Below are 130115 nucleotides of genomic sequence, written 5' to 3'. Positions count from 1 at the left end.
CACGGCGCTTTCCCAGGCCCACTAGGTTATGCCGTGTCTGTCGAACATTATTCGAAAATGGAAGTTTCTTATTAGCGATCAGGGTCCTGACCCCCTAGGAACCTAGCTGAGGAAATCTCTCTCCCCACTTAGTTTTCAACTATTTTTCATTTCTTAGTACTGAGAAGTCAGGGCAAGGATTTTAATGCGTTTGTGGAAGACTCTCTGTAAGAGTTGAAGTCATTTGTACCTTGGCCTTATGCCACAAAATGCATTCAAGGTGTGTAGCCCTGATGAAATAAAGCGCCTGTCATGTCTTATTGCCTGAATATATGGCCAAAGGGTCCTTATCTTTGGGGAACTTGCAAGGGTATTTTTTAGGGATTGCCAAAGGTGTGGGATTAAAAGCTCTGTAAGTCTCAGGCCTCTTTATCCAGGAAAGACGGGGAAGGCCTACCCAGAGGAAACACCTTTTCTCTCGGCCCCTCTGCTAACAAGCCCTCAGCTCCATTCCAGTGGGACTGGTCCTTCATAAGGGCCAGAGGGAAGCTTAATCCCCAGCTTTGTCCAGTAATTAGCCTCTCTCCAGAGGCAGCACACACAGATGCCGATCCGGATGAACTTTGGGATGTGGAATGAAAACAAGGCTGAAAACACTGACTCATTGCTTCAGTAGCCTTTTAGCAGCCTTTAAGACAGTAAAAAGTTCCCCTTTCTCCTGATGCTCGCTAGGTCTGCAGGGGTGGGATGGGGCTTCAGCCACCAGTGAGGAAGCAGGAGAGGCAGCAGAGGCGGCCGGGGACGTGGGGCTGAGCGGATGAGAGGCCCTGTGGCAACAATGAGGGCTCTGTAATGGAACCCTGCTCTTGTCCTGCCACTTTCCCAGGCGACGTTCAATAAGTGCCATGGAAATGAACTGTTTACCACAACCCAGATCTCTGGAAGCGCTATCGCAGGAGCCCACTAACACGATTAGGCTGCAATTAATGATGATGCCCTCATCAGGACTAATTAAGCCAACAGTGATTGTAGATTAGGGGCCTGTTTTAAAGTGTCTATTGTGACATCATTTAGAAGTCATTTCAAACTCTTCTAAAACCGTTGCTCTGAAAACAAATGCAGTGTCATGTTCTGAGAGTTGTTGGTTTCATTTTCCCCTGTCAAAAATCTGACAAAAGTCAGTTGAAACTGTCAAGGAAAAAACATCATGCAACATGGGGTTTTTCTTCGAATCTGAAGTCCATGGAAGGAATGACAAATCTGTTCTATAGATTATCTGGCACAAAAGTGAATTAGCAATTCCAGGAGTTACGCTATCACAAGGACTAGATGAGGTTGCCCTTGACATAGCTCATAAATTTAAGGCTCTGACAAAGAATTAAAATGAGACCCATTTGGATCTGATCTGAATGATGTTAAACTTAAAGTAGAAATGGATCAATGGAATGGATAGTCCTGTGTATATTTTTGCTATGTACAACCCACATTAAGGAAGAAAGAATTTTTTCTCTTCCCATCTCTGGAACACCACTTAGTAAAGTCTCCTCTAGCCTTCAACTTTTTCTCTCAACTGTCAATAGCAACTTCCCCCTAAACTGTGTGATATCTCATTAGTTGGTTGATTCATAATTAATTGTGTTGTTGATTTATTTGTTTTACTCCATCCAGTGGCTAGTCTCATGATGTGTGCTGCCAGGAAGGTCTGACCTGATCCCTCTTGCCCCACAGTGGAGACCCCTGGCTATTCCCTAGGAGTCTTGTCTCTTTTTTCTACAACAGTTCCTTTCAAAGTGCAGGTCCTGGCTCATTCGTGAGTCACAAACAACATTTAGTTTATAAAACCTACAATATGAAAAGGCATCATGGGGGCCAGCATGGTGACAAAGCAGGTTAAGCCAACACCTGCAATGCTGGCATCCCATATAGAGTGCTGATTGGAGTCCCAGCTGTTCCACTCGTGATCCAGATCCCTGCTAATGCACCTGGAAAAGCAGCAGAAAATGGCCCAAGTGTTCGGCCACTGCTGCCCACATGGGAGACCTGGGTGGAGTTCCGTGCTCCTATCTTGGGCCTGGTCCAGCCCTGTCTCTGTTGTGGCCATCTGGGGAGGGAACCAGTGGATAGAAGATTGATCTCTCCCTGTATTTCTCTTTCTCCCCCTGCAACTCTGCCTTTCAAACAAATAAATAAATGTATTAAAATTAACTTTAGAAAGTATCACAGAAAGCAGGGATAAGTCATTTCATAAAACCTTTTTTAATATCTATGTATAAATGGTGCCTATATTGGATTGTCATATAAAATGTATTTCTTATTGTGAATCATGTTTTTGAAAATGTGAAGGTTACTGCATTATATCAATATATTTAGTATATATTAATACATTGATGTTTTGTTTGGACATTAACCACCCTGAATAAAGGCCACATTTCCCATTCTCCCTTGCATGAGGTGCTATGGTTTGGACATGGGTTGAGTATGTCTCCAAGCATTCATGTGATGGAGTGTTGGTCCCTACTTTGGTAATGTTGAGAGATGATGTAGATTGCTAAGGGGTGGGGCCTAAGGGAAGACCCTTAGATCAGTGAGGGCGTTGTCCTCTCTCCCGAGATTCCTGAGTTAGTCCTTACAAGAGGACTGTCACACAAAGAGCAAGTTTGGCCTCATCAGTGCTCTGGCTTCCTGTCTGGTGATGAGCTCCCTTCTTAGTGCCATCTACCACTGAGCTCGCACCAGAGGCCACATCGGCAGGCCTGCCTGACCTGGGACTCCCACCCTCTCAAACTGTGAGCTAAACGAGCCTCTTTTCTTGACAAAGTAGCTTGCCTCAGGTATTTTGTTACAGCAACAAAAAACTGACCACTCCATGGGCCCAGGATCTGATGAATAGAATCTGGCAGAAACGATGTGAAGAACCTCTGAGGAGGTGTCCTTGCTTTGCGTGTTTCTGTAGTCTCCATCCTGCTTCTTGGTGCCATGGACACCCCCAGGTGTGTGGGAACATACAGGATGGATAGCAAAGACACAGAATAGAAGGGGTCCTGGGTCCCAGCATGACTTCCTGGAGTCCAGCCTTCCTTGGACTTCCGATCCCATACCATTATATACAAGATAACTTCATTCCCATTCAAATCACTATTCTATTAAGTGTCTAATGTTGTCAAACTGGTACATCCACAATTCCCAAAGGAAAAGCCATAAAGGGAAATCAGTTCAATTAAAAATTATTTGCTGAGTATACCTATCATAGACTAACCCTCTGCTAGGCTGCTTCAAGAAATATAGAAGAATGTTGGTTTTGAAGGAAGTACAATCTCACTGGGGAGAGGAACTGCATATCTGAAACAACCAACTACTATTGTAAAAAGAATAGAGGGAATTGTCAATAGTAGTGGAGATACACATAAGGCTCTGGGGATAGCATTTGGTACAGTGGTTAATTTGCCACGTGAGATGCCTGTGTCACATCCTGGAGTCCCTGGGTTCAAGCCCTGGCTCTGCTTCTGATGCAGTCTCTTGCTGATGTGCAACCTTGGAATTAGCAGGTAATGTCTCAAGTTCTTGGGTCTCTGACATCCACATGCAAGACTTTGATTGAGTTCCTGGCTCCCAGCTTTGGATCGGTCCAGCTCTGACCATTGTAGCCATTTTGGAAGTGAATCAGTGGGTGGAAGACTGTTTCTCTCTCTCTCTCTCTCTCCCTCTCTCCCTCTCCCTCTCCCTCCCTTTCAAACACATTAATAAATACTATCAAATAATAAGGCTGTGTGTATTCAGGAAAAATAGCTAGAAAGGTAGAAGATTAAGTGGATCCACAGAAACGAGAGAAGGGGTAAAAAAGGTGATGGGTGGAAGATCACGTCAACTACTCTAAAGCATCAAAATGAGAGCAAAGAACTCCAAAATAGAAGGGAATTGACCCTTTACTCCAGGTGTCTCCTTTCCAGCTCTAAATGGCACTCAACAAAGATGATCAGCAGGAGCCGATGCTCTGGCAAAGCTGCCAATCTATAGACTTGCTTCTCATCTAGATACAGAATCATCCCCATTTGCCAAAAATAGCTGTTGTCATCATGACAGATCAAAGAGACAAAGATGCTGTCCTTGGGGATGTCATCCTCTGGATTGGATGAGAATGGCTTCCTTACGGGATTGTCTCGTCCTACCCAGACACACCTCCACTTCAGGTCTTTGCCCTAGTCTACAAGATTGCAGTGAAATGTCATATATCTTTCTAGGTGATTTAAGCTGCCAGTGATGTGGATATTCTGGAATTCTACTTCTGCGTATCAGATAAAAGCCATTTAACACTCAGGCCTTCCTACTTGGAAGATGCATGACTTGGAGATGCCTGGCTGGCAAGGCAGGGCTATGTTAAAAGGAAAAGTGTTATTTCAGCAGACTCACCACAGAGGTATGTGTTAATTAAGTTAATTGTGCCATCAGTGATGCAGACGATGACAGTAACTGCTCCCCATAATGGGGCTGGGTTATTGCCATCATTTATTAAACGTGCTGTTTTTCTTAAATGCAGTCACTTTCCCCTATTTTTTAAACACACACCACACATGCACACATACACACGCACACACACATACGCACATGTACACACGATTTATGCTCTACTAATCACTTGCACATGATTTTTTCTTCATGTCTACCCTGTGGTGGGGAGAACGTATTTTCTTCATTGAGCAGATGAGGAAAAACTGTCTACTGTCAAACTTGTCTACTCACTTGCCCAGGGCCACCCAGCTTCTTTGTCAAGGGGCTGGATTCCAAGCCCAGTGTCCTTTCTCAAGTGCCATGCTGTGTAGCCAAGATTCAGGGAGTCCTGAAGGGCAGAAACCAAATTTTTATATTCTGTATCCACGGATACATTGAATGAACAAGTATTAAATAATAACGCAACCTTGAAAAGCATTGAATTGTCTACTGCTCCATTTATGAAATAAGGTAATAGCTTCATACATATAGATTAATCACAACTTGGATAAATAGAAATCTGGATAATTTGGAGAGTTCTCCCAGACCACTTTCCTACTTGCCTCTCTAAAACAGGATATTTTGCTTAAACTGAGTTATTCTCGCTGGAATTACTGTGAAGATGAAGAAATGATGAAGAAGCCAAGTAAGAACAGTATCTCACTGGCCTTAACTCATCCCCCTGTTGAATGCTTCAGTTCCATAGTGAATGTCCATTCAGGGGCTTACCAAACGATTGTCCTACCAAAAGGATTCCCGCATTTGAGGACCAAGGGTTCATCTTCAAAGCTTTGAAATACTTAATGTACCCTGTCAAAACATAAATATCCTTGGGAGAGGTAATTCAGAAGCATTTCTGGCCAACTGCACTCTGGTGAGGCTGAGTTTTAGCTCCCTGTTTGGAAGGTCAAAGGGCCACAACGTCATCGTACACTGTGATCTGGAGTGGATTTGCACTGAACTCCCAAACTCATTTCTGGAAACTGGCGGTCAGACCTGCGTGCTGTGCCGGGGGAGGGCCTCTGTCATGTCTAACAGCACCCACCTGCTTGAGGATAATGTCAGGGTCCCCACTCAGCCTGAGGAGGAAACAGGGTCAGAGAAACAGATTTTGTTTTTACCTGAACTTGCTATTTCCAGTTATGATAGAACACTTCCAAAAACTAGTTGGAGCAATTGAACCCCCAAAACTGGACCCACTGACTGGCACAGTGAGCCAACTACTGACACCAGGGAAAAGTAGGTGTTTACTGCAAAGCGCAGAGCAAGGAGCTGGGCAGGTATCACTTAATTCCCATGCTTGCTGGAGAGTTAGGGGTAAAGCCACTTGTAGACTGAAGTTGGGGCCCAGAGGTATGTGTTCAACTGGTGTCCAAGTTCCTGGGTTGTCTGTAGTGCTCGTGGTCCTCCTTTGACGGTCTGTGATTTCATATTCTTTAGTACATTTTGGTGATAGCAAAGTGAGATTGAGTCAGCTGGAAGCCATGTGCAAGTGGCAGTTACTTTTTTGCTTGGGGTTTGGGGTTCCTGGAAGAGAAACCCCTCAAGACAAGACGGAACATCAAGATGTCACCAATAGGGGAGATAAGTGACCTTGTGAGTCTAGTGTTCAGGGACCCCGTAAGGCCAACCACACACTTCCTCATTCAATGAGCTACTTTTAGTAAGAGGTGGTCTGCCATCATAAAAGCAGATAAGGAGGCTTTATACTAAGGGAGGGAGGATGGGAGACCACGGGAGCCAAGGGCCTGATGGTCCAAGGCACTGGTGAGGGGCTCAGTTTCCCTGTCAGTGAAAACACTCAACAGCAAACTGGAATCTCTGGTGCACACCAGGCACAACGTGCCTAGATAACCATCTCCCAGTAGAAACCATGGGTACTGAATCTCCAAGGAGCTTCCTTGGCAGGTGATATCTCACATGTTGTCACAACTGCGGGGGACCCCTCGGAGAGAGAGCTCTGGGAAGCGAGTGCCTGCCTGTGTCCTCGAGACCTTGCTCTATGTGTCTTTCCTCTGCTGCTCTCACTTTGCCTCTGTTCACTGTAACACATCACAGCCATGAAGACAACTCCACGCTGAATCCTGAGTCTTCCCAAGGACTCGTCTCACTAGGGTAGGTCTTGGGAACCCCTGACTCAGAAATACTCTAGATGTAACATATATACAGTGGTGTAAGGTTGCACCGGTCCAGCCATGGCTGGCTTTATCAATATGAGACCTGTGCAGTCACATAGGATCCCGTGCTGACAAGGGACCTGAGTCCGATTTCAAGTGTTGTTGAAACTCTTAATCATGTATGCATAAAGGACCTACATTTTCACTTTGCTATGGGTCCTACAAATTGAAACTGATCCCGAGTCAAGACGATGCTTAGAGATTAAAGACTGGAACATCTGTTCGCTGCCAATGCTTGCTCTCTCACCCCTGAGAATTTCTCACTCAGCTTTCCACAGGGCCTCAAAGTCTACCGGGTATTGACTGGCCTTCGAGGAGGCTGCCCCAGGAATGCTGAATGGCTGTTGGTGAGTCACAGCTGAGGGCGAACTTGGTTACACTGTGCCTCACTGCATAATCTCCTCTTCCACCCTTCGCTGGGTTTGCGATGCTGGGTCAGCATCTCCCAGAATCAGTTGTTCAGAAAACTGGACCCAGTAAGAGGTGCTCGCTCCCTTCTGGAGATTTCTGGTGTGCACTAGCACGGGCAGGGCGCTGAGAAGTCTTGCTGATAGAAGTTGTTTTATGGTGTGTTGGGGTCCTGGGGCTGCCACAAGTGTAGTGCCCTAGTCTGAGTGATTTACATAAAAAGGTATTGTCTCATCTCTGCAGGCAGGGGTGTGTCTTCTGAGGCTGGCGAGGGAGACTCTCCCTGCCTTCTCGTGCTTTCCTGGCCATTCTTGTCTTCCTTTGCTTAGTAGATTGATCACTTTGATTTCCATCTTCTTGCTCAAATGGTATTCTCCATGTGTGTGTGTGCGTGCGTGTGTGTGTATGTGTGTAGGCCTCCACATTTCTCCTTTTTATAAGGACACCTGTAATACTGGATTAGAATATTAAAGTATCTCATTTTAACTTGATCGTCTCTGTAAAAACCCTATTTCCAAATAAGTACTCATTCGGAGGTACTGAGGTTTAGGATTTCAACAAATGAAATTGGATGTGTTGGGGATGGTAAACAATTCTTTTTCTCTTTTTTCTTAAGGCAGAGCTGCACAGAGTGGGGAGAGAGAGATCGAGAAAGAGAGAGATCTTCCATCCTCTGGTTCACTCCCCTGAAGGCCAGAGCTGCCAGGGCTGAGCCAGGCTGAAGACAGGAGCGTCATTCAGGTCCCCCACAGGGGTACAGGTGCACAGGAAGTTGGGCCATCTTCTGATGCTTTCCTAGGTGTGTTAGCACGGAGCTGGATTGGGAGTGGAGCAGCCAGACAAGAGCTGGCACCATATGGGATGCCAGCATCACAGGCAGCAGCTTAACCTTCTGCATCACAACACCAGCAACCTGGTGCGCCATTCAACCCATAACAAATGATCATGTTTTCCCAAACACTCGGCTCTTTGGGACCTAGCCCACAGAGCTGGTGTTTCCTGCACAGATGGAGAGATGCTGAGTCTATGTGATGACGAGGGGAAAGCATGTGGCCAGATGGCCACAGCACAGTGGGGTGGGGAGGGGCATCACAGGCCACCAAGGCAGGTTGGGGCCAGAAACTGCTCTGTGTTCTGCACTCTGGCAAAGCAGAGTGCTCAGAGGTTCACTGCTCAGGGCTTTCTACCTGATGTGGGCAATGAATGTGCCCATTTTTGATGCAGGTCTGGCCTCCTCCAAGATAGAAATACTAAGCAGAGACTGCTACTGTGTGAAAATAGGAACAGAGTCTATATGGCAGTGAGGGAATAAATTATGTGCACATGTGAGTGTGGGCTGCCTCACACAGAAATACCCAACACGAGTGGGCCACAGGAGTGCCCATAAACTAAGGAGAAAAGAAAAACCTATAACTGAGAAGGTGTGTCGGCGCTCCATGGTGATAGTGTACACACAAATGCAAGGTGTCCAAGAATGTTCTGTGATAGAGGAAAACGAGAGCAGGACCTCCAGGTGAGATCCATGGTGGAGAAAGAACTCTCCCCGCCTTCCACCTCTTTTTACAAGGAAAGGGGTGACATCCCAACTGGGTATACAAATGGGGTGGGGTCTTAGCTTGCATCCTGGTCCCAAGTGCAACAGGTGCGTTGTGGGAAGGTGGGCATATCAAACCCACAGTTAAAGAGATAGCACTGCATTGGAAGGGTACAAGAATTCCAGCTCAGCTACACTAGTTTCCTGTGTATTTACTCCACGTCATAACCAGGAGAGTAATGTTATGAAGCCGGGCAACAGTTTGGAGATTTGGAAGGTGAGAGGCTGGGGACAGGGAGACTGAAGAGGCTGTTTTGAAGGCTAGAGGCACAAAGAGAAAGGCACCCAACCCAAAGTGACAGTGGCCAAGGAGCCAAAGGGCTCATCTCAAAGGAAGCAAAATGTCAGTTACACACACATTCCTCCATGTGCACGTGACACACACATACACACACACACACATATACATGTACCTAACCATGAATTAAAGAATTGTTGAGGAGAGACCTTAGACTTGCCTCGCAGGTAGCACTCAGGTGGAAAGCTCTCCAAAGGCTAGGCTGGGAAAGTGTCAGTTTTGATCACTATCAATGGCCAAGCCTCTGCTATGAATTTTATTTTATTTTATTTTATTTTATTTTATTTTTTTGACAGGCAGAGTGGACAGTGAGAGAGAGATAGACAGAGAGAAAGGTCTTCCTTTTGCCGTTGGTTCACCCTCCAATGGCCGCCGCGGTAGGCGCGCTGCGGCCGGCGCACCGCGCTGATCCGATGGCAGGAGCCAGGTGCTTCTCCTGGTCTCCCATGGGGTGCAGGGCCCAAGGACTTGGGCCATCCTCCACTGCACTCCCTGGCCACAGCAGAGAGCTGGCCTGGAAGAGGGGCAACCGGGACAGGATCGGTGCCCCGACCGGGACTAGAACCCGGTGTGCCAGCACCGCAAGGCGGAGGATTAGCCTACTGAGCCGCGGCGCCGGCGACTTTTATTTTTTTTAAAGATTTATTTTATTTATTTGAAAGTCAGGGTTAGAGAAAGTCAGGGAAGAGGGAGAGACACAGAGAGAGAGAGAGAGAGAGAGAGAGATCTTCCATCTGCTGGTTCACTCCCAAATGACCACAATGGCCAGGGTGGGACTGGACTGAAGTCAGGAGTCAGGTGCTTCTCCCAGGTCTCACATAGGGGTGGCAGGAGGACAAGGACTTGGGCCATCCTCCCCTGCTTTCCCAGGCACATTAGCAGGGAACTTAATCAGAAGTGGAGCAGCCAGAACTCACACTGGCACCCATACAGGATGCTGGCATCCTAGGCAGAGGCTTTACCTGCTTTGCCCTAGTGCTGGCCCCATTCAATTTCTTAGAGGCAGTGGGCAACCAAGGCCTTGCCTGATCAGCACCCCTTACTCTCATAAGCTCCAACCATACTGGCCTCTGTCCTGTTCTACCACAGAGCTCTGCCCTTGCCACTCTCTTCCCCATGGCTCTGCATGGGGCTCCTGTTTTTTGTTTTTTTTTTGGCCGGAGGTCTCAGCTTCCAGGACACTTCCTCTGGAAGACTTCTTTGCTATTCCCCGGCATTCTTTCATCAGACTTGTATGCCCTTGTCCAATGTTCCTGCTACTCTGCTGAACTCTGAGCTGCATGAGGACACAAACCATGTCTGCTTGATTCTTGCCGTATCCCCAGCATGTGTGCAAGCCTGACACAAGTGCCACGCTCAGTGTGAGCTGAATGAATGTGATTCATTATAGAAAAACAACTTGAAACAATGGAATGAAGGAAATGATAAAAAGAGATGAGCAACTAGACAATGAGATATGTTTAGAATTGAGTTTAGCAGTTGAGACACTGCTTGGGATGCCCGCATCCCATATCAGAGTGCCTGGGTTTGAGTCCCGGTTGCACTCCTAATTCCAGCTTCCTGAGAATGCAAACCTGATGACTCGGATGGCTGTCGCTGCCACCCACATGTGAGACCAGACTGTAGTCTCCCAGCTTCAATCCAGACCAGCCTCACCCCAGCTGTTGCAGGCATTTGGGGGAATGAATTAGCAGGTAGGAGATTTTTCTTTCTGTATCTGTATGTCTTACATACATACATACATATATTAATACTATTTAAGAATGGAGTTTAGAATTCACTCTTGCTGAACTGACTTTTAAAATTAAAGCCAAAGTCTAAAGGTTTATATTATTTAATCTTAGCAAACTTTTTAGTTTCACTTTTTAGATAAAAAAGGAACAAGGCCTAACTGAGGTTTATTTTAAAATCCTCATAGACATTCTATCAGTTTAATAAAAGAAAAAAAATTTAGATGAGTGCATTTGAGTAGAAATGGTCAGAAACATGTGGATTGCATTTCCCTTAAACTCCCTTGGGTTTGCAAATTGGAAAGAAGGGTCTGGAATAAAATGTATTTTCTATTTTCCAGAAGTGAGTATTTTGGGGAAATAGTGATGTTTGAGATATGCAGGAAACTGAAAATATGTGTGAGTACTTGTTTAAGTACTGTTATTTCCAGTACTACACTAAAGTGGCTGATAAGAAAGAGGAAGTGGGCATTTAGCATCTGAAAAGAACCAATTCAAAAAAATTTTTTTTCTGTGTAGCTTTCACACAAGAGAAATCTGCTCTGCCTCCCCCTTGACCACAATCAATATTTTTAGGGGATGAAGGCAGGAGGAGGCAAGAGTTTATTCAGTCTTTTGTATGCGACTGAGCTGCGAAAACAGGATGAAGATTTTGCTAAATCTGTCCATTAAGTGCCTCTAAGTGCTTTTAAAACATGTCCTAGAGCCGAATGGAGGGCACAAGAAGGAGAAACTGGGAATTAAGGCTAAATTAGTACATTTCAGTGTCTTGATAGTTAGAAATGTCAGAAAAAATAGCAGGAGGAGTGACAAGCAAATAAAACTTCGGATGCCCCACTTAAATCTGTGTCTGTTGAGCAGCCCTAAAAGCTGAAAAGTTGTTTTGGGTTTGTTCTGGTCAAATTATACAATTTTTGTAGACCGAGAATTTACTTTTCTTGTTACCTATCAGTATCAATATGTAGCTTTTCTTTAGATATGCTAGATAAGAATTGGGCTAAAATACCCCAAAGTAAATGCATGATATGAAGAACAGGCATGTTCACAATTTACAACATAAGTAGAAATTTGCATATTTAAAAGAACACTTTCAACATAAACTCAAGAAGCTTAATTACATACAGAAAAACTACATAGAAAGACGAAAAAAGTGAAGTAAAAGAATTATTATAAGGAGTATCAATATTTTTGTATATGAATTAAAATGTTTAGATTATAGTCATCTATTAATAGAGATAACAATGAAAAGAGTCATCCATTCTTAAAGTCACAAATTATAGCAAATCCATTTGTGTCTGAAATGTGGACTGCTAGAGCCCCCTAGCTGTTGGAAATAATTCTGTCCTCCTGGGTGTAGATAAATAGAACCTAACTGCAAAGGCAGTAAATAGTTCCCCAGGAAACCTACTGGACAGCAACTAAATAGGAGTATGCAACATGGTCTCCACCACTTCCTGCCGTTTGGGTTGGCGGCACTGTGAATACCAACAGATAGCTCTCTTGACTCTCCCTCCATACCTTGGAACTTCTTAACAGGTCAATTATAAGGACACTGCCCTCACTCTTCCCCCTGTTGTTTTGGTTGGATTCAACCAGATGGTCTCCCAAACTCAGGACAGAAAGTCTGGTCAAGTAGATGAGTCAAAGAGGGGGGTCTCTCCCAGATCTGGGGCACCCTGGGGTGACTCAGAGGATACAAACTCCTAGCCCATGGAAAATGTGCTTTATCTGGTTTGGACAGAACTTTTAAAACCTTTAGGTAGCCAGGAAACTTAGGTAAATTAGAGCATTTCAGATGAATATCCATATTTCTAGCTTCTCTTGGAAACTCAAACGATCCGGTAAGTCTGGGTCTGAGTGCCCTTACAGCACCAATAGACAAGAGCTCAGTCGGAGTAACCTCATTTATCTGGTGAGCACAAACCTAGCCGCCACAACTCACACCTGTATTAGACAACAGGAAACCAGCATGTTGAATGCAGTTCCATTACCTGCATGGAACCTGTGGGCGTCTGAGTTTGTGACTCCAGGCGTAATCTGCCTTCTCCTCCTATAAATAAAACTTTTAGTGACTGAACATTTTCTGTGCACGAAGCAAGGTGCAAAGTCCTCTATATGCAGTATCTCAAATCTTCAAATCAAATTCAAGACAATTACTGCACTGATTTTACAAACAAGGAATATGAGAATCCTACTCGAATCAAGTAATTCAATAACTATATATGAGTGCCACCCTGAGCCAGGGTGCAGGGCTGAAAAGATGGTCATTGTCCTCATGGGGTTTACAGTCAAATATAATGCATGATTCCAAAGCGGAAGTGCAGTTTGCCATAGAAGTATAAGGCAGGAGGCATTTAACATGGTTTGCATCTGTGTCTCACATTCTTGTCACAGCCACTTGGAAAGCTCGCAGGGTCCCTGCTGCACCCTAACCACTCTGTTCCCTCCCCTTCTCTTGGTCTTCTGGTTTAATAGGCCTGGGTGGAGAGCAGGAATTTTCCCCTTTTAAAATTGTGCTAAAGTATAGATGAAAAAATTTGCCGCTTAGCATTTTTAAAGTGTACAATTCAATAGCATTAAGAATATTCACATTGTTGTGTAACCATTGGCATCATCCATCTCCAGAAACATTTTCATCTTTCCAAATCTGAAACACCATGTAACTCCCCACCCCACTTCCCTAGCAATGTGTCTTCAAGGCTCAACTGTGTGGTAGTGTGGTATGTATCAGAATTGCCGTCCTTTTAAAGGCTGATTACTGGTCTATTGTATAGTTGTGCTGCATTTTGTTTCTCCACTGACCCGTAGTGGACACTTGGGTTGTTCCCACCTTCTGGCTATTGGGAATAGTGCTGCTATGAACATGGGTGTATCAATATCGTTCAAGAAGGATCTATCATTTTACAAACAACCCAGGTGGATCTGATTCTGGAATGCTGTAAGCCAGACTTTGAAAAATGATGGTTGAGGGGCCGGCGCCATGGCTCACTTGGTTAATCCTCTGCCTGCGGCGCTCGCATCCCATATGGGCTCCGGGTTCTAGTCCTGGTTGCTCCTCTTCCAGTCCAGCTCTCTGCTGTGGCCCAGGAGGGCAGTGGAGAATGGCCCAAGTGCTTGGGCTCCTGTACCCGCATGGGAGACCAGGAAGAAGCACCCGGCTCCTGGCTTCAGATCGGCGCAGTGCCGGCTGTAGCAGCAATTTGGGGAATGAACCAACGGAAGGAAGACCTTTCTATCTCTCTGTAACTCTGCCTGTCAAATAAAAAAAAAAAAAAAAAAATGACGGTCAAGGGGTCAGAGAAAGGTTCTCCAAGAAACTGACAATTGAAACTGAGTCTCAGAGCACGAGTAGGAGTTGACCAGCTGAAGGAAGGTGACAGTGGTGACCCTAGACTCCCGGAAGTGTGGACTCTGACCTGCTGTGGCCTGGATGTGGCTCGCCACTAAGGATTCATGTGTTGGAAGTTGGTCTTCCAATGTGGTGCTATTGAGAGGAAGTGGGACCTTTAACAGATGGGGTCCAGTTGGAAGATGATTAAGTTCTTGAAGGAATTAATGTAGTTCTTGGAGGACCCTGTTTGGTTCTCGGGCATTTTATTATAACATTTTGTTATAACAACGGAAACCCTCGGGGCCACAGTGAGATGTTGGACTTGTCATAAGAACTTTCCCCAGCACAGAGGTTGTAAATGGATGTTGTGATGTTGTGACTTAATTGAGTAGCTAAAACAAGAGTTATTCATCCACCATTCCTTTAACAAGGATGTGCCCAGTGCCTTCTATGTACCAGTTACTTTACTAGGTATAAAAAACCATATATTCATTCACTTATAATGAACCAGGCATTGTGCTAGGTGCTGAGAAATTACACTATATGATTTCCAATTGTTTCACAAAATCCACATATATCACTCATCAATATTCATAATTTCCCTCTATGATTATCTCTGGGAATGCTGAAGAACTGTTTAATACATACCTATCTGTAGGCAACTGAGCTGATAAAATCAGAATTTTTTTCTTAGCTGTAAGTGATGACTTTTGAGTTTTTCTAGGCTTTGTTTATTTCCTTAATTAATCCATTCTTATGTTGTCTATGAAATACTGGCACTGGTCTCTTGGTTTCCACATTTAAGAATGAGTCCCATGTTTACCAGAATTTACCAATGCTATAAAGGTTACCTTGACACATTGATGAGAAAGTTGTGGTTCTTTCAGAGAGAAAATAGAGGAAATGTTTCATGACTAAATTACCTTTTAAAGGTCTGATATTATGGGAAAAAATGCCTGGAGATTCATGATTTTAAAATGCTCAAGTGAGAGATAAACATGTTTGATTAAAGTAGTCTCAAAGAATTTTAGGAGAATGCTTTCCTGAATACTTCTATCATTCAAATTATGTGATATTTATCATAGTCTAACTATATGATTGATTATTATTTCACTTTGCCTGATGGCCAATTTCGTGAAGATAGAGACTGTTTCTTTTTCTTTTAAAGATTTATTTACTTATTTACTTGAAAGGCAGAGCAACAGAGAAATAGGAAGAGGTAGAGATAGACATCTTCCCTCTGCTGGTTCACTCTTCAAATGCTGGCAACCATCAGAGCTGAGCTAGGCAGAAGCCAGTAGCCAAGAGCACCACTGGGTCTCAACATGGGTGGCAGTGGCCCAAATACTTGGGCCATCATCTGCTTTCCAGGTGTATTAGCAGAAAGCTGGTTTGGAAGTGGAGTAGCCAAGACTTGAACTGACTTAACCTATGTGCCACAACATCGGCCCCAGTAAGAACTATCTCTTAACCATCTTTGAATGGCTCTGAGAAGCCACACTGAATAACTCAAGCACCAAATAACTCACGGCATATGAATATTATATGCCGGACACTTCTATAATAAAATCAAGATCCAACAAAAAAATTCAGTGATTGGACAAATAAGTGAATGTAATTCACGGAAGAGCCATTGGGAGAGAAGTAAAATTGGGTTACAATGTGTTTAAATTGAGCACTTTTCTATGTTAGAGAAGATGGACAGCAAAATAATGATTTTCACATGAAAACAAAATGTTGCAAATAAAACCACTTCCAAGAATGAGAAGTAATTCAAGAAGCTGGTGGCTCAACCCTCAGAAGGAGCCCTCCTTAGAAGTGAGGGCGCTCCTTCTCCAAGGGCAAACGAGAGCAGATCAGGGCGAGGGAAGCTGATTATAGGTTGCCCTGTACTGCCTGGAACCAAGGTCTGGCGTGAGCTGCAGAAGCCATGACAGCGAGCACACACAGTGTGGTCTGCTGATCTCCCCTCGCTGGTTCTGAGAGTTTAATTGTATCCCAGTGACTGCTTCAGTGGTTTTCATGGAGATTCAAGACCATTTTTCTAACTGCTTATTTCTATAGATTCTTCGTAACTGACTTTCTGGTTCTTTCTTCCTAATGTCCTATAGTTCCAGATTTTTGACCCACATTTGGCCAGAGAACTCACTTTTGGAGTAACTTCGGCTGAGACTAAATTCTTGGTAAACTAGGGGAGGCTGAATTAGCAAAAGGAGGAGACAATCCAAGAAGTCCAACGAGAAGACTTGGAAAGACAGAACGAAGAGTTTGCTAATTCCTTCAGTTCTCTCCAAATGCAAAAATGAAAAGGTCATGTTGGCTGACATACTGTAACTTAAACCATATTGTTTCCAGAGAGTACAATGCCTAGAAGTATGTAACATCTGTCTTCATGTGGGGATGACTTGGGGAACGTAGACAGAAGAGTTCTGCGGTATATGTCAGCAAGTCAAAATCAAGTGCAAAGGCTTGTTCTGGGCTGCATCTTATGGAACCAGGAATAAAGCCAGAAAAGCAACAGTGTCCCTCCACTGTCTGACTCCATCTCATACATCATTCCTGGTGCATCACTGGCTCTGCTGGAAAATGGAAAGCTTTTTCTGCAGATCTGGGAATTATCCACCCAGGGAAATGACTATGTGCAGTCATGTACTTTGAGTAATTTCCAGTTTCTAAAAGGATACAACCTGTGGTACAATCTCAGTCACCAACCGTGTATCCTGGAAAAAACCCACATGCCTGCAGACGTCCGGTCCTTTGTTCACGTCTCAATACCTGATGCATCCGTGAAACTGCCTAGGTTTGTGTGGAATGGAGGGGATGCAATGCAATGATGCTCTGTAGGTCACTGTGCATCACAGAGTCAGGAAGAATCTTCCAATTTGTAAAGCAAGTGATTGCTCATGCGAAGTGATTACCCAATATAATAATTGCTAATTTCTCAGCCCTGTGCATTAAATCAGTGCCGCCAACAGCATACTGTTTTTTATTGAGTTGGGCCATATGAAATGACCAACACATGATCAGTTTTGATCTCCTAAATGACAGTTTCATATTGGTCAATCTAATATTGTAATAATCATATTAGCAGTAGCAGATTGAATCATAGGAGATTTTTATTTTATAGTTCAAACCAGCTATCACTGTCTATTGAGTTTGTAATATATCCGCACACTTTGCTAAGTAGTTTATGTCTATTACGTCATTTAATCTTATGAGGTAATTTCCAATACGAGCCCTCAAAGTATGCAAATACTCAGGAAATAGTAAGACATTAAGGTGTGCATCACTTGTATCTCAGAAAGTCAACTTATCATTGGGCCTAGTGGCATGTGTGTACAGGGATGGAAGGATGGAAGGTTAAGGTCATACTCTCAAAGGGGAATAACTTCAGTAAGGCAGGGTCTTTTTTTTTTTTTCTTTTTTGAAGAGGTAGAGTGGACAGTGAGAGAGAGAGATAGAGAGAAAGGTCTTCCTCTTCCGTTGGTTCACCCTCCAATGGCCGCGTGCTTCTGGTCTCCCATGCAGGCGCAGGGCCCCAGCACTTGGGCCATCCTCCACTGCACTCCTAGGCCACAGCAGAGAGCTGGCCTGGAAGAGGAGCAACCGGGACAGAATCTGGCGCCCCGACCAGAACTAGAACCCAGGGTGCAGAGGATTAGCCTAGTGAGCTGCGGTGCCTGCCAGGGCAAGGTCTTGAGGCCGACATCCAGTTCCATGTGCCCTTCTGTGAGACACACCCTAGATTTCATACATGGTTCCTGATTGGTTCAGAGAGAAAAGCTATGCTCTAGGAAAGGTAGCAATTATGTAAGTGGGAGACAAGTCAGTCTCTCTCTCTTTCTCTCTCTCTCTCTCTCTCTCTCACACACACACACACACACACACACACACTTGGAACTAGAGAGGTGCTGTACAGATGGTGCACTGAAAGCTAGGGGATTAGATATCCCTTTATATACAGAAAAGTATGGATCCATGCCTGGTCTTCTAGTGTTAATTACTACAAGTTTCCCATATCACCCTCAACAGCAGGCTAGAACTAGGGGAACGAGATAGGCAAGGCACTTGCCTTGGATGTAAAATTCAATGGGCACCCAAAAAACCTCAGTCACCAAAATGAATCATACTTTAAGGCAAGGTTTAAGAAATCAAAATGAGGCCGGCACCGTGGCTCACTAGGCTAATCCTCTGCCTTGCGGCGCCGGCACACCGGGTTCTAGTCCCGGTCAGGGCGCCGGATTCTGTCCCGGTTGCCCCTCTTCCGGGCCAGCTCTCTGCTGTGGCCAGGGAGTGCAGTGGAGGATGGCCCAAGTGCTTGGGCCCTGCACCCCGTGGGAGACCAGGAGAAGCACCTGGCTCCTGCCATCCGATCAGCGCTGCGGTGGCCATTGGAGGGTGAACCAACGGCAAAAGGAAGACCTTTCTCTCTGTCTCTCTCTCTCACTATCCACTCTGCCTGTCAAAAATTTAAAAAAAAAAAATCAAAATGAATTTTAAAAAATACATGATTAAGAAAATAACCAACATTTTAAATAAAAGAAAAATCAATATACCTGACTTTTTCTTTTTGCCCCAGGCTCCCATATGGCTGTACCTGGTGCTGATGCAAAGTGTCCCAGGTCAAACTATCAATTGTATAGCCATCCTAATGGAAAGCCCTTCATAAAGTCACAGCAACCGCATACGTAGGGGTTCCCAGACGCCAAGTACTGAGTGCTTTGCACAGGTGAGGTAAAGATTGTCATTAACCCCATTTACAGCTGAGAACACTGAGGCTTGGCAAGTGTAAGCAGTTCGTTGAAAGTCATGCAACCAGGGAGTAGAAGGGCCAAGATTTGAGTCCAGACAGTCTGACTCCTAGACCTCACCCATTACACTATGCCACGTCTCTGAGAAAGAGTTCAACAAATGTCACCCCCATCAATGTTATAAATAATAAAGAGAGGACAAGTCCAGGAAAGGAAGTGGGGGGAGAGGGAACGGCTTTACCTACTTTGCAATTTGGACTAAGTGCAGCCCCGAATACAGCTGTTAGCCGGCTGTAATTTAACCTTTGTTGAGCCTCTGCTTCCTGTCAAATTAAAAGATTGGATCTGCTGATTTCTAAGGTCTCTTTTCAGCTCCAGAATAATAGTACTTATTCCATGAATCCTCATTACTGTATGGCATTTCTCTGGCACTGTCTGATCGTCCAAGGTACTTCTTTTTTTTCTCAGCATTCTCAGCTTCCTCTGTGCTCATCCCCCATCCTTCCTCCATATGGTTTTTCCTCTGTGATCTCATCCATTCATGCGTCTTCAACTCTCACCTCTCCGTGGCTGACTCCCAAGCCTTTATCTTAGCTCTGTCCTCTCTACCAAGGTCTAGACCTGCATTTCCAGCTGTCTGCTGCTCTCTTCTAAGTCTCACACCGGAAACTTTATGTCAACATGTCCAGAATTAAAGTCATCATCTCCCACCAGCCTTCATTACCCTGGCTCAACCCCAACCCCTTGTCTCTTGCACCCCACTCACGCAGTGGCTGGGATCTGACACATCCCTGACAGTGCGCCCCCTTCTTTCCATTACAGCTACTCCTTCCTTCCCGGCACCTCACTGCCTTCCTTCTGGACTTCTCTCTCCAGTCTACTCCCATACCCATCCTGGAATGAGCTTCTGCACTATACCTAGGATCCTGGCTCTCCTACTCAGGAGCACTTAGTGGCTCCCCAGTGTCTACAAAGAACATCTAAATTCTGTTCAGCTCCAACCTGCTTTTCCCATTCTATTTTCTTCTTCCCTGTTCCACAGATCTCACATTCCACACATGCTGGTCTGCTCCAAGGCTTCCCGAGTATGTACATGTTTTCCTGCTTTGGGCTATGTTAGTCTCCTTGCTCACTGCTCTCCCCTCCGTCCCTCCTCACCCATCCTTCAAGATCCAACTCAAATGCTCCCCTCCGTCATGAAGTCATCTCAGATTCCCTGAGATCATCTTCCCTTCTTGTAATTATTTATAGCTCTTTATGTCTACATCTCTGCCAGCACATATGTCCTTCCATATTGTCTTGTGGTTACGTATATTTCTCTTATCCCACCATGTTGGATCTCATATGTCCAGCCCTCCAGGGTCTATCTCAGTGACTATTAGTCTACCCAGTGACTAGCAGTAGGTGCTTATAAAAATGTGATCATTTAAAAAACTACCATACCTGGGGCCAGCACGGTGGCATAGCAGGTAAAGCTGCCGACTGTAGTGCTGGCATCCCATATATGTGCTGGTTCTAGTCCTGGCTGCTCCACTTCCAATCCAGCTCTCTGCTGTGGTCTGGGAAAGCAGTAGAAGGTGGCCCGAGTCCTTGGGCCCCTGCACCCACATGGGAGACTCGGAGGAGGTTCCTGGCTCCTGGCTTCGGATTGGCGCAGCTCTGGCTGGTGCTGTCAGCTGGGGAGTGAACCAGTGGATGGACGACCTCTCTCTCTGCCTCTCCTACTCTGTGTAACTCTTTCAAGTAAATATTAAAAAAAAAAGCTACCATACCTACAAAATAAAGCACATAACCATACTTTTAAAACTTTTCATTTATTTTATTTGAAAGCAGAGAGATCTCTCATTTGTAGGGTCACTCCCCAAATGCCCACCATGGCCCCCAGTTGGAGCCAAAGCCAGGAGACAGAAACACAATCCAGGTCTCCCACCTAGGGGACAGGAATCCAATCACTGGGACCATAGCCTCCCTTCTCCAGGGTGCACATTAGCAGGAAGCTGGAATCAGAAGCGAAGCCAGGCACTCTGATATCTCGAAAGTGACTTAACCACTGCACCACATGTCCTCCCTTGATGACCGCTGTCCACCAGGGTGGTCCCCCTCTCTGAGGAGCACTCCTCTGTTGCTGGCTGCATCCTTCCACACTTGCCTGCCCAGTCTAACTCCTACTTCCTTTTAAACACCCTGGGAGCATCTCACCCCTTGTGAGGCATCTGAAGCCTGCCTTCCTCCCATGGAAGAAGTTGTCAAGACTCTTGGGCGACAACTTTTTGACTTTCCTTCTCCTGTGGGTGTGCTGATCTCAGGTTCCTTGTAAGGGCTCAGTACTCAGACTACTCAGTTGTTGCAAACTCCAAAGTTGAAGGGAAGTTTTTTTGTTTTTTGTTTTAAATTCTTCCCTGTGTGTTTGCATGGAGGGTAGTGTTATCTGTGGAAGACAGAAGTTGCTCTTAAGATTACTGACAAAACACTGGTGATACTTAGAAATGGCTAAAGGTAACTTTCCACATTATGTTGATATTGGGCTAGGCTCAAACACCAGAAAGGAGTTAGCTGCAAAGATGTGTACAGAGGAACTGTTCAGGAAGGGTCATTCATTCATTCTCAGACTAGCAGCTCAGAAGCAGCCTGTTCTTAACAAATGCATTTCCTGATGCTGTTTGTCCTTGGACTAACAACTGGTTATGGAATTTTAATTTAATATTACAGCATGTGTTGCCTTTCTGAATTAAAAAAAAAAACATGACTTGACTCCATACCTTTTCAAGTTCTGCAGATGAATAGTCTCACCAAAATAAGGTCATCAGCGGTGGTATTTATAATAAATTTACAATTTCTGAAAAAAAAATGGAATCAATATGTACAATTAATATTGCAAATAAACGTCAAAATGATATAGTTTTTACCATATACACGAACCCTGTTTCACACATAAATGTGCTTTGTGGCAATGGTTCAAAATCCCTTTTCTTCAACAGTAAGCAGATTGAATGAAATAAAAAATGATGTGCCAGGACTTAAAGGTACAAATGGTACAAATTTCAAATTATTGATTGCTGACTGCGCTTACAGACATCAAACAATACTTTTTCAAGCAGCTATAATAGTCCACTTCAATGAAGACGTGATATATTACAGGAAAATTGAAAATGTGAGGACTATTTGACCGGTCAGTGGTCCTTTTAAATTATTAAGGTTTTGAGGGTTTTTTAGGTTGTAGGGGGAGAAAAAAAAAACAATGCAAACTAAATGGAATCTCATTAACTTCAAACCTTTCTTACCAAGCCCTTTACTGCAGTTTGAAGGTATCCAGATGATCTGTCAGAATATAAACTCACTTTATGTTAGAAGAAGTGCACATTTGGGCCGAATCCATAGGCAGTGACATCTCTTAATGGAAATCCTAGCAGGCCAAAGCAATCACTCTTGAGCGACCCAGAATGTATTTATGTAGGCAAGAAATCTTCTCGAGGACTAACTTCTGATTTATAGTGGAGATGTGCTTTAATAGTGTGCGACGTTGAGATCTCTCAACCTTTGAAATTATTGTTGGGTAACATCTCTCCCTTCATAATGGTCAAGTGCAGCAGCAACATGGAGTCAGTGATCCCGCATCATTGCACTTGAAGTGCTCTTTTCGGTTGGAAATGGAGAGCAGATTTGTGTATTAAAAAAAAAAGTCTATTACTTGGAACTCTTTCAGTTGCAGGTGACAGATCCCAAATTCAAAACCAGCTTATGCCAAGAAGATTCTTTATTGTCACAGGTTATTGGAAAGTTCAAGTAAGGCTGGATGGGGAATCAGATGATGTCATCAGGAATGTGTGTGCTTCTCTCCAGTTCTCAGTTGTGCTTCCTTTGCAATGGATTCCTTTCCAAACCGGCTGTAGCCATGTGGAAGAATCCTGACAGTCAGAGCTGCTTGGAGCCAGTGCAGACCGGGAAGAAAATTTTTGTCAAGCATTCCCTGCAAGAGTTAATTTGGAAAAAAAAAAAAAAAAAAGACAAACTTCACAATTGACTTTGTATTGATCTGTACACTGGGTCTAGAGCAGTCTTTTGGACTTCTTGCTTAGTGGTGTGCACTGGATCCCTGCCCACCTGCCACCTCCCAAAAAGCTTGCCCCCAACTGTCCCCTCATTGGCCCAGCTCCTAGGCTTCCCTGATTCAGCACTTACGACTTCAACAAGCCATCAGTCTCTGTCTCTGTCGGTCTCCGTCTCTCTCTCCTTTCCTCTTCCAATCTAAATAAATTTTGAAGTAGGACACTCATTAGATAACCCCCAACTCTGGTCAATCCCAGTGCCTAGTGAGACTGGAATATTCCCATGGGCCTAGGGCACGCCTACCCCCAGGGGAAGAAGAGCGTATTTTGACGGGCAACCCCACCCATTAAATGCACAACTGCAGGGAGAGGCAGAGGGAAGCTGTCCCCATAAAAACGTGTTCAACCAGACACAAACAAGAGGCAGATTCCCCCTCTATTGCTAAAATTATACTGAAGATTCAGGGTTTGTTGTTTTATGTCATTTTTCCTGTGCCCAGCTATCTGGCAGGGGAGAGCTGAGATAAGTCAAGTCTGGAAACCCTTTCTAAGAGCTCAGTGAAGGCTTGTTTCTTCCCCAGGATGTGTCACTTGCTCCATTCTCACCCAAAACCTGTGTGCATACACTTAGGTGTCAACACATGGATATGGTGCTGGGCTTTCGAAAAGGGAAGCTGGTGGATATGGCAGGAGAAGAGGGGAGGCATGGACATAGCGGGCATTCTCTTCCCTTGGAATTTGCCAAAGGATGAATATCCCATTTCTGGTGCAAATCTGCTAACAAAACAAAACAAAAAAAGCATACTGAGCACCTCTTAGTTCCGGGCATTATGGAGAAAAATCAGGGAATTTTCAGAAAATTCATAGCCTTTGGGGGAATCTCCAAAAGCAAACAGCTAACTATAGCACAATGGAGTTATTGCTTCAAGGATGGTACAGCAAAGTGTTAAAGGAGCAAAGAGGAAGGGATGATTAATGTTGCTGGCGATGGAGGGAAGGAGCAGTAAGCAGGAAGTGGGGACAGAGAGAAGTCCGGATAGGCTTCCCAGGGGAGGTGACATCTGACCTGAAGAATGAGAGGGAGTGTGATAACTTGGGAGAGAGCAGAATTTCAGGCAGAGGAAACAGTAACAGAAGGGAGGAGGAGAAATCAACCCCACACCTCTTTAATAGTTGCTGGCCAAGTTTCCAAGGCCAGTGCAAGGGGGAGGGTTGAAGCAATTATTGAGAAAACGGTCTCAATCTTTCCTTTTCTCCAGGCTGAGGAAATCTGGCTGTGGCTACATTTTTGTAAGAGAAAAAATCTGATTCCAGAGACCACACATCGTTAAGTGATGGAAAAATTATTTTTAGACAGAACAGAGAAAAACCACAACACCTGAATTCAACTGGGGAAAACTAGATTTTGCAAGAAAAGAAAATGAAAACCTTTCTTCTCCTTCTCTGTCTCTGTCTCAATATTCTCTTCCCCTTTCCTCTTTTTTTTTTTTCTTTTTTGGAGGGGGCTGTGCAGGAACGGGAAGAGAATTTCGCATTAGATAGCAAATCCTTGGAGCAAGAACCATATGTGCGTATACATCTGATGCCTTGTGAGAGCTTAATGCTTGTAGTAGGAGGATGGTAATTATTCAAGTAAATTTCAAGAATTTACTAACAAAATAAAATGAGTTCCAAGAATTGATTCTCATGCCCTCTCCTCCATTATCCTATCTCCCCAAATGTCTGGGTAGCTTGTTAGCATTCAGTGTTTCCTTTGAAGATTAAGTAGCATTAAATTTTTGCCTTGCAAGGAAAGGGATTATGAATTTATATGAAAACAAGACTTTGGTATAAATGCATGGAGAAATCTAAAGGGAGAGAAATGTTGGCCCAAAGTCCACAAAATACCCTGCACATAAACAGAAAATGAATGGACTCCATTTGAGTGCCTGCACCATCATTTACGAACTGACTTTGGACAAGTTTCTTCATCTTTTAAACCTCAGTTTTAAGATGGGGATAATGACAATACCTAGAGTATAAAGTTATTTGAAGCACTAAAAAGTGCAAAAGAGGTAACATGGTGCTTGGCAAACAGCATTATCTTGAAATAAACAGAACAATGTAATTACAAAAAAATTTCCCCAGCACTGGTACCAACCACAGAGCAGTCATTATACCAAGATTGTAATCTGGTACCATCAATCTCTTCTGCTTGTCCTTCCATCAACACGTTGACATTAACATGGTTTGGGAACTGTTGTGATGGCATTGATCCATGCTGTATAGCAGCATACACCAAGGGACCACTTCCGGTGTTTTCTACCCTTCTGCTATTTGCAAACAGGAAAAAGGCTTTTCAACTCCCATCTCCGAAAACCTTGGCCATTTGTACCACAAGAGTTTCACTTTAAAGAGAAAAGGAGGAAATCCTAAAATGATGTTAACACTGGACCAAGAGGCCATGACATAAGCCTTGTCCTTTATCGGTGGCAGAATTGTTGCTATCTGAAAATACACTTGAAATACCACATATCTCTTTCTGGCATCAAGTCAGAATTTGCTAGCCTTTAACATTTGCCTTGAGTTCAATATTCCCTTTATAAGATAGAAGAAAATATACATTTCCTGAAATGCAGAGTAGGTAACAGTGGAGTTGTCTGTAGTTCAAAAATAAATGTGAACATTCCCTTTATGTTACACAGAAGTAGTAGGTACATTACTCAATGCTGCATGTCTTTAAAATATATCTGCCTATTGGGCTCTCAACTTGGAATTGATGTCTTACAAAGGAGCTAAAATATGGATTTATGTGAAAACAGAAGTCATGACAGAATTTTTGGCCAGATACACAATAAATAAACCTTTTTACATCTTATTTTTATAGTTAACTGTTTCAAACTATTACTAATTTATCTCATATGCAAGGGATAAACTATGACTGATTACAGTTATAAAACTGAAAACAAACACTTGGAAGGGAGCAGTCAGGGCTTACACATTGTGGGCAGAATTTCCCATGGCCTAGTTCACATCTCGGCTATTTAAATTCATAGTGAGTTGTGTAGATACGCCAACCAACAGTTGCAAGATATGGGTCCTTGTGGTCATCTCTCATTCTAAATGATGATTAAGCACAAAAGAGAAGTACAGTTCGGAAAAGCAACATGAAGTTGGAATACAAGAGTGAACCATGACTTGTGCTCAAAAAGAAATTTGAGGAAAAAAATTTAACCAGCAAATCATAATAAAAATAAATACATTACATTTTGCAAAAGCAAATAAACATGACTGTGCATAACGGATAAAAACCATGATTCCTCTTCATAATTAAATTCTGGTTTCTTAGCTCAATTTTCATTTGACAATACAGTGGTTTTGACCACGTGCACACCAAGTTCTAACCTTATAAAATGTGAAGTTGAGTGATTTTTTTTTTTTTAATTGAACAAAGAAGTGTGTACTTGCAGGCTTCTCAGTTCAGAAAAAGTCAATCAAAAGTGAGGGCTTTTGAGTCCAGAACCAGCTCTGTCACTTCTGTATTTAAGCAAATCAAAGCCTCAGTTTCCTGATATGCAAAATAGTGACATGCGCTCAGGCCCTGTCCCCTGGTGACCAACAGTTTACATGGGGTAGCCTAGACCAGGATCACAAATTTTGTAGCTCTTGGCTAGAGGGAAACTGAATGGCCTGTGACCAAAGCCTCAGTAGCTGCCTAAACAGAAATCAATACCTGGGTTTGAACCACAAATTGTATTTTGCCAGCTATCATTGACCCCAACATGGTTAAGAATGCTTAGTGAAAAAAAGGGCTTCACAGTCAAATAAATTTGGGAACAGTGCATTCAACTAAATGAATCAAGTTTCTTGATTGCAGGATGTCACGGACTCTTAACCAACTAATCTGCATTATGAATCTCCAGGGAACTAGAGAATTCAGTTTTCCAACTGATTTTCGGATGGAACAATCGTTTTGGTTTTTTAAAGAAAGCATGTGAAAATCTTGAGGAAAATAAGGAGCGCCATAAAGCACAGCCTGGCAACTACTCCTTCCTGTAATTTGTTATCAACTTTGGATAGTTAGGCTGCTGTAATGTCAGTACCAGAATGGTAAAGAAACACAGGTACTAATAAAATGCCTTTCTGGGGAGGTCTCTTGGAATTCTACATCCTTCACTGAAGGTCTTGGTGTTGCCTTTGCGTGAGTTAACTATGGCTTGTCAGTGATTTAATTTAATTTAAAGATTTATTTATCTGAAATACAGAGTTACAGAGAGGCAGTGGCAGGGAGAGAGAGAGAGAGAGAGAGAGAGAGAGAGGTCTTCCATCTACTGGTTCACTCCCCCAGACGGCCGCAATGGCTGGAGCTGAGCTGATCTGAAGCCAGGAGCCAGGAGCTTCCTCCAGGTCTCCCAGGTGGGTGCAGGGACCCAAAGACTTGGGCCATCTTCTACTGCTTTCCCAGGCCATAGCAGAGAGCTGGATCGGAAGTGGAGCAGCCAGGACTTGAATCAGCACTGATATGGAATGCCGGCACTGCAGGTGGTGGCTTTACCCACTATGTCACAGCGCCAACCCCTTACCAGTGATTTAAAAAAAACATTTCCCAAGCTCTAGCTATTGCTGTAGAACACAGAACAACACACAAAAACTCTATGTAAGTGTGATCTTTAGGGAATCTGCACAACTTAGAGATGATGGGAATTTCTTTTTTCATGGATTAAAGCAAAATTGTTAACTGCAGAGCAGAAGTTGGGTCAGACAGATATATTGCTCCAAAGAATGTGCTGATTACAATTTGTATTTTATGGTAGCTGAAGAGTTTGAGCTGCTTCTAATGAGATCAAGCACCATTACATGTATTACTGGCAGCATCAGATGCTGCAGATCTATTTTGAAACATCTTCATGCAACATTTGCTCAAAGCATTGTCTATCTGTTAAAAGAATTCACCTGCAAATCAAATTTTCTCTATAAATACTACTGAGAGTCTCAGGAATATTCGTATGCATCTCTTTGTCTGAATTTGGGAGCTAGGCATTTTCTTTGAGTTTCATTTCTTCCAAAAACTAGTTGTTGACAAATACAACTGTCACAATGATTATGGGACTGAATTACCCTGTTGATTTCCTAATTTGTTGCATGAATTGTATTGCCTCAAAATAAGTGCAGTCTCTTTAAAATATTTTGTCATCTTATACTGTTTGAAAGATAAATGGTCTTAAACAGAATAGTTGCTGAAATGCTGAAATTCTTCACTAGCATTAAAGTTGTAAGATCAAGTTCTTTTTTTTTTTTTTTTTTGGACAGGCAGAGTTAGAGAGAGAGAGACAGACAGACAGAGAGAAAGGTCTTCCTTTTTCTGTTGGTTCACCCCCCAAGTGACCAGCGCACTGCGCTGATCCAAGGCCAGGAGCCAGGTGCCTCCTCCTGGTCTCCCATGTGCTTGCAGGGCCCAAGGACCTGAGCCATCCTCCACTGCACTCCCGGGCCACAGCAAAGAGCTGGACTGGAAGAGGAGCAAAGAGGACAGAATCCGGCACCCCAACCGGGACTAGAACCCGGTGTGCCGGCACCGCAGGGGAGGATTAGCCTAGTGAGCCATGGTGCCGGCCAAGATAAAGTTCTATATGCAAGAGAATGCAAACGGTGGAGAGTTTTCTTTTTGAAGAAAGCTGTTCTAATTCAAATGGTAGAATTCTGGAGTCTAAAAGTGGAGAAGAGAATATAAAGGAGATGGATTTCCTTTATATTAAAAAGAGAATTGGGAAGTGTATTTAAAAGGATACAAGGAGTGTATAAATCTCTCCAAGAAACTGATTCCATTCTTTTGTGAATATATCCGGAAGTGGGATTGTGACCATTTAGTAGTTCTTATTTGAGGAACCTCCATGCTCTTTCCCATAATGGCTATACCAATTTACAGTATGTTCTTTGCAGCATTATTCACAATAGTCAAGATATGGAAACAATCTAGTGTCTATCTACAGATGAATTAGTAAAGAAAACCTGCTCTCTATATAGACAATGGAATATTATTCAGCCCTTAAAAAGAAGAAATGTCACCATTTGTGTCAATGTGAATGAACTTGTAGGACAAGATGCTAAGCGAAATAAGCCAGACACAGGAAAATGATATTGCATGCTTTCACTTTTGACTTCAAAAGTTCATAGAAAATTGAAATGAAAAGGTAAGTTTGTCATAGTGAAAAAAATTTTGAAAGCTATGCATAGCTTTTTCATAATATGTATTTACCATTAATTTTTTGAGGACTCCCTCTTGTGAAATCTAAAAAAGTCAAACTCATAAAAAAGAGAGTAGAATGGTGGTTTCCAGGAGTTGGGGTTGGGAAAATCTGAGATGTAGATGAAAATGTATGAAGTTTCAGTTCCATAGGATGTAACTGTCACATAGGAGGAATAAGTTTGGGAGAGCTGATGTACATTAAGGTGACTATAAGTAGAACACTGTATTGTACACGTGATATGCTAGCAAGGTAGACCTTAAGTGTTCTTGCCACACATACACACATAAACATACACAGAGAAGCAACTATATGAAATAATGAATATGTGATTTGCTTGAATGTGACCATTGCACAATAGGTTTATATGTATAAAATTATTATGCTTTTTACCTTAAATAAATTGTATTTTCCTTTTTTTAATTTATTTATTTGACTTTTTATTTATTTGACAGACAGAGTTACAGAGAGAGGTAGAGACAGAGAGAGAGGTCTTCCATCCACTGGTTCACTCCCCAAATGGCCGCAATGGCCAGAGCTGAGCTGATCCAAAGCCAGGAGCCAGGAGCTTCCTCCAGGTCTCCCACATGGGTGCAGGGGCCCAAGGACTTGGGCCATCTTCCACTGCTTTCCCAAGCCACAGCAGAGAGCTGGATCAGAAGAGGACAGCCGGGACTAGAACCAACGCCCATATGGGATGCCGGTGCTTCAGGCCAGCGCCGGCCCCAATACATTGTATTTTTCAAATAGACTTTAATAAATCTGGAGGGAAAAGAGCACAGGTTCAGCTTCAGATTTATCATAAACCTATGGGTAAAAGCCAGCTATTGGGGTGTCAATATCCATATTTCTAAAATGAAGGAAACAGACTGTGGTCACATGGAGGAGACAACATGCGCATTAGCAATTTGGTAGGAAAGGGCAAATAAAAAAAGAAAAATGTGGAGAATGGAAATAACAGAATTCTTTCCACATGTTAAACATGAAAAAAAAAAGATCAAACCATTTAGATTCAATCTTTCTGCATCCTTTGGTCACCATTTTGCATGTAGATCAGTAATAGCTACTACTTTATGGGGGATAACATCTGAAAATCTGATGCAATTTTCTGCCTAAAATTTTGTATATTGCTCTCTGCCTGGGATAATGTTTTCACTTTGGGTTTGCTTTTTTATTTATTTATTTATTTATTTTTGCCACTTCTCTTCTGAAAGATTTTCACTTCCTATGCCTATAAGCTATGACATTAAGGCTCAATGCCAGTAAAGTTTCAGGCGAAGAGTGAGAAAATTATTTAAAAGGACTAGTTTTTGATAATGGCAGTGTTTCGACAGTTTGTGACAGGCAATTTGGAATAATGCAACCTCCTGGCTTACAGCCAACCTCTGAAATGGGCTGTAATTTAGAACGATGGCAGCTTCCATGACCTCAGTATTGGAGAGTCACTGGAATTAAAAAAAGAAAAAAAAAATTCTCCCAACAGTTTAGGTCTATATTTGAAAATCTGGTTTAAATGTCCTGAGATGTAGTCATTTTATTAGTGGAAGATGCTCTTGTCCTAAGAGCAACTCCAAATACTTACCTTAAAGATGGGAAGATTTTCTGCCCTTTTGTGTATGGCAAAAGGGCAGAAAACTCTTCTCATATTCCATTTCCACCCCGATTATGGACATTCTAATGAGCTGGTTGTGGGTATGCCTGCCTCCTCTCTCCACTGGATGAAGTTAGATCCACTACGGTGCTGTTATCCCACAGAGGATGGACACCCTGGGCTCTTGTAGTCTCCAACTTTCTCTTTTTACAGAAATAAAACTCAGGTTCTGAGTTTGGTTCTTCAGTGCCTTTAAAAAATAGATTTTGTTACTCCCTTAATTCTGAGAGTTAAATGCTTTTAAAAGAGTTATGCAACTTAAATATGAGCTGCGTATGCGGCGTAGGATTCTTAACTGAACTGCAGTTCGCCAAACATACCAATATATTCCAAAATTGCCAGTTGCAGGCCATAAAATATTTACATTGCAGAGTTAATAATGTATGTATAGTAAGAAATGATGAAATATTTACAGTTTTTCTAAAGATACTGTGTGGGTTTTTTCCTGTGCCATAGCCATTTTTCTTAAAGTAGGCAAAATAGGCAACTTCAAGGGCTGTGAGAGCAACTGGAAGCATCTACGAAGGAAAAGGATGTTGTGAGGCAGGAAGTGGAAAAGACCCTTTAAGGAGAAGAAGCACCAGCTGATCCCAGAATTCACAATGCATATTTCATAGGGTTAAAGGCCTAGGGAGGCATTAGCAAACCATTTTGGTGTCCTAACCATTAAATGGACAAGTTGCTGGGCCAAAGCTATTCCGTGCAAGTGTTGTGAACCTCGGCGGATGCTATGACCTTCCAAGTTTCCAAACACATCTCCCCACACACCCTCACTGACCCTGGATCTCATCCAGGGAATCCAACCACCGTGTTACCAAGTCATCACTGCACACATTTGAAAAAGCCTGGAAAAGCTTCTGGCAGAGCTTGTCAGTGGAGCCACTTGAGAGAGTGTTAGAGACAGGGCATCCCAGGCCCCCTCGCTAAGACATGCTTGATAGGATAAGCCTCATGCAGAGCCTGAAAATCCTCACTTTTGATAAGCTTTCCGGGCTTGGGCATGAGGCAGGCTAACTGATGCCCCTCCCCCCAAATACTCCTATCCTGATCCCTGGAACTTGTGAATGGTGCAACACCTTATATGGCAAGAGGGAGGTGGTAGAGGTGATGATAAGATCAGGATGTTTGGGATGGGGGATTATCTGGGATTACCTGTGTGGGCTACCATGAATGAGATCAAAGTGCGTTTAGAAGATAGAGGCAGGGGTATGTCTGACACAGAGGAGGAGGCCAAGAGACGACAGGGGGAAGACACAACACTGCCACCCTTACAGATGGAAGAATGAGCTGTGACCCAGCGGGCGAGGAAGGCTCTTGAGGTGGGGGAAGGTGAGGAAAGAGGAACCAGACCTGCTCACATCTTGACTTTACTCCAGTGAAACTGATTTTGGGCTTCTGACCCTCGAGACTCTAGGGGAATAAACGTGTACCACTCGATGTGTGGTAGTTTGTGACAGCAGCAAAAGGAAACTAACACGGGAACCCTGCCCCAAACCACTTCCATTTCAATAGCAACTCTTCAAGTCAGAGCTTTAAGGCATAGGATTTAACCTGTGTCCAACTGACGAGGGACGTGCAAGCAGCCTTGCCTCTGGAAAACAGCACTGCCTCCTCCTCCCACCTGTGCTGAGCGCCTCCCTCACAGTCCCATTCCCTGGAGGATCCCCTTGCCGCCAGAGAGGCGAGGCGGCAGCTAGGGCCACGGCCAGTGACAATGGCATCCCTCAAGTTTGGACATGGAGCACGAGAATCCATCCTGCCCCTTCCGGGTGCTCAGCATCCTGCTCGCCACAGTGGGAAATTCGGGGTCTCGCAGATCACTTCTCACCCTCCTGCTGAACACAGACATTGCACAGTGACTACAACACCTAGGGTGCCTTTCCAGGAAGGGCAAAGCTGGGGCTTCCCTGGCTGGAAGGAGTATTGTCTCATCTGGGGACAGCACAAATGCATCACCACCATTTAAGGGAAGAAGATGATGTCAAAGCATGGGCTTACCAGTAGTGCTCTGATGAGAAGACCCAGAAATTAAGTCATTTTTTTTTTCATGGCTGTCAGTACAGCGAGGGACGTATTAGTAATGGGTGCATTCCAAGGTGGGTGAGTGTGTGGGCAGGTATCTATATTTTATCAATATTTGTTCCTATCAGAACTCCTCTCGGTAAAAGAAAAAAAGAAAGAAAAAAAAATATGGCAGCTGCATAGAGCTGGGATAGCATCTCGTTTCTATGACAACAGTGTCTGCTTTGCTCCCAAGCTCCATCTGGTATTTTCAGGCCTAACAGCCAGGTAGCATGGAAATGCCTGATGGAAAACAGGCATCAATAGAAATTTCGGATCAGTCACAAATGAACACGGGAACAGCACACCCTGTCTAAGACAAACAGTGAATTACTTCACCAGCAATGAGGCACGAGAGAGACAGACCACCAAGGACTAGATCCTGCTCAAGTCGGTTTTCTGTACTAAGCAAGCACAGCATGCGCATAAAATGAAAGTGGCTGTCGGGGCTGGGATGGGGGGCTTTTTCCTTAAGGCGATCTGATAATGCTCTCCTGGGACCACCCTCGCCCTCCCCCGGGGCTCCCTTTCTGGGCCCTCACGGGGGACTGTGTGTGCTTTGGGTAACATGGGTGCGGCAGCTCTTACCTGCCTCACCGACCTTCCCTTCAGATTTTATCCTTGCTGACTGCTGCTCCCTGGTAGCTCTGCAGAATTCATGAGAAGCCAAGTCTCAGTCCTACTCCACGGGTTCTGGCTCACAGAAAAGCAAGCTTTACAACCACACAGCTAGCCTCCACCATCTCCTACCCCCATCTGAACACAGTCTGGCAGAAGTTCCTCCTTTTCCCTCCTCAATAATACCATCGTTTGAAACACAGTATCTTTACAAACTTATAATTGATGTACAATACAATACAGCATTACTTTATAGAAGGTGGCCATGAAATATTTGGGGTGCCCTTATACTAAAAAGCTATTCATTGTTTATTTGACATTCACATCTCACTGGACATCCTTTATATTTACTTGCTAAATCTATATTTACCTGCTAAATTATAGACAGGAACATAGGCCTTTGAATTCATTGGCTCACTCAGGCTTTGATACAGCACATCAAAATGCCAATACACAGGGCCAGCGTTGTGGTGTAGCAGATTAAGCCATGATACCGGCATCCCATATGGCTGCCGGTTCAAGACCTGGATGCCCCACTTCTGATCCAGCTTCCTGCTATTGTGCCTGGGAGAGCAGCAGCAGATGGCCCAAATGCATGGACCCCTGCGCCCATGTGGGAGACCTGGAAGAAGCTCTGGGTTCCTGGTTTTGGCCTGGCAAAGCCCTGGCCACTGTGGCCATTTGAGGAGTGAAGCACCAGATGAAAGATATCTCTCTCTCTCTCTCTTTCTCTCTCTCTCTCTCTCTCACTCTGCCTTTAAAAAAAAAAAATCCAATGCCCTTAAATGAGAATAAGTTTCCAGCATTTTGTAGTTATTAAAATATTCATTTTTATACTAAATACTTGTTTAAACCAAACCTTTGCATATATTCATTTTTGTTTATTCTTTTAACACAGAGTTCTTGGGCATCTGCTATTTGCCTGCTTCTTCCAGGGGCTGGGAATTGGTGGTGTGCACAAGATCATTAGGCATTCCATTATGGAACTAGCATTTGACTGTGGCTCCTATGTTTTTTTGTTTTGTTTTGTTTTGTTTTGACAGGCAGAGTTAGACAGTGAGAGAGAGAGAGACAGAGAGAAAGATCTTCCTTTTTCCGTTGGTTCACCCCCTAAGTGGCCGCTATGGCCAGCGCGTTGCGGCTGGTGCACTGTGCCGATCCGAAGGCGAGAGCCAGGTACTTCCTCCTGGTCTCCCATGCAAGTGCAGGGCCCAGGGACCTGGGCCATCCTCCACTGCACTCCCGGGCCACAGCAGAGAGCTGTACTGGAAGAGGAGCAACCGGGACAGAATCTGGCGCCCCAACCAGGACTAGAACCCAGGGTGTCGGCGCCGCAGGCAGAGGATTAGCCTAGCGAGCTGCGGCGCCGGCTGTTCCTGGGTTTTACTTTGGAACATTGGCTCCCATTGCACACAAGCCACTGTTTCATATGGGAAGACCCACTGGATATGGCTCCTACTTTCCAAGAGCACATTCAACTGTACAAGATTAGCTGTTCCTTACACATCTTGAAATTCCCCCCAGTGAGCAAGTGTTTAGCCTAGCAGTTAAGACTCCTGCACCCCACATCTGAGTGTCTGGGTTCAAAACCAGCTCCAGCTCCGGACTCCAGCTTCCTGCTAATGCAGACCCTTGGAGACAGTAGTGATGCCTTCCACCCACATGGGAGACCAAGACTGAATTCCTGCCTCTCAGTTTCCAGCCCCTGCCCACACCCTGCCACTGTGGGCCTTTGGGGAAATGAACCAGCAAATGGGAACTCACTCTGTCTTCCTCTCTCTCAGTATCTCTCAAATTAAAAAAAAAAAAAATCCCCAACCTCTTCAAATCAAACCCATAGATATTAACAAGCTTTAAACTGCAGAAGACTTTCACATTGTTCTCCCTTTGTCTAATTTTCCCCAATAGCTCACATTGGGAGACGACTGGCCTGGAAGTGTCATCTGCTACGATCTCACCGTCAGTTTCTGGAGTCTCATGTTGTCCTTGCTGGGATTTATCTGCTTGGGTTCTTCCTCTACCCTCTGTTTGGACTTGCACCTGCCATGTGCATTCTTTCTCTGTTTGGCTATTTCATCAATTTGATACTGGTAGCTACAGCAGAGGAGGAAATTAAAGGTTTGCAGTGTTCCAGAAAGTTCTTAAGACAAGGATCTAGGTTATGTTTTTTTTCCCCTATGACTCATATTCTTTCCTCTAATATCTCATCTTTTACCTGTGACCTATTTTTATGAGAATTCTATGTAGCTTATTATATATACTCAGATACACTGTTAAAACAGGAGTATACGACCATCTTGGTAGCCTGAACAGTGGTTCTAAGATATCTGCATCTTAATCCCTGACCCGTGAACATGTTACGCTACATGGGGCAAAAGGGACTTTGAAACATGATTAAATTAAGGGTCCGAGGTGGGGAGATTACCATGCAATGCGTGAATGGAGCCCAACGGAATCACGAGGGTCTTTATAAGAGGGAGGCAGGAGTGTCAGAGCAGGAGAGAGATCTCAGGAAACTACACTGATGCTGAAAGAGGCAGGCGACCAGGAGCCATGGGCTGCAGGCAGCTCTTATAACCTGGAAAAGGCGGGACAGACATGGTCTTCTACAGCTTCCAGAAGGAATATGAACACCTTGATTTTAACCCACTAAGGCCTATTTTAGACTTCTGGCCTCCAGGACCAGAAGATCACAAATCTGAATTATTTTAAGCCTCTGGTGGTTTCCTATGAGCTATCAGAAATGACACTGAACAGGATCCTTGAGGCCTGCTAAGCCAAGTGTTAACCAGGCAGATGCCTGACTGTGGGTGGATCTGCAAGGCCATGGGGGTGGGCAGCCAGCGTGAGTGGCAGCTGGCACTGGAGGGCAGGGGCAGTGAATATTTGCCGACCAGTGTGGGAATACACATTTCATTGTATTCACTGTCAGAATGGGTGTAGCAATGAATTTCTACCATGTACAGATGTAGGTAAAACTAAATCTAAAGGATGTAGACCAGATTCTGACATGTTTCTTGAAGTTTTCTTCCTAAAGGCTCTGGGATTAATTCTTAACCAAAGTTGCCAAAGCAACAGTTCTAATAAGTTTCTGAATTCTTTCCTCTGTGTACTACATGAGGCTTTTCCAGAGAGTGGGCTGGGATTACTCCTTGCTTAAGAGTTTTATTATTAAATCCGTAAGATTTTTTAAAATTTACTATCTGAAAATTCCATCTGTTTAAGTATTTAGTCTATTTTTCTTTCATCCACCCCATTTTCTCATTTTTGAAAAACTCTGCCTCTCTTATCCACATTTTAAATAACAGGAGACAAGGGGCCAGTGCTGTGGTGCAGCAGGTTAAAGTTCTGGCCTGAAGCGCCAGCATCTCATATGGGCACCAGTTCTAATCCCGACTGGTCCTCTTCCAATCCAGCTCTCTGCTATGGCCTGAGAAAGCAGTAGAAGATGGCCCAAGTCCTTGGGCCCCTGCACCCACGTGGGAGACACGGAGGAAGCTCTTAGCTCCTGGCTTCAGATCGGTGCAGCTCCAGCCATTGCAGCCATCTGGGGAGTGAACCAGCAGGTGCAAGATCTCTCTCTCTCTCTCTCTCTCTCTCTCTACCTCTCTACCTCTCTGTAACTCTGTCCTTCAAATACATAAAATAAATCTTTAAATAAATAAATAAATAACAGGAGACAAGTGAAACAAAGGAGGAGAGGCGTCAATGACTTGCTTAAATTCACACAGCCAGGCATCAGCCCAGGCAGCCCTGGACCAGGCTCAGCACACTCCATCCCGTCCATGGTGATGTGGAGTCACTCCTGCACTCCAAGCGAGCAGAGCTCTGTTGTCATCTTCTCATTCTTAAAGTGCAATCCCTCGCCATATAACCCTTCCATGGCCTTCCCCTGCAATTTGAATAAAGTCCAATTCCTTCCATTGCTTCCAAGACCCTGCATGACTGGGCTCTGAGCCTTCTGAGGACCCTATATGTGCACCCATCCCACTGGCTTCCTCTCTGTTTCTGCAGGTGCCAAGTTCTGTCCAATGTGAGGACTCTTGGGTCCACTCTGCCTACAGCAGGGCCCTATCCTATGCTCACTATGTTTGAATTGAATTAATGAATGTGTGTACTTTGTTGTTGCCCCTATAGGCTCCAGGAGTGCAAAGAGCTCATTTATCTTTTCACTCTTGTGGTGTAGAACCTGGTATACAGCAGGGTTTCAATAAATACCTACTGAATGATGCTTGTGGTTATTCCACACGGATTTACCCTAGAGTTGTAACACCACTCTCAAGACAGAGAATTTCTCCTCGGTCTTGTAAGCCCTTGAGACAGGCTGCCAATCAGGCACCGGGACTGAACAAAAGAAAGCTTTAGATGTTTGGTGAGTTATGTAGCACAGCATAGCTGGGGCTTAAGGAAGTGGAAACTAGCTTTCTGACCCCTGCAGTAATCAGCTTACACTGTGGAACAGGAGATCTGAATCTCCTTATCTACTCCTCCATGAGAATATTATGTTTCATTTACACTCACAGCCTTCTGGACTGAAATATCATATTTTATGAGTAATAGTATCTGTAAGTAAGATAAAAGACATCACAAAAGAGGATGAAAGCATTTAAAATACAACAATTACTGAAATAAAATCATCTTTAGGACATTGTTCTGACAAGTTCTCTTTGGTTTTATTAATTTCTTCTAAGAACATCACCATGAATCTTCTTGAGTGTTTAGATCCTGTGTGCACAATCCTTGCATTTATTCACGGGAGGCTAAGGCACAATGCAGTATGGAATCTTGGCTGGTTTCCTGCCTTTCTCCACAGTAATGCCTTGAGAAAGGAAATGGTATAAGGTAGATGATCAAATGCCTCAGGAAAACTGTGCATGTACACGTTTTATAAGTAGAATGATGAGATATAACAAGCACAGAATAATAAATGTCAAATGATGACATATATACAACTCCTTTAGCAATTCTAATATTTTGCAAGATTTCTTTATATGTCTTCAGATATTGAAATTCTTTTCACTCCTTATTCATTCTATTCTATTCTAGAAATTCTTACTATTACCTGTGAAAAAATCAGCTTATTCTCTTGTTAAAATGTTTCTCAATGAGCTCTTTTGTTTAAATGCTAACTAATTGTTTCCTTTAGCAACCTTACAGGGATTTCTATATTCTGGTATCAACACACCTACAATGTCAAATAAAAGATGAGGTTTATGAGCTATATAAACTATAATAAAAATTTCAAACTATTTATGGCATTGTGGAGGGAAAATAAGGGCAGTGTCTGATTTTTATAACATTGTACTATTGTACTAAGGCCACTAAAGTCTTTTTAAACATTGAAAGCATCATGTGATTTAATCCTGATAAATGAGCAATTTAACAAGGTACTTTCAGAAGAAACAGAATTTATGATCCATGATACCCAAATTCATATATGTATATATGTACATTAATTTTTATACAAATTTTCCAAGAATCACTTTCAGAGAAAGTCACAGGAATATTAAAATCCACCCTAAATGTCCAAATAGTTACCATGACCAATTCACATAAATTAATAGAAATCTTAATTCATAGAAATTATAATAAGAGAGTGGATACAGCGGACAGCATTGCAGAGCAGCAAGTTAAACTGCTGCTTGCAGGCCTAGCATCCCATCTCAGAGAAGGCTTGAGTCCTAGCAGTTTATTTCCAATCCAGTTCCCTGCTAATGTGTCTGGGAGAGTAGCAAAGGATGACCAAGTACTTGGGCCCCTGTTACTCATGTGAGGGACCCAGATGGAGTTCCCGGCTCTGGCCTTTGGCCTGGCCCAGGCCTGGCTGTTGCAGCCATTTGGGGAGTGAATCAGTTTATGTCTTTCTCTCTCTCTCCCCTTCTTTCTCTTTCTCTTTCTCATTTCTCTCTCTCTCTCTCTCTCTCTCTCTGCCTTTCAAAGAAATAAATATTTTAATAAAGAGAGACTATATAGACTAGAATACACTAATTGTTGGTTTCAGTTTACAATTCCTCAACTAAGAGCCAGTTATTGGTGGGTAAGTCAATATAAACTTGTTAGGTAGGCAAAGAGTATATTAATGACTAAAATAAGTAGCTGGTAAGAAAAAAAAAGTCTTAAATTTCTCTCTCAATTCTTTCTATGTAATTCCAAACCACTTAGATTTATTGTCATGGTAACTATAATTTGATATGCCAGATTTTAAGCCTCTTGTTCATCTTTGTAAAGACAAATTCTTATTTCCCTTACATATATACTATGAATAGATATCCAACAAAATACTTACTGAAAAAGTAACTGAATTCACATTGTGGAGAAGAGTGGTTTCCAAGTACTGTTTTTGTTTTCTGGGGCTGTCAGGCTACTTTCTTGGGGAGGCACTGGGACAGTCTTCCTGGATCCCCCACAGGGCCCTGGGCTCCGACAATACTAAGAATCCAAACTCACCAGCCACACTACAGATTGTTTTCCTTCAAGTATTCTTCATTTAATATCTCTTAAAGTGATAATGGAATTTCTTTACATAATATATTTCATGGCCAATAAAAGGTGGCTTTGCTTAATCAGTGATTAAGAGTAGACAGTTCTCTTTCTGTTGTAAAAGTAGAAGACTGAAAATAAAATTGAGGGATGGGCATTTGGACTAAGGGCTAAAACACCCACCTCCCACATAAGAGTGCCTGGGTTCAATCCCCACCTTGGCTCCTAGCTTCAGCTTCCTACCAATGCAAATCCTGGGAGGCAGAAGTTGATGGTTCAAATAATTGGGATCCTGCTACTCACATTGGAGACCTGTATTGAATTCATAGCTCCTGGCTTTGGCCCCTTGGCCAATAAGGACTTTTGGGGGGAGTAAGCCAGCAGAAGGAAGCTCCCTGTCTGTCACTCTGTCTCTCAAATAAATAAATAAATAAAAAGAAATTGATGCACTTAAGAAATTATGCTGGGGGCTGGCACTATGACATAGACAGTTAAGCCTCCGTCTGCAGCACCAACATCTCATATGGGCACCGGTTGGAGTCCCACTGCTTCACTTCTGATCCAGCTCCCTGCAGATGCGCCTTGGATGGCAGTGTAGGATGGCTCAGGTGCTTGGGCCTCTGCACCCATGTAGCAGACCTGGATGAGGCTCCTGGCTCATGACTCTGGCCTGGTCCAGCCCCAGGGCTGTTGCAGCTGTTTGGAGAGTGCCAATGGGTGGAAGACTTTCTCTCTCTCTCTCTCTGTCTCTCCCTGTGTGTGTGTACGTGTGTGTGTGTGTGTAACTCTGCCTTTCAAGCGAATAAACAAATCTTGAAAAAAAAAGAAGAATTTATGCTGGAGCGGGCATTATGGTGTAGAGAGTAAAGCCACCATCCTCGATGCCAGCATTCCATACAGTGCTGGGTTTGAGTCCTAGATGCTCTACTTCAGATCCAGCTCCCTGTGTGTCTGTGTGTGTGTGTTTAAATTTATTTGACAGATAGAGTTATAGACAGTGAGAGAGAGACAGAGAGAAAGATCTTCCTTCTGCTGGTTCACTCCCCAAATGGCCGCCATGGCCGGCGCTATGCCAATCTGAAGTCAGGAGCCAGGTACTTCTTCCTAGTCTCCCACGTGGGTGCAGGGACCCAAGCACTTGGGCCATCCTCCATCGCCCTCCTGTACCACAGCAGAGAGCTGGACTGGAAGAGGAGCAACCGGGACTAGAACCTGGCGCCCATATGGGATGCCAACGTCGCAAGTGGAGGATTAACCAAGTGAGCCACAGCGCCGGCCCCCCAGCTCCCTGTTAATGGCCTAAGAAAAGCAGCAGAAGATTGGCCAAGTGTTTTGGTTCCTATTACTCATGTGGAAAATCTGGATGAAGCTCCTGGCTTCTGGCTTCAGCTTTCTTCAGCCCTTGCCATCTGAGGAATGAACCAGAAGATCTCTCTCTCTCTCTCTCTCTAACTCTTTCAAATAAATAAATATATATATATATATATTTTTTTTGACAGGCAGAGTAGATAGTGAGAGAGAGACACAGAGAGAAAGGTCTTCCTTTTTGCCGTTGGTTCATCCTCCAACGGCTGCTGCGGCTGGTGCATCTCGCTGATCCGAAGCCAGGAGCCAGGTGCTTCTCCTGGTCTCCCATGCGGGTGCAGGGCCCAAGGACTTGGGCCATCCTCCACTGCCTTCCCGGGCCATAGCAGAGAGCTGGCCTGGAAGAGGGGCAACCGGGAAAGAATCCGGCGCCCCAACCGGGACTAGAACCCAGTGTGCCGGCGCCGCAAGGCGGAGGATTAGCCTGTTAAGCCACGGCGCCAGCCCATAAGTAAATATTTTTCAAAAAGAGAGTTTGTGCTTACCTCCTTTTGTCATGCATGTGTGTATATTATGCTTTCATGTGTGTTTTGTCATCTACCTATTTATCATCTATCTAATCTCCCTAATAGGAAGTGTCCCTGAACTGAATGAATTGCTGCGGGGGGCTCTGCAGCCTGCATGTTGCAAGTGTCTCCTTGCTTTGGAAGTTCAACATAGAAACGAGATAAAAGAGGAGTTGCTTTAACTAAAGTGGTTCAAAGCCACTAGTGACTGAAAGAGATCTTGTATTAGAACAGAAGAAATTAGGGAAAGGTTCTAGACTTACCACTGGTATTAACTACATATGTAACATAGGGAAATTCATCAACTTACCCGGCCCCAAGACTCACATCCATAAAATAAAAGGATCGAACGAAATGTTTTCCAAAGCCTGTTAAAGCACGAAAAATATTTTGACTACAATAAAAATAAATCTCTTTAGATTTAATAGAAATCACAATTATTTTCTACAATTTAATCTTTAAATTAAATCTTATGGCTTGAATTATACCTCCAAAAATATATGTTGCGATTCTAACTCTCAATACCTCAGAACATTACCTTGGAAATAAAGTCATTTGCAGATGTAATTAGTTAAGACAAGGTCCCACCGCAGTAATTTACAGCTTTTATACAATGTGTTTACCTTTGCAAGGAGAAGAGAAAAGATTAAGAGACAGAGACCAAGTGGTAGCAGAGACTGAGATTGGACTATGTGCCTATAAGCCAAGAATATCAGCAAGGAGCGAAAGCTTGGGAAAGACAAGAATCAGATTCTCCCTAAGAACACCCAGAAGGAATCAACTGGGCCCATAACTTGATATTGGAGAGAATAAATTTTTATTCTAAAACATTCAGTTGTAGTACTTTGTCACAGCAGCTCTGGAAAGTAGTTAGGAAATTAATAGAATATTTTGTATATGAATTTCATTTTCAGTTTTACATATAAGGTACGCAGCTGGTTAAATAAACATTTTCAATGAGGCATGATTCATCCTCAATTATTTTTCCTTAAGTCACATTTTATTTTAATTCATTACAGATGCACTGCATTCTGAAAAAATATTAATTTACTGGCAAAAAGCAGATTTTAGAAAACTTATCTGCCTTGAAACGAAACACAGCCACTGAAATAGTCTCATTGTCTCAAACCTGTAGTATGTAGAGACAGCAAAGTGAAGTGGTTGAGAGACCATCAGTGTTCAAATCTTGATTCCACTATTTTCTTTTTTTTTAAGATTTTATTTATTTATTTGAGAAGTAGAGTCACAGACAGTGAGAGGGAGAGACAGAGAGAAAGGTCTTCCTTCTGCTGGTTCACTCCCCAAATGGCTACAGCGGCCAGAGCTGCGCCGATTCAAAGCCAGGAGCCAGGTGCTTCTTCCGGGTCTCCCAAGTGGTTGCAGGGGCCCAAGGACGTCGGCCATCTTTTACTGCCTTCCCAGGCCACAGCAGAGAGCTGGATTGGGAGAGGAGCAGGCGGGACTAGAACCGGCGCCCATATGGGATGCCGGTGCCACAGGCGGAGGATTAACCAAGTGAGCCACGGCGCCGGCCTCGATTCTGCTATTTTCTAGCTTCTGTATGTGACCTTAGACATGTCTCTTAGCTTCTCTGCCTCAGTCCCCCAAAGAACAAAAGCTTTCATCTCAAAGCATTGTTGGGTTGATCAAAAGAATTAACATATATGAAGGTCTCTGTAAAAAATTACACACAGTGAATGCTATTGCTTGAGTATTTGTGTGTGTCCACTGCAACTCCTATGTTGAAATCCTAGCCCCTAAAGTGATGGAATAAAGAGCTGGGATTTTGAGGATGCGATTAAGATGTAAGGGCAGGGCCTTCATGAGGGGGATTGTGTCCTTAGAGGACAGACTGCAGAATGCTAGCTCATCCCTTCTACCATGTCAGGATGAAGCAATAAGATGCTTCCCATGGACCAGAAGAAGGTCCTCACCCAACACAGAATCTGCTGGCGTCTTGTTCTTGGACTTCCCAGCCACCAGAACCTCGAGAAACACATTTGCATCATTCTGAAGCTACCTGCTTCATGGTATTTTGTTACAGCAACCCAAACAGATAAAACAGCAGGCTGTTCAATACATGTAGTGCTTCTAACCCACTGCCAGAAGCGACTGCTCAAAGCACTCTGACGTGTCAGTCACCTGCTCAACACCACATGGTTCTCCATGCTATTTGTGAAAATGTTCAACGCCATCCACATTTTGACCCCATCTAACTTCCTGGGTTTTTTTCTTCCCTTATGTTTTGTGTACTGAAGTTCCACTCTCCTTTAAAATCTAACTCATACTCTTATCCTCTGCTGATACGTCTTCCACATCACCTCTGCCAAACTTAATCATTATTCCTCTGCCTTATTCTCAATGTGCAGATCCTGCCCAGGAGTTATTTGTGCACGCTATGTCCCACTTCATAGATTACAAACTCCAGGAGTGCAGGATCCATAAATTTGTGATTTTGTATGCTATGTTCTACTCAGAATTTTATACTTAGTAGCTACTCAATAAATGGTTGTAAAACTTGGTTGAACCCATTCATTTTTTTTTTCTTTGTGGTAGATGCCCTAAGCAAAACATAAAATAAATGGATTACTTTTCTTCTTTCCATTGCATATGCCCTGGGCTAGTGGGTATTTGCAAGCCTAGTTTAGCATTTAGGGAAGTCATCAATCTTAGAAAGGAGATGAGAAGTATTTTAAATCACAAGAGCAATATAGGCTTATATAAGGACTTCCAGCAAAGCAATTATCTATGGCTCAATAACCCAGGTGCTGGTATTACTACGAACAAAAATCTGAGGTTGAGAGACAACGACTGATCTCAATTTTTATATTCCATAGGTATGCAATTCAATGAAATATGTACAGATGGAAAGTCTGGATCTGAGAATCATATGTGGGTATCATAATGCAAATAATTGGCTTTCTTTCTAAGGAACATCTGTTGAAACATCTGAAAGCAGTTGTTTATTCTGCTGCCAAAATGCTGAAAAATACAATAATTCTCCAATGAGGTAGAAATATCCAGGGGAAGAAAAATGTCTTCTATGTAGTTCTGTTTTTATTAAATCTTATTGTTGCTTCTCTAATATGGCACATAAGAGATGTTCAATAATATTTGTTGAATGAATGTTGAATGAAAAGCAGAAACTCATTAAGCAGTTGTTGAATGAATCATTTCTTTTTTTCAGACTTGTAAGATACATTTTCTGAAAATAGTTGGCCCACGTTTTATCATGTCGTATACCATTTTTATCTGGCATAAATTTCAGCAATGCAACTCTTGCTCTGAATATTATAGGATGTCATCAGCATATACAGCTGTAAGAAAAAAATCTTAACACACCAGAAAATGTATGAATAAAGCTAGATATATGATAGTAGCATTTTACTGTCTTAATGTGTTACTTTTATTTATTAGCATAAAACCTAAAATATGAACCATGGGCTTGCATAATCGTGTTTGCTTCAACAACCACAAAAGGAATTTAAATTCGGCTAGTGTCTCTAGTTGGGGTACTTCCAAGAAGATTCTAACTTGAAATGTGAAATCACCAAAATATTCTGGGATGTGAACCAGACAACTGCAGAAGATGAAGAAGCTGTTTCTCTCCTTAGCCCCTTTCCTGACCTTCCAGCGGTTCCCTCTCCATGCTCCTGTGTGAGTGAGGCCACTGGGCTCCCCATAGGCTGCCCAAATTTCCCTCTTCCAAGTGTCAGTTCAGAAAGAGCATGTTAAATAATAAATGTGAGCCTGAATGTAACTAATAAAGCTGGAATGTTAAATAGCAGCACACTTTTGAAAGGCAGCCGCCTTGTGAAGATGCTTCCTGTGCAAGTCCATGGGAAATAATTCTGAAGGCAGTCATATTAATTAGTAATGTAATTTATCTTCTGGAAGCTCTTCTCTTTGATAGCCTTCACAGCACCATTCATAAGTCTCCAGATGAGTGCGCAAAGAAAAGGTTTCGATCCACAATTTCAGCTTTGTTTTCCATCCTTGAACAGACGAAACAGTTAAATTGATTTCTGTATATCTGAATTTTACACATGCATCTGGATGACAGAGGATAACCAAATTATAAAAATGTATTTATGAAGCGTTTTCAATGCAACAGTAAAACACTTAGGATGTAATAAGAGAAAATAATAGCAGAATCCAAGATTAAATTCACGGCTTCTGATATCAGATTTCTTGGTTTCAGTTCTCAGTCTGCCATATACTAGGTCTACAGCTTCGACAAGATACTTAATTGTTTTGTGTTTCAGTTTCCTCAGTTATTCTATGAAGGCGATTGCAAAAGCTATTGTATATAACAGATATAATGCTTCAAATGTTACATGGCAAATATACAATAATGAATAATAATAATAATTTATTCACAATCTTTTCAAGTTCATAAAAAAAAAAAGTGCTAGTTGAGGAGGGTTACCTGGAAGGCAGCAGCCAACATTTCATTGATATTGGCTTATGAATAATATGCTCATGGGTAATTCTTTCCTGTTTCATTATACTTTTTTTTTTTTTTTAAGATTTATTTATTTGAAAGGCAGAGTGACAGAGAGGCAGAGAGATAGAGAGAAGTATTTCATCACTGGTTATTCCCCAAATGGCTACAATGACCAGAGTTAGGCCAATTTGAAGCCAGAAGCCAGGAGCTTCTTCCGGGTCTCCCAAGTATGTACAGGGGTCCAAGGACTTGGGCTATTTTCCACCGCTTTCCCAGGCGCTAGCAGAGAGCTGGATTGGAAGTGGAACAGCCAGGACACCAACAAGCATCCATATGGGATACTGGCCTGCTGGCAACAGCATTACCTACTATGCCACAGCCTTGGCCCCTGCATGTCTCATTATATATTTAAAAAAAATTTAAATAAATTGTTTGAAAGGTAGGCTATTCCAAGATGGGGGAATAGGGAGGGAGCTTAATGCTCTAGTCTAGGGGAAGATAGTTAAAAAAAAAAAAAAAAGTGGATAGAATGCAATCTCAGGGAAGAGTTAGGGAAAAAACTGCAGAGGAAATTCAATGCAAACTAGAGGGACACTGTGGACCCATGCTGAGAGTGTGGCCACCCACAACATAGGACTCCAGCATCTGAGAGCCTCAGCACTAGCTTTGGAGAGGGAGGTGAGACCAGAGTGCTACAGCCCAAGACACTGGTGATAAACCCATGAGAAGAGCCTGGCATGAGTCCAGCGTGGACTCCAGTGGGGGACAGTGACCTATCAACCTAGAGGGAAAAAAAAGAAAGAGACATGTTTCTCTCTCCTTGGCCAGCCAGCACTGCATCCTGTAAATAGTGGAGCAGGTGGGCACCATTTTGGACATAGGTAACAGCTGCACCAGCTTGGGTCCATGTGCCCAGCAACCAGCTGAGAGGAGAAGCCTGAGTCTGGCCGGGAGAATTGACAGAGAGCTAGGTGCTTGTGACTGTGGGAGCCTTGTATGCAGGGATGGACTGTGAAAACACTGCGTTGGGTGAAGGGTGTGGCTGGGTCTTTGTGCAGTTGCTGTGGGTGGCTCCACACACTCAGGTCTCCCTGATCGCCTGGTGAAAGTCATTGCTGCAGGATCCATGCTCACACTGAGGACAGCATGGATCCTTTGTGTGGTTCTTATGGTAGTGCAGATAAATATTGCACCCACGCAGGCACTGGTCTCCTTGGAAGAGAGGAGTTGAGCCTGAGACTTTGTCAACAGAGTTGATCAACCCTCCTCTCTGATAAAAAAAGAGGAGATTTAACATGCCTAACTTGGGTGTCTCCTTGGACACTTCCCTCACCCTGGAGCACTAAACAGAGCTCCTGGCCACACCTAGCACATGCCTCTGGGTGTTCCCTGAAGGAACAGACATTCCACCAAACCACAGAGGCATAGTCAAAAATAAAAGCCATCACAGGGGGAAAAAAATAAGCATCTCCACAAATGCCTAAAAATAAATGAAGAGATTCAAGAAACAAGAATAAGGAATAAAACACGATACCCTGAACACAAAACTGCTTCAATATTAGAATGTGAAGATTGAAGAAATGCTGAAATAGAATTCGAGAAATTGATTGTAGGAATACTTAGATGTAACCAGGAGCAAATCCATGAATTAAAGAAATCCATACACGACACGAATGAAATTTTTTCCACAAAATTGAGATTTTCAGAGAGAATTCAAAGTGAAATATTATAAATGAAGAGTTCAATACAAGAATTAAAAAAATGCAGTGGAAAGCCTTAACAGCAGACTCAGTGAGGCAGGAGAAAGAATATTTGAGTTAGAAGACAAATCTCTGGAAATTTTATAGTCAGAACAAAAATAAAAAAGAAGAAATTATAAAGCTGAAAAACAGTTTTGGAGATTTATGGCATACTATCAAATGATCCAACATACAGGTCTTAGGAGCTCCTGAAGGTGTAGAAAGAGAGGATGGATTAGAAGGCCTTTTGAGGGCGGAGCCAAGATGGCGGATAGTGAGGACGTGTGCCTTAGTTTGGGAAAATAAACTTTCATAAAAGTGGAATTACTGTAGCCTCAGGAAAAGACTCAAAAAAAAAAAAAACTGCAGAGGAAACGCTTCCGGATCTTGTGGGTGAGACACAGAGGACTTACAGGGAACCCACCGCGTGGAAAACCAACCGAGACGAGCCGAGCAGCAGCGGGAGAGGAGCCAGAGCCACAGAATCTCGCCAGCGCGGGAACGGAGGTCGGTAAGACAAAGACCTGAGAAGTCCGAGACATTGGGGGGAGGGGGAACAGAGGCCTCTCCCTTCACTCACCAAGCAAAACAAAGAGCACCACGATTTTACATATGTAAAGCTCAGCCAAACTCAGTATCTTTAGCGAAACTGGAGAACACATTGAGGGCTGCATAAACGCTGTGTATGTTCCCAGGCATAGATCAAACAAATACCCACAGAGGCTAGATTTCAACTACCCTCAACTCCACTCCCAACTGAGTCAAAAGAAAAAAAAAAAAGAGAGAGAGAGAGAGAGAGCGCGTCCCAGCAAGGAGCAAGTAAACCGGGAGAGTCGCTCTTTACACGGCCTTAAACCTCAAGAAACAAGCATAGCTCTCTAGCCACACCCATCACAGCCCCTAAGGCTCCAACAAAACAGACAGCTCACTCAGAGGCACAGTATAACGAGAGAAAAAACAAAAACAAAAACAAAAACAAAAACAAAAACACCACAAATTATCTCTAACATGCCAAGCAAGAAACATAGAAGCGGAGGTACCAAAGATAAGGATAGCACTATGACGCCCCCAAGTGAACAAGACACGCCAATGCAAGATTATGAAGATCAAGAGTTAGAGCAAATGCACGAAGCAGATTGCAAAAATTTCATAAGAACATTAAGAAGTTCTCAAAAACAAATTCTTGAACTACAGAAATCCTTAATGGACAAGATAGAAAATCTCTCCCGTGAAAATGAAATATTAAGGAGGAATCAAAATGAAATGAAAAAATTAGTGGAACAGGAAACTGCAGTACTGGCAAAAAATCTCAATGAAATGAAGAACTCAATAGATCAAATGGCAAACACATTAGAGAGCCTTAAAAACAGAATGGATGAAGCAGAAGAGAGAATATCGGAATTAGAAGACAGAGAACAGGAAAGGAAACAGTCAAATCAAAAAAAAGAAGAAGAAATCAGTAATCTAAAAAATACTGTCAGGAATCTACAGGATACTATTAAAAAACCCAACATTCGGGTTCTAGGAGTTCCTGAAGGCATGGAAAGGGAGAAAGGATTAGAAGGCCTTTTTAGTGAGATACTAGCAGAAAATTTCCCAGGTTTGGAGAAGGACAGAGACATCCTAGTACAGGAAGCTCAGAGAACCCCTAATAAACATGATCAAAAGAGATCCTCACCAAGACACGTCGTAATCAAACTCACCACAGTGAAACACAAAGAAAAGATCCTAAAATGTGCAAGAGAGAAACGCCAGATTACTCTCAGAGGATCTCCAATTAGACTTACAGCTGATTTCTCATCAGAAACCCTACAAGCCAGGAGAGAATGGCGAGATATAGCCCAGGTACTAAGAGAGAAAAACTGCCAGCCCAGAATATTATATCCTGCAAAGCTCTCATTTGTGAATGAAGGTGAAATTAAGACCTTTCACAGCAAACAGAAATTGAAAGAATTTGTCGCCACTCGTCCAGCCCTGCAAAAGATGCTTAAAGATGTGTTACATACAGAAACACAGAAACACGGTCACCAATATGAAAGAAGGTAAAGGAAGGAAACCTCAGAGCAAAAGATCACAGGAAGCTCAAACCAGATATTAGAAAATATCTTTGGCAAATGGCAGGGCAAAGTTACTCCTTCTCAATAGTCACATTGAATGTTAATGGCTTGAACTGTCCAGTTAAAAGACACCGATTGGCCGATTGGGTTAAGGACCAAAACCCATCCTTTTGCTGCTTACAAGAAACCCATCTATCCAACAATGATCCATACAAGCTGAGAGTGAAAGGCTGGAAAAAGATATACCACGCCAACAGAAATGAAAAGAGAGCGGGCGTAGCCATCTTAATTTCGGACAACATAAACTTTACCACAAAAACTGTTAGGAGAGACAAAGAGGGGCACTATATAATGATTAAGGGATCCATTCAACAGGAAGATATAACGATTATCAACGTATATGCACCTAATTACAGGGCACCAGCCTATTTAAAAGACTTGTTAAGAGACTTAAAGGGAGACTTAGACCCCAATACAATAGTACTGGGGGACTTCAATACTCCACTCTCAGAGATAGACAGATCAACAGGACAGAAGATGAACAAGGAGACAGTAGATTTAAATGACACTATAGCCCAAATGGATCTAACAGACATCTACAGAACATTTCATCCTACATCTAAGGACTTTACATTCTTCTCAGCAGTACATGGAACCCTCTCTAGGATTGACCACATACTAGGCCATAAAGCAAGTCTCAGCAAATTCAAAAGAATTAGAATCATACCATGCAGCTTCTCAGACCACAAAGGAATGAAATTAGAAATTGGCAACTCAGGAATCCCTAGAGCACGTGCAAACACATGGAGATTGAACAACATGCTCCTGAATGAACAATGGGTCATAGAAGAAATTAAAAGAGAAATCAAAAATTTTCTGGAAGTAAATGAGGATAACAGCACAACATACCAAAACCTATGGGATACAACAAAAGCAGTGTTAAGAGGAAAGTTTATATCAATAGGTGCCTACATCAAGAAATTGGAAAGGCACCAAATAGATGAGCTTTCAAGTCATCTCAAGGATCTAGAAAATCTGCAGCAAACCAAACCCAAACCCAGTAGGAGAAGAGAAATAATTAAAATCCGAGAAGAAATCAACAAGATTGAATCCAAAAAAACATTACAAAAAATCAGCCAAACGAGGAGCTGGTTTTTTGAAAAAATAAACAAAATTGACACCCCATTGGCCCAACTAACTAAAAAAAGAAGAGAAAAGACCCAAATCAATAGGATCAGAGATGAAATGGGAAACGTAACAACAGACGCCACAGAAATAAAAAGAATCATCAGAAATTACTACAAGGACTTGTATGCCAGCAAACAGGAAAATCTATCAGAAATGGACAGATTCTTGGACACATACAACCTCCCTAAATTGAACCAGGAAGACATAGAAAACCTAAACAGACCAATAACTGACACAGAAATTGAAACAGTAATAAAGGCCCTCCCAACAAAGAAAAGCCCAGGGCCAGATGGATTCACTGCTGAGTTCTACCAGACATTTAGAGAAGAACTAACTCCAATTCTTCTCAAACTATTCAGAGCAATCGAAAAAGAGGGAATCCTCCCAAATTCCTTCTATGAAGCCACCATCACCTTAATTCCTAAGCCAGAAAGAGACGCAACACTGAAAGAGAATTACAGACCAATATCCCTGATGAACATAGATGCAAAAATTCTCAATAAAATTCTGGCCAATAGAATGCAACAACACATCAGAAAGATCATCCACCCAGACCAAGTGGGATTCATCCCCGGTATGCAGGGATGGTTCAACATTCGCAAAACAATCAACGTAATACACTACATTAACAGACTGCAGAAGAAAAACCATATGATTCTCTCAATAGACGCAGAGAAAGCATTTGATAAAATACAACACCCTTTCATGATGAAAACTCTAAGCAAACTGGGTATGGAAGGAACATTCCTTAATACAATCAAAGCAATATATGAAAAACCCACGGCCAACATCCTATTGAATGGGGAAAGGTTGGAAGCATTTCCACTGAAATCTGGTACCAGACAGGGATGCCCTCTCTCACCACTGCTATTCAATATAGTTCTGGAAGTTTTGGCCAGAGCTATTAGGCAAGAAAAAGAAATTAAAGGGATACAAATCGGGAAGGACGAACTCAAACTATCCCTCTTTGCAGATGATATGATTCTTTATTTAGGGGACCCAAAGAACTCTACTAAGAGACTGCTGGAACTCATCGAAGAGTTTGGCAAAGTAGCAGGATATAAAATCAATGCACAAAAATCAACAGCCTTTGTATACACAGGCAATGCCACGGCTGAGGAAGAACTTCTAAAATCAATCCCATTCACAATAGCTACAAAAACAATCAAATACCTTGGAATAAACTTAACCAAAGACGTTAAAGATCTCTACGATGAAAACTACAAAACCTTACAGAAAGAAATAGAAGAGGATACCAAAAAATGGAGAAATCTTCCATGCTCATGGATTGGAAGAATCAATATCATCAAAATGTCTATCCTCCCAAAAGCAATTTATACATTCAATGCAATACCCATCAAGATCCCGAAGACCTTCTTCACAGATCTAGAAAAAATGATGCTGAAATTCATATGGAGACACAGAAGACCTCGAATAGCCAAAGCAATCCTGTACAACAAAAACAAAGCCGGAGGCATCACAATACCTGATTTTAGGACATACTACAGGGCAGTTGTTATCAAAACAGCATGGTACTGGTACAGAAACAGATGGATAGACCAATGGAACAGAATAGAAACACCAGAAATCAATCCAAACATCTACAGCCAACTTATATTTGACCAAAGATCCAAATCTAATCCCTGGAATAAGGACAGTCTATTCAATAAATGGTGCTGGAAAAATTGGATTTCCACATGCAGAAGCTTGAAGCAAGACCCATACCTATCACCTTACACAAAAATTCACTCAACATGGATTAAAGACTTAAATCTACGACCCGAAACCATCAAATTATTAGAGAGCATTGGAGAAACCCTGCAAGATATAGGCACAGGCAAAGACTTCCTGGAAAATACTCCAAAAGCACAGGCAGTCAAAACCAAAATTAACATTTGGGATTGCATCAAATTGAGAAGCTTCTGTACCTCGAAAGAAACAGTCAGGAAAGTGAAGAGGCAACCAACAGAATGGGAAAAAATATTTGCAAACTATACTACAGATAAAGGATTGATAACCAGAATCTACAAAGAAATCAAGAAAAACCACAACAACAAAACAAACAACCCACTTAAGAGATGGGCCAAGGACCTCAATAGACATTTTTCGAAAGAGGAAATCCAAATGGCCAACAGACACATGAAAAAATGTTCAAGATCACTAGCAATCAGAGAAATGCAAATCAAAACCACAATGAGGTTCCATCTCACCCCGGTGAGAATAGCTCACATTCAGAAATCTACCAACAACAGATGCTGGAGAGGATGTGGGGAAAAAGGGACACTAACCCACTGTTGGTGGGAATGCAAACTGGTTAAGCCACTATGGAAGTCTGTCTGGAGATTCCTCAGAAACCTGAACATAACCCTACCATACAACCCAGCCATCCCACTCCTTGGAATTTACCCAAAGGAATTTAATTTGGCAAATAAAAAAGCCATCTGCACATTAATGTTTATTGCAGCTCAATTCACAATAGCTAAGACCTGGAACCAACCCAAATGCCCATCAACAGTAGACTGGATAAAGAAATTATGGGACATGTACTCCATAGAATACTATACAGCAGTAAGAAACAATGAAACCCAGTCTTTTGCAACAAGATGGAGCAATCTGGAAAACATCATGCTCAGTGAATTAAGCCAGTCCCAAAGAGAAAAATATCATTTGTTTTCCCTGATCGGTGACAACTGAGCGCCAAAGAGAAAACCTGTTAAGTGAAATGGACACTATAAGCAACAATGAACTGATCAGCTCCTGTCCTGACTTTAGATGTACAATGTAATACTCTATCCTTTTTAGTATTCGTTGTTGTTCTTGTTGTTCTAGTACTATTGGTTGAACTCAGTAATTAACACACAATTATTCTCAGGTGTTTAAATTTTAACTGAAAAGTGATCCCTGTTAAATCTACGAGTGGAAAAAGAGAGGGAGGAGGTGAACAATTAGGAACATGCTCAATCGGACTGGCCGCAAATGGTGGAGTTAGAAATGTGCAGGGGATTCCAACACAATTCCATCAAGATGGCATGTACCAATGCCATCGCACTAGTCCAAGTGATCAATTTCAGCTCACAATTGATAGTTCTGATAGGTCTAAGAGTCAAAGAGATCACACAAACAAGATAGGTATCTGCTAATACTGATAGAATCAAAAAGGGAGGGAAAGATCCAACATGGGAAGTGGGATACACAGCAGACTCATAGGATGGCAGATGTCCTAAACAACACTCTGGCCTCAGAATCAGCCCTCAGGGCATTCAGATCTGGCTGAAGAGCCCATGAGAGTATAGCAGGCATGGAAAGCCAAGATACCATGGGAAAAAAAAAAAAAAGACCTAAGTGAATGATCTCTGTGAGTGAGATCCCAGTGGAAACAACGGGGCCATCAAAGAAGGAGGTACCCTTCTCCGAAGGGAGGAGAGAACATCCACTTTGACTATGACCCTATCGGAATAAGATCAAAGTCAGCGAACCCTAAAGGCTTCCATAGCCCTTGCAACTCATGACTGGAGCCCAGGGAGATTACTGATGCCATGAACAGGAGTGTCAAATTGTTAAGTCAGCAACAGGAGTCACTGTGTACTTACACCCCATGCGGGATCTGTCCCCAATGTGTCGTCTAAAGCCAAGTGATGCTACGACTGGTACTGAAACAGTATTTTTATACTTTGCGTTTCTGTGTGGGCGCAGACTGATGAGGTCTTTGCTAATTATATACTGAAGTGATCTTCTGTGTATAAAGAGAATTGGAAATGAAAAAAAAAAAAAACAACAACCTGGTGTTAAAATGGAAAAGGCATAGAAAATTAATTATTTTGAAAAAAAAAATTATGTAGGATCTCTGTCTTTAATGTGCTGTACATTGCTATTTTATGCTATAATTAGTAATCCAATGGTAGTTTTTTCACTTGATGTTGCTATATGGGCAAAATGTTGAAATCTTTACCTAATATATACTAAACTGATCTTCTGTGTACAAAAAGAATTGAAAATGAATCTTTACACGAATGGAAGGGGAAAGGGAGCGGGAGGGGGGAGGGTTGCGGGCGGGAGGGAAGTTATGGGAGGGGGGAAGCCATTGTAACCCATAAGCTATACTTTGGAAATTTATATTCATTAAATAAAAGTTTAATAAAAAAAAAAAAAAAACAATTCTTTTTCCAGAAAGAACTGGAAAAAAAAAAAAAAAAAAAGAAGGCCTTTTGAGCAAAATAATTACAGAAAAATCCCCTAATTTGGAAAAAGAAAGGGATGTCCAAGTAGAGAAAGCATATAGAACTCCTAATAGACATGACCAGAAAAATTCTTCACCATGACACGTGGTAGTCAAACTCTACACATTAAAACAAATAAAAGATTCTAAAATGTGCATGAGAGAAATGCCAAATAACTTTCAGAGGATCTCCAATTAGACTCACAGCTGACTTCTCATCAGAAATCCTACAGGCTAGTAGAGAATGGTGAGATATATTCTAAGTCTTAAGAGAAAAAAACTATCAACCCAGAATATGGTACCCTACAAAGCTCTCATTTGTGAATGAAGGTGAAATTAAGACCTTCCATAACTAACAGAAATTGAATTTGTCACCACTCTTCCAGCCTTTCGAAAAGATTCTTAAAGATGTGCTACACACAGAAACTCAGAAGCATGGTCTCACTATGAAAGATGGTGAAGGCAGAAAATCTCCCAGTAAAAGTACAAAGGAAATCTAAAGTAAATAATGGGAATATTTACAGAAAAATGGCAGGGCCGAGTCATTACTTATCAATAGTCATCTTGAATGTAAATGACTCAACTCTCCAGTTAAAAGATACAGCTTGCTGAATGGATTAAAAAACAAAACCCAACTATTTGCTACCTACAAGAAATACATCTCACCAACAAATATACATGCAGACTGAAATTGAAAGAATGGAAAAAGATATTCCATGCTATCAGAAACTAAAAAAGAGCTGGTGTATTTATCCTAATATCAGACAAAATAGACTTTAACACAAAACTGTTAAAAGAGACAAAAAAAAGGCAATATATAATTATTAAGGGATCAATTCAACAGGAAGATATAACTATAATAAACATATGTACCTACTTACAGGGCACAAAAGACACATAGAAAAATGTTCTGGATCATTAGCCATCAGGGAAATGCAAATCAAAACCACAATGAGGTTTCATCTCACCCTGGTAAGAATGACTTTCATACAGAAATCGACAAACAACAAATGCTGGCTGTAGTCTACTGTTGGTGGGAATGTAAAATGGTACAGTCACTGAGGAAGACAGTAAGGAGATACCTCAGAAATCTGAATAGAGACCTACCATATGACCTATTCATCCCATTCCTGGGAATTTACCCAAACAAAATTAAATCAGCATAGGAAAGAGTTATCTGTACCTCCATTCACAACAGCTAAGACATGGAATCAGCCCAAATGTCTGTCAACTGAAAACAGGACAAAGACATTATGGGATATGTACACCATATAATACAATACAACAGTAAAAAAAGAAATCCTGTTGTTTGTAACAAAATGGATGAAACCAGAAAACATTATACTTAGTCAAATAAACCGGTCCCCAAAGGACAAATACCAAATGTCTCACTGATTTGTGGTAACAAATAGAGCACCTAAAAGGTAATCTATAGAATTGAAATTTACACTTTGAGATGTGATGACTTTGAGCAGCCCTTGTCTTGACTATTGAGAAATGGTATTTTTTTTCCTTACTATTTGTTGAGCTCTTTACTTAGTATAGAGTTATTCTTATATGTATAAAGTTAATTGAAAATAGATCTTAGTGAAAAATAAGAATGGGAATATGGGAGAGAGGAGGAAGTAGAGTAGGAGTGCAGGTATGGTGGGAAGAATCAGTATGTTCCTGAAGTTATATTTATGAAATGCATGAAGTTTGTATACCTTAAGTAAAGTTTTCTTGGCACGGGATGGGGGCAGGGAACACAGGAAAAGACAGAGACAGAGAGAGACGTAGGGAAAGACAGAGACTCTTCTATCTTCTGGTTCACTCCCCAAATAGCCACAACAGCAGGGGCTGGGCCTTGTCAAGCCAAGAGCTTGGAACTCCATCCAGGTATCCCACAAGTATGGCAGGGCCCGAGTGCTTGGACCGCGTTTCCCAGCATTCCCAGGCACATTAGCACTTGTGATGCCCTCATCCTATATCAAAGTGCCTGGTTCAGGCCCTGGTTACTCAAGCTTCTGATCCAGCTCCCTGTTAATGCGCCTAGGAAAAGCAGCAGAGGGAGACCCAGATGGAGTTCCTGGCTCCTGACTTTAGCCCTAGCTGTTGTGGCCATTTTGGAAGGGAGCCAGCAGATGGAAGTTCTCTCGCTCTCTCTCTTTCTCTTTTTCACATAATGAAAGAGAGAGAAGGAAGGAAAGAAAGAGTTAAGTTTTATGCCTGCATGATAATGGAATTAAGTTGGAAATTTGGATTAGGATTAGGTTGAAATTTAAATTATACTATAGTATTAGAGAGATAGTAACTAACTCTGTTGGGATGTGATAACTTACATCTACTTTATTTTACATATATAAAATGACATGACACTTTAGTTTTACATTATTTTCCTCAATTATAAATACATCCTAACTAGAAATTACTTTTTAAAGCTTAACCAATGTCTATTTTACATTCAGAAATAAATTCAGATGTTTATTATAATATCAATATTTTGACCTACGGAAACTAGAAATATCTTATTTTTTAATTTAAAAAACCCCATGCAGAAGTCCCAAAGGTGCCTTTCATGTTTAAGCTTTAATTAGTAACCACTTTGGTCTCTGACACATTGCACAGATATTGAGGTGTTAATAATACCGCAGCTTGATTACAAAAGGCAATGATTAATTGTACAGCAGACAAAAACGACCTGCCCTGATTGCAAAGCAATGATTCAGGCGGAATGTCAGACACCGCACACTTACAGCAGTCTTTGCTGTCCTCCAAGGGTAAGTCTTTAAAAGTCTATATTTAGAATCACGGATTCTTCTTACTGTCTATGCCGAGTGTTTCTGCCTTGCAGACTGAGCGCCCCAAGTCCAGCAACGCCCCACGGGGGCCCCCAGGGCCTCAGCAAACCACCGCGAAGCCAGGATGGACCCAACGCGCCGCCGTAGGCGAACTTCCCGCGCAAACCCGGCCTGAGGCGCCGGCGCTCTGAGGGGCGGTGTCGGCCCTTGGGGTTGACAGCAAGTACGATTTAGCTGAGAGAAAGAGCACTTTGGGGCGCTATCCCTAGGAAAGAGCGGGGGCTGGGAGGACAGAGCGAGCGCAGGAGGGGCTGCTGCCCGACCCCTCAGAAGCCGAGGCCCGGGCTCCATGTTTTTCTGTAGGCAGAGCAAGAATAAACCCGGGAGGGCCCCGGGATCCTGTCAGGGAAGAAGGCAGCTAGGGACTCTTGGTTCAGGGCGTGAGGGAGAGGGCCTGGATGTGAAGTGTAACAGGGAGGCAGGTCGAGCGGGGCTGGCAGGGGGGCCCGGGCCCACGGCCCCGCGTGGGCCTGCGCCTCGCCGCGTCCAGGGAGCGGACGCCGGTCTGTGGGAAGAGCCCCGGAGGACCCCCTGTTGTGCTTTCCAGGATCCTCAGGCTACGTCAGAAACTAACGCCGGAAAAGGGGTGCGCGGGAGCCGGCGCGATGAGCTTGGAATCCTTGTTCCAGCACATTCTCTGCAGCGAGAACCAGGCCGAGCAGAGCCGCCGCGCGCTGCGAGAAGGTCGGGCCTCTCCCTCCGCCGCCGGGGGCCTCCGGCCTGGGGCTGGGGCTGGGGGCCTTCGGGCTGGGGGCCTCTGGGCTGGGGCGGGGGCTGGGGGCTGGGGGCTTGGGGCTTGGAGGCCTGGGGCTGGGGGCTGGGGCCTCCGGGCTGGGGCTGGGGGCCTGGAGGCCTGGGGGCTGGGGGCCTGGAGGCCTGGGGGCCTCTGGGCTGGGGGCTGGGGGTCTGGGCTGGGGCTGGGGGCTGGGGGCCTCCGGGCTGGGGGCTGGGGCCTAGGCGACAAGGCAGTGGTCGGTGCAGTTGGGGGGGGGTTTGCTTTCTGCGTGCAGGTGTTTGACCACGTGCTACCGAAATGGGGGCTTGAGAAAGAGTGATGTTGTCTAAACATTTAATTTTCCTTACAGTACGCTCGGACATAACCAGGTGCCGTGAAAAAATGAAGAAAGCAGCCGAGGAGTTGAATGAAGAGCAGGTCAAGTTGGAATCTAAGGTGCTCAGCTGTAGAGCGTGCTAATAATTAGGGCTTGAAAAAGCCTGTCTTGCCCTTTTGGGCCTATTTCACTAACGGGTTGTCCTGCAGGTGGGAAGCACACTGCTTGTGTGCTGGTTCATGTAGTTCCATGTTGCCTGGTAGCATTTAGGGATCTGAATCCAGTGATACCCACTGTTTTAGATGAACTTGCCCTAAAGAAACCATTTTTAGTAATGAAGAATTCTTTGTCCGTTTTGCAGGATGGTTAAGATTTTAATAGAGCACAGTGCCATTGGAAGAGTAATTGTTCAATAAGTAGTTGGTGCGCTGTATAAATTTTGAGTAATAAATAATTTAAGTGTGCTATGTTGATATAATGGCTTGGTTGTAGCTTTCAAATGACTCTGCCTTTTTCTGTTCTCTACCCCACGTTGAACATGTCTCTCATCCTGCAGTATATACTTTTTCCACTAGTGTTTTCTCTTTTCTTCAGCATCTGTAAGGTTCTGTTATTTTAAGTAGAAGCAGGAGAGTCTGATGCTTTCTTGTAGGAGAGTTTTGGAGGGAAAATGTGAATTTGGAAAAGCAAAGAAAAATATAAGAAGGGTCTTCAAAATGTTTGTGGAAAATGCGCAAGCTGTGAGTGCATTTCAGAAGGTTCTTTTTGCATCAAAGCAAATATTTACCTCTTAGTTCAGTTTTTCTGTGAACTTTTTGGAGTACCCTCATAGTAGCAGAAAAGCATTTGGGGCACAGGATGGAAGCAGATTTGCCCAAGATATATTGGAAGAGGGACCTGGTCAAGGCAGAGGACTGATGGCTGGACTAGAAGGCAACCACTACCGATTTTTGACCAGGGAACAGTGTGGTGAAAGTAGTTTTAAGATCTCTGGGCTGTGCTTAGGAAAATGGAAACAGTCAGTAAGGAAGCTGAAAACACCATGCAAGGATGTCACAGGGAGGGCCTCACTGTGGGTAGGGATGGACAGTTGCTGAAAAATATTTATTCAATTCCCAACAAGGAACCGTGTGCAATGGGAAGTCTGAAGGAGTCTGTTTACTTCAAATGTGTCTATTTTAACTTGCCACTGTGAGGAATTTTCAGTTTCCTTTGTGAATAAGATCATCAAAGGACCTTTATTTGCCTATTGAGCTTCAGCTCCTCTTTCCTGGTCTTGCTCAAATACCACCCTTAAAGCTCTCCCATGGACATCTTGGTAGAAAAATTTTATTAACTAACAAGTAACAATACATAGTTTGTGTTTGTATCCTCTGCAATTTTGTTAGCAACATATCTGGAATCCTTCTTGCCTTTTTCCTCCACTGCCTGTATCCTGTGAGTGCCTAGCATGTGGTGTTTAATGTGTTGGAAGAATCAGTGGATACTAATAGTGTGGTAGATATGAGGGAGAATGCTTTTTTCTTAACTGACACAAAAATGTGTATATTTTGGGGGCACCATATAATTTTTTTTTTTACTTTTGACAGGCAGAGTAGACAGTAGAGGGAGACAGAGAGAAAGGTCTTTTTGCCATTGGTTCACCCTCCAATGGCCGCTGCGGTAGGCGCGCTGCGGCCGGCACGCCACGCTGTTCGGATGGCAGGAGCCAGGTGCTTATCCTGGTCTCCCATGGGGTGGAGGGCCCAAGCACTTGGGCCATCCTCCACTGCACTCCCTGGCCACAGCAGAGAGCTGGCCTGGAAGAGGGGCAACCGGGACAGGATGGGTGCCCCGACCGGGACTAGAACCCAGTGTGCCGGCGCCGCAAGGCGGAGGATTAGCCTACTGAGCCGCGGCGCAGGCCCATGTAATGTTTTGATACATACGTGTATATGTTGTGTAATGTTAAAATCGGGTTAAGCATGTCTGTCTGCTCATTTATCATATCTTTGTAGTGAAACATTCAAAACTCTTCTGGCTTTTTTGAAGTTTGCAGTACCCTGTCATTGTCTCTAGTCAACTTACTGTGCAGTAGAACACCAGGACTTCTCTCTCCTCTATCTTACTGTAACTTAGTTGACCAGCCTTTCTGTGTCTCTCCAGCCTGTGTGTGGGAGAGTGCTATAGATTTTGAAACCATAATTTTGGTGAGACCCTGGCTGCTGTTTTGCCTGTAAATAGCAGATACAGTAGCTGCTACCAGCAATACTAGAAGTTGTTGGGATGGGCAAAACATTAAGAATGTCAGGATGGGGACCAGCATTGTGGTACAGCAAGTTAAACCACCTCCTGTCTGGCATCCCATATCAAAGCAGCACTTGGAGTCCCGCTCCTTTGCTTCTGATCTGGCTTCCTGCTAATGTGTCTGGGAAGGCAGCAGAAGATGGCTCAAGTGCTTGGAGCCTCTGCCACCCATAAAAGAGACCCAGATGGACTTCCTGGCTTCTGGCTTTGGCATAGCCCAGACCTAACTCTTGTGGCCATTTGGGGAGTGAAGCAGTAGATGGATACTCTCTTTCTTTCTCTCTGTGTCTCTCTCTGTCTCTTCTCTCTGCCTTTCAAATAAATATCTTTTTTTTTTTAAAGTTAGGATATAGCTTCTTTTTATTTGAAAATGAATTAAGGTACTTTCAGGATTGATAACTAGAAGCTCATAGAAATAATAGGTTGACGCTGGTGCTGTGGTGCGGTGGGCTAAGCCTCTGCCTGCGGTGCCAGCATCCCATATGGGTGCTGGTTCGAGTCCTGGCTGCTCTACTTCTGACCCAACTCTCTGTTATGGCCTGGGAAACCAGAAGATGGTCCAAGTGCTTGGGAAACCATATGGGAGACCTGGAAGAAGCTCCTGGCTGCTGGCTTCGGATCAGCTCAGCTCCAGCCATTGCGGCCATCTGGGGAATGAACCAGCTGATGGAAGACCTCTCTCTATTTCTGCCTCTGCCTCTGTAACTCTGCCATTCACATAAATAAATCTTTAAAAAAAAAAAGAATAGGCACAATATGTGTAACTAAGAAATGCATACTTAACACTTGGTGACTACTTACATGCTAGGCACTGTTCTAAATTCTTTAGTTGTGTTAACTACTTTAATCTTAACAAGAATGCTGTGATAATGCACCAGCATTATTTCCTTTTTATAAGTGAGGAGACAGAGAGGTTAAGTGACTTGTTCATGAGCATAATTTAAAAACAATTAAGCTACCATAATGAAACAATTGAGTAATGATAGCATATTTTATTAAAACATATTTCCTAAGCTTATCATAAATTTTTTTCATCATGAAATTCCCATATATCTGAAACTTTGCATCTAGGGAAATATTTTTAAAAGGTCACTTATGTAAGTTTTTATATAAAATGCATTTCTTCTGGATTGGTGATGCTATTGACCTGACAGATAATAAATGTCATTTAAAATAAAATATTTACTCTTTGTGATATTTTCTTTGTTAAAAAAGTTTCATTCTTTATATTTTTTTGTTAGCAGCCTGTTTTGCCCAAATGTGGAAATGTAATTTGTTGATATACACACATAAATAAACAGAATGTTGATTCAAATGTTTGTATTAGAAGACAGAGCAAATCCCTAACATTGTTTAGAAACGTGTGTTGAATTACTAATTAATATAGGCTCATAAATGTGCATTGCTTTTTAGTCAGCTCATATATGTAGTAAATAATACACTTGTATCTTACTAATAAAATTAACATAAGGTTCACAGTTCGTACAATGCTAATTTGTAATTGAACTAATTTGATTTATAATTATAGTCAAGATGGGTTGTCCTTGTGTGTATGTGTGTGTTTAAAGATTTTTAAAGTGGAACTACAATTATAATATAAATGACTAATGAGAAGAACTGAAGAAGTAATCATAATTGATTTCTTGTATCTTTTATTTTCAGAGTTAATTATATGTCTGCCAATAACAATGAAAGTATATTTACTTGAATATTTGACTTGGCATCTATTGATTCATTTATCAAGTAGTAGCAGCATACAGAGAAACTAGAACGTAATTGAATAGGACAGTGCCTGAGCTATTACACAATGATACGTTCAGGAAGTATTTGGGGCATTTATACATTTTTGGAGGTTGTTTGTGGTCCAAAAATATATTTAGGAAGTACAGTTTCATTTTCTTTTTCAGTTCTGTAAAACTCAGGTAGCATGTAATTAGAACTTGAATGACAGTATTTGCCTTTCAGGGCTCAATGAGTCCTTTAAAATATATGGCTGTGATAGCCTCCGATGCTATAGTATGCGTATTTTGTGAATTGGACAGCTATACTATGCCTGGTTAGGTTTGCTAATATGAAAACAGAAAGATGAGAACAAAGGCTGGGTTTGCTTTAATGTTTACCAGTGTACCTAAAGCTGCTTATAGTCAAGGAAAAGTGTTATAGTCTTGATGACAGAATAAGCCAAAGTCAGGGATTCACAGAACAATTGTAATCTCTGTTAAGTTCTAAAACATGTTCTTCTGTTTTAAAAAATGGCTTAAAAATTTGTACATTTAATTTTTGTAAGTAATATTACATAAAGTCCAATATAATGTCATACTCCCTTGAAAGGGAATAAGTGGAGGGGAATCTGAAGTTATATTGTGAATGTATTGTTTATATTTTCTTCCAGTTTTAACTTGTTGCATAAATATCATAAAAATAGTAAAAGAATATCATGAACTTTCAAAGGAAAATTATATTGAAATTAAAAAGTAGGTTAAGGTGGCTTCATTTTCTTTTATTTCAAAATGTACACATTTCTTTTTTTGATTGATAAAAATAACCTCACTGTACAGCAGGCAAAGTCTATCATTTAATACTATATTATATAAGTGGAAAAATCAAATCACAGATTATTATTTATAATATTGAAATAGAATTTTATAATTGAAGTTTTTTACTTTCTTTACCTTTAATCAAAGGAAAATTTAGATCTGCTTAAATTTAATTTTATCGATTAAAAGTTGTTTAAAATGAATTAAAAATAGATGAATGAAGGGATATTATCTCTCTTCTGTAAAGAACATGTATTTTAAAAGCTTGTGAATTATTTAATCATAATTTTAGAAAATAAAGTGGAAATTATGCTTATAAAAAGTTATGCATTTTCATTCATCTTAAGTAGACAATTGAGTGAGAGGGAGAGAGAGATCAATCTTTATCTGCTGATTCACTCTCCATATGGCTTTAGCCTGAAGCCAAGATCCCAGAACTCCATCTTGGTCTTCCATGTGGGTGTCAGCTGCTCAAGTACTTTGGCCATCTTGTGTTGCTTTCCCAGGAGCATTAGCAGAGAACTGGATTGGAAATGGAGTAGCCAGGACTTGAACCAGCACTATGATTTGGGATGCTGGTGTTCCAAATGGTAGCTTAACCCAGTGTGCCATGACACTAGCCCTGGTAGTTAGACTTTAATGCTTACATTTTCTGTGTCTTCTTTGCATGAAGTTTCTTTAAGCTATTTTAAAAAGTCCCTGAGAAGTAAAGGGATTGGGATTCAGAGCATAAGGTAGAAGGAGGGATACCTCTTGTGTTGTAATACTAAAATAGGTAACATCCCGTAAACAACTATGTATTGGATCTAATATTGAGCATATTACACATTAAAGTTACCTCAGTTAATTCTCACAAGAATCCTATGGGGTTAGTATTATTGTTATCCCTACTATACACTTGAGAAAATCAAGACTAGGAGAAATTCAGTAACTTTCATGAGGTTATATAACTAGTAAATAGCCAGTCTAAGATTTAAATCTGTATCAGTTGACTATAGAACCTTGACTCATCACCACTATACAGTAGTGTAAAAAGAAGGAAGATGGAAAGGATAAGAGTAGCTGCAGGAAAGTTTGAAGACTCAATGGCAGAAAAGTGAAGGCATTGATAAGCACGTGTCATGTATGTTTAAAGAAGTTACCTATAAGAATGTATTATTTCTTTGTTGCTCTGCTTTATCAGTTGAGTAGCCTTATGCAAGCAAGGTAATATCTTTAGTTTGGAAAGATTTTTCTGTAATCACGTGGATGCTGATTACTAAGGATCCGTATCAATTAGGCAGCAAGTTAGGATAAATAGTATATGATCCTTCCCTTGAGGAACTTACAGTGAGAGGTATTACCCCTTCTTTAGAAGCAAAGCTCTGTCAGCTTAGTATGTTCATGTTTCCAGGTAATAGAAATTCAGTTCGAAAATGATTTAAACAATATTGAGAAATTATTGACTTATGTAACTGAAAATTCAACATTTGATTAGGAAGTTAATAAGAGTTGTATCAGGTTACTTACATGAAAAATCTAGACATGATGGCTTTGCCAGATGGGGTTAATTTTTTCTCATATAATAGGAAATCTAGGGGTGAGCAGTCCAGGGCTGTTTACTAAAGCCGCGCAAAGAAATCTAAAAGACCCAGCACACTCTATCTTTTGTTCTACTGTCCTTAACATTAGGCTTTCATCCTCTTAGGCACAGGTACTATTGCATCCCCAGACATTTCTGAATTCCAGCTGGCAAAAGAGGAAAGGATGAAGATCCCAAGGCTTCTCCTCATGTGACTTTGTGTTGTTACAGAGGAAGGGCAGTCCTCTCCAAGAACTTAGGTCTGCATCTCAAGGATTAGGATTTTATCACATGGATAATACTGGCACAAGGCTCTGGGAATGTGGATACTTCTAACTGGGTACATTGTGCTCTGAACAAAGTTGGAATTTTATTAGTCAAGTTGAATTGTATAATGGCTGATTGCCCTTATATTCCCCAAAGAGTTACTAAAAATCCCTGGAATCATATGCTTTATTTTTTAAAATCAGAGGAAGAGAGAGAGAGAGAATGTTTTCAGAAGTCTCTGAAAATCAAGGAAATTTGTTTCCCAGACTTTCTAGATAATTTCTCCTATTTCATTTCAACAAATTGTGGTGTATGACTACCTATTTACCAATAATTGTAGTCAAGAAGTAGTAACTTCTCCATTCAGTGAGCTGTCTGGGATTATGCAGGCTTCCAAAAGATACTAACTAGTTCCCAGGAAAAGGAGGAATGCACGTTAGGGCAGCCATTGTGTCCATAACAAAAGCTTCAGTGATTAAGATCAGAATGGTCATATGAAAGTCCCTGTAGTTGGTTGAAATATTTCAGGTTAATTATTGATTATGTTTATCATTTACTTATAGTATAATTTATCATATGTGTTATAATATGTGAGATTTTCCCCTCTAAATTATCTCTCAGTTAAGATGGAGTTGTTTTATGTTGGAGTCCTTAAAAAGCTTTTTATATTATGAAATGCACTTTTATTTTGAACAGGAACTCAAATTAATGGTAGTTTGAAATGCTTGCAAAAATGACCTGATTGAATTGATTAAAAAGGAGGCAAAATTATTTCTGGTGTTGTGGGATCAGGACCTCCAGCTGAGCTCTGAGAGACCCTGGGCTAGATTTAGTCCTGGTTCTTGTCTTCCAGGGGTGTAGGAATACAACTGGGAGACATAGATGAGCAGGAAATCAGGACTTGTTGACAAGCAAAGCGATAGTACACACCCAGACGTGAGTGTGGGCGAACTCATGAGGAAGAATTGTCTCCTTCCAGGCTGTGGTGGTCATTTTTAATAGGATAAGGATGGTGCTTGGAGAGGGGCCTTAGTGAATGTTCAGAGGTGGCAAGGTGATCTCTAGGAAGGTGTCCTGACATCTGTAGGATGAAAAGTGAGATTTAACTGCATAATGGGGAAGGGGTGTGCTGAGCCTTTGGCTATGATGAGTGAGTATGGAAGGTGACGGGATTTGGGCAGTGCACATGGCAGTCCTTAGCTCCTTGCCTCTCACTAGCTACCTACCTACCCATTATCACTGGAAGTATGACCTGAGAATTTCAAGTACTAGATGTTATAAAAAATGCCACTTAATTATGACTTACAAATAATTAATAGGATAGGCACTTGGTGTAATGGTTACGATACTGCATGGGATGCCCAAATCCCACATGGAAGTGCCTGATTTCAAGCCCTGGCTCCACTTTGGATTCCAACTTCTTGCTGTTGCAGGAAGCAGCAAATGAAATGCCACGTAACTGAGTTCCTGCAATCCATGTGGGAGACTTGGATTGAATTCCAGGCTCCTGGCTTCAGCCAAATTTGGCATTTGGGGGGTGAGCCAGTAGATGGGAAATCTCTGTCTACTTCTTTCCCCCTTTTCTCTGCCCAACCTGTAAAATAGAATAAATAAATATTTGCAAAATAATAAATCTCTAATGTGATTTTATAAAGCAACCTCTATGTATATATGTGTGTGTGTATGTGTATATATATATATATACAAGTATGATACTATTTAAAAATGTGTGAAGCAGAAAAATAGCTTTGAAGAATATATAATTATATAGTAAAAGTAAAATAACATCATGGAGGTGATAAATAGTTTGTGAAGATGTGATTATCTCTGTTGGGGTAGAAGATAACTATAATCAAGAAGGGTATACAGTCCACTTTAAGCTATATATAATGCTTTATTTCTTAGGCTGAAGTAGGGGATTTTGCTGTTAAGTCACTTTAAAATATAAAAGTATATTTCAAAAGTTACCAAGTAGTGATTTTTTTCTTTCCACAAGATTGTGTAACTATCCCTAATACCAGAACATTTTCATCACCCCTAAAATAAACCCTACATACCCACTAGCATTAACACTCATATCCCTCTCTAAACTCTACCAGTCCTGGGACACAATTAATCTATGGACATTTCATATAAATAAAATCATGCACTGTGTGGCCTTTTGTGACTGGCTTCTTTCACTTTACATATTTTCAAGGTCCAATCATGTTTCAGCATAAATCAATACTTTGTTCCTTTTTAAGGCTGAATAGTATTTCATTGTGTGTATATGTATGAATGTTTCATATAGTTATTCGTCAGTTGGCCACCTGTGTTTCCACTTTTTAGTTGTAAATAATGCTGCTATGAACATTTGTGTAAACATGTTTATCTGAATATATTTTTTTGAATCTCTGAGTATTCCATCTAGGAGTGGAATTTCTGGGTCATATGGTAGCTACAGGATTAATTTTTTGAGGAAATGCTGGGGTGTTTCCACAGTGTCTGCACCATCTTACATTCCTACTATCAGTGTATCAAGGTTTCAGAGTCTTTAAACCCTTGCCAATACTTGTTATTTTCTGTTTATTTTATTTTATTTTTAAAGATATATTTATTTATTTTAAAGTAAAAGTTACACAGAGAGAGAAGAGGCAGAGAGAAAAGAGATTCTTCATCTGATGGTTCGCTCCCCAATTGGCTGCAACAGCCGGAGCTGCGCGGATCCAAATCCAGGAGCCAGGAGCTTCCTCTGGGTCTCCCACGCAGGTGCAGGGGCCCAAGGACTTGGGCCATCTTCTACTGCTTTCCCAGACCATAGCAGAGAGCTGGATCAGAAGTGGAGCAGCCGGATCTCAAACCTGCACCCATATAGGATGCAGGCCCTTCAGGCCAGGGCGTTAATCTGCCACAGCAACGGCTTCTAAATCCTTGCCAATACTTATCGTTTTCTGTTTTGTTTTATTTTAAAAAGCAATTTTAATGGGTGTAAAGTGGCATCATTGTTTGTATCTTCAGTTCCCTGCTGACATTGATAATTAACATCTTTTCAGGTGCTTCTTGGCCACTTGGCACATTTATTCTTAACATGAGCTCCTTGACTAATGATCATGTTTATGCTTATAATTCTTTTATGAGGAGACTTGGCCTCTGAATAGTGACCTCTCTTCATATTAATAGAATTGAAATATATAACACTCATCGGACTCTTTTTTCTCAACTTTGTTTTCATGATCATAAGATCCAAAGAGTATTTCATGGTAATAGCAGTTTACAGCAAACTCTAACAATATACCAGATAGCCGTTCTGTTTGCAAGCATTCATAAATCACAAAAGTTGCACACTTCCTGGCTGCAAACCACGAAGTGGAAAATCCCCTGTACTCTTTGTAGTTGTAAATTCTGTCAGTGCTTCTGTTTCTATTTTTTTAAGACCTACTCTAAATAAATTGTTTAGCCTGAAATGTTAGTAATTGGCAAATAAATTTTATAACACTTTCCTTCCTTAGAGAATTGACATCAAGCAAGTTCAACTGTATAAACCTAACTGTAAACTTAAACTTTTGAAATTCTGTTTTTTAAAAGATTTTATTTATTTATTTGAGAGGCAGAGTTACAGACAGAGAGAGGGAGAGACAAAAAAAAAAAAAAAAAAAAGCTCTTTCATCCAATGGTTCACTCCCCAAATGGCTGCAATGGCTGGAGTTGTACCAGGAGCATCTTGTGGGTCTCCCATGTGGATGCAGGGGTCCAAGTATTTGGGCCATGTTTTACTGCTTTCCCAGGCCATAACAGAGAGTTGGATTGGAAGAGGAACAGCTGGGACTAGAACCAGTGCCCATATGGGATGCCAGCTCCACAGGTGGAGGCTTAGCTCACTATGTCACAGCGCCGGCCCCAACATTTTGACATTCTCATAAAAAGTTTGTAATTGGCTTTAATTTTCTCTGTGTAATTCTATAAAGAAAGCCTTACTTTATTTGTCATGAAGAGTTATATAAAACTTGGAAATAGGCAAAAGGTGGCACAGAGTGTCATATTGGACATTGTCCAATAGCCCATCTGCCTGGGAGTGATCTGATTTTTTAGGAATATGTGTCTTTGAAATGGATTATTTGTTTTTGAATGCTTCTTCTGTCAGCTGTTGAGCACTCACTTCATTTAGGTCTCTCCTGGAAGGGTGACAAACCATTCTACTGAGATTCAGGGCTTTCAGTACTAACACCAATAAGTCCCATGCAAATCTTGATGGGCAATTACTGCAGGTTTCTGCACAGTTGGCATCTTAGAGAATGGGTTCTCCAAGTATGATCTGAGGAGTCCTAGGAATCTTCAATATTCTTTCAAGGAATCTGTGAAGTCCCATTATTTTTGTAATAATATTAATGTGTTCACCATTTTTACTGTGCTAATATGTACATCAATGGTGCAAAAGCATCAGTGAATAAAATTATTAGGACTTTAGCACAAATCATGGTCGTAGCACTGGACTGTTCTAGTAGTCATTGTATTCTTCACTGCCATGTACTCAGTAAGAAAACAAAACCACCAGTTTCACTTGATGATTGAAGTATATATTAAAAAATCTTACTGAATCTTACAATTGACTATATGCATTTTTAATATTTTATGAGAAGAAATGGGAAGTTCACCTAAAGTACTTCTTTATTCCAAAGTACAATGGTTGTCTCAGGGGGAAACAGACATGAGGATTGGTTAGAGTATGAATTAGCTATTTTTCTGGGACAGTGTTTTTACATGGATAATTGATAATCAGATGGTAGCTACCTAGGCTTAGGAATTTGGCAAAATTTTCTTGAAAATGAATGTGGTTTAAAATTTCAAGGCAAATACCTGACCACTATGGGTCTGATGGCTTCCCAGCACTTCAAGGTTTTTTTGAGGAAGCTTTTTATCAATATTAATTGATATGGATATTTTTGATACCATATCAAATGTGTCATCATTTGGAAGATCTGCATAATGAGGTAATATTTTTCAAATGACTTACATAATATTGCAAAGTTGGAAAGATGGAAGATACCCTCAAAGTGTGAGATAGACCAATGGATATTATTGTAATTGTTCATTGAAATTTCAGATTCCACATCGCAATTAACCTTTAAGGAACAATAACTGTTGAATTTTGGTGTATTACCAAAGCAAAATATGCATAATTGTTTGAAAATAATACAAGAACAGTCCTCTTCGTTGCAACTACATACCTGTGTGTTCCATATACTCTGCCCCTAAAAAAAAATTTGCAAAATATTAAATAGAAATGGTTAGGAGAATCTAGCTGTCTTCAGTTAAACCAGACCTTAAAAATATTTGTAAAAAATGTTCATGTAACTTTCTAATGTTTTTGTTTCAGAAGTATTTTTTCATAAATATACTGTATTTACTTTAACCTGCAATGATTTTATTGTTATTTTTAAATGAATTAGATAGATATTTTAGCATTTCCCAGTTTTAATATTTGGTATAGAAAATAACATGTATAGCACCACAATTTTTTTAAAATCCCCAATAATTTTTTTTAGAACACGAGGGAGTAGTCGTGAAGGCGCCGAATCCTAGCCACTAGACAACCAGGGACACACTAACGAGGGAGTAGTAGGAAGACCAAAAAGCTTGGGAATAGCTTCTGTAGAGAACCCATCCCTGACTTCCCTGTGTAAAGTAGCATCAATTCATTCTATCTCTTTTTTTCTCTGCTTTATTTTCTTTGTATCACTTGTCACTTCTTGACATATTTTATATTGATCTGTTTGTTTATCTCCTCTCAGTAGAATGTAAACTATATAAGGAATAGAAATTCATTTATTTTTAAAGAAATGTTTAAGGAGATGGGAATGCTAACTAACCTGATTTGATCATACATTGAATACACGTACTAAATAATGTACATGTATCACACTGTATCCCGTAAATATGTATAATTAAAGTAATAATAAATATTTTAAAAAGGGAAATTCATCTATTGTGTTTACTTCTCTTACTCCCAGCATCTAGAATAGTGCCTGAATAAATATTTATTAAGTGGATAAATTAATTTAGAATTTTTTCATAGAAATCTTTCTTTTGTGAATTTTTCTCTTCTATCAATTCTTGTTTCATTTGATGTCTTTCTTACATGATGGTAGGTTTTCTTCCAAACTTTTAATTTCATTTTACTATAAACTTGGCATTAGCAGAGCTTATGTTTCCTGGAGGTACCACCCTTGACAAAAAATGTACCCGTAAGAAGTAGTTGTATTCTTGCTGCCCGGACTTGCAGGTTTTACCTGTTTAGAACCAGTTTTTATGTGGGTTTCTGACGTCAGGATTTCTGCACTGCATAGATAGAAATATATGAATCTCAGATCCATGAATGGTTCAGGCTTGGGGTTAAACTCATGGCTCTGTGGGATGTGGCTTAATTATATGTTGCAGCTCTAGACCAAAGGTGGAGTTTTGTTACTCTCATAGCTATCGTGGTTCTGTTTGTACCAGTAATCAAATAGTTCCTGACTATTCAATGAACCCAATTCTGGTTACCTTTGGCCTTGACTTTTGGTCTTGCTCAGCCTCTAATGCCCAAATCTATTCTGAAAAGATACCCCTGTTGGCTTGAGTTTTAATAAACCATTCTTACTTGTAATAGCTGTTTCAGGCATAAAGACTTGCCTTCATCCTTTCTTTTTAAAGATTTATATATTTATTTACTTGAAAGTTACAGAAAGAGGTAGAGATAGAGTCTTCCATCCGCTGGTTCACTCCCCAATTTGCCGCAATGGCCGGAGCTGCACTGATCTGAAGCCAGGAGCCAGGAGCCTCTTCCAGGTCTCCCATGTGCATGCAGGGCCCAAGGACTTGGGCCATCCTCCACTGCTATCCCAGGCCATAGCAAAGAGCTGGATCTGAAGTGGAGCAGCTGGGACTAGAACTGGCGCCCATATGAGATGCCGGTGCTTCAGGCCAGGGCATTAACCCACTGTGCCACAGCGCCGGCCCCTATCCTTTCAAGTTCAGTGTGTAAACAATATATACTTAAAATGTAATTGTATTTTATCCAGTATTTCTCTGTGTTTGGAGTAGAAAGAGGGTTCTTTCCACATTTGCTTATGCTGCCCTATTAACTAGATTTCTTTATCATAAAACTCTGTAATGCCTCAAATTCCACATCTTGAATTTGTTTTTTTCCCTAATATGTATTTATTTGAAAGATAAAGTGATAGAGAAAGAGGGAGGAAGGGAGGGAGAAAAGGGGTAGGAGAGAAAGAGAGAGATTGTGAACTTCCATCTGCTGGCTAGTTTCCCAAATGCCCACAACACCTAGGACCCAGGAATTCCATCTAGGTTTCCATATGGATGGCAGGGTCCCAAATACTTGAGCTGTCCCCCACTGCTTCTTAGGAAGCTGGATCGAAAATTGAGGTGGAACTCTATCCCAGGCAGTCTGGTATGGGATACAGGCATCCAAAGTGGCAGTTTATCCTGTACCAAAACACCTGACACTTGAGTTCTAATTGTTCTTAATTTTATTTTTTAAAGATTTATTTATTTATTTATTTATTTATTTATTTTGAAAGTCAGAGTTACACAGAGAGAGGAGAGGCAGAGAGAGAGAGGTCTTCCATCCGATGGTTCACTCCCTAATTGGCCACAGCAGCTGGAGCTGCGCTGATCCAACTCCAGGAGCCAGGAGCTTCCCCCGGGTCTCCCACGTGGGTTCAGGGGTCCAGAGACTTGGGCCATCTTCTGCTGCTATCCCAGGCCATAGCAGAGAGCTGGATCAGAAGAGGAGCAGCTGGGACTAGAACCGGTGCCCATATGGGATGCCGGCGCTTCAGGCCAGGGCGTTAACCTGCTGCGCCACAGCGCCGACCCCTAATTTTTCTTAATTTAATATAGACCTAGCACTATCATCTTTTGAAAATTTTTAATGGAGAAGAGAAGGATTTAAGTCAGCTTGACTTTTAAAATCCTTTTTAGGTATACTGCTTTATATAATTCTTCCCTGAATGCTTTTTTATAATTCCTTTTATAATTCTATCTTCACAGGTGTCATTCATTAACTTTGAACTAGAGTGAGTCTCCCATTTTAACTTTTATTATATTCTAGTTTCTTTTTCAAGTGCCCCTATTTCTTACAGTTTACATCTATGTTCCCTATTTGAATCTGTTATTCTCTTAATTAATTTCAGTAGATTGAGAGAATTTTTTTAAAAGATTTTGTTTATTTATTTGAGAGGTGGAGTTACAGAGAGAGCAGCGGCAGAGAAAGAGAGAAAGGACTTCTATATGCTGGTTCGCTTCCCAGATGGTTGCAATGCGGAGCTGAGTTGATCTGTTTCTGGGTCTGCCGCATGAGTGCAGGTGCCCAGGCCCTTGAGCCATCTTCTACTGCTTTCTCAGGCCACAGCAGAGAGCTGGATTGGAATAGGAGCAGCTGGGACTAGAACTGGTGCCCATAGGAGATTCTGGGGCCTTGGGTGCAGGCTTAGTCCACTATGCCACAGTGCTGGCCCTGAGAGAATTTTTTTTGCCTTAACATTACTGACTCCATCTTCTGCATTCTTAGTTGTTATTTAGTGCTCCCTACAAATTAAATTCTGCATTGACTTTTTTCACATTTTAAAATTTTTCTACCTTTCTTTTAAAACACTTTTTGTTGTATTTTTATCTTATTCTTTTCTATCGGTACTTTCTCTTGTTTTTAGTGAACATATCTTTATTTCTTATTGAAGATATAAAGTAATCAATTAATAAATTTTTGTGTATCCTGTAGTAAAATATAGAGATATACTGTGCTCCTTGTAATCTGTTGGATACATCCCTGTATTTTCACAGGGTTCGTGTTGTTATTTTGAGATCTGCTCAGATCTGCCATTTTCCATCAGATATAATATAAAAATCATTCTTTGTCCTGTTCGATTGTGGTATCCTTAACCCACTTTCTAGTACTTTTGTGGAATAGCCTTACTTGACTAAAGTTTGATCTTTGCTTGCTTGTGTGCCAAGTTTTCTTATTATGAGCAGGAAAATGTATATTTTAAAGGATCTGTGACATTTTATAGTTCTTCCATTAAAGCAGTACATGAAAAATCACTACCTCAGCATTCCATTGTTTTATATCCTGACAGAATAGGAAGACATTGTGATGGTAAGGGACTGCTACTTGAGTTGTCAAATAGCACAAAGTCACCTTATTTCAGAGTATCTCTTCAGTAAGAGCCTTTCAGATTGAGAAGTATCATCACAAAATCAATATTTGTGCTTTCCTGCCCTTTCCCTAATCAGATTAATATCTAGCTGAGATCAGCAGCTTTTGGAGAGTGGGGGTTTTATTTGAAGAAAAGGAGAAGAATAATTTTGTAGTGCAGGGGTTATTTTAAAAAGGATTTTGGTTGGAATGAACTTTGGAATACCAGATGAGTCCAGAAAAGGTGAATGAAAGAGGGCAAAGGAAAATTGGCTCCTTACAGCTGTGCCTGTGATCCCAGTGCTGTTAATGTTTCTCATACAGGCCTTGGTGCTTATATAGTCTTATGAATTGTTACTGCATGAATTAATACTTCAACATAAGTTGAAAGACTGCATACTCTAGCTGCTTTGGTTCAGATTAGTTCCAAGGCTTCCAAGATAGTCTAGTTTTTTCTACTCAAAATTCTGAAGAGAACAAGGGAAAAAGGAAGGAAAGGGAGATACGTGACCATCACATTGAGAAAGGAAGTCAAATTGTGTTACTGCAAAGTGTTCTTTTCATTATGAACATCTGTTCTTTCACATCTTTGCAAGGAATGCTTGCTGATATTAAGACTGGGTTATATTCTTGGAAAGTTCCAGGGACTATCTGCTATTGTATTTTGTAGGGATGCAGATTTTTTTTTGTTTAAAAATTAAAATGGCTTTATTGTTTAATTACTCATAAAATAATGCATTTTTATTTCAAATCATTCCAAAAATACTGACAAAAAACAAAAGGACAATCACTCATAATTTCACCATGCAGTTAGTATTCAACATTGTTTAAATGTATATACATTTTTTCTTAAATAATTTGCTTTTTTCTAGTTATTGTACCTTGGATATCACAGTAAACATTTATCTGAATAAACAATTTTAATAACTGTATGGTATTACATCAAATGCGCTATATAATGTTGTAGTTAACCAGTTTCCTATTGATAAATATTTCATATTATTTAAGTATTGTTATTAAAATCATTTTGGTGAAAATCTTACAGAAAAATCATGCATCTTTGTGCTCTTACGTAATTTTTTAAGGATATGGTCCTAGAAATCAAAGTGCTCTGTCAGTGTACACATAATTTTTAAGGGTTTTGATAATTTCCGAATTATTTTTCAGAAATGTTGTTATAGTTTATGTTTCCCCAGTTTCCTGACTTTGTATATCAGAAATTACATTTGCAAATTCAAAACCGATATTATTAGGTATCCTGATAACCCTTAATGATAAGGTGAGGGATGAGTGAAGGTGTGACCCAGGCAAAGGAATGAACCATGAGGAATCTGAGCAAAGAGATTTTCATGGAGAGAAAACAGCCTGGGCAAAGTGCCTAGTGTGTTCCTGGCACAACAAAGAAGTCAATGGAAGAGAATGAGTGAGGAGGGGGAGGTTGAGTAGGACATATGATTACAGAGGAATGAGTGGGGGCATTGTAAGTCTTGTAAGCCATTTTAAGGATTGATATTTTCTAATATTGAACCTTGCTTGCTTACTATTTTAGGATTATTGTGTCATTGTGAGTTACTCTTTAAATAGTTCATCTGAGGTTTTGAAACATTTATAAAAATTGATCTATTTAAAAAAATAACATGCAATTGATACAATATTCATTGATGTACTGTTTAAAATGTCTTTTATCATAACAACCACATTCTTTCCTCCACTTTTTATGATTTTAGTAATATGAAGTTTTCTACATAAATCTCCTTATGTTTTCTTATGTAAAATTGACTATTACACTATTGGGCAGAGCATTTAATCAGCAAAATGTCAGTTCCTCAAGGCTGAGATTATTTTTAACAACACCAGCCAAAAAGAAAAGTAGCTCTATATTTTGTTTGCTTGGACTCAAACATTAAAATATTCAGTCATTTTCAATTCTCAAGTTCTTCTGGTAGAATATACCTAAAAGCTCTCAGGCAGCATATGTAGTAAAGAGTCACAAATCATGGCTTTTTTGAACACTGACCTAGTTGACCAGATAAGTAAACTCACTGGGGAAACTGTAAGCTCTGTTAAAAAATCAAATATCCCAAGAGGAATAAAACAGGGAAAGGAAAAATGATCTTTATTGCTGAGAGAAGCAGAATTAGCCAGGGAGTTAGAACTGCTATAAATTAAAAATTTCCAAAACAGCAATATTGTCTGACAAAGCTTGGCCGTTGAATTCCAGAATGTGACTTTAAGGCTCCATGCAAATATTTGCTCTACATTTCTGATTAGAAGATGGAGAAAGATGAGAAAGAGAAATTTGTATTCCTGCCATTAGGAACTTTCCACTGATTTAAAAATATTGTTATACCTCTTGGGACTTTTGGAGAACCTAGGGGACAATCAATAGTTTCTTAAGTTTTTATTTATCATAAAATAAATGTTTCAGGCCACCATGAGTATAAAGTTGTACCTCAATTCAAATCTGACTCAGATCTATTTAGTAATTTTTTATGTCAGATTTTATATCTCTTATAGTATTCTCCAAATTTTATCATTACTCATAATTTTATAACAAAGGAAAAGTGAGAAAATTTTCTGATAATTTATTCTGTGAAATGATCCCATCTTATGATCCCATATATATCTTCAGGGTTTTTTGAATATTTACTTAAATTTTACACATCAGTGGGCTTGGTTTCAGATACAGGAATGTGAAAAATAATGTAAGAAATTAGTTGGGACAACAGAAAAAACAAAGGGAACAATCTGAAATATGCTACAAATAGGTGGCTATGAAAAGCTCTTTTATTTCTGAGGAGTTAATAATTTACACTTGACAGAGAAGAAACAGGCAGATCCAAATATTTTGGTCCCTTGAGTCCCATTAAATTAAGAAGGCTCTGTATTAATATTAGGCCTCATCTGCCCAAGTTCCTGCAGCGTTAACCTATTGATGTCCTCAACAAAGTGAATCAGCATATTGTAGGCATCTATTCTTACTTGCCCTTTGTAATTTTAGCCTTCCTCAACTCCTGCCACTTTCTCTATTATGCTGTTTCCTCTACTTATGGAGACTTCTTTTGTATCAAATATAGTCATCTTAGATCTTATATTAGTCAGCTTTTTTGTTACTTTAAAATATTTGAGAGGGACAGTTTAGTAGAGAAGATTATTTTGGCCAACGATGTAGAGGTTCCTAGTCCAAGATCAGGTGACCCCATTAGTCTGCGAGCTGGTGAAGGTGGCAGTGGCAGAGGTGTGGAGAGACACTCAGATGGCACATGGTGAGGCAGGAAGCAGAGATGGACAGGGAATACACTCTTTCTCTACTACGTGATTTGTCTTTGTAAAGCCATCATGATTTAATCATGGGGCTCTACCCTAACAGCCTAATGCACTACAATCATTCCCAAAAGCCTCATCTTTTTTTTTTTTTTGAAGATTCATTTATTTATTCTAAAGGCAGAGTTAGATAGAGAGATTGATCTCGATCTACCATATGCTCGTTCACTCCCCAACTGGCCACAGTGGCCGAGTCTGAGCCAGGCCGAAGACAGGAGCCTGGAATGACATCTGGGTCTCCCACATGGGTGGCAGGGGTCCAATCCTTGGGCTGCCATCTCCTGCTTTCCCAGAATGTTAGTTAGCAGGGAGCTGGATCAGAAGTGGAAAGGCCAGGACTTGAACTGGGATGCTATACATGCTGCCTGGGTGTTTTTAGGCACCACAACGTAGGACCCCATCCCACCTTCTTATTTTATAATTGGATGAAGCCTCCACCATAATCTATCAAATATTATCATTAGTCCATTAGTGATTAATACAGATTTTGGGCTTTTTTTCCCCAAAGAAACCTTTTATTTGATGAGTACAAATTTCATAAGTACAACTTTAGGAATATAGTGATTCTTCCCCCCATACCTACCCTCCCACCCGTACCTCTCACCCACCACCACCTCCCTCTCCCATTCCCAGTCCCCATTAAGATTCATTTTCAATTAACTTTATACACAGAAGACCAACCCTATAGTAAGTAAAAATTTCAACAATTTGGATACACACACAAAATATAAAAACTGAGAACAAGTTTTACAGTTACTTCTTACAGTACAGCTCATTAAAGACAGAGGTCCTGCATAGGGAGAAAGTGCACAGTGACTGCTATTATTAATTTAACAATTAATACTCTTATATATGATGTCGTTGATCACCTGAGGCTTTTGACGTGAGCTCCCAAGGCTATGGAAGCCTTTAGAGGCCACAATCTCCATCAGTATTTAGACAAGGCCATAAGCAAGGTGGGAGTTCTCTCCTCCCTTAATAGAAAAGTACATTCTTCTTTGGTGGCACCTTCTTTCCACTGGGGTCTCACTCACAGAGAACCTTGATGTAGGACATTTTTTTTAAACATTTTTTTTTATTGGCTGGCGCCGCGGCTCAATAGGTTAATCCTCCACCTACTGGCGCCGGCACACCAGGTTCTAGTCCCGGTCGGGGCACCGGATTCTGTCCCAGTTGCCCCTCTTCCAGGCCAGCTCTCTGCTGTGGCCAGGGAGTGCAGTGGAGGATGACCCAAGTCCTTGGGCCCTGCACCCCATGGCAGACCAGGAGAAGCACCTGGCTCCTGCCATCGGATCAGCGCGGTGCGCCGGTCGCAGCGCGCTACCGCGGCGGCCATTGGAGGGTGAACCAACGGCAAAAGGAAGACCTTTCTCTCTGTCTCTCTCTCACTGTCCACTCTGCCTGTCAAAAAATAAAAATAAAAAAAGATTTTTTTTAATTTATTTGAAAGTAAGAGTTACACAGAGAAAGAAGGAGAGGCAGAGAGAGAGAGAGAGAGAGAGAGAGAGAGAGGTCTTCCATCCACTGGTTCACCCCCCAATTAGCCGCAATGTCCGAAGCTGTGCTGATCCGAAGCCAGAAGCTTCTTCCATGTCTCTCACATGGGTACAGAAGCCCAAGTACTTGGGCCATCTTGTTCTTCTTTCCCAGGCCATAGCAGAGAGCTGGATCGGAAGTAGAGCAGTGGTGACTCAAATTGGCGCCTATCTGGGATGCCGTCATGGTTAGGTGGTGACATTTTTTATAGCCACAAAGTCTTGGCTTTCCATGCTTGAAGTACTTTCATGGGCTTTTCAGCCAGACCAGAATGCCTTAAGGGCTGATTCTGAGGTCAGAGTGCATTTAGAGCGATTGTCAGATTCTGAGTCTGCTGTGTGGACTGCTTCCCATGTTGGAACATTCTCTCCTTTTAAATTCTATCTATTATTACGAGACACTTGATCTTATTTATGTGATCACTTTAACACTTAATCCTATATATGATCGATTTAACACTTAGTATGATCACTTTAACACTTAAGATGGCATTATTACCACCCAGCTTAATGGGATTTGGAGTCTCATGGCAAGTTTTTAGCTATACCCTTATAATTAAGTCTGTAGGGATGTATGCAGAACTATACAGTTCCTCCTGCTCTTATTTGCACTCTTATTTTTTACTGAGATCTATTTTACATTGACTTTATACACATATGATAAATTCTGTGTTAAGTAAAGAGTTCAACCAATGGTATTAAGAAGGAAAAAACAAAAACAACAACAAAAAACTGTTCCTCAATAGTCAAGACAAAGGATGTTCAAGTCATTGCTTCTCAAAGTATCAATTTCATTTCAACAGGTTTCCATTTAGGTGCTCTGTTATCACAGATCAGGGAGAACATATTGTAATTTTCCCTTTGGGACTGGCTTATTTCGCTAAGTATGATGTTTTCCAGATTCATCCACTTTGTTGCAAATGACCGGATTTTATTTATTTATTTATTTTTAACACAGTGTAGTATTCAATAAAGTACATATCCCATAATTTCTTTATCCAGTCTTCAGTTGATGGGCATTTAGTTTGTTTCCATGTCTTAGTTATTGTGAATTGAGCTGCAGTAAACAAGGGGTTGCAAATAACTCTTTTATTTGATGATTTCATTTCCCTTGGGTAAATTCCAAGGAGTGGAATGGCTGGGTCATATGGTAGAACTATATTCAGATTTCTGAGGTATCTACAAACTATCTTAAATAGTGATTTTACCAGTTCACATTCCCACCAGCAGTGGATTAGGGTACCTTTTACTGCACATCCTTGCCAGCATTTATTGTTTGTCAATTTCTGTAGGGAAGCCATTCTAACCAGGGTTAGATTGCGGTTTTGATTTGCATTTTCCTGGTTGCTAGTGATCCTGAATATTTTTTCATGTGTCTGTTGGCCATTTGGATTTCCTCTTTTGAAAAACGTCTGTTTAGGTCCTTGGTTGATTTCTTAAGTGGGTTGTTTTTTTTGTTGTGGTAGAGTTTCTTGATCTCTTTGTAGATTCTGGTTGTTAATCCTTTATCAATTTTTCTAGATCCTTGAGGTGCACTGATAGTTCATTTATTTGGTGCCTTTTCAATTTCTTGATATAGGTACCAACTGATAAAAACTTTCCTCTTAACACTGCTTTTGCTGTATCCCATAAGTTTTTTTTTTTTTGACAGGCAGAGTGGACAGTGAGAGAGAGAGAGACAGAGAGAAAGGTCTTCCTTTGCCGTTGGTTCACCCTCCAATGGCCACTGTGGCCGGCACACCGCGCTGATCCGATGGTAGGAGCCAGGTGCTTCTCCTGGTCTCCCATGGGGTGCAGGGCCCAAGCACTTGAGCCATCTTCCACTGCACTCCCTGGCCACAGCAGAGAGCTGGCCTGGAGGAGGGGCAACCGGGACAGAATCTGGCGCCCCGACCGGGACTAGAACCTGGTGTGCCGGCGCCACAGGCGGAGGATTAACCAAGTGAGCTGCGGCACCAGCCGGCCATATCTTTCCTTTTTAACTGTATGTTTTTCCCTGTGTGACTCAGCTCGTCCTGTTACTATATGCCATCTTGGGACAACAACCCCCCTCCCTGCCCTGCGCCTAGACTTTGGGCTTTAAACATCTGCTTGAGTTTGGGTGTCCAAATCCTGTTCACTCTATAACAGATCCTAAGTAAAATTTAAAATTAATGTTACTGTTATCTGACTCTCTCAGATATTTTTAGAGACTAAAAATAGAAACAGAGAAGACCACAAAATGGATAATTTACATAGAATTTTAGGGGAGAGGAAAATTATAGGCATGTCCTTTTTATAAATCTTTTGAATAGTTGTCTACTTTTTAATTTTTGGAATGTAGGTTTTATTTTTCAACTTATGATAAAATATTTTAGTTAAATGCCATGTATGACATTTGGCTCTCTTGGATATTTGTTATTTTAACTCACTGTAATTTTAGCTTTGAGTTAGTGATAGCTGAAACAAGTACCTTAATTTCTGAGTCCTTAGCAGAAGATTTTTCTGAATTTTATTAATAAATTTGTCTCAGTTAAAATTTTGTTTATTTGATAGGTAATATTTTCTTCACTTTTGGAATTTTTTTTAAAGATTGATTTATTTGAAAGGCAGAGTTTCAGAGAGAGAGAAGGCGATATAGATCTTGAATCCTCTGGTTCACTCTCCAAATGGACATAATAGCTGCCTTCCACTGTTTTCCCAGGTGCATTAGCAGGGAGCTGGTTTGGAAGTGGAGCAGCTAGGACTGGAATCAGCACCAATAAGGAATGTTGGTGCAGCAGGTAGTGGTTTTACTCACTAAGCCACAGCACTGGCCCCCACTTTTAGATTTTGACAAAGATCTTTCGTAACAAATCAGTGGCAGAAAGAGAATTAGAATTCAGGAAGTTTGTTCTGAAGGGCAGGATACTTGAAATGCCTTAGTAGGTTAAACTAAAGTTTATTCAGCCCAATATTTGGTCTCTGAAGCATTTTTGTGGGCATTCATGGTTCTTGTCCAAAGTGGTAACCCTAGAGGTGTTTACTGCAAACAACTTTCTCAGTAAGCTCTGGTGAACCTAGGAGACATAATGTTCCTAAATGTTTCTTAAGCTTTCGTACTTTCAAATACTATTTTCAAAGGCTGAAGTCCCTTTTAGGATCTAGAATTACCTTTTTTTTTTTTTTTTTTTTAACTTTGAAATCATTCTAAGATTTCCATATAATCTCATGGCTTAGAAGAAAGGAAGACAGAAGCCCTGGATTTTATTTCTGGGTTTGCTCCTAATTAGTATGTTACCTTTGTTGAAGTATTTAACTTCTCTGGACTTCATTTTATTCTTATTTATATAATAAGCACTAAGTAGTCCTAAAGAGTTTTCTTATTCTAAATAAATACAATAGAATTTGTGATCATACTCTTTTTCTGCCCTTGTCAATTTCTGTATGATTTTATAGAGTTGGCCGTATGTTTTATAATCTGTTCCTTGCTACACAGTAAAATACTGACTAATCCATCTTTTCTTCCCCCAGTTTGTCTCAGTTCCCTTGGTCATGTAAATTGTACTTCTCTAATCTTTCTCTGTTGATGTCTTTCTTAAAATAGGGCTGGTAAGAACAGCACTGAAGGTGTGTGCAGATGTGCTATGATCTTATATAAATCTAAGATCATATTTTCTGCTTTATTTTGGCTCCTTTTTTAATGCCAATATTTCTAGAATTTTTCAGCTATAATATTTCAAAATGTCTTTTCAGCCAACCCTTTGCCTCTGGACTAGACTATTCCTAAGCTCTTTACTATTCAATATCTTCTGGGACAGAGATTTCACAACCTGTGTCTCACCTTGAGGAAGTTCTTATAACCAGCATAAATCTTGCTTTCTGCAATTTAAGTTGAATTTATATCCTTTTTCTTTTCTCTGTAGAGATGGGAACAGCCCCAACTAGAAGTGATGCTTTTTTTTTTGAGGGATAGTACTGAATGTAGTAGAAAGATTACCTGTCCAACATAATTTTTGGTTTTTATCTTTTCAAGCTTCCTGGCTTATGTTTCAATTTTTATGTTTCAGGGGATACTATATCTTAAAGAGCAAATGAAATAATATACATATAATATTAATATTTATCATATACTTTGTTATTTATAACCATGTGAGGCATTAAAAAATGTGTTCTCAAACTGTATTGGAGGGCATTAACATATTTGTATTTTATTTGATGTAATCATGTGGCTGATTTTTTTGGCCTGTAGTTTGTAGGTTTTATCTCATGAACTTACTAATAATATTGTGTAAATGACTTATTTGTCCATGTCTTCCTTATAAGTAATATGAATAGAAGCTTATTCTTTAGAACAAACTATCTTGAAGTAGATTTCAGTGTGCTTAGTCTAATAGCTTAGTTCCTAAGCTAAGAACTGTACTGGGTGTGGAGAAACATGGTCTTTGCCCTTGAGGAGCTGATAGTCTTCCCAAGGGGAGAGATTATAAAATTGTAACAATAAGACATTTATAAAATATTATATGATACTGCATATAAAATAAGGTATTTAGTGTGAATGTTATTTTATAGGTTAAAATTAATACTGAAAGTATTTTATAAATCTGTTCCATTGACTAAGACACTCTAAAATGTCTAATTGTTTCATTCTACATTTTGTTTCTTTTTACTTTGAAGGTTCAGCAGTTTTCTGAAAAATCTTTCCTCTTACAGCTTTTGAAAACTCATGAAAATGCTTTAGAAAGACAATGCAGTGAAATTACAAACCAAAGGAATATGCTTCTCCAAACCTTTGTAAGTCTCCAGCCGCTTAGAAAAATCCATTTAATAACTGTGTTTAAAAGTATTTTAATATAGTTAGGTGTACTTTCAGAAAATTATCCATATGCATATTGGCAGATAGTACTGTTCAGTATCTACAGAGAAGTATTAAGTGCTATTTAAAATCAATTGACAAAGTAATATAGTTTGAGAGAATTCTATTGGCAGGGATGCGATGTAGGAATTATTTGCAATTGTAATAAGCATTAAAAAACAGTGAAGCTGATTTTGAAATTTTCTGGCTTTTAGAACTTGATTTGTTTTAATGCTTTTCACACTTTGCGTGTATTTATGAATGTGGGAAAATAATGGATTTTGTTTATTCTTTTTTCTTGAGTCAGAGCCAGCAAACTGAGCAGTAGTTTTGACTGACAAAGCCAGATTAGAAATATGACATGATTAATCGATATTTAAAGAAAATATATTTAAAGATATTAAATATACATATTGAAAATTAAAATCAACAAATTTGATTTTGAATGACATGGCTAGTTTCTGAATGTGACTCATGATTAGTTGACATCTTTTAGAAAAAATGGAAAAAATACGATAATATTTAGATTCTAGCTTTGTGAAAAAAATTTAGGTTTTTGCATTATCCAAAATTTTTTTGGAATTTCTTATTTCCATGCCTTATTGATATTTAATAAAATATAAACTATTATTTGTAAGTGATTTTGAAATGGATCCATAATTTTGCCTTCATTAGTCCATTAGTGATTAAGTTTAGTGATAAGTGTATTAAAGAGGATAGACTGATAATTATATAAGTATATTGGTACTGATAAGTGTATTGACCTCAATTAGCATGCTGATGAGTAGTATGGTATAAAACCCCCTGGTGTGTCCCCAGTGTGTGAATAATAAAGTTGAAAAAGACAGTGTTGTGTCCCTGTGTTCCTTTCTTCCCCGTGACTGATAAGTCGTACGTCGCACTTGCTACTGTTGAGCTACATGACAGTAGGTGCTCGTGACACACAGAGAGAGGAGAGACAAAAAGAGAGAGAGAGGTCTTCCATCTGATGGTTCACTCCCCAATTAGCCGCAATGGCTGGAGCTGTGCCTATCCGAAACCAGGACCCAAGAGCTTCCTCCAGGTCTCCCACGTGGGTGCAGGGGTCCCAAGGACTTGGGCCATCTTCTACTGCTTTCCCAGGCCATAGCAGAGAGCTGCATTGGAAGAGGAGCAGTCGAGATTAGAACCGGCGCCCATATGGGATGCCGGCGCCTCAGGCCAGGGTGTTAACCCGCTGCACCATAGTGTCGGTCCCAACTTTTTTTAAAGATTTATTTATTTATGTGAAAGACACAGAGAGAGGAGAGGCAGAGAGAGAAAGGGTGGGGGAGAGAAAGAGGGATAGGTCTTCCATCCGATGGTTCATTCCCCAATTGGCCACAATGGCCAGAGCTGTGCCAATCTGAAGCGAGGAGCCAGAAGCTTCTTCAGTGTCTCCCATGTGGGTGCAGGGGCCCAAAGACATGGGCCATCTTTTACTGCTTTCCCAGGTCACAGCAGAGAGCTGGAGAGTGTTATGAATTCTTCCTTAGTAATTATCTAAAAACTTTTAGCATAAATCTTTAAAGATAGTTGATTGTCATGTTTCAGTTTTTTGTTAATATTAATGGAAAGGTAATGTTAAGAAATAAAATTTTATACTTTGTTTTTAATAATTCTAAATTATTATATTTTAAATCATTAAAGAAAAATATTATTGTAACTAGCACCTACATTTGATCTTTTATTTCTGTTTTTCAGGAGAGTACAAAAAAAAAAGTGACAGAGGAGGAGGATAAATTTCTTAAGGAAATTACAGATTTTAATAATGAATATGAAATAACAAAGAAAAGAGATCTTTTGATGAAAGAAAACATCAGGATTGAAATATCTGTCTTAGAAAACCAGGCAAACATTTTGAAAAGGGGTATGAACCGCATAGTACCACTTCTTTTGTCTGATATTAATTAAAGTAACTGACTTTGGATGAATGAATTTTTCAATAATTTTAACTTTTTCATAAGCAGATTGGGTTATTGTATAGCTATTATTTCACTTTTATCTTAATTGTCCTAATGTATATATTTCTTTTATTGTAAACACTCTCAAATTCTTTAGAACTACATGTGACAGCAGCATTTGGTTATTCATTCAATAAGCTGAGAGCTGTTTACTACCTGTTATGAGGTAGGCACTGTTTTAGGTCCTTGGGATGTGAAACTATAAATTTGAGGAAGCAAGTATGTAAGCAGACATCTACAGTATGATGTCATGGAATCTACCCTAAGGGTTAGGACAGTTGCTATGAACCTCTTTTTATCATCAATCCAGTATAAGCTTAGGAAATAAGGTTACACAGTCAGGTGGGGAGAGTTTCATTTCAGAAATACTAATGTGCAGGGTATTTCAGTCTATAACAAGATACTAAATTAAAGCAGTTACCAAAGAGAGGAGGGAATAACTTACAGAGATATTTAGGGAGAATAACAGGTTTTTGTTATTGATTAATGAATATAGAAATAGGGAAAATCAAAGATAAACCACATTTTCTGTTATACATTAAGATTCTATTATAGGCCGGCGCCGTAGCTCAATAGGCTAATCCTCTGCCTGCGGCGCCGGCACACCGGGTTCTAGTCCTGGTCGGGGCGCCGGATTCTGTCCCAGTTGCCCCTCTTCCAGGCCAGCTCTCTGCTATGGCCCAGGAAGGCAGTGGAGGATGGCCCAAGTGCTTGCGCCCTGCACCCACATGGGAGACCAGGAGAAGCACCTGGCTCCTGGCTTCAGATCAGCGCGATGCACTGGCTGCAGCGCACCACCGGCTGCAGCGCACCGGCCGCGGTGGCCATTGGAGGGTGAACCAATGGCAAAGGAAGACCTTTCTCTCTCTCTGTCTCTCTCTCACTGTCCACTCTGCCTGTCAAAAAAAAAAAAAAATCTATTATAGCATTAGCTTATAGTATCTTCTCATCTAAATCAGGTTCAGTTGCAGATGAGCCTTCTTGAATGTAGTGCCTTATGTAACTCTGAGTATATTTCCTCTTGACCTGAAGACCTCTAAATAAACTAGTTAATTTTCACCTAACAACATACTATGTTAAGATAGGCATATATTACAAAGAGGAAAAACAGGATAAACACAGGGATCATTTATCCATAGCAGTTCGGAAATCCAGCCAGGCAGAAATGGAAATGTCTTGATTAGTACTGGTTATCCTCCTGCCTGGGAATGGTTTTCAAATGCTCTTGGCTCCACCTTCTTGCTTTTGCTTCCATTGGTGAGCCATTCTGTATAAAAATAAAGCTATGTGTTTTCCACTGCTCCTTTCCTCAGCCTGCTTCTGCCTTGAAGAAGTTTGAATATTCAAGGGCTCCTTTTTCATGTTTTACTGTTTGTACTCATTTCAATACAAGTTTACTATGGTTATGCAAATACTGGTCTCTTAAAGACTTTGTGAGTTTCACATGAATCTCACTATGGTTGATTCTGTTAAAGCAAAAAACCGCAATTCCAGATCTTTTTGAGATTTAAGGGATCTTCAGAAAGTTCTGTTAAATGTGTATAAACTATAAAAGATTTTCAATATTTTTTACACCAAAGTAAACTTTTCTTTTAATTCCATTTTTCCACAAGCATTTTGAGTACTCTCATAAGATTTTTCTTCTTTGGGCTTCTGTTGAAACTGCTGAGTCAGTATCCCTAAGTTTATTAAGACCTGTAGTTTGACTTAATGGCTCTCTCAGACTTTGTATTTTTCTGAAGTCTTTGTAAAAGGTCCTAGGTGTTTTAGATCATGATTTCCTAAGAATGCTATGGATCTCAAGTCATTTCTTACTGGTAAGACTCATGGGGGGAAGATATCTTGTAGAAAAGCTACCATAAATGTTTATTCTAATTTCTGAAGCAACCATTAAGAAATAAAAGTATAAAGATGCATAGCAAAAATAACAATATATAAATTGAAGAGTAATCTTAAAAATATTTATATGATCTGAATGAAAGTAGAAAAAGGGGAATAGAGGAACAAAAGTCACAGAGAAAAGATAGAAACAGGTAATAAAATAGTAGCCCTGAATCCACCTATATCAATAATTTAATTAATTGTTATTGAGTTAATCATAATTTAAGGCAGAGATCACCAGAATGACTCAAATGTATACCTTCAAGAAGAGAGTCTAAAGAGACTTAAAGTTACAATGTTGAGGGGCCGGTGCTGAGGTATAGTGGGTAAAACTGCCGCCTGCAGTGCCGGCATCCCATATGAGCGCCAGTTCGAGTCCCACTGCTCCACTTCCAGTCCAGCTCTCTGCTATGGCCTGGGAGAGCAGTGGAAGTTGGCCCTTGGGCCTCTGCACCTGCATGAGAGACTCAGAAGAAGCTCCTGACTCCTGGCTTCAGATTGGTGCAGCTCTAGCAGTTGCAGCCATCTGGGGAGTGAACCAGCAGATGGAAGAGACTCTCTCTCTCTCTCTCTCTCTGCCTCTGCCTCTCTGTAACTTTGCCCTTCAAATAAATAAATAAATCTTAAAAAAAAGTTACAAAAATGTTGAAAAAAATGGATGAAAAAAGATATACCAAGTAAACAGTAACCACAGAAAGGCTAAAGGGGCTATGTTAATTCCAGATACAACTGAGTTTAAAAATAAATACTATTAGCACTGATAAATGGGAAATTTGTAATGAAGAAATGTCAATTCACAATAAATTTAAACTCATACGTAGTGGTTCTCTAACCAGAAGGGGAATAAATTGAAATTCAGTAATAAATTTCTAACAAAACCCTAAATATTTGGAAGTTAAGCAACACAGTTATAAATAATTCATGGATCAGAAGTGAAATAGAAAATTTAGAAAATATTTGTAACTGAGAGATAGTGTAAAAATCAGCATATCAGTTTGTAGGATATAGTTAAAACAGTGCTTTGATGTTCATGGGTAGTTTTAAATGCTTATACTAGTAAAAAAGAAAACTCTAAGATCATTGATAAGACATTTTGCATGATGAAGCTAGAATAACAAGAGCAAGTAAATCTAAACAGAGAATTAAATTTAAAAATTAAAATGAATATGAAAATGAAAAAAAAATAGAAAAAATATATAAAGCCAAAACTTGGTTTAAGCAATCAATGGAATTAATAGATTCCTAACTATAAGGTTCAAGAAAAAAAGAAATGTAAATCACTTATACCACCATTGAAAGAGATTATAGTTACTAATCCCTAAAGACATTACGAAGATAACAAGATACTGTTGAACTACTTTGTGTTCACAAATTTAACAGCCTTGATAGAATGGATAAATTCCTTGAAATACCAAGCTATTGAAAGTTCAGACAAAAAGAAAAAGATATCCTCATATTTATTTAAAAATTGAGTTCATAGCTAAACATATTCCCTCAAAAAATTATGCAGAGAACATCACTAGTATATTCTTTTTTTTTTTTTTTTGACAGGCAGAGTGGACAGTGAGAGAGAGAGACAGAGAGAAAGGTGTTCCTTTTGCCGTTGGTTCACCCTCCAATGGCCACCGCGGTAGGCGCGCTGCGGCCGGCGCACCGCGCCGATCCGATGGCAGGAGCCAGGTGCCCATCCTGGTCTCCCATGGGGTGCAGGGCCCAAGGACTTGGGCCATCCTCCACTGCACTCCCTGGCCACAGCAGAGAGCTGGCCTGGAAGAGGGGCAACCGGGACAGGATCGGTGCCCCGACTGGGACCAGAACTTGCCGGCGCCGCAAGGCGGAGGATTAGCCTAGTCAGCCGTGGCGCCGGCCAAGTATATTCTAAAAATCAGTCAACACAACTGTTACAGTTAATGTTATGTAATAACCTCAGTGACACATGAGGTCCTCAGTACTTGTTCAGGTATTTTTCTAGGTGTGTCTGTGAGGGAGTTTTTAAATGAAATTAACATTTGAATCAGTAGACTGAGTAAAGCTCCCTAGGGTGGGGCTTAATCAGTTGATGTTTTGAATAGAACATAAAGGCTGACCCTTCTGTGAACAGGAGACAGCTCCTCTGGTCTGATTACTTTTGCTAAGACATTGGTCTTTTTCTGGTGTAGGATAAAACTGAAACTGGCTCTTTTTGGATCTTAAGCCTGCTGGCTTTTGGACTGAATTTACACCATTGGCCTTCCTGATTCCCAGGCCTTCACACTCAGATCGGAGCTCCAGTGTCAGCTCTCCTGGGCCTCTAGCTCGTCAGCTGCAGATCTTGAGAAGTGGCAGTCTCCATATTTGCTTGAGCCCATTCCTTATAATAAATCTGTATGTGTACTTTTATACTACAGAGATACATGTAGTTAGTTTGGCTTCCCTGGAGAAGCCTGACTACAATGAGAACCCTCCTCATTTTATGAGACCAGAATTACCTTGATCTAAAACCAGATAGACATTCTGAGAAAACTACAGACATACATCCCTTATGAATATATACATAAAAACCCTAATGATATGTTAGCAGATAAAATTCAACAAAAATTCTAAAATGATAATATATATAATGACCAAGTAGATTTCAGTTCAGGAATACAAAGTTCATTTAACATTTAAAGATTGGTTTGACATTTAAACATACAGAGTAAAATACATTTCTATTTAAATAAATGTAGGAAAAGTATTTTAAAAAATCTAACACCCATATATGACTAAAACTCTCAGATGTGGGCTTTGGTCCAGAAGTTAAGACACTGCATGGGATGCGTACATCCCATACTGGAGTGCTTGAGTTCAAGTCCTGGCTCTGCTTCAGTTTCAGTTTCCTGTTAATGCATACCCCAGCAGGCAGCTGGTGATGGGAACAAGTATTTGGGTCACTGGCACCCATGTGGGAGATCCTGACTGAGTCCCTGGCTTCATCCTAGCGAAGCCACAGCTGTTGCGGCATTTGGAGAGTGAACCAGCAGATGTACTACCTCTGTGTGTCTCTGTGTGCATCCATCTCTCTCTTTTAGTTAAAACAAAAATAAATCAAAATTGACCAAAAAATCTCAGTAAACTAGAAACAGAAGGAAATTTCTTCAGTCTGATAATGACCCTATGTGAAAAACCTTTAGTTAACATTGTACTTACTTGTGATACACTGAATATCATCATTCATAATGGTGAAATATTAAATACTCTCCCACAAAGATTGGTACTAAAGTAGGGAAGCCCATTCTTATTACTTCTGTTTGTTATGGTTCTGAATGTCCTAGCCATTATAATAAGCGAGGGAGGAAAAGGCATTATGGCTAGAAAGGCTGGGCCAACACTGTGGTGCAGTGGGTTAACGTCCTGGCCTGAGGCGCCGGCATCCCATGTGGGCACTGGTTCTAGTCCCTGCTGTTCCTCTTCTGGTCCAGCTCTCTGCTATGGCCTGGGATGGCAGTGGAGGATGGCCCGGGTCCTTGGGCCCCTGCACCCAAGAGGGAGACCTGGAGGAAGCTCCTGGCTCTGGGCTTTGGATCAGCGCAGATCCAGTCTTTGTGGCCATCTGGGGAGTGAACCAGCAGATGGAAGACCCATCACTCTGTCTCTATCTCTCTCTATAACTCTGTCTTTCAAATAAATAAAATGAATATTTAAAAAAAATAGGAAATTGTTGTAAATTCTTTATCCAGAGTGGATCAATATCCAGAATAAATGAGAACTTGAGAACTAAAAGAATTCACCTACAACAGCAGTAATTACCCAATTGAAAAATGGGCAGGGCAGATATTGTGGTGCAGTGGGGAAGAGATTAATAGCAGATAAACACAGCGAAGAAAATATCAGTAACCATTAAAGACAGCATTAAAAATTAATACTGAAGGATATAAAAGACTTCAAAGAAACTAAAATCTCCTCAGGGTTGACCATTTAACCTAGCAGTTAAAATACCAGCAAAGATGTCTGCATCCTATGTTGGAGTATGTGTGTTTGATAACCTGCCCCACCTCCTGACTCCCGTTTTCTGCTAACGGAGACCCTGAGAGGCAGCAGGGATAGCTCAAGCAGTTGGATTCCTACCACCTACATGGAGGACTTGGATTGAGTTGTGACTGTGGGCTTCAACCAGCCCTGTCCTAGCCACTGCAGGAATTCGGAAAGTGAACCAACAGATGGGAGCATTCTCTCTCTTTCTGCCTCTCTGCCTCTCAAGTAAATGCATAAATAAATAGATTTCTTTAAAGAAATCAGAGACCTCTGGCAAATTATTACGCATTGAAGTTCCAGAAGTTGTGGTTGAAGACAAAAAATATTTTAAAAAATAGGAGATGAATCTTAAAGAACAGATTAGAGTTAATTGTGGAAATAAAGGGAGAAAGGACAATTTCGGCTGAAGAAACAGTATTATCAATTTGTGAAAGCTTAGAGCCATGTAATGAGAACCATGCAATGCCATTTAAAATGTGCTATGGTTTTAAAGAATAGAATTTTCTTATCTCATTGGGAAATTTATTTATTTATTTATTTTAGTGATAGCATGTTTTGAATTCTCTTTTGGTAGACTAACCTCAATTAACTTTCCTTTTTGTATCTAGTTGGTGAGTAACAAGTTCTGGGCAGTTTATTAATATCAGTTCCTAGGTGATCAATGGAAGCCAATGGGGCTTAAAATTGACCATATACTGCTTAAATTTTTACTACATGAGAAAAGGGTAATGATTGCTAACATATTTAAGGCAAAGAAAAAATACTTACAATACTGTCTTCTTTGTTTCTAGGTTTTTAGGTTTTTTCCCCCTTATTTCTGTGAAGAAAGCCATTGGAATTTTGATGGGCATTGAGATGAATCTGTGTATTGGTTTGGGTAGTATAGGCATTTTAGCATATTAAATCTTCCAACCCATGAACAAGGGATATCTTTTCATATGTTTTTGTCTTCTTTGATTTCATCAATGTCTTAGAGTTTTTAGTGTACAAATCTTTCACCTCTTTCATTAAATTTATTCATATATTTTTATGCTATCGAATTTGTTTCTAGAAATGAAGTCAATGGAACGTGATAGTGGCCAGTTAAATGAACTTCAGAAACAAAAGAGGGAATTGATTGAAGAATTATTTACTCTTCAGAAAAAACTTAAAGGTTTTGCTTTCATGAATTAGTTTATTTTACTGATATAGTTATATACACATGATAGGATCATATTTTTTCAAAATGTGTTAACCCAATGGGATGTCATATTACTATTGATATAAGAAAGGAATAGATAAAACACACAGAAACAGTGTTAGAGCTGATATTTTTTTGAGCTGGTATTCTTAATATCAGAAATTTTTAGAGTGTTTTATGTCTTTAATTGCTATATTAAAGTAGAAAAGAGAAATCATTAGTATGTACATTTTACATAGAAGCACAAAAAATTAGAGTGTTGTTCTGAGTGAATAAATATTTGTGTAATTTTCTAAGAATTTTCTTAATTGTTTAGGTTTTGAAGATGAAGAGAATGAAGCCATCCATACTACTAAATACCTAGAGGCAGAAAAGATAAAAATCAATGAAAAGCCTCAAAATGATGCTGAATGCCTGAGGTAAGTTTCTTATTATTATATGTTGGTATAAAATCTGGTAATTTTTTCAAGTTAAGTAGGTGGCAGAATAAAAATAGTAACACAGATATATTTTTTAAAAAGTTCCAAATGAAGACATGATTTCCTTTACTCTGAAACATGCTTACAAGCAAACACTTCACTGGCTAGAAACTGAAGATCACAATGCATTGAGTTGATAATGGTGAAATCAATTTTGTCTTGTCTTGTATTTCAAGAACTCAGTGTTAATCAAATCCCAATAGACAAGACAACTCTGCTTTGTGTCATTCCTAATTGGAGGGGGGTGATTGAAATTATTTTTAATATTTTTAGATTCCCAGGAAAAACTCACACTCTAATATTTTATTCATAATTTGTTATTATGATTTTATTCCTAAAGAATGCAAATGTATTTTCTGTATGGAATATTTAACTGCTTTATATGCATTTGAATAACGAAATAGTAACTGCTGTTTGAAATTACATAGTGATAAATGTAACAAGAAAAGACTGCAAGTTTTTAAATTTGACTTATGTATCAGTAATTTAGTATTATATTCGTTCCTTCCTTTTAAAGAAGTTCTTATACTTTCTAGGCATGAGTATAAGAAAAAGAATATCATTATCAAATCTGTGAAGAAGCAAATGAAGCCTTCTTTCCTATAAATCATATAGTAAATATGTCCACCAGAGCTGAACAAATGCTGCATATTAGCAGTGTATTACCTTAGCCCAAAATTTTCGTAGATTGTCAGGCAAAATTTTCAATTTAATTTTATGTTAGGTTTTATAAGCATAAAATATCAATCTCTTGGATGATGTGTGTGAATTACAATGAGTTTCAATAATAATCGTTCATTGATTTTTTTTTTTTACACTTTTTAAAATGGTAATGTCCATTGGTATCATTATGCTATACCATAAAGGATTCCAGTGGGAACTCTAAGTTTTGTGAGTTTATCAATCAGGTCTGAGTTAAGTAAAGCACACAAAGTTTATTGAGGTATGCTTTTTCCTTCGCCAAGGGTGACACTGGAAATTTGCATGGAAAGAACCATCAGTTGTGTACTTAGTTTGCATTTTAGCAGTTTAATTAAATGAAATGTCAATATTTATCAGCTCCCACTCTTTTAATATGTGCACTTTCTCTGTTCTTATGTTTCATAAAGGTTTTTCCTTAGTGTGAAGAGCGAAATTATTGAGTGTAAATATTTTAGGGAAGAATATCATCAACCTTATAATTAGTGTGATAACGAGAAGCTAAGGATGGCAAGAAATGATATAACTTTTATTCGACTTCATCATAAAGGCCAAAAATTAAGTTGTTTTATTTTTAAAATTTGGAATATAATAGTCTTTTAAAATGTATGTATTTAAATTTATAGTGAATTCTAAATTAGTTTCATTTTTCTTAATTTTCAAGTTTAACTTGTACTGCAGTGGATATTATTTTTATAGCAGGATTCTTAAAATTTGGTACTGTTGACATTTTAGGCCAGATTTTTCTTTATTGTGAGGGGCTGACCTCTGCACTGTAAGATGTTTAGTAGCATCCTTAGCTTCTACCCACCAGATGACAGTAGCACCTCCACCCCTAAGTTGTGACAACCAGAAATATCTCCAGACATTGCCAGATGTCTCCAGGGACAGGGGTAGGGGCATGACAAAATTTCTCCTTGGGAAGAACCAGTTTTATTTTTGAGGATATCATAATTCTACTCATTGAACTTTAACCAGGTGTAACACAATTACAAAAGAAGCCTTGGCATCATTCATCTCTGTGAGCTTGCGGTTTCTACAGTAGGACCCGCTTAGCTAAGGCTATGCTTTCTGCAGTTCCCGTTACCCGTGGTCAGCCAGAGCCAAAATGTTCATATTTTTCTTGACTCTTCCTAGAGAGTGAGACCAGGTTCACATGACTTTATTACAGTTTATGGTTATAATTGTTCTATTTTGTTATTAACAGTTGATAAATTCCTACTATGCCTAATTTATGAATTAGACTTTATCACAGGCGGGTATGTATAGGAAAAACAGTGCAGTAGTCCCCTTTATCCACAACAAATATTTCCAAGACCACCATATCTGAATACAGCAGATAGTACTGAGCTCTTCACATTCTTGTGTCCTTGTCTCTTTGATCTCCTTCAGCCAAAACTCAGCTTATCTTCAAGGACCAGCACTCCAGTCATTTTTTCTGGGTATTGCATGTCTTATCTATAACAGACATTTATATCACAAATCCCATCATTATTGCTCTACTCCCAGTTCATCACTACGATTTGTTGCTTCTATCGCCAAAATATTTCTTGGATCTTTGTACTTCTTTATGTCCATTGCTTCTGTCAGGTTCTAGCCACCATGCTCTTTCACCTGGACCTCAGTAACAGTCTCATTTCTTCTCTCTCATCATCCAATACATTGTAAAGTGAATTGTGTTATCTTCCTTGATAAAGTCGTGGCTTTGCTAAACATAGAAGAACCTGAAGTTTTCAATGTAGACTACATAACTGTTCGAAGGCCTCTGGACAGCTTCCTGATGTTGTCTTAAACCATGGTTCCCTTCTTACTCTGTTCCTCCAATTAACCAAGTTTTATTTTACCTAAATACCTTTGTACAGGACTTCCCTCACTCTGAATTATCTGTTTACCTATCTCCAACCTAGCGGGACATACCCCATCTTTAAGCCTTAGCTGAAGTATTTTCTCAGAGAAGTCTCCCCTTTCCCTGTGATCTAAATTATGTAATATTTATTATTTTCCTTAATAGCACATATTCCATTTGTAACTATATAGTTACATGCTTATTTTGTTAATACCTATCTCTACAAAGTGCTCTGTAAGAAGGATGTTGTCTATCTTGTTCATCATTGTATATTTATAATTTGGTACAGAGCTTGGTATACAGTAGGTGTTGAATAAACACAAGTATAAATAAATGTAATAAATTATTATTTTTTAAAGATTTATTTATTTATTTGAAGGGCAGAGTTACACAGAGAGAGGAGAGGCAAAGAGAGAGAGGTCTTTCATCCGCTGGTTCACTCCCCAGTTGGTCGCAACGGCCAGAGCTGAACTGATCTGAAGCCAGGAGCCAGAAGCTTCTTTCCAGTCTCCCACGTGGGTACATGGGCCTAAGGACTTGGGCCATCTTCTACTGCTTTCCCAGGTCATAGCAGAGAGCTGGATTGTAAGTAGAGCAGCTGGGACTCAAACCAGTGCCCATATGAGATGCTGGCACTGCAGGCAGCAGCTTTACCCGCTAAGCCACAGCTCCGACCGAAATGTAATAAATTATTACCATGCCTCTCCTGATTGATTTTCTGTGCTCACAGAGAACGTGTTACAGTTCGGTTGCATCATGAATCATGCTCTATGATAGCTATGTAACCAGCCTGTCTCACTAGACTGGGAACTCCCTTCACTTCTTGTTGTCTTTCTTTGAGTCTCTGTATCTAGTGCAGTCAAGGGCATATGATTTTCAATGTGTGTATGCTCCAGTTGTTAAGCCTACTTGTAATTGAATTTTTATGATAAAAACGATAAATATTTCTCAGCTATTTTCAAAGATGATGTATCAGACCATTATGATAGCTTCACTTTGGAATGAAATTCTTTTCACTCCTGATTTTTTTTCTTCAATGTGGAAAAAATAATCTTTTAAAAATTTTTTATTTATTTATTTGAGATGTAGAGTTACAGACAGAGAGCAGGAGGAACAGAGAGAAAGGTCTTCCATCCACTGGTTCACTCCCTAGATGGCTGCAGTGGCCAGAGCTGAGCTGATCCAAAGCCAGGAGCTTCTTCTGGGTCTCTCACGTGGGTGCAGGGGCACAAGCACTTGGGTCATCTTCTACTGCTTTCCCAGGCCAAGGCAGAGAGCTGGATCGGAAGAGGAGCAGCTGGGACATGAACTGGCGCCCATATGGAATTCCGGTGCTGCAGGCGGGGGCTTAGCCCACTATGCCACAGTCCTAGCCCTAATAATTTTTAGTCTAACCTTAATAATTCTTGGTTTAACCCTCATGGCCTCCTCCAGCCCCCACCCCCCACCCCCTAACCTGTGGAGAAATTACTTAATCTGTGAGTTTGGAAGGCTGAAGTGGGTAATTTGGAGCCATCCCACCCTTTTCTTGTCTTTTTGGAGATCTGCCTGCCTCTGGGAGTATGAATTCTGTTCTGTTCCTCCATCCCTAAAATTTTATAGTGGCAGCATTCCATGAGAGAAGCATGTGTGAGCCCAGTGCTACCTTTCATGATGTGAGTTAAATTAGCCTAAATCTGGGGTTCAAGATCAGAAAACCTGCAGATACAAGCTACACTATCCAGTTTGCTGTGTCTGTAACAAATCTGTTGTTTCTGCCTCCTCTTTTTTTTTTAATATTTATTTTATCTATTTGAAAGTCAGAATTACAGAGAAAGGGGTTCACACCTACAGAGAAAAACAGAGATATTTTCCATCTACTGGTTCACTTCACCAATGGCTGCAACAGCCAGGGCTGAAGACAGGAACCAGGAGATTCATCCAGGTCTCCCATCTGGGTGCAGAGGCCCAAGTAATTGGACCATCTTTTGCTGCTTTCTCAGGTACATTAGCAGGGAGCTGGATCTGCAATGGAGCAGCCGGAACTTGAGCTGGCACCCGTGTGGGATGCTGGCCTTGCAGGTAGTGATTTAGCTTGCTGCGCCACAATGCTTTCCCCAACCTCCCTTATTTTTGAAGTGGGCATATTTCAGACAGAAAACAATGTTGTTGTATCTTGAACCCCTTTAGATAGCACAAACCTTTTATTTTTTATTTTTGCCCAATACCAGGGTTACCAAAATATAGTTCTTTATAATAATTTTTTATTTATTCCACACAGTAACATAGCCAGCAATTTAAAACAGTTTTTTTTTTCTTCCCCTAAAACTCATCTCTGGAATAACTAATATTTGTACTTGTTTAATGCAACAGGAATGCCTGTTTCAGAAACAAATCTGCAAAGTCAATAGCAGGAGATTTTCTTTCTAACACATGAAAGATTGTGTGGTTTTTGAAGTGCATGTTTGCAATGGAGACTGTAGAAAAGTTTAATCTACATCTGCTACTCAGGGACTCTAAATGGATTTATGGGACATCATAAAATAGCCTTGGTGCCTTTTCAGTGAAGAAGTCCTGCAGTTAAATTGGTCATAGGGGTCTGATTTATGGTCCTTAATTTATAAGAAAGCATGAATATATTATGGTTTTAAAGCATTTTTAACCTCTCTATGAGATACTATACAGATAAATATACGTTTACATGTGTACATGTTTTTGTTTTACCAAATATATATATTTGTGTATATGTGTATACTTGTATATGTGTATATTTAAATTATGAGAGTGAGTTACATTGATTGAATAAAAAATTCAAATACCACAAAGATGTAAAGTCGAAGTCTCCCCTCTCATCAGCTTGTTCTGATGTTTGAAGTGTGACCATTATTAAAAGTTTGGCATATATCCTATCAGATTATACTTATTCTCCACGTCTAAGTGTGCCCATGAGCAGGTGTGTGTGTCTGTGTGTTTTTAGTAAAAAGGGATCAGAGAGTCAAATAACTGGTCTGCAGTTTGCTTTGCAAACTATTATTTTACTCTTTTTCAACAGAATCTAATTCCAGACAAGTTTAACAAAATCTCAGCTCTAAGGTATCTGTAAAATGCTAGTCAAATAGTTATTTATCTGCACCCAACCCATATCCCCTCTCTTTTAAAAACATTTACAAACTATGAAAGTCATCATTGAATTCCAGGATCATTCTTAGCTGTATATTTTGTGAAATATTTCTGTTGACTTCGCATCTTTGCTGGTAAAGCCTCATCATTTATTCACTAACAAAAGTGTCTTTACAGCATTGATTATGTAGCCTTCGAGCTAATAGAGATCCTCTGTTTTGTAATTCTTGGCACATGCTATAGTTATTAAGCTTCTAAGTAAACAGAGGGGACATTTTGATGGTAGATTTAATTGATTATTTTTAAAGTTATATTCTGATATAAATATACCCATTCCCCCTAAATTTTAAAATAATTTTGTTTATTATATAAATGATATATAGCAGCAACTGTTTTCTAAATTCATTGGTATCTTTAATATCAAAATATATTTTTTTCATTTTCATATATTTACCTTTATAAACAAACCAATTTGGTGGTGAAGGGGGGATATTGAAGATGGCAGAAAATATGTGGTAAAAGAAGATGCCTGATGCAACCAACACACAGTGTGGAATAACAGAACACTGTGAGGACCCTTTCCTCTTCCAGCATCCTCTTAGCTGATCCCTCTAGTTCAGACCTACACATCTCTGAAGGTTCTTAGCTGCCTTCTGGTGGGCTGGGGTGAGGGACAGCATAATTAGGAAACTGAAAAATCTGCTTTCACACATTCAGCTTTTTTTTTCTTTTTCTTTTTTTTCAATGATTCGAAGCCAGGAGCCAGGTGCCTCCTCCTGGTCTCCCATGTGGGTGCAGGGTTCCAAGCACTCGGGCCATCCTCCACTACCCTCCCGAGCCACAGCAGAGAACTGGACTGGAAGGGGGGCAGCCGGGACTAGAACCCGCAACCATATGGGATGCTGGCGCTGCAGGTGGAGGACCAACCAAGTGAGCCACGGCGCCGGCCCCCACACATTCAGCTTTTAAACCCACTTTCTCTTCTTTTTTTCTTTTTGACAGGCAGAGTGGACAGTGAGAGAGAGAGACAGAGAGAAAGGTCTTCCTTTGCCATTGGTTCACCCTCCAATGGCCGCCGCAGCCGGCACGCTGTGGCTGGCACACCGTGCTGATCCAAAGCCAGGAGCCAGGTGCTTCTCCTGGTCTCCCATGGGGTGCAGGGCCCAACGACTTGAGCCATCCTCCACTGCACTCCCAGGCCATAGCAGAGAGCTTGCCTGGAAGAGGGGCAACTGGGACAGAATCCAGTGCCCCGACCGGGACTAGAACCTGTAAACCCACTTTCAGAAATAGATTATTTATGAAAGAGGGTCCCCTGTATAAGAAAAAGTAATTTTGTGATTAAATAGAAATTAAATAATTTTCACATGAATTAATATAAATAATGTTAAAGAATGTCAAGCCATTCAAAACTAGTAGAAATTAGAAAGGACTACTTATTAAGTCATTGGTTTGACTAAGGAAACCAAAAAGGACAAGATTAGTAGATTTAACTGGGGGCCAGCATTGTGGCATAGTGTGGTAAGCCTCTGCCTGCAACGCGGGCATAACATATAGGCAAGCTCTTTGAGCCCCGGCTGCCCCACTTCCATTCTACTCTCTGCTGATGTGCCTGGGAAAGCAGCAGAGGATAGGCCGAGTCCTTGGGCCCCTGCACTCATATCTGTCTGAACTCTGCCCCTCAAACAAATAAATAAATCTTTAAAAGATTAATTTGGTGCCAAAAATGTTGAAATCCATACATAGTTTCTTAATATGATGCATTTTCCATGAATTGTATGGAGTGCTTTCAGATGTGTTTGTTGGACAAATGCATGAATGGAAAATTAGTTGATTATTAATTGAACAGTTATCCCTTTTTATAGTAAGTATTAATTTTCTCTCAGTTTACCGTTCCATATTGATGATTTTTTAATACATGGAACCTCGGTTGCCCCTCTTCCAGGCCAGCTCTCTGCTGTGGCCAGAGAGTGCAGTGGAGGATGGCCCAAGTCCTTGGGCCCTGCACCCCATGGGAGACCAGGATAAGCACCTGGCTCCTGCCATCGGATCAGTGCAGTGCGCCAGCCGCAGCGCGCCGGCCACGGTGGCCATTGGAGGGTGAACCAACGGCAAAAGGAAGACCTTTCTCTCTGTCTCTCTCTCACTGTCCACTCTGCCTGTCAAAAAAAAAAAAAAAAATACATGGAACCTTAATTTTGTATGTTAAATCTATTTTTAAAGATTTATTTATTTATTTGAAAGTCAGAGAGAGAGAGAGAGAGCTTTGATTGCTGGTTCTTTCCCCAAATGGCCACAATGGCTGGAGCTGGGACAATCTGAAGCCAGGAGCCAGGAGCTTCTTCCAGATCTCCCACATGAGTGCAGGAGCTCAAGCACTTGGACCATCTTCCCTTGCTTTCTCAGGCCATTAGCAGGGAGCTGGATCAGAAGTGGATCAGCAAAGACTCCAACTGGTATCCATATGGGATGCCAGCACTGCTGGCAGAGGCTTAACCTACTAGCTGTAGCACTGGCCCCTAAACTTACCTTTTTTAAAAAGATTTTATTTATTTTAGAGGTAGAGTTACAGACAGGGAGAGGGAGAGGGAGAGAGAAGGGTCTTCCACCACTGGTTCACTCCCCAAATAGCCACAATGGCCAGGGCTGGACTGATCAGAGGCCAGGAGCCAGGAGCTTCTTCTGGGTTTCCCATGTGGGTTCAGGGGCCCAAGCACTTGGGCCATCTTCTACTGATTTCCCAGGCCATAGCAGAGAGCTGTATTGGAAGTGGAGCAGCTGGGACTCAAACCGGTGCCCATATGGGATGTCAGCATGGCAGGTGGAGGCTTAGCTTATTTCATCACAGCAACAGCCCCCCTAAACTTATCTTATTTCCATTTGTCTATGAAGTTTATCAAGTAGCCTCATATTAAACACTTACTTTGTAGCAAACACTATGCCAGTTGTTGTGTTACTAAGATGAATAAAACAAGGTAATTTAGTTATACTGCTCATCAGTGAAAGACAGACTAAAACCACTACCACAATTTTAATATCAGATTTTGAAAATATTTTTAAATGACTATAATCCAAATTGACAAAGGTGTGGTACAAAGATAGCTCAGATATTACTGATACATATCTGGAGTATAATTTAACAGATATAAATTATTACAAGCATCTTTGAAATGTTAATGCAGTTTGTCCCAGTAATTCCACTTACGAACTTTAGCCCAAGGAAAGCAATTCTAAGTATAGAAGAACCTTGATTCACAAAGATGTTCATAGTAATGTTATTTTTGATAAAAAAAAATGAACAACTAAAATGCCCTACCATAAAAGAATAAGATAACTGTGGTGTGGCCACTTGGAATGCTACATATTTATCTTAAATGTTATTAATTGGCACATGTAGTTTACTGGAGGAAAAGGGTATGGTAGCATTAACCAAGAGAACAAACTAAGAGGCCAAAGTGTGTAATCATTATTATATGGAAATTACATAATGAAATGAAATATCCTACATTTTATAGCATTTGAGTTTGGTACTAAATAGTATTTGTGTGTAATCCTATAGCTAAGGAGGGTACTATTATTTCTACTGTTATTTTAGACTTTTCTATGTCTCTGAGAAACAACTGAAAAAATTTTGGAGTGGTACAGAAAATCATTAAAATACAAGGAACATATGTTATGCCAAACTAGCAATATTGACCCATTCTGATCATTATTTGATAATTCAGAGAAAGGTGACAATAACCTGTTCAGACTGACCTTAGTTATTGTGCAGTGGGTGAGGGAAGTCCTTCTTGACTCTTGTAAGTAATCAGTCTATGCATTGAAGCATGAGATGTGCTTACCATTATATTGCTTTGGCTAGCTGCAAATGTATTAATATTCATACCATTATAATCTAGCCTGTTTTAAAGCTAGCAACAGCAATCTTTTCTTTAAGTGCAGATCTAAATTCTACAGCTTGATTATATGCTGAATAGAGAAATACTTTCTATAATTCGCTCTCAATGCCCTCCTTAATTTTGGAAGTCTCTCATTCTTATTATTAGGTATCTGAAAAAGATAGTGATCACCACCCAATTCTGATGGGCATGGGAGATCATAAAGAGTCTGCAGTCCATTTGAATTGAAAAAGGAGATGAGCAAGTATTGATGGTATAGTGGGAAGAAAGATATGTATCATTCTATTTGAAATCATAAATATATTAAAATGAAGCCTTACTTACATTTTAATAGCTGTGTCCTTGGTACGTTGTACCAGACATGGTACATTGTAATTCTCGATTTGACCTTCTACCTACTCTTTAAAAATATAGATTATAAGAGTTATTTTAAAGATTGATTTAATTTATATGAAAGACAGAGTTACAGAGAGAGGAGAGACAGAGAGAGGTGTTCCATCCATTGGTTCACTCCCCAGATGGCCACAAGGGCCAGAGCTGCACTGATCTGAAGCCAGGAGCCAGGAGTTTCTTCTGGGTCTCCCATGTGGATGAAGGGGCCAAAGACTTGGGCCATCTTCTGTATGTGCCTATATCTTGCAGGATTTCTCCAATGTTCTCTAAAAATTTGATGGTGTTGGGTTGTAGATTTACATCTTTAATCCATGTTGAGTGAATTTTTGTGTAAGGTGTAAGGTAGGGGTCTTGCTTCATGCTTCTGCATGTGGAAATCCAATTTTCCCAGCACCATTTGTTCAATAGACTGTCCTTGCTCCAGGAATTGGTTTTAGATCCTTGATCAAATATAAGTTGGCTGTAGATGTTTGGATTGATTTCTGGTGTTTCTTTTCTGTTCCATTGGTCTATCCATCTGTTTCTGTACCAGTGCCATGCTGTTTTGATTATAACTGCCCTGTAGTATGTTCTGAAATCTGGTATTGTGGTGCTTCCGGCTTTGTTTTGTTGTACAAGATTGCTTTAGCTATTCGAGATCTCCTGTGCCTCCATATGAATTTCAGCATCATTTTTTCCAGATCTGAGAAGAATATCTTTGGTATCTTTATTGGTATCACATTGAATCTATAACCCTTACTCTTAACACTGCTTTTGCTGTATCCCATAAGTTTTGATATGTTGTATTGTTATCCTCATTTACCTCCAGAAAGTCTTTGATTTCTCTTTTGATTTCTTCTATGACCCAGTGTTCATTCAGGAGCATGTTGTTCAGTCTCCATGTGTTTGCATATGCTCTAGGGATTCCTGAGTTGCTAATATCCAGCTTCATTCCATGTTGGTCTGATAAGATGCATGGTATGATTTCAGTTCTTTTGAATTTGCTAAGACTTGCTTTATGGCCTAGTATGTGGTCAGTCATAGAGTAGGTTCCATGTGCTTCTGAGAAGAATGTGTATTCTTTAAGTGTAGAATGAAAAGTTATGTAGATATCTGTTAGATCCATTTGGGCTATAGTGTCGATTAAATCTGCTGTTTCCTTGTTGATATTCTGTCTAGTTGATGTGTCTGTGCTGAAAGTGGAGTCCTGAAGTCCCTCAATACTATTGTATTGGAGTCTAAGTCTCCCTTTAAGTTCCTTAACATATCTTTTGTAATTAAGTGCTTATACATTTATAAAAGTTACATCTTTCTGTTGAATTGATCCCTTAATCATTATATAGTGCCCCTCTTTGTCTCTCTTAATAGTTTTAGTGTTAAAGTTTATTTTTTCTGATATTAAGATGGCTACACCAGCTCTTTTTTGGTTTCTGTTGGCATGGAATATCTTTTTCCAACCTTTCACTTTCAGTCTGCATGCATCTGTGTTGGAAAGATGTGTTTCTTGTAAGTAACAAATAGATGGGTTTTGTTTTTTAATCCATTCAGCCAGTCTGTGTCTTTTAATTGGAGTATTGAGGCCATTTACATTCAATGTGACTATTGATAAGTAGTGACTTTGCCCTGCCATTTTTCCAAAGATATTTCTAATATATATTTGAATTTCCTGTGATCTTTTACTGAGAGATTTTCTTCCTTTACCTTCTTTCATATTGATGTCCATGTTTCTGTGTTTCTGTGTGTAACACATCTTTAAGCATTTTTTGCAGGGCTGGACGAGTGGTGATAAATTCTTTCAATTTCTGTTTGCTATGAAAGGTCTTTATTTCACCTTCATTCACAAATGAGAGCTTTGCAGGATATAATATTCTGGGCTGGCAGTTTTTCTCTCTCAGTACCTGGGCTATGTCTCGCCATTCCCTCCTAGCCTGTAGGGTTTCTGCTGAGAATTCTGCTGTGAGTCTAATTGGAGATCCTTTGAGAGTAATCTGACGTTTCTCTCTTGCATATTTTAGAATCTTTTCTTTATGTTTCACTGTGGTGAGTTTGATTACAATGTGTCGTGGTGAGGATCTCTTTTGGTCATGTTTATTGGGAGTTCTATGTGCTTCCTCTACTTGGATGTCTCTTTCCTTCTCCAAACCTGGGAATTTTCCTGCTAGTATCTCACTAAAAAGGCCTTCTAATCCTTTCTCTCTCTCTCTATGCCTTCAGGAACTCCTAGAATCCAAATGTTGGTTTTTTAAATAGTATTCTATAGATTCCAAACAATATTTTTTAGATTTCTAATTTCCTCTTCTTTTCTTTGGTTTGACTATATACTTTCCTGTGCTCTGTCTTCTAAGTCCAATATTCTCTCTTCTGCCTCACTGATTCTGTTTTTAAGGCTCTCAAATGTGTGTGTGTTTTTTTTTTTTTTGACAGGCAGAGTGGATAGTGAGAGAGGGACAGAGAGAAAATTCTTCCTTTTTGCCGTTGGTTCACCCTCCAATGGCTGCTGCGGCTGGCGCATCACACTGATCCGAAGCCAGGAGCCAGGTGCTTCTCCTGGTCTCCCTTGCGGGTGCAGGGCCCAAGCACTTGGGCCATAGCAGAGAGCTGGCCTGGAAGAGGGGCAACCGGGATAGAATCCGGCACCCCAACTGGGACTAGAACCCGGTGTGCCGGCGCCACAAGGCAGAGGATTAGCCTGTTAAGTCACGGCACCGGCTCTCAAATGTGTTTTTAATTTGTTCTATTGAATTCTTCATTTCATTTTGGTTCTCTTCAATATCTCAATTTCATGTTCTACTAAATTCCTCATTTCATTTTGATTGCTACTTAAGATATCATTTTCACTAGAGAGATTTTCTGTCCTGTTCTTTATGGATTTCTGTAGTTCATGCATTTTTTTGATAACTTCTAAATGTTCTTATCATAAATTTTTTGAAATTTGTATCTTGCATTTCTTCTATCTCATCATCTTCATACTCTTGTATTGGAGTGTCATGTTCATTTAGGGGCGTCATAATGACTTCCTTGTTCTTGTTTCCTGGGTTTCTGTGTTTGTTGTTTGGTATTGTGGAGGTGTTCTTTGGTTTCTTTCTTTTTCTTTTTTTTTTTTTTTTTGCTGTGGTGGCTTTTCTCATCATGCTATGACTCTAGATTAAGTGGACTGTCTGCTTTTGGTGAATATCTAGGGGCTTATGGTGGGTGTGGCCAGAGAGCTCTGTTCAGTTCTTCAGGGTTAAGGGTGTGCCAAAGGTGACACACCAGGTTTGGTGTGGTAAATCTTCTCTATCTCTCTCTTTTATTTTTTTTTATTCAGGGGTGAATTAGTTCCTCTCAGCTGAGCTCTTCTCCTTGATGGCAATCAGTGCCTGAGCGCTAGCCCCAGTGGGTATAATATTCGTCTGTTCTATCCCAAGGACCACACAAAGGATCTGTGCAGTCCTCAGTGTAAGCTCAGATTCCCCTGCAATGTCTCTCACCAGGTAGCCAAGGCCACCTGAATTTGTGGCATTCCCACCAAGACTACTCATGTCTCAGCCAACTGTGAGTTCTACCACACACCCTCAGTTTTTTTTTTTTTTTCACAGCCCTGGTTCATAAGCTCCACACATTCACTAGCTGTTAGTCTCCTGTTATTTCTCCCCACCGGAGTCAGGTTTTTCTGGTTGGTTGAGGGTGGGCGCAGCCCTGAGCTGGCACAGCTGTTACATATGTCCAAAATGGCGCCTGCTCTATTATGTCACTTGCCTTTGTAAGGTGAATGGAGAGAGAGAATTGTGTCCATACCGGTCCCTTTTATTTATTTTTTCTCTCCTCTAGTTAGGCTGGTATATTTTACCCCACGGGGCTTCAAGCCTCATTTCCTCTAGGCTCTTCCTGCCGCTTTTCCACCAGTGTCTCAGGCTGTTTGGTTTCACCTCACCTCCCTTTCCAGTGCTGGAGTGGAGACTCTCGGCAGCTGGACTCCCAAGCTGTGAGCACCTGTACCCTCCACGTAGGTCCACCATGTCCCTCTAATTCCAGAAGAGTTTCATCTGCAGTTTTTCCCCTAAGTCTTCCCTGAGACTATAGTATCTCCACTTTTATTAAATTGTCTTTTCCTGGACTATCAGTGAGCTCCCTCCATATTCCACCATCTTGGAGCCCTATATCTATAAATTCTTAAAAGTTTATAACACAATGGTTCACATATTCAGGGCATTATTTTCCCCATTCATTCCTATTATAAATAATGTTTTTATTCCCTAATAGTATGTAGAGTATAAGAAATCTCTAAATTATAATAAGATAATTTACATCTGTGAACTAATTAGAATATTACCAATAACATATATTAGCTATAGCAACTCCTTTATATATATTCCCCTCCTTACCTCAGGTATAATTAATGTCTTATCTTGTATTTCATTTTCTAAATAATGTCCCAAAATGTATTATAGTGCTTATTTTTCCCCAGAAAACTGTTATTTAAGGTATATAAACTTCACGCATTCCTAAATACAACTTGAGGAACATAGTGATTCTTCCCACTGTACCTGCCCTCCCACCCACACTCCCACCTTTCTTCCTCCTCCCTCTCCTATACCCATTATTATTTTTATCAAGATCTATTTTCAATTAATTTTAAACACATAAGATTAACTCTATTTTAAGTAAAGTGTTTAATAAATAGTATGGGAAAAAAAAACTTGTTTCTCAACAGTCAAGACAAGGGCAATTCAAAGTCATCACATCTCAAAGTGAGATGGATAGGTCATATGTTAGGTCTAAGACCATTTTGGAGGTATTTCCATACTGTCTTCCAGTTTACATTCCCACCAACAATGGGTCAGGGTACCTTTTCCTCCACATCCTTACCAGCATTTGTTGTTTGTTGATTTCTCTATGAGAACCATTCTAACTGGGGTGAGGTGAAACCTCATTGTCATTTTGATTTACATTTCCCTGACAGCTAGTGATCCTGAGCATTTTTTCATGTGTCTGTTGGCCATTTAGATTTCCTCTTTTGAAAAGTGCCTGTTTAAGTCCTTTGCCCATTTCTTAACTGGATTGTTTGTTTTGTTGTGGAATTTGTTGATCTCTTTATATATTCTGGTTATTAGTCCTTTATCAGTTGCATAGTTGCAAATTATTTCTCTCATTCTGTTGGTTGCCTTTCCAATTTGCTGAGTGTTTCTTTTGCAGTGCAGAAGCTTCTCAATTTGATGTAATCCTATTTGTCAATTTTGGCTTTGATGAGTGGTGCCTCTGTGGTGTTTTCCAAGAACTCTGCCTATACCAATGTCTTCCAGGGTTTCCCCTTGTGTTCTAATAATTTGATGGTATTGGGTTGTAGATTTAAGTCTTTAATCCATTTTGAGTGGATTTTTATGTAAGGGAGGGGTCTTGCTTCATACTTGCATGTGGAAATCCAGTTTTCCCAGCACCATGTGTTGAAGAAACTGTCCTTGCTCCAGGGATTGATTTTAGCTACTTTGTCAAAGATAAGTTGGTTGAAATGTGTGGGTTCATTTCTGGAGTTTCTATTCTGTTCCATTGGTTGATCCATTTTTTTTTTCTTTTTTTTTTTATCAGTACCAGACTTTTGATTATAACTGCTCTGTAGTATAACTTGAAATTTGGTATTGTGATGCCTCTAGCTTTGTTTTTGTTGTGTAATATTGCTTTAGCTATTCAGGGTCTCATGTGTTTCCATACAATTTTCAGCATCATTTTTTCTATATCTGAGAATAATGTCCTTGGTATTTTGATTTCTATTGCATTGAATCTGTAAATTGCTTTTGGTAGTATGAAGATTTTGATGAAATTGATTCTTTCAAGAACATGGAAGATTTTTCTATTTTTTGGTGTCTTCTTCTGTTTGTTTCTTTAATGTTTTGTAATTCTCATCATAGAGATCTTTGATGTCTTTGCTTAAATTTATCGCAAGGTATTTAATTTTTTTTTTTTAGCTATTGTGAATAGGCTTGATCTTCGAAGTTTTTTCTCAGTGGTGGCATTGTCTATGGACACAAAGGCTATTGATTTTTCTGTGTTGATTTTATATCCTGCAATTTATTAAACTCTTTTATGAATTCCAATAGTCTCTCAGTGGAGTCTCTTGAATCCCCTATATATAGAATCATGTCATGTGCAGATAAGGATAGTTTCACTTCCTCCTTCCCAATTTGTATTCCTTTGATTTCTTTCTCTTGCCTAATGGCTCTGGCTAAAACTTCCAGGATTATATTTAAAAGCAATGATGGGGGTGGGCATCCTTGCCTGGTTCTGGATCAATAGGATGCTGCCCATGGATTTGTCATAAATTTTATTGATTGTATTCAGGAATGTTCCTTCTATACCAACTTTGCTTAAAGTTTTCATCATGAAAAGATGCTGTATTTTATCAAATGCTTTCTCTGCATTTATTGAGATAATCATATGCTTTTTGTTCGTCAGTTTGTTAATGTGATGTATCACATTGATTGATTTGCAAACATTGAACTATCTATGCCTACCATGGATAAATCCCATTTTCTCCAGGTGAATGATCTTTCTGATGTGTTGTTTTGTGTATTTTTTATGTATTTTTTTATGTATTTTGTTGAGGATTTTTACATCTATGTTCATCAGGGAAATTGGTCTTTAGTTTTCTTCCTCTTATAACTTTTTCTGATCTAGGAATTTAGGTGATACTGGCTTCATAGAAGGAATTTGTTAGGATTCCTTCCCTTTCAACTGTTTGGAATAGCTTGAGGAGAGTTGAAGTAAATTCTTCTTTAAACATTAGGTAGAATTCAACAATGAAGCCATCTGGTCCTGGGCTTTTCTTTTTTGGGAGGGTCTTTATTACTGATTAAATTTTCATCCTGTTCATTAGTCTGTTTAGGTTTTCTATGTCTTTATGGCTCAAATTAGGTAGGTTGTGTGTGTCCAGAAATCTATCCATTTCTTCTAAATTTCCAGATTTGTTGGCATATTGCTCTTTGTAGTAATTTTTGATGATTCTTTTTATTTTTGTGGTATCTGTTGTTACCTTTCCTTTTTCATCTCTATTTTAGTTAATTTGTGTCTTCTCACTTTTTTGGTGGGGTGTTGTTAGTTAGACCAATGGTGTGTCACTTTGTCAATTTTGTTTATTTTTTTCAGAAGATCGGCTCTTTGTTTCACTAGTCTTTTGTGTGTGTGTGTGTGTGTGTGTTTGCTTTCAGTTTTGTTTATTCTCTAATTTTAATTATAATTTCCTCCTACTAATTTTGGTTTTGGATTGCTATTGTTTTTCTAGATCTTGAGATGTATTGATAGCTCATATACTTGGTTCCTTTCCAATTTTTGATGTGGGCACCAATTGTCATAAACTTTCCTCTTAACACTGCTTTTTCTGTATCCCAAAAATATTGATATGTTATTTTGTCATCTTCTTTTGTTTCCAGAAATTTTTTGATTTCTCTTTTAATTTCTTCTGTATCCCACTGTTCATTCAAGATCATGCTGTTCATTTTCCATGTGTTTGCATATGTTCTAGAGATTCTTGAGTTGTGGATTACCAGCTTCATTCCATTGTGGTCAGAGAAGATTCCTGGTATGATTTTGACTTTTTTGAATATTCCGAAATTTGCTTGATGGCCTAGCATGTGGTCTTTCCTAGAGAAAGTTCCATGCATTAGTAAGAAGAATGTGACTCTGTAACTGTAGGATGAAAAGTTCTGTAGATATCTGTTAGGTCCATTTGGTCTATAGTGTCAGTTAACTGTTGTTTCCCTGATTATTTTCTTTTTGGTTGATCTGTCCATTGCTGAAAGTGGGATATTGAAGTCCCCCATTACTATTGTATTGGAGTCTATGTCTCCCTGTAAGTCAATTAACATTTCTTTTAAATAGCCAAGTGCCCTGTAATTAGGTGCATATATGTTTATTATAGTTGCATCTTCCTGTAAAAATGGTCCCATAATAATTAAATAATGTCTTTCTTTGTCTCTTTTAACAGTTTTTATGTTAAAGTCTATTTTGTCTTATCTTAGGATGGCTACCCAAGCTCTTTTTGGTTTCTGTTAGCATGGAAAATCTTTTTCCATACTTTCACTTTCAGTCTGTGTGCATCTTTGTTGGTGAGATGTGTTTCTTGTAGGCAACAAATAGATAGGTTTTGTTTTTTAATCCATTCAGCAATCTATGTCTTTTAACTGGAGTTGAGGTCATTTACATTCAAGGTGACTATTAATAAGTAATGACTTAGTCCTGCTGTTTTTCCATATATATTCCCATTATTTACCTTGGATTTCCTTTGTACTTTTACTGGAAGATTTTCTGCCTTCACCTTCTTTGATAGTGGTGACCATGTTTCTGTGTTTCCATGTGTAGCACATCCTTAAGCATCTTTTGTAAGGCTGGATGAGTGGTGACAAATTCTTTCAATTTCTGTTTGTTATGGAGGTATTTTTTTTAATGGAAGGTCTTTATTTCACCTTCATTCATAAATGAGAGCTTTGCCGGATACAGTATTCTAGGTTGACAGTTTTTTTTTTTTTTCTCTTAGGACTTGGAATATATCTTGTCATTCTCTCCTAGTCTGTAGGATTTCTGATGATAAGTCAGCTGTGAGTCCAATTGGAGATCCTCTGAAAGTAATCTGGCGTTACTCTTGTGTGCATTTCAGAATCTTTTCTTTATGTTTTACTGTGGAGAGTTTGACTACAATGTATCATGAAGATCTTTTCTGATCTTGTCTGTTAGGAGTTCTGTGTGCTTCCTGTACTTGGATGTCCCTTTCTCCAAATTAGGAAAGTTTTCTGTAATTATTTCACTAAAAAGGCCTTCTAATCCATTCTTTCTTTCCATACATTCAGGAACTCCTAAGACCCATATGTTAGGTCATTGATAATATCTCATAAATTTCCAGCACTGTTTTTTAGTTTTCTAATTTCTTCTTTTTTTAGTCTGACTGTAAAATTTGCAGAGATTTGTCTTCTAACTCTGATATACTTTCTGCTGCCTCACCAAGTCTGTTGTTAAGGCTTTCTACCACGTTTTTTATTTGATCTCTTGAATTTTTCATTTCTGATATTTCATTTTGATTTGTCGTTAACATCTCAATTTCATGAGAAAAGTTTTCATTCATGTCATGTATGGATTTCAATTCATGGATTTGCTTCTGATTACATCTAAGTAATCCTATGATCAAATTTTTGAATTCCTTTTCTGTAATTTCTTCAATCTCTTCACATTCTAGTATTGAAGTGTTGTTGTCTTCCTTTGGGGGCATGATATTGTCTTCCTTATTTTTTTTTTCTTGAATTTCTGCACTTATTTTTATACATTTGTGGAGATACTTGTTAGTTTTTTTTCCCCTGTGATGTCTTTTATCTTTGGACTATGCCTCTGTGGTTTAGTAGAATGTCTGCTCTTTCAGTGATTACTCAGAGGCATGTACTAGGTTTGGCCAGGGAGCTCTATTCAGTGCTCCAGGGTGAGTGTAGTGTCCAAGCTGACACCCAAGTAGGGTGTGGTACACCTCTTTTTACACTAGATCTTAGCCAAAAGGCCGAGAAGCAATGGTAAACTTCTTTTTTTTTAATCAGAGAGGCTTGATCACCTTCTCTCCTCCAAGGAGACCAATGCCTGGGCAGTAGACCCAGTGGGTGCAATATTCTTCCACATTGCCACAAGAACCACATGAAGGATTGTGCAGTTCTTGGTGTGATCACAGATCCCGTAGCAATTACCCTCATGAGGGAATCAGGGGGCCCTGAGTGTGTGGAACCACTCACAGTGACTACCCAAAGACCCAGCCATGCCCTGCACACTCTGACACAGTCATAGTGTTTCCAACAATTCCAGTACACAAGGCTCCCATAGTCATGAATACCCAGCCCCCTCTCAGTTTTCCCAGCCAGACTCCAGGCTGTCCTGTTGGCTGGTTGCTTGGCGCATGGACTCCAGGTGGTACAGCTTTACATATATCCAAAATGGTGCCCACCCTCTCTCAGCTACTTATGGGATGCTGTTTTGAGTGGTCAGGAAGAAAGAAACATGCCGCCTTTTTTCCCTCTCATTTGGCAGGTATGCTGTCCCCCACAGGTCTCCAAGCCCGACTCATGCCAGGCTCTTCCCACAGCTTTATTGCCAGAGTCTTGGGCTGCTGCAGTTTGGTCTCACCTCACTCTCCAAAGCTGGTGCTGAGGCTCTTGGCTGCTGGGTCCTGAGTTGTGTGCATCCACACCCTCCAAGTAGATCCCCAGTGTCCTTCTAATTTGTATGGAATTTCCTCTACAGTTCTCTCCCTAACTCTGAGATTGCACTCTCTACCTTTTTTTGTTTTAATTATCTTCCCCTAGGCTAGAGCAGTAAGCTCCCTACCTATTCCACCATCTTATAATCCTTCTATAATGCTTATTTGATTCATTTTGTTTTATTTTGTTTTATTTGTTGTATTATATCATGTATTTAAATTTATGCCATGTATTTATGTATAACCCATTTATAATATATATGTATGGCCAAACAGTCTCTTGGTTGCTTTTGAATTATGTAAAAATGATGTTGTGCTGAGACTTTTAAATTCAACGTTGTTGAATTTAACCATGTTGGTGAATATACCACTATCTTTTTTCTATTTTTAATGGACAGTTGGGTCATTTCCAAGTTTTTTTCTATCACAAAAAGTGCTGATGTTTCTAAGCTGGTACACATATACAAGAATTTCTCTAAGACACATGCCTATTGAAATTGCTGAGTCCTGGACATGTAAATGTTGAAATTCATAAAATAATGACAGTTTTCCAAAGTTATTAAACCAATTTATATTTCTGTTAACACATTATACGATTTTAATTGATTTATATTTCCAAAAATAAATTAATTTTCAAACTTATTAACTTTTGCCAATCTTATATACATGATATTTTATAGTCTTATCCTGCATTGCCCTGCATTGCCTCAACTACCTGTGTGGTTTAACATCTTTTCATGTTTTGTGAACTCTTTCCCAGGCCACAGCAAAGAGCTAGATCCGAAGAGGAGCAGCTGGGATTTGAACCACGCCCATATGAGATGCTGACACTGCAGGCTTTACCCACTAAGCCACAGTGCCAGCCCCTTAGTTATTTTCTATAGACTGATTTAAGTGGCTAGTTCCTCTAACAAGGTATTAGAAAATAATAGAGACAGTGGTCTTACTAGATCCCAACTTTAAGGAGATTGACCACAGTGGTTTTTTTTTTTAATTTTTATTTAATGAATATAAATTTCCAAAGTACAGCTTATGGATTATAATGGCTTTCCCCCCCGCCATGACTTCCCTCCCACCTGCAATCCTCCCCTCTCCCGACCCCTCTCCCCTTCCATTCACATCAAGATTCATTTTCAATTATCTTTATATACAGAAGATCAATTTAGCATATATTAAGTAAAGCTTTCAACAGTTTGCACCCACACAGAAACACCAAGTATAAAATACTGTGTTTTACCAGGAAATGAAGTGCTTACTTGAGAACCATCATAAATAATACTGTTTTTTTCCTTGGAGATATTAGTATTGGTCAATTATATTAATGAATTTCCAATAGGAACTGACAATAATTCCTTGAATAAATCCAAATTGATCACAATATGTTACTTAATGTGATACTGGATTCTTTTTGCTGATATTTTAATTTCTACATCAGTATTCACAGATGTGTATATAGGCACTATATTTTAAAAATTGCCTTTTCTTTTTGAGAGGAAAGAGACAGATGGAGAGAGAGAGAGAGAGATTTGAGAGACAGGCAGAGAGGGCTCCCATCAGCTGATTCACTCCTCGAATGGTTGCAATGGCTGGGACTGGGTCATGCCACAGATGGGAGTTGGAAACTCAGTTTAGGTCTCCCATGAGGATGACAGGTACCCAACTACTTGAGTTATCAGTTGCTATCTCCCAGGGTCTATTTTAGCAAAAAGCTGGATTGGAAGTGGAATTGGGACATGGACTTAGGTACTTTGATAGGACATTTGGGTATTTTAAACAATATCTTTACCACTGTGTAATATCTTTATTGGATTTAGGTACCAATGTTATACTTGCTTCAAGAAAAGAAGTTGACAGTTTTCCTTATATTTTTGTATACTATGGACCAATTTATGTAGTTGTGAGATCATTATGGTCTCTTAAAGTGTTTTGCTTCATATGTTCATAATCTAGTTCTTTGAAAAACATCTTCTGTAACAAAATGAAAGAAAACTTTTCTCCCTTTCAGCTATGGTTATTGGCTGAGAAATAGACAATTTAGAAGACAAACTTCTTTAAAGACAAGAAGGAAGCAAATGTAAATTAATTACCCAGGAAGAACAAAAGTTATTAAGTCAAAAACCAAAAGGCCTTTCCCATGCAAAAGATGAGAACCATTAATTTTAAAAACTTCCTTGAGCGTTCAGACCTGTTCTCGGTATTTTCTCTACAAAGGCTAGAATTTCACTTTTTTAGGGTCACTAAATCTCTGTTTCATCCCATCTAGGCTTCCTTTTCCTTTATCCTCTCTTTCATATAATTGCTACTTACCTGTCTCCCATTGGTGTAGGCTTCAGAGTGGGTTCCCCAGGATTTAGATGTTTACTTCACTACTACATATAATTTCAAGTTTGTAATGCCTTTTCTTTGCTAGTTAGCTTATATGGCTTTTTGGTCATTTTATTTGATTTTCAGATTTTTTAAAAAATTTAGATGACTTGTATTCCTATAGTACCTGAACTCTTATGTTTTTGTTGTTGTTTAGATTTATTTATTTTATTTGAAAGGCAGAGTTAGAGATAAAGGGAGAGAAAGAGAGAGAGAATCTTCTATCTGCTGGTTCACTCCTCAAATGGCTGCAACGGCCCGAGCTGGGCTGATGTGAAGCCAGGAGCCAGGATCTTCTGGGTCTCCCATGTGGGTACAAGGGCCCAAAGCACTTGGGCCATTTTCCACTGCTTTCCTAGGTGCATTAGCAGGGAACTGGATGGGAAGTAGGGCAGTTAGGAATTGAAATGATGTCCATGTGGGATGTGGGTGTTAGAGGCAGAGGCTTAACCCACTATGCCATAGCGACTGGACTCTTGTTATTACCTTTCTTAAAAGACAGTCTTGTTAATATAATTTACATACAGTAAATTCACCTTTTTAGTGTACAGTTCCGAGTTGGCAAACATTTCAGTCATGCAACTTCTGTCACAATCATGACATAGATTACTTCAGTTGTGCCAGAATGTATCCTCTTGCTCTTTTGTAAGAATTGCCTGCAATCCACTCCTGGCCCTAATTTATTTTCTTTTCCTAATCTTCCCCTTTCCAATTTGTAACATAAATGGAATGATATGCAGTATAGCCTCTTAAGTCTGGCCTTTTAAAATGTAGTATATTGCATTTGAGGTTCTTACATACTGTTCTGTATGTCAGAGATAATGGCAGAAAACTTTATAGAAGTAAAGAAATATTTTACTTCACAAATATAAAAATCTCAAAGTGTCCCAAGTACTATAAAAAATCTATACACATGGTATTTGAACCCCTTAAAAAGAGGGGTCGTGGCACTGTGGCATAATTGGTTAAACCTCCACCTACAGTGCCAGTATCACATATGGGTGCCAGTTCATGTCCTGGCTGCTCCACTTCCAATCCAACACCCTGTTAATGGCCTGGAAAATCATTGGAAAATTGCCCAAATGCTTGGGCCCCTGCACCCATGGGAGAGACCCAGAAAAAGCTTCTGGCTCCTGGCTTCAGATTAGCTCAGTTCCATTCATTGTGGTCCCTTGTAGAGTGAAACAGTGGATGGAGGACCTCTCTCTCTCTCTCTCTCAACCTCTCTCTCTCTCTCTCTGTCTCTCTCTAACTCTGCCTCTCAAATAAATAAATATATAAATCTTTTAAGAAAAGAAAGAAAAAAATTCATCTAGCAACCTTTCTGAATTCTTATAAATTCCAACAATTTATAGAGTTTATGGAATTAAAAAAAAGATAAAAGGGAAATCATGATGCAGGTGAAGAAAGAAGACACATTTCATACAAGGGAAGGAAAGTGAGGATTTTGGTGGACTGGGGGCTGGCTTACTGGCATTTGCGATGCCAGCATCCCATACTGGAGTTCAAATCCCAACTGCTCTGCTCCTGATCCAGCTTCCTGCTAATGAATCTAGAAAGGCAGCAGAAGGTGGCCAAAGTTCTTAGGCTTCTGAAATCCAGATAGGAGACCCAGATGGAGTTTCTGGCTCCTGGTTTTGGCCTGGTCTAGACCTTGCTGTTGCAGCCTCCTTGGGAGAGAACCAGTAGGTGGGATATCTCTCTCTTTCTCTTTGTGTCTCTCCCTGCTCCCCCCCCCCCCCATTACTTTCCTTTCAAATAACATCTTAAAAAAACAAAGAATTACAGTAGATTCTGAATCAGAATCAGAAGAAAAGGGACTAACATCTTAATCCAATTAAGAGCTACCAATTCAGAACTCTCAGTGAAAATACCTTTCAGAAATGAAGGCAAATTAATATATTTTTAGAAAATACATGTTGATTTAATTGCTTGCCAACAGATTGTCCTACAAATACAAGCTATGGCAAAATTTTCAGGAAGAGGTAATATGATGTCAGATAGAAACTCAGAGCTATACAAAGAAACAACCTTCAGGAAGGGTTAAGATGAAGGGAAGCATAAATAGCCCCTTTTCATTTTTAATTGCTCTAAAAGATAAATGACTAAAGCAAAGAGAGTATCAACATTTTAGATTTATAGCTTATGTAAAAGAAAATATATGATGATAATAGAAAAAAATGGAAAGGTGGAATTGGAAATGTACTGTTGTAAGGTTCTTATGTAAGTGCAGCTGTATTTTACTAGTTGAGAGTACACAGTAATACACTGAAGGTACATATTGAGCTTTTTAAAAAAGGGGATTATTTTTTGAAAGAGCAACACAGAGAGAGGGAGAGACAGAGATCTTCTGTCCATTGGTTCTCTCCTGAAATGTTCCCAACACTCAGGTCTCATCCAGGGAGAAGCTAGGAGCCAGGAACTCCATCTGGGTCTCCCACAGAGGTGGAAGGGTTCCAAGTTCTTGGGCTATCTTCCACTGCCTTCCCAGGTGTATTAGCAGGGAGCAGGATCAGAAGCAGAGCAGCCAACACTCAAACTAGCACTCTGATACAGCATGCAGGCGTTGCAAGCGGCAGCTTGATTCTGTGCCATAACAGCAGTCCAAGCTCTATGAAATTTTAAAAATAGCTATAAATAATGGGAATATAAAAATACAGTAATGAGAAAATATTAATCCAAATGGAAGCAGAAAACAAAAAGGAAGGAGCAGATGGAACAAATTGAAGACAATTAGATAAGTGCTATATTTTAATCCAGCCATATAACCATACTAAATATAAAACATATGGACTTGCCCACTAAAAGAAATTATCATGTTAGATAAAGGAGTAAGACACAATTATATAATTTCCATTAGAAATCTATTTTAAATATGTACACCGGTTAAACAGAATGGAAAGTATCATTTTGTGTCAGTTTTGAAAGTTCTAGTTTCTTCATACCCTTGTCAGCACTTACTATTGCCTATTTTTCGTTTTAGCTTTTCTGGTGGATATTTAGGAATATTTTATTGTATTTTCCATTGTATTTCTCTGATCATTAATGAAGCTTGAGCACCAATTCCTATTTTTATTAGCCATTAAATATCTTTTTATGAATGTCTGTTAAAAACTTAGTTTTTTGTTTGTTTAGTGCACCTTTCCAATGGTGTTCTCTTTATCTGAAGGGTTTTTAGTTATTCATATGTGATAGATATTATGTGGTACCTCCTGTTGTTGCTGACTTTTACTCATAGTGGCTTTGTTAGGTGGTTAGTGATTTTTTTATTGTATGCTCATTATTTGTTTTCAATCTGTGGGAGACCTGTTGGTCTAATTTTTTTAAAGTTTCCTTTGGAGAGGCTCTTATTTTGCTTTGGCTTGTATCTAGGGAATACTGCTGGTCTAGGATCCCTTCAGTTTCCCCTTGAGTGTTGTGGTTCAGCAAAGGTTCAAGTTGTTCTATGCTTTTCACCATGTTGCTGGCCCAAGAGTTGCTTAGATTTGTGAGCTAGAGCTGCTCTTACTCTCTGCCCTCGGGGGCAGCTTCGAACACCCAGATTCCTGGTTTCAGTCTCCAGCCACAGCTCTTAGATTTTATTTGTAATTTTATTTTTGGAATAAATGTTAAACAAAACGCTACAATAAAAAACTTTTCACATTAATTACAAACATAAAATGACTTAAACATCTGAATATTTAAAGGACTAAAGATAATTGGGTAAAAGGAACATTGATGTTGTTTTCTCAGTCTCAGATTAAAATACATTTTAATTATATATTCATTATAAACTTGTCATGTAGTATTAGAGCAAGAAATAATCACAGAAATCATTTTCTTTCCATACTTAAAAGTTTTCAGCTGAGGTTCAGAGAAACTGAATAATTTCAGCGTGTTAAGTTTATTAATGGCCAGAACTAAAATAGAGGTCTTCAGATATAGTGCTATATTTTTCCTATTAAACAGCAGTGCTTCTTTAGTTGTTAAAATATAAAATGCTTATTTTCTATTCAATATTCTTTTTTTTCCTTTAAAAATGTTTTTTATTTAAAAAAAAACATTTATTTTAGAGGAAGAGAAAGAGAGGGAGAGAGAGAGAAAGACAGAGATCTCATATATGCTGGTTCACTCCTCAGATGGCCACAACAACTGGGTCTATACCAAACCAAAACCAGGAACCAGGACCTCAAGTCACATCTCCCACACAGCTGGGCAATTCAAGCCCTTGAGTCCTCATCTGCTTCCACCATGGGTGCAGCATGAATGGGACTTTAAATTGGGAGCAGAGCTCAGACTTGAACCTAGGGACTCCAATATGGAATACAGGTTTCTTAAGCAGCATCCTAACCATGGTACCAAATGCCCTTCCCTAATTTATTTTTCTTATAAATGGTTTTTCCCCCAAATTTTATGTGAGCCTTATGGTGTTACAGAGAATTAAAATTTCCAAGTTTAGTTTTACCTTGAATTCTGATTATGGAAACTATAAGCAGCCATTCTTTGTGTAATAAAAAATACATATAAAACAATTTACTATTGAACTAATAGGGCACATTTTCTTTTAAAACAGACTTAAAAAGGAATTAGAACTTTATAAGGAAGATGACTTGGAAAGTGTTTATGAAGCTCTCCAAACAGAAATAGAATTTTTGGAGTTGGTAAGCTATCATTGACTGTTTAACTTCTATTAAGCATTATTTTGCCTACTGATAAGAATGGTTTTGTTGATGTACATATTCTTATATTGGTATTTTGCTCCTCTGCAGAAAAAACAAAAATGTAACTGAAAAAAAAAACCTTAGGTCAAAATATAATTCCATGAAGTGTTTTTAGTTCCTGATAATTAATGTTCTACATAAAGCAAGTTACAATCATAAAGAATATGTACAGTTTCAAACTAAGTTGAAAAAAAATCAAATCTGACCTCACATTTCCTTGACTGAAGCTACTATTAGAGGATTAATGCACTAAAGGAGTTTAACTACCATAATGCTTAAAAGCTTTTTGTTTTTGATAGGCATAAATTATACTTTTATTATATTTGATCTTAAAAACTTTGTCAGTGGAGATTTATATTTTTTACATATGGTTTTTTTAAAAAGATTTATTTATTTATTAGAAAGACAGTTACAGAGAGGCAGAAGCAGAGAGAGGGAGAGGGAGAGGGAGAGAGAGAGAGAGAGAGAGAGAGGTCTTCCATCCGCTGATTCACTCTCCAAATGGCTGCAGTGCTGCTGCTGGAGTGATCCAAAGCCAGGAGCCAAGAGCTTTTTCTGGGACTCCCACGTGAGTGCAGGGGCCCAGGGACTTAGACCATCCTCTGCTGCTTTCCCAGGAGTATCAGCAGGGAGCTGGGTTGGAAGTGGAGCAGCCAGGACTTGAATCGATGGCCATGTGGGATGGTGGCATTGTAGGCAGTGGCTTTACCTGCTATGCCACAGTGCCAGTCCTAGTGCAGATTTCTATGATGTCAAAAACTTTGGATTCAATTATTGAACACTTATTTTCACATTGTGTTGGAGACTTTATTTGCTTCCGACTATTTGGTTATTGATAAAATGAACATAGTGTTTGCCATGCTCTGTGTTAACAGAGGACATACATAGCTTTCAAGTATGATAAAATATAATTTTAATTTGATATTCTAAATTTTGCTTCGTGTTTATTTCCTGTAAACATTTTCTTGTTCAAATATGTTCAAATAGGTTATGTTTGGATTTGTATTGTCTATGAAAACTTTTGAAACTATAATTCATTTGAGTTTAGGTGTGGGCATTGTGGCACAGTAGGTTAAACCATCTCTTGCTATGCCTGCATACCATATCAAAGTGCTGGTTCAAGTCTCAGTTACTCCGCTTCCAATCTGGCATGCTGCTAATGCATCCTAGGAGGCAGCAGGTGATGGCTCAAATGCTTGGGCCCCTACCAAGGCAGAAGACTCAGATGGAGTTCCTGGCTCCTGGCTTCAGCCTGACCCAGCCCTGACTTACAAGCATCTGGGGAGTGAAATAGCTGATGTAAGATCTCGCCCTTTGTCTCCCTCCTTTTCTCTCCCTCCTTTCTTCTCCCTCCCTTTCTCTACCTTTCTGGCACTCTGCCTTTCAAATAGATGAAAATAAACAAATATTTAGAAAAAAAGAGATGTTTAGAGTTATTGTGCTGTATTTAGGTAAATTTTATATAATTCCTATATTAGAATTTAGTTTTCCTTATAAATAATTATTTTTTTTCAGACATTGACACAGAAAGGTCTTCAGGAAGATGAATAACTTAGAGAATCAGTCACCTGAATTTGGATGAAAGCATTATAGAATCAAATCTTGTAATAGATACATGGTTGGCACCCATTATAAAGGATTCTTGGGAAAAACTTGAGTTCTAGAATGCTCAAAGTTGTTAATATATAGAATTAATTTACTAGTTTATTAAAATAATTTTTGTCTTGTTCCTCACCAGAACTTTATGGGTTCTTGTATATGATTTTGTTTCTAAAGGAAGATAAAGGAGAAATAGATTTTGTGTTCCCAGGCTTATTGGATTTCCCTGACCCTGAAGCTTATCTGTGTTTTCTCATCTGTAGTTTTCATTCTTTGTTGTAGCTTACCTTGGGTCTAGTTGAACATACGTAGGAAAAAACACTCAGATTATTGACCTAATTTTGTTGGAGCTGTTTCCACCAGCAGTGGTGCTTAGTTTCATTCTAATCCTTCATTAAACATAAAATATGTGTTGATAAGTTCCTCTGAGGCTCTTCATCTGCAAAAGCCAGTTTTCTCCATTTTCTGTGGCGTCTGTAAGGTCTAAGGCAGCTGCAGCTGTTTTCTAGCACTCTTTGCCTGTTGCTTTTCTTCCTAGTGCCAGTGTTGGTTAAAATAAAATAAATTATCCGCTTGCAGAAGTACATCATCTCCAGGGCCAGCGCTGTGGTTCACTTGGTTAATCCTCTGCCTGCGGCGCCAGCATCCCATGTGGGCACTGGTTTCTAGTCCTGGTTGCTCCTCTTCCAATCCAGGTCTCTGCTGTGGCCCAGGAGGGCAGCAGAGGATGGCCCAAGTGCTTGGGCCCTGCATCTGCATGGGAAACCAGGAGGAAGCACCTGGTTCCTGGCTTCGGATTGGCGCAGCGCCAGCTGTAGTGGCCATTTGGGGAGTAAACCAACGGAAGGAAGACCTTTCTCTGTCTCTCTCTCTCACTGTCTATAACTCTACCTGTCATATAAATAAATAAAAATAAAAAATAATAAAAACTAATAAATAAATAAATAAATAAATAACTTTAAAAAAAAAGATAATCTCCTTATGGCTACCAGAACTGATCATTGCTTGTGGCCTGAACATTGTGACTCAAAACAGGGGACTCATGATTGGATCCAACATGATAGTACCACCAAATTTTTAATGTCCCTTGTCTTTCTGCTGGTACCACTCCTGACTAGGCAGAAAAGTATATTTTCACCAGTGTTTAAAAGTGTGTTGAAACTATTAAAAAAGACCTTAGGCTTTGCTATTGTGGCGTAGTGGGTAAAGCTGCTGCCTGTGATGCCAGCATCCTATATGGGTGCCCATTTGTGTTCAGGCCGGTCTGCTTCTCATCCAGTTCCCTGCTAATGTGTCTGAGAAAGCAGCAGAGAATGGTCTGAGTGATTAGCCACATGGGAGACCTGGAAGAAGCCTGGCTTCTGGCTTTGGTTTAGCTGGGCCCAGCCCCAGCCGTTGCAGACATTTGGGGAGTTACCCAGCAAAGAGACAATATCTCTTTGTCTCTTTCCTTCCCCCATAAGTCTGCATTTCAAATAAATAAATAAATATTTTAATAACCTTAAATTGGAATAGGTGGGATGGGGGAAAAACTTACTTGGGAAGAACATTTTAAAGTACTGAGTGCTAATGTTAGAAACGTGTTCTCTTTTGTAGTTGGAGTTGAACTAATTTACTGTCAAATATGACATTTTTACAAATGTCTTGTATCTACTGACATTAAGATAAAGTGCTTAGGTCTAATTTCACAGCAATTCTTACTTTGACACACTTTTGTGTATATGTTCTATACGCTTACTTTTAAAAAAATTAGCTAACTTAAAACACTGTCCTTTGAGATGTGCAGAAAACTAATTTCTGATTAAATCATTTCAGAGCTGATTTCTATTTTTATTTTTAAATATTTAAATTAATAATAAATTATTTTTGCTTAAGAAAAAAAAATTAATGGTTCCAGGGAATTACAACCTATTTTATATGCAAGGGGTGGGAAATTGTTACTGCGATTCATCACAACTTCAGTTGTCTTATTTTAGTCCATTTGCCAACCCACATTCTAATTTTTGTAAATATCTACTACTATGTGTATATCATATTGTTAATATGCAGCATGGGTTTTCACTTACCAATAATTTTTGTTCATTATTATAACTAAAATATTGATATGAACTAGAGATCTGCCACCTATTTATATAGCTAGCACACAATGGCATATATGCAGAATACATATTCAGAATACTATATTATTGATACACTGTTCTTTCACATGTCTGTTATATAAAAATCTAGGTTAAATATTCAATACTAGAATAAGACTTCATGTGAATTAAATTTGAGAAAAGACTGAGCTCAATATTTTAATAAATACTTGAAATGCATCCTTTAATATTTAAACTAATTTTATATATGCAAATGAATAATGATTTTAGCACCAGGTGACAGAATAATACAAAGCACTGCCCATGTGACGTCAATCAAAATAACTGGAACTTTTTGAATCAATGTAATCAAAAGAACAAGTTCTCTGAAGCAAAGAAAATACAACGATCAATAGAAATCAGTGCACAAAGCTAAACTGCGCCATCAATATAAAATAGCAGCAGTGGAGTAGGTCTGTTTTTAGTTTTTTAAAGAATTAGTAAGTCATAAAACTCTTGTGTAGGAAAATTAACTGAAATTATCTGAGTAAAAATATGGCTCAGGCTGAATTTAATTACGCTGGAAGCGAGACTTTGTGTAGAAAGGCAGTTTTCAAATGAATGCCCATTCATTAAGTAAATTCATAAAATTTGCCATATACTTAGTTATAACCAAAGTGCAAACTAACCCAAAGTAACACTGATACTGCTCTGAAGTTCCTGCCATGTCAAAATAGTTCTTCCACAAGCAACTTCAATTTTCAGTTCTGCATTGGGGATAATATTAGAATGTATAGATAGATAGTTGCTACATATTTTTTTCCTGCTGATTAATGGAGCTATTTGGCTAGGAAGAAAACAACAGTAAAATTACAGGATGTGGAGCATGACCACTGGGCTAGAAATTCCTTTCTTCTTTTCTTGGCCTAATTATTGAAATGGGAAGAAAAAGCAAAGCAAAGAAACAGCTTTAAGGTATGAACAATCAGGAAGATGTCTTACACTATCATTGTTTTGTCAACAGTAGTGTTTTCTCCTATTTTAAAAAATATGAGCCAAGGAGCATTTTGCCTGCCTGCTTGTTTCTTCTTGGAATTTAAAAATCATGATGAGATTGTGAAAAGTCTGGTAAGGTGGAGGTCATTGTATTATTTTGAATGGAATCTAAAAAGAACAGAATCAATTGGGATTGGTAATTTACTGTAGAGTGGGAATTGTGCTGAGAAAAATCTTTTGAGTCTCTTACCAAAAGGGCAAGCAGTCATTCAGCTGGCTAGCTGCAGATGGACAGACAGTGTACACAGGACAGGCCCAGTTCCCAGCTTTGGCTGAGGACAAAGTCCCTTTCTATTTCATACCAATCAATCATACATAATTGTGTCACACTACTGTGAATAAATCATTTATTTTCAGTCCAGAAAACAGTAGCAATACAGTGACATGATTAGAAATAAATATGAGATGATTTTAATCCTAGTTGTACCAGGGTAAGGTGTTCTGTTGTTCTAATATTTTTATAGCATAAATTTTGAAATTTAAAGTTGTTCAATTTACTAAAAATTATTTTAATATTTAAAATTGATGTATTTTAGGAAAACTTTTCTTTTTCTTTTTTGACCCCGCCCCTTCTCCCCTTAGTCATTAAAATAACCTAATACATTTACCTCTCAGAATCTAGTTCAGAACATTTTCTGTCAAGGAAATTTTTTTAGGATATGAACTAAAATGAAAAAAAAATTTTGTCATTAGCTGAAGCAAGGATTAAGTCTTGGAGTTTTTGTGGCCCTTTTATCTTAAGGCAACTTTTTTTTTTTTTAATGAAGAATGGTAAGGATGAAGTTATCTATGAAATTATTTGAGACATGAGTGAATGGTAGTTGAATTTGTGCTTTCTAAACATTATATTTTCAGGTTAAGTAGGTAATTGTCTTGGTGTGATGATTTCAAATCATTATATCAATGAAGAAGCTTTATTTTCTTATTGATTTTCATGCATTTTGACAAAAGAGTAATATTGAGACAGTATTGACTGATACATGAAGGAAATAATGTAAGAACTTTGTCCTGCTCAGTAAGGGAGAATCAAGATTCTGTTTGTTTGTTACTCATTGTTTGGAAGGTCACATTTACCAAACAGGAGGACTAATTTTGCAGGGTAGTGCTTGTTGTTCTTATTTGCTTTAATCAGAGGAAGAAAGAGAGCATGACCAAGAGAGCCACAACTGGTGGTAGTGCTCTCCTTGCTGCTGCTGGGAGGGCATCAAAGCAAGGCTGTCAGAACTGAATGCTGTTAAAACCACTCCTTCTGATACGTGACGAAGTTATCTTGTAAAAGACGGTATGAAATCAACCATACCAGAATTTGAATGGAAAAAAGAGAGTAAATAAAAATGTGGAATTAATAACAATGACTGATACAAATATCTGTTGCGAACAAGGCCCTTAGAGAGAAGATGATTTTATTTTTTTTCTTACAAGCAGAAGAGTTACACTACTCTAATAATTCTAAATTAATTATTTTTATACTTATAGTAAATTATTCTAATTAGTTGGTAAATAAAATCTTGTTAAAATAAAATCCTCTTAATCTATGTCTAATAGATGCAAATATAATTACTAATGAATATTCCTGAATGTGACTTTGTGATTACTAGAGAAAGTATTTGCAAATTCAAGTCATCATTAAGTAATGTGGTTGTTGAAGGAGTTTCTGTGGACTTTGACAAAGAAGCTCCTGATTGGAACTGGGTGACATAGGGGTAGTTAAAAGGTCAGTGCAGGGTCAACTATAAAGTCTGGTGCCAATTAAAATTTTGTGCTAAAATCTGGTACCAAGTAAAATACCAACGTTATATTTATAAAAGCAGTTTTATCCAATAACATCAAAGCTCTTTGTTGAGTCTATGGAGACCTAGCATATAGCCCAGTTTTTGCAGAAGGAACTGAGGTTTGGATTGATGATCTAATTTGTGCGAGGTCACAGAGAGCAGTGGGCCTCTATTTACAGATGATTTGTTTGGGCTTCAGTTTTATGTACCTTAAAAATACTGCTTTTGGCCAAGACACTCTGTCAAGAAAAAAAAAAATGACCTAAATGAAAGATCTCCGCAAGTGAGATCCCAGTGGAAAGAACGGGTCATCAAAGAAGGAGGTACCTTTCTCTGAAGGGAGGAGAGAACTTCCACTTTGACTATGACCTTGTCCAAATATGATCAGAGTCGGTGAACTCAAAAGGCTTCCATAGCCTTGGCAACTCATGACTGCAGCCTAGGGCGATTACTGATGCCATAAACAAGAGTGTCAGATTGTTAAGTCAACAACAGGAGTCACTGTGCACTTACTCCTCATGTAGGATCTCTGTCCTTAATGAGCTGTGCATTGTGATTTAATGCTATAACTAGTGCTCAAACAGTATTTTTCACTTTGTGTTTCTATGTGGGTGCAAACTGTTGAAATCTTTACTTAATATATGCTAAACTGATCTTCTGTATATAAGAGAAATGAAAATGAATCTTGATGTGAATGGAAGGGGAGAGGGAGCAGGAAAGGGGAGGGCTGCGGGTGGGAGGGAAGTTGTGTGGGGGAGAAGCCATTGTAATCCATAAGCTGTACTTTGGAAATTTATGTTCATTAAATAAAAGTTTTAAAAAAAAATACTGTTTTTGGGGCCTGCACTGTGGCTCACTAGGTTAATCCTCTGCCTGTGGCACCGGCATCCCATATGGGCACCAGGTTCTAGTCCCAGTTATTCCTCTTCCAGTCTAGCTCTCTGCTGTTGTCCCGGAAGACAGTGGAGGATGGCCCAAGTGCTTGGGCCCCTGCACCCACGTGGGAAACCAGGGGGAAGGAGGCACCTGGCTCCTGGCTTTGGATCGGTGTAGCTCCAGCCGTAGTGGCCATTTGGGGAGTAAACCAACGGAAGACCTTTCTCTCTGTCTCTCTCTCTCACTGTCTAACTCTGTCAAATAAATACAAAAAAATACTGCTTTTTAGAATTTTTCTATGCTAAAATCTTACACAACCGATAAGTATGAGAAGATAAATCTGAGAATTATTTAAATCACCCTTTGGTCCCCAGAAAGCATTGATTAATCAGAATCAGTGAATATAAATCTTTCATTAGCTAAGAATGTCCTTCTACACTCCTCAAGAAGAAAGGGGCAAATCAGAACAAAACAGACTCAAGTATTATTGAAAATGCATCTTCTTGGCATTTCTTGAATGTAGAACCTCATCATCGCACTTTACGTTCTACAGGTGTATTTTTCCAGTGCCATCCTGTGGTCATTCGTTTTTAAGGTGCTGGCTCAAGGGCTGGGACCTGCTTAAAATATCAAATTGTAAGAGTTATTTTCATTCTTCGGTTCTCACTAATACAGAAATATGGTCTAATAGGAACTCCCAGAAAGAGAAACATGTAGGAGAATCTCTGATTAACCTGAATCTTGCCCTCCTGTTCCGTTCTTTCTAGCTTCATTCACCTGTGCTGTCTCCCATCTGTCTCTCAGAACTCATGCCACTCATTCTTCTCCTTGCACACTCCTCTTCTGCCCCACAGGCCTACCTTCTTGCCTCCAAAATGCCTAACTTATCCTGGTCTTCAGATCGTCTCATGAGCTGTGTGCCCTCTGCCGAGGTGCTCCTCCCACTGGGTTCTCCATGGCTTGTGTCACTCAAGTGAAATGTCACCTCCTCAGGGAAGTGTTTGTTAAACAGTCTAAAGAAGTCACACAGTCCCACTATCTCACACCCTAGTTGAATTCTCTTCATGCTTCTCATGCTTCCTGACATCTTTCTTGTTTATTTTTCTTCTTTATTTGCCACCATTAAAATACAGGTTCCATGAGAGCACAAGTCTTCTTTGTATCACACACTGCTTTTCCCTCAAAGCTGGACTACTGTCTGCGATATACAAAGTGTTGGAATATGGCTTGAATTAGCTTGTGTATAGTTAAGCCATCTTAATCAAGGTGTTAAGTATAAATTATTGATTTTTTAAAGAAACTGATTAATT

General features: G+C 39.9%; 1 protein-coding gene across 1 annotated transcript; it reads left to right on the top strand.

The window, feature by feature from the left end:
- The first annotated feature begins 58796 nt into the window (after positions 1 to 58796).
- CCDC172 (coiled-coil domain containing 172) lies at positions 58797 to 129782 on the top strand. Its single transcript, XM_062215192.1, has 8 exons — positions 58797 to 58875; positions 59277 to 59362; positions 84555 to 84671; positions 86455 to 86620; positions 93640 to 93741; positions 94085 to 94187; positions 121277 to 121364; positions 129573 to 129782. Exons 1-8 carry the CDS (start codon positions 58797 to 58799, stop codon positions 129780 to 129782), a joined length of 951 nt encoding a protein of 316 aa, XP_062071176.1.
- The last annotated feature ends 333 nt before the right edge of the window (positions 129783 to 130115 follow it).

Source organism: Lepus europaeus, chromosome 17, assembly GCF_033115175.1.
Source record: "Lepus europaeus isolate LE1 chromosome 17, mLepTim1.pri, whole genome shotgun sequence".
Taxonomy (NCBI): Eukaryota; Metazoa; Chordata; class Mammalia; order Lagomorpha; family Leporidae; genus Lepus; species Lepus europaeus.
This window is presented reverse-complemented; position numbering and strand designations above follow the sequence as displayed.

What these genes read in the sequence shown, in the direction of transcription:
- CCDC172 (XM_062215192.1), top strand. Translation starts at nt 58,797, where the DNA reads ATGAGCTTGGAATCCTTGTTCCAGCACATTCTCTGCAGCGAGAACCAG. An exon ending in ATATGCTTCTCCAAACCTTT is followed by an intron (nt 84,672 to 86,454) that starts GTAAGTCTCCAG and finishes TCTGTTTTTCAG; the next exon opens with GAGAGTACAAAAAAAAAAGT. An exon ending in AAATAGAATTTTTGGAGTTG is followed by an intron (nt 121,365 to 129,572) that starts GTAAGCTATCAT and finishes CGTTCTTTCTAG; the next exon opens with CTTCATTCACCTGTGCTGTC.